Genomic DNA, 144,179 nt, shown 5'->3' with positions numbered 1-144,179 from the left:
TGGGCCCCACCCGCTGCAAATTGCAGTCCGCAGCCGCCCCAGAAAATGGCGCGTTCATAGAAGCGCCATCTTCTGGCGCTGTACCCAACTCATCCAGGGCCCTGGTGCGGTGGCTCACTGGGTAATAAAGGGGTTAAGGCCAGCTTGGCATTATCAGCTGGCCCTAAGCCCGAAATTCATGGGGTCACGCCAATATTAGACATGACCACCATGAATTTCTAGTAAAGTATTTAGAAAAACACAACACCCAGAATAAAGTCCTTTAATTGAAATAAACACACAATTCTTTATTGTTCTAAATTAAACCATACTTACCATCACGCCCATTCCAGCTGAAGCCAATGTCTTCTGCAATAAAAGTAAAATAATTAAGCAACCTCATCCTTACCTTTCCATGGTTCCCACGACAGCTTCAGCTCTGCTACATCGAGATGACAGGCTGGACCGCAGCAGAAAGCTGCCATCCAGCCTGTCATCCCGCGGACACTGAGAAGCGCAGGCATGCTTGCGCTCCTCAGTGTCTGGCTGTGACGGCATAAAGATGAGACGAGTTCATGTCCAATGAACTCGGCGCACCTCATGCACGTCACTGACAGCGTGGGAGAATTCTCACGCTGTAGCGCTGAGTGCAGGAGAATTTTCCCACGCTGTCAGTGACGTGCATGAGGTGAGCTCATGTCCAATGAACTCAGCTCACCTCATGCACGTCACTGACACTGACAAATTCTCCTGCACTCAGCGCTACAGCGTGAGAATTCTCCCACGCTGTCAGTGACGTGCATGAGGTGCGCCGAGTTCATTGGACATGAACTCGTCTCATCTTTATGCCGTCACAGCCAGACACTGAGGAGCGCAAGCATGCCTGCGCTTCTCAGTGTCTGCGGGATGACAGGCTGGATGGCAGCGTTCTGCTGCGGTCCAGCCTGTTATCTCGATGTAGCAGAGCTGAAGCTGTCGTGGGAACCATGGAAAGGTAAGGATGAGGTTGCTTTATTATTTTTCTTTTATTGCAGGAGATCGTTGGCTTCAGCTGGAATGGGCGTGATGGTAAGTATGGTTTAATTTAGAACAATAAAGGAATGTGTCTTTATTTCAATTAAAGGACTTTATTCTGGGTGTTTGTGTTTTCTTTTAACTTTGACTATGGGGTTAGTAATGGGGGTGTCTTATAGACACCTCTCCATTACTAACCTGGGCTTGATGTCAGCTGGCATTATAAGCTGACATCAACCCCAGCCCTATTACCCCACTGCCACCGCTACAGGGCAGTGGGAAGAGCGAGGCTAAGTGCCAGAATTGGCGCATTCTAAGGATGCGCCATTTCTGGGGCGGCTGACGGCTGGTGTTTCTAGCCTGGGAGGGGGCCAATATTCATGGAACCCTTCCTGGGCTATTAATATCAGCCCCCAGCTGTCTGCCTAGCCTTTGCTAGCTATTAAAATAGGGTGGACCCCACGTCATTTTTTTGGGGGGTCCCCCATTTTAATAGCTAGTAAAGGCTAGGTATTCCGCTGGGGGCTGATATTAGTAGCCTGGGAAGCTCCATGGGTATTACCCCCTTCCCAGGCTTCAAACATCTGCCCCAGCCGTCTGCTTAACCTCCGCTAGAGACTAAAATTACAGGGAACCCCACGCCAATTTTTTTTTAAATAAATCCTTTATTTTAACACTAAATGACAAGTACAGTAATCAACACTGTCACTGTACTTCATATATATGTGACTGACATGTTTCTATCTATCTAATCTATGTGTGATTCTCTATTCCTTCTATTCTAAATTGTCGGGTACCGATGCTGAATTGCCGGCCGGCTTTTTTAAAGAGACAGTGCATGAAAACACTATTATTTTTTTTAATAAATCCTTTACACTAAATGACAAGTACAGTAATCAACACTGTCACTGTACTTCATATATATGTGACTGACATGTTTCTATCTATCTAATCTATGTGTGAAGCTCTATTCTGTCTGTTATAAATTGTCAGGTACCGCTGCTGAATTGCCGGCCGGCTTTTTTAAAGAGACGGTGCATGAAAACACTATTATTTTTTTTGATAAATCCTTTACACTAAATGACAAGTACAGTAAGCAACACTGTCACTGTGCTTCTTATATGTGTGACTGACATGTTTCTATCTATCTAATCTATGTGTGAAGCTCTATTCTGTCTGTTATAAATTGTCGGGTACCGCTGCTGAATTGCCGGCTGGCTTTTTTAAAGAGACGGTGCATGAAAACACTATTATTTTTTTTGATAAATCCTTTACACTAAATGACAAGTACAGTAAGCAACACTGTCACTGTGCTTCTTATATGTGTGACTGATATGTTTCTATCTATCTAATCTATGTGTGAAGCTCTATTCTTTCGGTTCTAAATTGTCGGGTATCGGTGTATGCCGCTGATGAATTGCCGGCTTTTCATGTTTCACTGTTGGCACTGTTCCCATCGATTTGGGCAATCACTGTAATGCCACAACCACCATGGCTGTGGCATTACAGTGAGTGGCAGACAATCCCTGCATGATTGGTGCTCTAAATAGCGCCAGACATGCAGGACACGCTTTTGGTGCACGAACAGTTATCGAACATAACCTCGAACAGCCGAATTTTTTGCAAATCGTTCGGGTTCGTCGAACAACTCGAACACCGCCCAAAACAGCTCGAATTTGAGATTGGCGAACAGTTCTAGTCGAACAACGCTCATCTCTACTTATGAGTTACAGCACACCCTGTTGCCGCTTGGCGGAGGCAGTACTGCAGTGATTCCAGCTTGTAACTGATGTGGTGATATCTGAGAAGGAGGCTGAACATGAGGAGGAGGAGGAGGATGATGCGCAAGAGCTGTACACTGTGGGGGCAACTCTGACTGACATTGGGCCAGCAATCCTCAGTGTGGGGCGGATGTGTTCCGTCCCAAGGTCCGACTGGGTCCCAGTTTCCACTATGTTTACCCAGTGTGCCGTCAGGGAGATGTACCGTCCCAGGCCACAAGCACTTGTCCACGTGTCCGTTGTCAGGTGGACTCTCCCAGTAACTGCATTGTTGAGGGCACGACAGATGTTTTGGGACACGTGCTTGTGTAGTGCGGGGATGGCACACCGGGCAAAATAGTGTCGGCTGGGGACCGAGTACCGAGGGCCGGCCACCGCTATAAGGTTGCGGAAGGATTCCGTCTCCACCAGCCTAAAAGGCAGCATTTCCAACGGAAGCAGTCGTGAAATATGCGAATTTAGGACTGTGGCCTGTGGGGCGTTAGCTGCGAATTTCCGCTTTCGTTCAAAGGTCTGGGATATGGACAATTGAATGCTGCGGTGGGACGTGGACGTGGACGTTGATGCTGTTTCTTTAGAAACTGCCATAACAAGTGAAGACTGAGAGGAGGGGGCATCTTTGCATGCAGTATGGACAGGGGATTGCCTTGCACACACAACAGGGGGTTCTATTGCATGCACAACACCTGTAGAAGCAGTGGTGACACCTGCTGACACTGGTCTTGGAACCTGGGGTTCACCCCACAAAGTCGGGTGCTTTGCTGCCATGTGCCTGATCATGCTGGTGGTGGTCAGGCTGGTAGTTTTGTCACCCCTGCTGATTCTGGCATGGCAGGTGGTACAAATGGCCTCTTGGGGGTTATCAGCAGAGTCTTTAAAAAACTTCCAGACTCCGGAAGACCTACAGGTTGTACTTGCAACGTCCCTCGTGTTGGTGTTACGGGGAACTGTTGCCTGCCTTCTGTGTGCGGCCATCACACTGCTTCTTCCTGCCTGTTGGGGTACTCTGCCTCCCTCACCCTGTGTGCCACTGGCCTCGCTCTGCATGTCCTCCTGCCACGTTGGGTCAGTTACTAGATCATCCACCACCTCCTCCTCTTCCACTTGCACACCATGATCCTCCTCCTCACTTCCTGGCAATGGTGTCTCACCATTATCCCCCTCTTGTGACAAATTGCCAGCGTCGACTTCCTGTGGCTGTGGCAGTTCAAATATTTGGGCATCGCTACATGGGATCTCCTCTTCCACCACTTCAAGCGGAGCAGGCGAGGGGCACAAATCTGGAAATGGACCAGTGAACAGCTCTTCAGAGTGTCCAAGTGTGGGATCAGTTGCTGTCTGACGACACTCGGCATGGTGGGAGGAAGGAGCATCAGGGTGAGGAGGAGTATGCGGTGGAAACTCAAGGCTACTAAGATTTGACCGTGTGGAAGACAGACCGGAGGTGGTGGTGCCCAGATAACTGGAAGTATTATCTGCTATCCAATTAATAACCTGTTCACACTGATCAGTTCACAATACTGGTGTTGTTCTGTGCTTGCCTGGTAAATCGGTCAAGAAGTGGGAGTGAGAAGATGTGGCTGTTGGTTGTGGCACATTTTCACCTTGGCCACGGCCCCGTCCTCTGCACTCACAATCACCAGAACGTCCGGTTCCACGTCCCTTACCATGCGCCTTGCCCATTGTAAAGGAAATAAAATATCTTACACTCGCAATATCAATGGAAAAAGGGTAATAAAAAGTAGATTAGATCCGTGGAAGAGGAAAACCACAGTTCTATTTCTCTGGCCTACACCCGACTAATTTAAACAATCTAAACAATCAGGGAGAAACTATTACTGTTTTTCTTTATAAAAAAAAATACCAAAAGCTGAATAATACAGATTTTTTACCGTGGAATGGCAAAACCACAGTTATTGTTTACTGGGGTATAACAGACAATTTTAAATAGATGTATTTGCGGCTGAACAGTGAGAGCGACACACTCAAACTGTTTTTTTTAAGGCAAAAATGGCCCAAAGGTGGATAATACAGAGGATTGAACTGTGGAACTGCCAAACCACACTTCTATTTATCTGGCCTTCACCAGACTAATTTAAACAGATATATTTGTGTCTGAACAATCAGGAGCCACTATTACTGTTTTTCTTTACGGAAAAAATACCAAAAGCTGGATAATAGAGATTTTTTACTGTGGGAGGCAAAAACACAGTTATAATTTACTGGTGTATACCAGACTCTTTTAAACAGATATATTGGTGTCTGAACAATCAGGAGACACTATTACTGTTTTTCTTTACGGAAAAAATACCAAAAGCTGGATAATAGAGATTTTTTAATGTGGAACGGCAAAACCACAGTTATAATTTACTGGTGTATACCAGACTCTTTTAAACAGATATATTGGTGTCTGAACAATCAGGAGACAATATTACTGTTTTTCTTTATGGAAAAAATACTAAAAGCTGGATAATAGAGATTTTTTAATGTGGAACGGCAAAACTACAGTTTTAATTTACTAGTGTATACCATACTCTTTCAAACAGATATATTGGTGTCTGAACAATCAGGAGACACTATTACTGTTTTTCTTTACGGCAAAAAATGCCAAAAGCAGGATAATACAGAGATTTGACTGGTGGAACTGCAAAACCACACTTCTATATCTCTAGCCTGCACCAGACTATTTTCAACAGATATATTTGTGTCTGAACAATCAGGAGACACTATTACGGCTTTTCTGTACAGCACAAAATGGCAAAAGCAGCACAATACAGAGATTTGACCCGTGGAACTGCAAAACCACACTTCTATTTCTTGGGCCTACACCAGACTATTTTCAATACATATATTTGTGTTTGAACAATAAGGGAGACACTATTACTGATTTTCTTTATGGCAAAAAATGGTAAAAGCAGGATAATACTGAGATTTGACCCGTGGAACTGCAAAACCACACTTCTATTTCTCGGGCCTACACCAGACTATTTTCAACAGATATCTTGGTGTCTGAACAATCAGGAGACACTATTACTGTTTTTCTTTATGGAAAAAATATCAAAAGCTGGATAATAGAGAGTTTTACCGTGGGAAGGCAAAACCACAGTTATAATGTACTGGTGTATACCAGACTCTTTTAAACAGATATATTAGTGTCTGAACAATCAGCAGACACTATTACTGTTTTTCTTTACGGCAAAAAATACCAAAAGCAGGATAATACAGAGATTTGACTCGTGGAACTGCAAAACCACACTTCTATATCTCGGGCCTACACCAGACTATTTTCAACAGATATATTTGTGTCTGAACAATCAGGAGACACTATTATGGTTTTTCTTTACGGCAAAAAATGGCAAAAGCAGAACAATACAGAAATTTGAGCCGTGGAACTACAAAACCACACTTCTATTTCTTGGACCTACACCAGACTATTTTCAACAGATATATTTGTGTCTGAACAATCAGGGAGACACTATTACAGTTTTTTTTACGGCAAAAAATGACAAAAGCAGGATAATAGAGATTTTTTACAGTGGCATGGCAAAACCACAATTTTAATTTACTGGTGTATACCAGACTCTTTTAAACAGATATTTTGGTGTCTGAACAATCAGGAGACACTATTACTGTTTTTCTTTATGGAAAAAATATCAAAAGCTGGACAATAGAGAGTTTTACCGTGGGAAGGCAAAACCACAGTTATAATGTACTGGTGTATACCAGACTCTTTTAAACAGATATATTAGTGTCTGAACAATCAGCAGACACTATTACTGTTTTACTTTACGGCAAAAAATACCAAAAGCAGGATAATACAGAGATTTGACTCGTGGAACTGCAAAATCACACTTCTATATCTCGGGCCTACACCAGACTAATTTCAACAGATATATTTGTGTCTGAACAATCAGGAGACACTATTACTGTTTTCATTTACGGCAAAAAATGGCAAAAGCAGGACAATACAGAGATTTGACCCGTGGAACTGCAACTGCAAAACAACACTTCTATTTCTCTGGCCTACACCAGACTATTTTCAACAGATATATTTGTGTCTGAACAATCAGGGAGACACGATTACAGGTTTTTTTTACAGCAAAAAATGACAAAAGCAGGATAATAGAGATTTTTTACCGTGGAAGGCAGAACCACAGTTATAATGTACTGGTGTATACCAGACTCTTTTAAACAGATATATTGGTGTCTGAACAATCAGGAGACACTATTACTGTTTTTCTTTACGGCAAAAAATGCCAAAAGCAGGATAATACAGAGATTTGACCCGTGGAACTGCAAAACCACACTTCTATTTCTCGGGCCTACAACAGACTATGTTCAACAGATTTATTTCTGTCTGAACAATCAGGAGAAACTATTACTGTTTTTCTTTATGGCAAAAAATGGCAAAAGCAGGATAATACAGAGATTTGACCCGTGGTACTGCAGAACCACACTTTTATTTCATGGGCCTACACCAGACTATTTTCAACAGATATATTTGTGTCTGAACAATAAGGGAGACACTATTACAGTTTTTTTTTACGGCAAAAAATGACAAAAGCAGGATAATAGAGATTTTTTACTGTGGAACTGCAAAACCACAGTTCTATTTCTCGGGCCTACACCAGACTATTTTCGACAGATATATTGGTGTCTGAACAATCAGGAGACACTATTACTGTTTTTCTTTATGGAAAAAATATCAAAAGCTGGATAATAGAGAGTTTTACCGTGGGAAGGCAAAACAACAGTTATAATGTACTGGTGTATACCAGACTCTTTTAAACAGATATATTAGTGTCTGAACAATCAGCAGACACTATTACTGATTTTCTTTATGGCAAAAAATACCAAAAGCAGGATAATACAGAGATTTGACTCATGGAACTGCAAAACCACACTTCTATATCTCGGGCCTACAAAAGACTATTTTCAACAGATATATTTGTATCTGAACAATCAGGACACACTATTACTGTTTTTCTTTATGGCAAAAAATGGCAAAAGCAGGATAATACAGAGATTTGACCCGTGGTACTGCAGAACAACACTTCTATTTCTCGGGCATACAATAGGCAATTTTGAACAGATATATTTGTGTCTGAACAATCAGGGACACACTATTACAGTTTTATTTTTACGGCAAAAAATGACAAAAGCAGGATAATAGAGATTTTTTACAGTGGAATGGCAAAACCACAGTTAAAATTTACTGGTGTATACCAGACTCTTTTAAACAGATATATTGGTGTCTGAACAATCAGGAGACACTATTACTGTTTTTCTTTACGGAAAAAATACCTAAAGCTAGATAATAGAGATTTTTTACTGTGGATGGCAAAACCACATTTATAATTTACTGGTGTATACCAGACTCTTTTAAACAGATATATTGGTGTCTGAACAATCAGGTGACACTATTACTGTATTTCTTTATGTCAAAAAATGCCAAAAGCAGAATAATACAGAGATTTGACCCATGGAACTGCAAAACCACAGTTCTATTTCTCGGGCCTGCACCAGACTTTTTTCAACAGATATATTTGTGTCTGAACAATCAGGGAGACACTATTACTGATTTTCTTTAAGGCAAAAAATGGCAAAAGCAGGAAAATACTGAGATTTGACCCGTGGAACTGCAAAACCACACTTCTATTTCTCGGGCCTACACCAGATTATTTTAAAGAGATATATTGGTGTCTGAACAATCAGGAGACACCATTACTGTTTTTCTTTATGGAAAAAATATCAAAAGCTGGATAATAGAGAGTTTTACCGTGGGAAGGCAAAACCACAGTTATAATGTACTGTTGTATACCAGACTCTTTTAAACAGATATATTAGTGTCTGAACAATCAGTAGACACTATTACTGTTTTTCTTTACGGCAAAAAATACCAAAAGCAGGATAATACAGAGATTTGACTGGTGGAACTGCAAAACCACACTTCTATATCTCTGGCCTGCACCAGACTATTTTCAACAGATATCTTTGTGTCTGAACAATCAGGAGACACTATTACGACTTTTCTTTACAGCAAAAAATGGCAAAAGCAGCACAATAGAGAGATTTGACCCGTGGTACTGCAAAACCACACTTCTATTTCTTGGGCCTACACCAGACTATTTTCAATACATATATTTGTGTCTGAACAATAAGGGAGACACTATTACTGATTTTCTTTATGGCAAAAAATGGCAAAAGCAGGATAATACTGAGATTTGACCCGTGGAACTGCAAAACCACACTTCTATTTCTCGGGCCTACACCAGACTATTTTCAACAGATATCGTGGTGTCTGAACAATCAGGAGACACTATTACTGTTTTTCTTTATGGAAAAAATATCAAAAGCTGGATAATAGAGAGTTTTACCGTGGGAAGGCAAAACCACAGTTATAATGTACTGGTGTATACCAGACTCTTTTAAACAGATATATTAGTGTCTGAACAATCAGCAGACACTATTACTGTTTTTCTTTACGGCAAAAAATACCAAAAGCAGGATAATACAGAGATTTGACTCGTGGAACTGCAAAACCACACTTCTATATCTCGGGCCTACACCAGACTATTTTCAACAGATATATTTGTGTCTGAACAATCAGGAGACACTATTACTGTTTTTATTTATGGCAAAAAATGGCAAAAGCAGGATAATACTGAGATTTGACCCCTGGAACTGCAAAACCACACTTCTATTTCTCGGGCCTACACCAGACTATTTTCAAGAGATATATTGGTGTCTGAACAATCAGGAGACACTATTACTGTTTTTCTTCATGGAAAAAATATCAAAAGCAGGATAATAGAGATTTTTTACCGTGGAACGGCAAAACCACAGTTATAATTTACTGGTGTATACCAGACTCTTTTAAACAGATATATTGGTGTCTGAACAATCAGGAGACACTATTACTGTTATTCTTTACGGCAAAAATGCCAAAAGCAGGATAATACAGAGATTTGACCCGTGGAACTGCAAAACCACACTTCTATTTCTCGGGCCTACACCAGACTATTTTCAACAGATATATTTGTATATGAACAATCAGGAGACATTACTACTGTTTTTCTCTACAGGAAAATATGGCAAAATTAGGATAATACAGAGATTTTTTACTGTGGACAGCAAAAACCACAGTTATAATTTACTGGTGTATACCAGACCTTTTTAAATGTATATATTTGCGGCTGAACAGTGAGCGACACACTCACACTGTTTTTTAGGTACAAATGGCCCAAAAGTGGATAATACAGAGGTTTGAAACGTGGAATTGCAAAATCGCACTTCTGTTTCTCTGGCCTACACAAGACTCATTTAAACAGATATATTTGTGTCTGAACAATCAGGGAGAGACTATTACTGTTTTTCTTTACGGAAAAAATACCAAAAGCTGGATAATAGAGATTTTTTAAGGTGGGACAGCAAAACCACAGTTATAATTTACTGGTGTATACCAGACTCTTTTAAACAGATATATTGTATGAACAATCAGGAGACACTATTACTGTTTTTCTTTACTGCAAAAAATACCAAAAGCAGGATAATACAGAAATTTGACCAGTGGAACTGCAAAACCACAGTTCTATTTCTCGATCATACACCAGACTATTTCAACAGATATATTTGTGTCTCAACAATCAGGGACACACTATTACAGTTTTTTTTTACGGCAAAAAATGACAAAACCAGGATAATAGAGATTTTTTACAGTGGAACGGCAAAACCACAGCTATAAATTACTAGTGTATACCAGACTCTTTTAAACAGATATATTGGTGTCTGAACAATCAGGAGACACTATTACTGTTTTTCTTTACGGAAAAAATACCAAAAGCTGGATAATAGAGATTTTTTACTGTGGGATGGCAAAACCACAGTTATAATTTACTGGTGTATACCAGACTCTTTCAAGCAGATATATTGGTGTCTGAACAATGAGGAGACACTTTTACTGTTTTTCTTTACGGCTAAAAATGGCAAAAGCAAGATAATACAGAGATTTTTTACGGTGGAACAACAAAACCACAGTTATAATTTACTGGTGTACCAGACTTTTTTAAACATATACATTTGCCGCTGAACAGTGAGCAACACACTCAAACTGGGTTTTTTTAGGTACAAATGGCCCAAAAGTGGATAATACAGAGGTTTGAACCGTGGAACTGCAAAACCACACTTCTGTTTCTCTGACCTACACCAGACTATTTTAAACAGATATATTTGTGTCTGAACAATCAGGAGACACTATTCCAGTTCTTTTTTTACGGCAAAAAATGCCAAAAGCAGGATAATAGAGATTTTTTACCGTGGAACAGCACAACCACAGTTATAATTTACTGGTGTATACCAGACTTTTTTCAATATATATATTTGCGGCTGAACAGTGAGCGACACACTCAAACTGTTTTTTTTTTAGGTATAAATTGCCCAAAAGTGGATAATACAGAGGTTTGGCCCGTGGAACTGTAAAACCACACTTCTCTTTCTCTGTCCTACACAAGACTATTTTAAACAGATATATGTGTGTCTGAACAATCAGGAGACACTATTACTGCTTTTCTTTACGACAAAAAATGGCAAAAGCAGGATAACAGAGGTTTGAATAGTGGAACTGCAAAACCACACTTCTGTTTCTCTGGCCTACACCAGACTATTTTAAACAGAAATATTTGTGTCTGAACAATCAGGTAGACACTATTACTGTTTTTCTTTACGGAAAAAATACCAAAAGCTGGATAGTAAAGATTTTTTACCTTGGGATGGGAAAACCACAGTTATAAATTACTAGTGTATACCAGACTCTTTTAAACAGATATATTGGTGTCTGAACAATCAGGAGACACTATTACTGTTTTTCTTTACGCAAAAAATACCAAAAGCTGGATAATAGAGATTTTTTACTGTGGGATGGCAAAACCACAGTTATAATTTACTGGTGTATACCAGACTCTTTCAACCAGATATATTGGTGTCTGAACAATGAGGAGACACTTTTACTGTTTTTCTTTACGGCTAAAAATGGCAAAAGCAAGATAATACAGAGATTTTTTACGGTGGAACAACAAAACCACAGTTATAATTTATTGGTGTATACCAGACTTTTTTAAACATATATATTTGCGGCTGAACAGTGAGCAACACACTCAAACTGTTTTTTTTTTAGGTACAAATGGCCCAAAAGTGGATAATACAGAGATTTGAACCGTGGAACTGCAAAACCACACTTCTGTTTCTCTGGCCTACACCAGACTATTTTAAACAGATATATTTGTGTCTGAACAATCAGGAGGCACTATTACTGCTTTTCTTTATGACAAAAAATGGCAAAAGCAGGATAACAGAGGTTTGAACAGTGGAACTCCAAAACAACACTTCTCTTTCTCTGGCCTACACCAGACTATTTTAAACAGAAATATTTGTGTCTGAACAATCAGGGAGACACTATTACTGTTTTTCTTTACAGAAAAAATGCCAAAAGCTGGATAGTAAAGATTTTTTACCATGGGACGGCAAAACCACAGTTATAATTTACTGGTGTATATCAGATTCTTTTAAACAGATATATTGGTGTCTGAACAATCAGGAGACACTATTACTGTTTTTCTTTATGGCTACGAATGGCAAAAGCAGGATAATACAGAGATTTGACCCGTGGAACAGCAAAACCACAGTTCTATTTCTCGGGCCTACACCAGACTATTTTCAACAGATATATTTGTGTCTGAACAATCAGGAGACATTATTACTGTTTTTCTTTACGGAAAAATATGGCAAAAGCAGGATAATACTAAGATTTTTTACTGTGGAACTGCAAAACCACAGTTATAATTTACTGGTGTATAGCAGACTTTTTTTAAGATATATATTTGCGGCTGAACAGTGAGCGACACACTCAAACTGGGTTTTTTTTAGGTATAAATGGCCCAAAAGTGGATAATACAGAGGTTTGAACCATGGAACTGCAAAACCACACTTCTGTTTCTCTGGCCTACACCAGACTATTTTAAACAGATATATTTGTGTCTGAACAATCAGGAGACACTATTCCAGTTCTTTTTTTACGGCAAAAAATGCCAAAAGCAGGATAATAGAGATTTTTTACCGTGGAACAGCACAACCATAGTTATAATTTACTGGTGTATACCAGACTTTTTTCAATATATATATTTGCGGCTGAACAGTGAGCGACACACTCAAACTGTTTTTTTTTTAGGTATAAATTGCCCAAAAGTGGAAAATACAGAGGTTTGGCCCGTGGAACTGTAAAACCACACTTCTCTTTCTCTGTCCTACACAAGACTAATTTAAACAGATATATGTGTGTCTGAACAATCAGGAGACACTATTACTGCTTTTCTTTACGACAAAAAATGGCCAAGCAGGATAACAGAGGTTTGAATAGTGGAACTGCAAAACCACACTTCTGTTTCTCTGGCCTACACCAGACTATTTTAAACAGAAATATTTGTGTCTGAACAATCAGGGAGACACTATTACTGTTTTTCTTTACGGAAAAAATACCAAAAGCTGGATAGTAAAGATTTTTTACCTTGGGATGGCAAAACCACAGTTATAATTTACTGGTGTATATCAGACTATTTTAAACAGATATATTGGTGTCTGAACAATCAGGAGATACTATTACTTTTTTTCTTTACGGAAAAAATACCAAAAGCTGGATAGTAAAGATTTTTTACATTGGGATGGCAAAACCACAGTTATAATTTACTGGTGTATACCAGACTCTTTTAAACAGATATATTGGTGTCTGAACAATCAGGAGACACTATTACTGTTTTTCTTTATGGCTACAAATGGCAAAAGCAGGATAATACAGAGATTTTTTACCGTGGAAAAGCACAACCACAGTTATAATTTACTGGTGTATACCAGACTTTTTTCAATATATATATTTGCGGATGAACAGTGAGCGAGACACTCAAACTTTTTTTTTTTTAGGTATAAATGGCTCAAAAGTGGATAATACAGAGGTTTGAACCGTGGAACTGCAAAACCACACATCTCTTACTCTGTCCTACACAAGACTATTTTAAACAGATATATGTGTGTCTGAATAATCAGGAGACACTATTACTGTTTTTCTTTATGACAAAAAATGGCAAAAGCAGGATAAAAGAGGTTTGAACAGTGGAACTGCAAAACCCCACTTCTGTTTCTCTGGCCTACACCAGACTACTTTAAATAGAAATATTTGTGTCTGAACAATCAGGGAGACACTATTACTGTTTTTTGTATGGAAAAAATACCAAAAGCTGGATAGTAAAGATTTTTTACCGTGGATCTGCAAAACCACACTTCTCTTTCTCTATCCTACACAAGACTATTTTAAACAGATATATTTGTGTCTGAACAATCAGGAGACACTATTACTGTTTTTCTTTATGGCAAAATATGGCAAAAGCAGGATAAAACAGAGATTTGACCCGTGGAACTGCTAAACCACACTTCTATTTCTCTGGCCTACACCAGACTATTTTAAACAGATATATTTGTGTCTGAACAATCAGTGAGACACTACTACTGTTTTTCTTTACGGAAAAAATACCAAAAGCTGGATAGTAAAGATTTTTTACCGTGGGACGGCAAAACCACAGTTATAATTTACTGGTGTATATCAGACTCTTTTAAACAGATGTATTAGTGTCTGAACAATCAGGAGATACTATTAGTTTTTTTCCTTTACGGAAAAAATAACAAAAGCTGGATAATAGAGATTTTTTACCGTGGAACGGCAAAACCACAGTTATAATTTACTGGTGTATACCAGACTCTTTAAACAGATATATTGGTGTCTGAACAATCAGGAGACACTATTACAGTTTTTCTTTACGACAAAAAATGGCAAAAGCAGGATAACAGAGGTTTGAACAGTGGAACTGCAAAACCACACTTCTGTTTCTCTGGCCTACACCAGACTATTTTAAACAGAAATATTTGTGTCTGAACAATCAGGGAGACACTATTACTGTTTTTCTTTACGGAAAAAATACCAAAAGCTGGATAGTAAAGATTTTTTACCGTGGAACTGCAAAACCCCACTTCTCTTTCTCTGTCCTATACAAGACTATTTTAAACAGATATATTTGTGTCTGAACAATCAGGAGACACTATTACTGTTTTTATTTATGGCAAAAAATGGCAAAAGCAGGATAATACTGAGATTTGACCCCTGGAACTGCAAAACCACACTTCTATTTCTCGGGCCTACACCAGACTATTTTCAAGAGATATATTGGTGTCTGAACAATCAGGAGACACTATTACTGTTTTTCTTCATGGAAAAAATATCAAAAGCAGGATAATAGAGATTTTTTACCGTGGAACGGCAAAACCACAGTTATAATTTACTGGTGTATACCAGACTCTTTTAAACAGATATATTGGTGTCTGAACAATCAGGAGACACTATTACTGTTATTCTTTACGGCAAAAATGCCAAAAGCAGGATAATACAGAGATTTGACCCGTGGAACTGCAAAACCACACTTCTATTTCTCGGGCCTACACCAGACTATTTTCAACAGATATATTTGTATATGAACAATCAGGAGACATTACTACTGTTTTTCTCTACAGGAAAATATGGCAAAATTAGGATAATACAGAGATTTTTTACTGTGGACAGCAAAAACCACAGTTATAATTTACTGGTGTATACCAGACCTTTTTAAATGTATATATTTGCGGCTGAACAGTGAGCGACACACTCACACTGTTTTTTAGGTACAAATGGCCCAAAAGTGGATAATACAGAGGTTTGAAACGTGGAATTGCAAAATCGCACTTCTGTTTCTCTGGCCTACACAAGACTCATTTAAACAGATATATTTGTGTCTGAACAATCAGGGAGAGACTATTACTGTTTTTCTTTACGGAAAAAATACCAAAAGCTGGATAATAGAGATTTTTTAAGGTGGGACAGCAAAACCACAGTTATAATTTACTGGTGTATACCAGACTCTTTTAAACAGATATATTGTATGAACAATCAGGAGACACTATTACTGTTTTTCTTTACTGCAAAAAATACCAAAAGCAGGATAATACAGAAATTTGACCAGTGGAACTGCAAAACCACAGTTCTATTTCTCGATCATACACCAGACTATTTCAACAGATATATTTGTGTCTCAACAATCAGGGACACACTATTACAGTTTTTTTTTACGGCAAAAAATGACAAAACCAGGATAATAGAGATTTTTTACAGTGGAACGGCAAAACCACAGCTATAAATTACTAGTGTATACCAGACTCTTTTAAACAGATATATTGGTGTCTGAACAATCAGGAGACACTATTACTGTTTTTCTTTACGGAAAAAATACCAAAAGCTGGATAATAGAGATTTTTTACTGTGGGATGGCAAAACCACAGTTATAATTTACTGGTGTATACCAGACTCTTTCAAGCAGATATATTGGTGTCTGAACAATGAGGAGACACTTTTACTGTTTTTCTTTACGGCTAAAAATGGCAAAAGCAAGATAATACAGAGATTTTTTACGGTGGAATAACAAAACCACAGTTATAATTTACTGGTGTACCAGACTTTTTTAAACATATATATTTGCCGCTGAACAGTGAGCAACACACTCAAACTGGGTTTTTTTAGGTACAAATGGCCCAAAAGTGGATAATACAGAGGTTTGAACCGTGGAACTGCAAAACCACACTTCTGTTTCTCTGACCTACACCAGACTATTTTAAACAGATATATTTGTGTCTGAACAATCAGGAGACACTATTCCAGTTCTTTTTTTACGGCAAAAAATGCCAAAAGCAGGATAATAGAGATTTTTTACCGTGGAACAGCACAACCACAGTTATAATTTACTGGTGTATACCAGACTTTTTTCAATATATATATTTGCGGCTGAACAGTGAGCGACACACTCAAACTGTTTTTTTTTTAGGTATAAATTGCCCAAAAGTGGATAATACAGAGGTTTGGCCCGTGGAACTGTAAAACCACACTTCTCTTTCTCTGTCCTACACAAGACTATTTTAAACAGATATATGTGTGTCTGAACAATCAGGAGACACTACTACTGCTTTTCTTTACGACAAAAAATGGCAAAAGCAGGATAACAGAGGTTTGAATAGTGGAACTGCAAAACCACACTTCTGTTTCTCTGGCCTACACCAGACTATTTTAAACAGAAATATTTGTGTCTGAACAATCAGGTAGACACTATTACTGTTTTTCTTTACGGAAAAAATACCAAAAGCTGGATAGTAAAGATTTTTTACCTTGGGATGGGAAAACCACAGTTATAAATTACTAGTGTACACCAGACTCTTTTAAACAGATATATTGGTGTCTGAACAATCAGGAGACACTATTACTGTTTTTCTTTACGCAAAAAATACCAAAAGCTGGATAATAGAGATTTTTTACTGTGGGATGGCAAAACCACAGTTATAATTTACTGGTGTATACCAGACTCTTTCAACCAGATATATTGGTGTCTGAACAATGAGGAGACACTTTTACTGTTTTTCTTTACGGCTAAAAATGGCAAAAGCAAGATAATACAGAGATTTTTTACGGTGGAACAACAAAACCACAGTTATAATTTATTGGTGTATACCAGACTTTTTTAAACATATATATTTGCGGCTGAACAGTGAGCAACACACTCAAACTGTTTTTTTTTTAGGTACAAATGGCCCAAAAGTGGATAATACAGAGATTTGAACCGTGGAACTGCAAAACCACACTTCTGTTTCTCTGGCCTACACCAGACTATTTTAAACAGATATATTTGTGTCTGAACAATCAGGAGGCACTATTACTGCTTTTCTTTATGACAAAAAATGGCAAAAGCAGGATAACAGAGGTTTGAACAGTGGAACTCCAAAACAACACTTCTCTTTCTCTGGCCTACACCAGACTATTTTAAACAGAAATATTTGTGTCTGAACAATCAGGGAGACACTATTACTGTTTTTCTTTACAGAAAAAATGCCAAAAGCTGGATAGTAAAGATTTTTTACCATGGGACGGCAAAACCACAGTTATAATTTACTGGTGTATATCAGATTCTTTTAAACAGATATATTGGTGTCTGAACAATCAGGAGACACTATTACTGTTTTTCTTTATGGCTACGAATGGCAAAAGCAGGATAATACAGAGATTTGACCCGTGGAACAGCAAAACCACAGTTCTATTTCTCGGGCCTACACCAGACTATTTTCAACAGATATATTTGTGTCTGAACAATCAGGAGACATTATTACTGTTTTTCTTTACGGAAAAATATGGCAAAAGCAGGATAATACTAAGATTTTTTACTGTGGAACTGCAAAACCACAGTTATAATTTACTGGTGTATAGCAGACTTTTTTTAAGATATATATTTGCGGCTGAACAGTGAGCGACACACTCAAACTGGGTTTTTTTTAGGTATAAATGGCCCAAAAGTGGATAATACAGAGGTTTGAACCATGGAACTGCAAAACCACACTTCTGTTTCTCTGGCCTACACCAGACTATTTTAAACAGATATATTTGTGTCTGAACAATCAGGAGACACTATTCCAGTTCTTTTTTTACGGCAAAAAATGCCAAAAGCAGGATAATAGAGATTTTTTACCGTGGAACAGCACAACCATAGTTATAATTTACTGGTGTATACCAGACTTTTTTCAATATATATATTTGCGGCTGAACAGTGAGCGACACACTCAAACTGTTTTTTTTTTAGGTATAAATTGCCCAAAAGTGGAAAATACAGAGGTTTGGCCCGTGGAACTGTAAAACCACACTTCTCTTTCTCTGTCCTACACAAGACTAATTTAAACAGATATATGTGTGTCTGAACAATCAGGAGACACTATTACTGCTTTTCTTTACGACAAAAAATGGCCAAGCAGGATAACAGAGGTTTGAATAGTGGAACTGCAAAACCACACTTCTGTTTCTCTGGCCTACACCAGACTATTTTAAACAGAAATATTTGTGTCTGAACAATCAGGGAGACACTATTACTGTTTTTCTTTACGGAAAAAATACCAAAAGCTGGATAGTAAAGATTTTTTACCTTGGGATGGCAAAACCACAGTTATAATTTACTGGTGTATATCAGACTATTTTAAACAGATATATTGGTGTCTGAACAATCAGGAGATACTATTACTTTTTTTCTTTACGGAAAAAATACCAAAAGCTGGATAGTAAAGATTTTTTACATTGGGATGGCAAAACCACAGTTATAATTTACTGGTGTATACCAGACTCTTTTAAACAGATATATTGGTGTCTGAACAATCAGGAGACACTATTACTGTTTTTCTTTATGGCTACAAACGGCAAAAGCAGGATAATACAGAGATTTTTTACCGTGGAAAAGCACAACCACAGTTATAATTTACTGGTGTATACCAGACTTTTTTCAATATATATATTTGCGGATGAACAGTGAGCGAGACACTCAAACTTTTTTTTTTTAGGTATAAATGGCTCAAAAGTGGATAATACAGAGGTTTGAACCGTGGAACTGCAAAACCACACATCTCTTACTCTGTCCTACACAAGACTATTTTAAACAGATATATGTGTGTCTGAATAATCAGGAGACACTATTACTGTTTTTCTTTATGACAAAAAATGGCAAAAGCAGGATAAAAGAGGTTTGAACAGTGGAACTGCAAAACCCCACTTCTGTTTCTCTGGCCTACACCAGACTACTTTAAATAGAAATATTTGTGTCTGAACAATCAAGGAGACACTATTACTGTTTTTTGTATGGAAAAAATACCAAAAGCTGGATAGTAAAGATTTTTTACCGTGGATCTGCAAAACCACACTTCTCTTTCTCTATCCTACACAAGACTATTTTAAACAGATATATTTGTGTCTGAACAATCAGGAGACACTATTACTGTTTTTCTTTATGGCAAAATATGGCAAAAGCAGGATAAAACAGAGATTTGACCCGTGGAACTGCTAAACCACACTTCTATTTCTCTGGCCTACACCAGACTATTTTAAACAGATATATTTGTGTCTGAACAATCAGTGAGACACTACTACTGTTTTTCTTTACGGAAAAAATACCAAAAGCTGGATAGTAAAGATTTTTTACCGTGGGACGGCAAAACCACAGTTATAATTTACTGGTGTATATCAGACTCTTTTAAACAGATGTATTAGTGTCTGAACAATCAGGAGATACTATTAGTTTTTTTCCTTTACGGAAAAAATAACAAAAGCTGGATAATAGAGATTTTTTACCGTGGAACGGCAAAACCACAGTTATAATTTACTGGTGTATACCAGACTCTTTAAACAGATATATTGGTGTCTGAACAATCAGGAGACACTATTACAGTTTTTCTTTACGACAAAAAATGGCAAAAGCAGGATAACAGAGGTTTGAACAGTGGAACTGCAAAACCACACTTCTGTTTCTCTGGCCTACACCAGACTATTTTAAACAGAAATATTTGTGTCTGAACAATCAGGGAGACACTATTACTGTTTTTCTTTACGGAAAAAATACCAAAAGCTGGATAGTAAAGATTTTTTACCGTGGAACTGCAAAACCCCACTTCTCTTTCTCTGTCCTATACAAGACTATTTTAAACAGATATATTTGTGTCTGAACAATCAGGAGACACTATTACTGTTTTTATTTATGGCAAAAAATGGCAAAAGCAGGATAATACTGAGATTTGACCCCTGGAACTGCAAAACCACACTTCTATTTCTCGGGCCTACACCAGACTATTTTCAAGAGATATATTGGTGTCTGAACAATCAGGAGACACTATTACTGTTTTTCTTCATGGAAAAAATATCAAAAGCAGGATAATAGAGATTTTTTACCGTGGAACGGCAAAACCACAGTTATAATTTACTGGTGTATACCAGACTCTTTTAAACAGATATATTGGTGTCTGAACAATCAGGAGACACTATTACTGTTATTCTTTACGGCAAAAATGCCAAAAGCAGGATAATACAGAGATTTGACCCGTGGAACTGCAAAACCACACTTCTATTTCTCGGGCCTACACCAGACTATTTTCAACAGATATATTTGTATATGAACAATCAGGAGACATTACTACTGTTTTTCTCTACAGGAAAATATGGCAAAATTAGGATAATACAGAGATTTTTTACTGTGGACAGCAAAAACCACAGTTATAATTTACTGGTGTATACCAGACCTTTTTAAATGTATATATTTGCGGCTGAACAGTGAGCGACACACTCACACTGTTTTTTAGGTACAAATGGCCCAAAAGTGGATAATACAGAGGTTTGAAACGTGGAATTGCAAAATCGCACTTCTGTTTCTCTGGCCTACACAAGACTCATTTAAACAGATATATTTGTGTCTGAACAATCAGGGAGAGACTATTACTGTTTTTCTTTACGGAAAAAATACCAAAAGCTGGATAATAGAGATTTTTTAAGGTGGGACAGCAAAACCACAGTTATAATTTACTGGTGTATACCAGACTCTTTTAAACAGATATATTGTATGAACAATCAGGAGACACTATTACTGTTTTTCTTTACTGCAAAAAATACCAAAAGCAGGATAATACAGAAATTTGACCAGTGGAACTGCAAAACCACAGTTCTATTTCTCGATCATACACCAGACTATTTCAACAGATATATTTGTGTCTCAACAATCAGGGACACACTATTACAGTTTTTTTTTACGGCAAAAAATGACAAAACCAGGATAATAGAGATTTTTTACAGTGGAACGGCAAAACCACAGCTATAAATTACTAGTGTATACCAGACTCTTTTAAACAGATATATTGGTGTCTGAACAATCAGGAGACACTATTACTGTTTTTCTTTACGGAAAAAATACCAAAAGCTGGATAATAGAGATTTTTTACTGTGGGATGGCAAAACCACAGTTATAATTTACTGGTGTATACCAGACTCTTTCAAGCAGATATATTGGTGTCTGAACAATGAGGAGACACTTTTACTGTTTTTCTTTACGGCTAAAAATGGCAAAAGCAAGATAATACAGAGATTTTTTACGGTGGAATAACAAAACCACAGTTATAATTTACTGGTGTACCAGACTTTTTTAAACATATATATTTGCCGCTGAACAGTGAGCAACACACTCAAACTGGGTTTTTTTAGGTACAAATGGCCCAAAAGTGGATAATACAGAGGTTTGAACCGTGGAACTGCAAAACCACACTTCTGTTTCTCTGACCTACACCAGACTATTTTAAACAGATATATTTGTGTCTGAACAATCAGGAGACACTATTCCAGTTCTTTTTTTACGGCAAAAAATGCCAAAAGCAGGATAATAGAGATTTTTTACCGTGGAACAGCACAACCACAGTTATAATTTACTGGTGTATACCAGACTTTTTTCAATATATATATTTGCGGCTGAACAGTGAGCGACACACTCAAACTGTTTTTTTTTTAGGTATAAATTGCCCAAAAGTGGATAATACAGAGGTTTGGCCCGTGGAACTGTAAAACCACACTTCTCTTTCTCTGTCCTACACAAGACTATTTTAAACAGATATATGTGTGTCTGAACAATCAGGAGACACTACTACTGCTTTTCTTTACGACAAAAAATGGCAAAAGCAGGATAACAGAGGTTTGAATAGTGGAACTGCAAAACCACACTTCTGTTTCTCTGGCCTACACCAGACTATTTTAAACAGAAATATTTGTGTCTGAACAATCAGGTAGACACTATTACTGTTTTTCTTTACGGAAAAAATACCAAAAGCTGGATAGTAAAGATTTTTTACCTTGGGATGGGAAAACCACAGTTATAAATTACTAGTGTACACCAGACTCTTTTAAACAGATATATTGGTGTCTGAACAATCAGGAGACACTATTACTGTTTTTCTTTACGCAAAAAATACCAAAAGCTGGATAATAGAGATTTTTTACTGTGGGATGGCAAAACCACAGTTATAATTTACTGGTGTATACCAGACTCTTTCAACCAGATATATTGGTGTCTGAACAATGAGGAGACACTTTTACTGTTTTTCTTTACGGCTAAAAATGGCAAAAGCAAGATAATACAGAGATTTTTTACGGTGGAACAACAAAACCACAGTTATAATTTATTGGTGTATACCAGACTTTTTTAAACATATATATTTGCGGCTGAACAGTGAGCAACACACTCAAACTGTTTTTTTTTAGGTACAAATGGCCCAAAAGTGGATAATACAGAGATTTGAACCGTGGAACTGCAAAACCACACTTCTGTTTCTCTGGCCTACACCAGACTATTTTAAACAGATATATTTGTGTCTGAACAATCAGGAGGCACTATTACTGCTTTTCTTTATGACAAAAAATGGCAAAAGCAGGATAACAGAGGTTTGAACAGTGGAACTCCAAAACAACACTTCTCTTTCTCTGGCCTACACCAGACTATTTTAAACAGAAATATTTGTGTCTGAACAATCAGGGAGACACTATTACTGTTTTTCTTTTCAGAAAAAATGCCAAAAGCTGGATAGTAAAGATTTTTTACCATGGGACGGCAAAACCACAGTTATAATTTACTGGTGTATATCAGATTCTTTTAAACAGCTATATTGGTGTCTGAACAATCAGGAGACACTATTACTGTTTTTCTTTATGGCTACGAATGGCAAAAGCAGGATAATACAGAGATTTGACCCGTGGAACAGCAAAACCACAGTTCTATTTCTCGGGCCTACACCAGACTATTTTCAACAGATATATTTGTGTCTGAACAATCAGGAGACATTATTACTGTTTTTTTTTACGGAAAAATATGGCAAAAGCAGGATAATACTAAGATTTTTTACTGTGGAACTGCAAAACCACAGTTATAATTTACTGGTGTATACCAGACTTTTTTTAAGATATATATTTGCGGCTGAACAGTGAGCGACACACTCAAACTGGGTTTTTTTTAGGTATAAATGGCCCAAAAGTGGATAATACAGAGGTTTGAACCATGGAACTGCAAAACCACACTTCTGTTTCTCTGGCCTACACCAGACTATTTTAAACAGATATATTTGTGTCTGAACAATCAGGAGACACTATTCCAGTTCTTTTTTTACGGCAAAAAATGCCAAAAGCAGGATAATAGAGATTTTTTACCGTGGAACAGCACAACCATAGTTATAATTTACTGGTGTATACCAGACTTTTTTCAATATATATATTTGCGGCTGAACAGTGAGCGACACACTCAAACTGTTTTTTTTTTAGGTATAAATTGCCCAAAAGTGGAAAATACAGAGGTTTGGCCCGTGGAACTGTAAAACCACACTTCTCTTTCTCTGTCCTACACAAGACTAATTTAAACAGATATATGTGTGTCTGAACAATCAGGAGACACTATTACTGCTTTTCTTTACGACAAAAAATGGCCAAGCAGGATAACAGAGGTTTGAATAGTGGAACTGCAAAACCACACTTCTGTTTCTCTGGCCTACACCAGACTATTTTAAACAGAAATATTTGTGTTTGAACAATCAGGGAGACACTATTACTGTTTTTCTTTACGGAAAAAATACCAAAAGCTGGATAGTAAAGATTTTTTACCTTGGGATGGCAAAACCACAGTTATAATTTACTGGTGTATATCAGACTATTTTAAACAGATATATTGGTGTCTGAACAATCAGGAGACACTATTACTGTTTTTCTTTATGGCTACAAACGGCAAAAGCAGGATAATACAGAGATTTTTTACCGTGGAACAGCACAACCACAGTTATAATTTACTGGTGTATACCAGACTTTTTTCAATATATATATTTGCGGATGAACAGTGAGCGAGACACTCAAACTTTTTTTTTTTAGGTATAAATGGCTCAAAAGTGGATAATACAGAGGTTTGAACCGTGGAACTGCAAAACCACACATCTCTTACTCTGTCCTACACAAGACTATTTTAAACAGATATATGTGTGTCTGAATAATCAGGAGACACTATTACTGTTTTTCTTTATGACAAAAAATGGCAAAAGCAGGATAAAAGAGGTTTGAACAGTGGAACTGCAAAACCCCACTTCTGTTTCTCTGGCCTACACCAGACTACTTTAAATAGAAATATTTGTGTCTGAACAATCAGGGAGACACTATTACTGTTTTTTGTATGGAAAAAATACCAAAAGCTGGATAGTAAAGATTTTTTACCGTGGATCTGCAAAACCACACTTCTCTTTCTCTATCCTACACAAGACTATTTTAAACAGATATATTTGTGTCTGAACAATCAGGAGACACTATTACTGTTTTTCTTTATGGCAAAATATGGCAAAAGCAGGATAAAACAGAGATTTGACCCGTGGAACTGCTAAACCACACTTCTATTTCTCTGGCCTACACCAGACTATTTTAAACAGATATATTTGTGTCTGAACAATCAGTGAGACACTACTACTGTTTTTCTTTACGGAAAAAATACCAAAAGCTGGATAGTAAAGATTTTTTACCGTGGGACGGCAAAACCACAGTTATAATTTACTGGTGTATATCAGACTCTTTTAAACAGATGAATTAGTGTCTGAACAATCAGGAGATACTATTAGTTTTTTTCCTTTACGGAAAAAATAACAAAAGCTGGATAATAGAGATTTTTTACCGTGGAACGGCAAAACCACAGTTATAATTTACTGGTGTATACCAGACTCTTTAAACAGATATATTGGTGTCTGAACAATCAGGAGACACTATTACAGTTTTTCTTTACGACAAAAAATGGCAAAAGCAGGATAACAGAGGTTTGAACAGTGGAACTGCAAAACCACACTTCTGTTTCTCTGGCCTACACCAGACTATTTTAAACAGAAATATTTGTGTCTGAACAATCAGGGAGACACTATTACTGTTTTTCTTTACGGAAAAAATACCAAAAGCTGGATAGTAAAGATTTTTTACCGTGGAACTGCAAAACCCCACTTCTCTTTCTCTGTCCTATACAAGACTATTTTAAACAGATATATTTGTGTCTGAACAATCAGGAGACACTATTACTGTTTTTCTTTATGGCAAAATATGGCAAAAGCAGGATAATACAGAGATTTGACCCGTGGAACTGCTAAACCACACTTCTATTTCTCTGGCCTACACCAGACTATTTTAAACAGATATCTTTGTGTCTGAACAATCAGGAGACCCTATTACTGTTTTTCTTTACGGAAAAAATACCAAAAGCTGGATAATAAAGATTTTTTACCGTGGGACGGCAAAACCACAGTTATAATTTACTGGTGTATACCAGACTCTTTTAAACAGATATATTGGTGTCTGAACAAGCAGGAGACACTATTACTGTTTTTCTTTACGGCTAAAAATGGTAAAAGCAAGATAATACAGAGATTTTTTACGGTGGAACAACAAAACCACAGTTATAATTTACTGGTGTATACCAGACTTTTTTAAACATATATATTTGCGGCTGAACAGTGAGCAACACACTCAAACTGTTTTTTTTTAGGTACAAATGGCCCAAAAGTGGATAATTCAGAGGTTTGGCCCGTCGAACTGCAAAACCACACTTCTGTTTCTCTGGCCTACACCAGACTATTTTAAACAGATATATTTGTGTCTGAACAATCAGGAGGCACTATTACTGCTTTTCCTTATGACAAAAAATGGCAAAAGCAGGATAACAGAGGTTTGAACAGTGGAACTCCAAAACAACACTTCTCTTTCTCTGGCCTACACCAGACTATTTTAAACAGAAATATTTGTGTCTGAACAATCAGGGAGACACTATTACTGTTTTTCTTTACAGAAAAAATGCCAAAAGCTGGATAGTAAAGATTTTTTACCATGGGACGGCAAAACCACAGTTATAATTTACTGGTGTATATCAGATTCTTTTAAACAGATATATTGGTGTCTGAACAATCAGGAGACACTATTACTGTTTTTCTTTATGGCTACGAATGGCAAAAGCAGGATAATACAGAGATTTGACCCGTGGAACAGCAAAACCACAGTTCTATTTCTCGGGCCTACACCAGACTATTTTCAACAGATATATTTGTGTCTGAACAATCAGGAGACATTATTACTGTTTTTCTTTACGGAAAAAAATGGCAAAAGCAGGATAATACTAAGATTTTTTACTGTGGAACTGCAAAACCACAGTTATAATTTACTGGTGTATACCAGACTTTTTTTAAGATATATATTTGCGGCTGAACAGTAAGCGACACACTGAAACAGTTTTTTTTTTAGGTATAAATGGCCCAAAAGTGGATAATACAGTGGTTTGAACCATGGAACTGCAAAACCACACTTCTGTTTCTCTGGCCTACACCAGACTATTTTAAACAGATATATTTGTGTCTGAACAATCAGGAGACACTTTTCCAGTTCTTTTTTTACGGTAAAAAATGCCAAAAGCAGGATAATAGAGATTTTTTACCGTGGAACAGCACAACCATAGTTATAATTTACTGGTGTATACCAGACTTTTTTCAATATATATATTTGCGGCTGAACAGTGAGCGACACACTCAAACTGTTTTTTTTTTAGGTATAAATTGCCCAAAAGTGGATAATACAGAGGTTTGGCCCGTGGAACTGTAAAACCACACTTCTCTTTCTCTGTCCTACACAAGACTAATTTAAACAGATATATGTGTGTCTGAACAATCAGGAGACACTATTACTGCTTTTCTTTACGACAAAAAATGGCAAAAGCAGGATAACAGAGGTTTGAATAGTGGAACTGCAAAACCACACTTCTGTTTCTCTGGCCTACACCAGACTATTTTAAACAGAAATATTTGTGTCTGAACAATCAGGGAGACCCTATTACTGTTTTTCTTTACGGAAAAAATACCAAAAGCTGGATAATAAAGATTTTTTACCGTGGGACGGCAAAACCACAGTTAAAATTTACTGGTGTATACCAGAATCTTTTAAACAGATATATTGGTGTCAGAACAATCAGGAGACACTATTAATGTTTTTCTTTATGGAAAAAATACCAAAAGCTGGATAATAGAGATTTTTTACCATGAAACAGCAAAGCCATAGTTATAATTTACTGGTGTATACCAGACTCTTTTAAACAGATACAGTTATATGAAAAAGTTTGGGCACCCCTATTAATCTTAAGCTTAATGTTTTATAAAAATTGGTGTTTTTGCAACAGCTATTTCAGTTTGATATATGTAATAACTGTTGGGCACAGTAATGTTTCTGCCTTGAAATGAGGTTTATTGTACTAACAGAAAATGTGCAATCTGCATTCAAACAAAATTTGACAGGTGCATAAGTATGGGCACCTCACCAGAAAAGTGACATTAATATTTAGTAGATCCTCCTTTTGCAAAAATAACAGCCTCTAGTCGCTTCCTGTAGCTTTTAATGAGTTCCTAGATCCTGGATGAAGGTATGTTTGACCATTCCTCTTTACAAAACAATTCCAGTTCAGTTAAGTTTGATGGTCGCCGAGCATGGACAGCCCTCTTCAAATGATCCCACAGATGTTCAATGATATTCAGGTCTGGGGACTGGGATGGCCATTCCATAACATTGTAATCGCTCCTCTGCATGAATGCCTGAGTAGATTTGGAGCGGTGTTTTGGATCATTGTCTTGCTGAAAGATCCATCCCCTGCTTAACATCAACTTAATCACTGATTCTTGAACATTATTGTCAAGAATCTGCTGATACTGAGTGGAATCCATGCGCCCCTCAACTTTAACAAGATTCCCGGTGCCGGCATTGGCCACACAGCCCCAAAGCATGATGGAACCTCCACCAAATTTTACTGTGGGTAGCAAGTGTTTTTCTTGGAATGCTGTGTTTTTTTGCCGCCATGCATAACGCCTTTTTGTATGACCAAACAACTCAATCTTGGTTTCATCAGTCCACAGGACCTTCTTCCAAAAAGAAATTGGCTTCTCCAAATGTGCTTTTGCATACCTCAGCCGACTCTGTTTGTGGCGTGCTTGCAGAAACGGCTTCTTTCGCATCACTCTCCCATACAGCTTCTCCTTGTGCAAAGTGCGTTGTATAGTTGACCGATGCACAGTGACACCATCTGCAGCAAGTTGATGCTGCAGCTCTCTGGAGGTGGTCTGAGGATTGTCCTTGACTGATCTCACCATTCTACTTCTCTGCCTTTCTGATGTTTTTCTTGGCCTGCCACTTCTGGCCTTAGCAAGAACTGTCCCTGTGTTCTTCCATTTCCTTACTATGTTCCTCACAGTGGAAACTGACAGGTTAAATCTCTGAGACAGCTTTTTGTATCCTTCCCCTGAACAACTATGTTGAATAATCTTTGTTTTCAGATCATTTGACAGTTGTTTTGAGGAGCCCATGATGCCACTCTTCAGAGGAGATTCAAACAGGAGAACAACTTGCAAGTGGCCACTTTAAGTAGCTTTTCTCATGATTGCATACACCTGGCAATGAAGTTCAAAGCTCAATGAGGTTACAAAAACAAAAAGAGTGCTTTAGTAAGTCAGTAAAAAATAGGTAGGAGTATTTAAAACAAGAAAATGATAAGGGTGCCCATACTTATGCACCTGTCAAATTTTGTTTGAATGCAGATTGCACATTTTCTGTTAGTACAATAAACCTCATTTCAAGGCAGAAACATTACTGTGTGCAACAGTTATTACATATATCAAACTGAAATAGCTGTTGCAAAAACACCAAATTTTATAAAATACTAAGCTTAAGATTAATAGGGGTGCCCAAACTTTTTCATATAACTGTATATTGGTGTCTGAACAAGCAGGAGACACTATTACTGTTTTTCTTTACGGCTAAAAATGGCAAAAGCAGGATAATACAGAGATTTTTTACTCTGGAACAGCAAAACCACAGTTAAAATTTACTGGTGTATACAAGACTTTTTTAAATATATATATTTGCGACTGAACAGTGAGCGAGACACTCAAACTGCTTTTTTTAAGGTAAAAATGGCCCAAAATTGGATAATACAGAGGTTTGAACCGTGGAACTGCAAAACCACACTTCTGTTTCTCTGGCCTACACCAGACTATTTTAAACAGATATATTTGTGTCTGAACAATCAGGGAGACACTATTACAGTTTTTTTTACGGCAAAAAATGCCAAAAGCAGGATAATAGAGAATTTTTACAGTGGAACAGCACAACCACAGTTATAATTTACTGGTGTATAACAAACTTTTTTCAATATATATATTTGCGGCTGAACTGTGAGCGACACACTCAAACTGTTTTTTTTTTTAGGTACAAATAACCCAAAAGAGGATAATACAGAGGTTTGAACCGTGGAACTGCAAAACCACACTTCTGTTTCTCTGGCCTACACCAGACTATTTTAAACAGATATATTTGTGGCTGAACAATCAGGGAGACACTATTGCTGTTTTTCTTTAAGGAAAAAATACCAAAAGCTGGGTAATAGAGATTTTTAAACGTTGAATGGCAAAACCACAGTTATCATTTACTGTTGTATACCAGACTATTTTAAACAGATATATTTGTGTCTGAACAATCAGGAGACACTATTACTGTTTTTCTTTACGGCAAACAATGCCAAAAGCAGGATAATACAGAGATTTGACCCGTGGAACGGCAAAACCACAGTTCTATTTCTCGGGCCTACACCAGACTATTTTCAACAGATATATTTGTGTCTGAACAATCAGGAGACACTATTACTGTTTTTCTTTACGGCAAAAGATGGCAAAAGCAGGATAATAGTAAGATTTTTTACTGTGGAACAGCAAAACCACAGTTATAATTTCCTGGTGTATATCAGACTCTTTTAAACAGATATATTGGTGTCTGAACAATCAGGAGATACTATTACTTTTTGTCTTTATGGAAAAAATAACAAAAGCTGGATAATAGAGATCTTTTACCGTGGAACGGCAAAACCACAGTTATAATTTACTGGTGTATACCAGACTTTTTTAAATATATATATTTGCGGCTGAACAGTGAGGGACACACTCAAACTGGTTTTTTTTAGGTAGAAATGGCCCAAAAGTGGATAATACAGAGGTTTGGACCATGGAACTGTAAAACCACACTTCTGTATCTCTGGCCTACACCAGACTATTTTAAACAGATATATTTGTGTCTGAACAATCAGGAGACACTATTACTGTTTTTCTTTATGGCAAAATATGGCAAAAGCAGGATAATATAGAGATTTGACCCGTGGAACTGCGAAACCACACTTCTATTTCTCGGGCCTACATCAGACTATTTTAAACAGATATATTTGTGTCTGAACAATCAGGAGACACTATTACTGTTTTTCTTTACGGAAAAAATACCAAAAGCTGGATAATAAAGATTTTTTACCGTGGGACGGCAAAACCACAGTTATCATTTACTGGTGTATATCAGATTCTTTTAAACAGATATATTGGTGTCTGAACAATCAGGAGACACTATTACTGTTTTTCTTTACGGCTAAAAATGGCAAAAGCAGGATAATACAGAGATTTTTTACTCTGGAACAGCAAAGCCACCGTTAAAATTTACTAGTGTATACCAGACTTTTTTAAATATATATATTTGCGGCTGAACAGTGAGCAAGACACTCAAACTGCTTTTTTTTAAGGTAAAAATGGCCCAAAAGTGGATAACACAGAGGTTTGAACCGTAGAACTGCAAAACCACACTTCTATTTCTCTGGCCTACACCAGACTATTTTAAACAGATATATTTTTGTCTCAACAATCAGGGAGACACTATTACAGTTTTTTTTTACGGCAAAAAATGCCAAAAGCAGGATGATAGAGATTTTTTACCGTGGAACAGCACAACCACAGTAATAATTTACTGGTGTATAACAAACTTTTTTCAATATATATATTTGCGGCTTAACAGTGAGCGACACACTCAAACTGGTTTTTTTTTTAGGTACAAATAACCCAAAAGAGGATAATACAGAGGTTTGAACCGTGGAACTGTAAAACCACACTTCTATTTCTCGGGCCTACACCAGACTATTTTAAACAGATATATTGGTGTCTGAACAATCAGGAGAAACTATTACTGTTTTTCTTTACGGAAAAAATACCAAAAGCTGGATAATAAAGATTTTTTACCGTGGGACGGCAAAACCACAGTTATAATTTACTGGTGTATATCAGATTCTTTTAAACAGATATATTGGTGTCTGAACAATCAGGAGACACTATTACTGTTTTTCTTTACGGAAAAAATACCAAAAGCTGGATAATACAGAGATTTTTACGGTGGAACAGCAGAACCACAGTTATAATTTACTGGTGCATACCAGACTTTTTTAAACATATACAGTACAGACCAAAAGTTTGGACACAGCTTCTCATTTAAAGATTTTTCTGTATTTTCATGTCTATGAAAATTGTACATTCACACTGAAGGCATCAAAACTATGAATTAGCACATGTGGAATTATATACTTAACAAAAAATTGTGAAACAATTGAAAATATGTCTTATATTCTAGGTTCTTCAAAGTAGCCACCTTTTGCTTTGATGACTGCTTTGCACACTCTTGGCATTCTCTTGATGAGCTTCAAGAGGTAGTCACTGGAAATGGTCTTCCAACAATCTGGAAGGAGTTCCCAGAGATGCTTAGCACTTGTTGGCCCTTTTACCTTCATTCTGCGGTCCAGCTCACCCCAAACCATCTCGATTGGGTTCAGGTCTGGTGACTGTGGAGGCCAGGTCATGTGGCGTAGCACCCCATCACTCTCCTTCTTGGTCAAATAGCTCTTACACAGCTTGAAGGTGTGTTTGGGGTCATTGTCCTGATGAAAAATAAATGATGATCCAACTAAACGCAAACCGGATGGAATAGCATACCGCTGCAAGATGCTGTGGTAGCCATGCTGGTTCAGTATGACTTCAATTTTGAATAAATCCCCAACAGTGTCACCAGCAAAGCACCCCCACACCATCACACCATCACACCATCACACCTCCTCCTCCATGCTTTACGGTGGGAACCAGGCATGTAGAGTCCATCCGTTCACCTTTTCTGCATCGCACAAAGACACGGTGGTTGGAACCAAAGATCTCAAATTTGGACTCATCAGACCAAAGCACAGATTTCCACTGGTCTAATGTCCATTCCTTGTGTTCTTTAGCCCAAACAAATCTCTTCTGCTTGTTGAGTGTCCTTAGCAGTGGTTTCCTAGCAGCTATTTTACCATGAAGGCCTGCTGCACAAAGTCTCCTCTTAACAGTTGTTGTAGAGATGTGTCTGCTGCTAGAACTCTGTGTGGCATTGACCTGGTCTCTAATCTGAGCTGCTGTTAACCTGCCATTTCTGAGGCTGGTGACTCGGATAAACTTATACTCAGAAGCAGAGGTGACTCTTGGTCTTCCTTTCCTGGGGCGGTCGCCATGTGAGCCAGTTTCTTTGTAGCGCTTGATGGTTTTTGCAACTGCACTTGGGGACACTTTCAAAGTTTTCCCAATTTTTCGGACTGACTGACTTAATTTCTTAAAGTAATGATGGCCACTCGTTTTTCTTTACTTAGCTGCTTTTTTCTTGCCATAATACAAATTCTAACAGTCTATTCAGTAGGACTATCAGCTGTGTGTCCACCTGACGTCTACACAACACAACTGATGGTCCCAACCCCATTTATAAGGCAAGAAATCCCACTTATTAAACCTGACAGGGCACACCTGTGAAGTGAAGACCATTTCCGGTGACTAACTCTTGAAGCTCATCAAGAGAATGCCAAGAGTGTGCAAAGCAGTCATCAAAGCAAAAGGTGGCTACTTTGAAGAACCTAGAATATAAGACATATTTTCAATTGTTTCACACTTTTTTCTTAAGTATATAATTCCACATGTGTTAACTCATAGTTTTGATGCCTTCAGTGTGAATGTACAATTTTCATAGTCATGAAAATACAGAAAAATCTTTAAATGAGAAGGTGTGTCCAAACTTTTGTTCTGTACTGTATATTTGTGGCTGAACATTGAGCGACACACTCAAACTGTTTTTTTTTTAGGTACAAATGGCCCAAAAGTGGATAATACAGAGGTTTTAATTTTGGAACTGCAAAACCACACTTCTGTTTCTCTGGCCTACACCAGACTAATTTAAACAGATATATTTGTGTCTGAACAATCAGGGAGACACTATTACAGTTTTTTTTTACCCCAAAAAAATGCCAAAAGCAGGATGATAGAGATTTTTTACCGTGGAACAGCACAACCACAGTTATCATTTACTGGTGTATACCAGACTCTTTTAAACAGATATATTGGTGTCTGAACAATCAGGAGACTCTATTACTGATTTTCTTTACAGCAAAAAATGCCAAAAGCAGGATAATACAGAGATTTGACCCGTGGAACGGCAAAACCACAGTTCTACTTCTCGGGCCTACACCAGACTATTTTCAACACATATATTTGTGTCTGAAAAATCAGGAGACACTATTACTGTTTTTCTTTATGGCAAAATACAGCAAAAGCAGGATAATAGAGATTTTTTACTGTGGAATAGCAAAACCACAGTTATAATTTACTGGTGTATACCAAACTTTTTTTTAAAAAAAAAGGCTGCACAGTGAGCAACACACTCAAACTGATTTTTTTTAGGTTCAAATGGCCCAAAAGTGGATAATACAGAGGTTTGAACCGAAGAACTGCAAAACCACACTTCTCTTACTCTGTCCTACACAAGACTATTTAAAACAGATATATTTGTGTCTGAACAATTAGGGAGACACTATTACTGTTTTTTTTTACGGCAAAAAATGCCAAAAGCACAATCATAGAGATTTTTTAGCATGGAATAGCACAACCACAGTTATAAATTACTGGTGTATACCAGACTTTTTTCAATATATATATTTGCGGCTTAACAATGAGCGACATACTCAAACTGTTTTTTTTTAGGTACAAATGGCCCAAAAGTGGATAATACACAGGTTTGAACCGTGGAACTGCAAAATCACACTTCTATTTCTCGGGCCTACACCAGACTATTTTAAACAGATATATTTGTGTCTGAACAATCAGGGAGACACTATTACTGTTTTTCTTTAAGGAAAAAATACCAAAAGCTGAATAATAGAGATTTTTTAACGTGGAATGGCAAAACCACAGTTATAATTTACTTTTGTATATCAGACTCTTTTAAACAGATATATTGGTGTCTGAACAATGAGGAGATACTATTACTTTTTTTCTTTATGGAAAAAATACCAAAAGCTGGATAATAGAGATTTTTTAATGTGGAACGTGAAAACCACAGTTATAATTTACTGGTGTATACCAGACTCTTTTAAACAGATATATTGGTGTCTGAACAATCAGGAGACACTATTACTGTTTTTCTTTACGGCTACAAATGGCAAAAGCAGGATAATACAGAGATTTTTTTACCGTGGAACAGCACAACCAAAGTTATAATTTACTGGCATATACCAGACTTTTTTCAATATATATATTTGCGGCTGAACAGTGAGCGACACACTCAAACTGTTTTTTTTAGGTAAAAATGGCCCAAAAGTGGATAATATAGAGGTTTGAACCATGGACCTGCAAAACCACACTTTTGTTTCTCTGTCCTACACCAGACTATTTTAAACAGATATATTTGTGTCTGAACTGTCACAGACACACTTTTTTTTTTTTATTTTGAAGGAGGGGGACACTAAAAGGTTAATAAGACGGGTATTTGTACGGTGTGAAGGAGGGAAAAAAAAAAGAGGATTTAGATGAGAAAAAAAGGATTTTTCCTGGCCGCTAGGAACTGGAGCTGAGTCCAGAAATTTCAGCAACAGGAGCACACAGGACTGTAATGCAATGTTTTCTGCTTTAACCTTTGCATCTCCTATACAGCCTGCCTGCCTGCCTGCCTGACATTTGGGATGGATATTAGTCCTGAGAAGGACTGTTTGTTTGATTTGGCAGCCTTTACAGACCCTAAACTAACTATTTCGCAGTATAAATCTCTCCCTAGCTCAGCAGTGCTTTCCCTACACTGGCTAATCCAGAGCGACTGTGTCCAAGATGGCGGAGCCCGGTTTTAAATACTCGAGGTGACGCTGTGCAGCCAGCCAATCAATGTAATGCCCGCAACCAACATGGCTGCGGCATTACAGTGACTGGCTGGCAATCCCTGCATGATCATTGGCTCTGTAAAGGTGCCAAACATGCAGGGCGGAGACCCAAGCTCCCGCCCGAGTAACCTGGAAATGCTCGGTGCTCGCCGAACATCCCGAGGGGTGTGTTGCTCGGGCGAGTACCGAGCAGTGTCGAGCATATTCGCTCAACACTACTACTGTGACCTCCACGTCTCTTCCACGGGGCATTTATATTGTCTTTTTATTCCAGTGCGACCTCCACCACTCTTCCAAGGGGCAAGAAAACCGTCTTGTTAAGCTACTGTGACCTACACGTCTCTTCCACGCAGCATTGATACTGTCTTTTTATTCCACTGCGACCTCCTCCACTCTTGCAAGGGGCATTGATATTGTCTTTTTATTCCACTGGAACCTCCACCACTCTTCCAAGGGGCATTAAAACCATCTTGTTAAGCTACTGTGGACTCCACGTCTCTTCCACGGGGCATTGATATTGTCTTTTTATACCACTGTAACCTCCACCACTTTTCCAAGGGGCATTAAAACCATTTTGTTAAGCTACTGTGACCTCACTTCTCTTCTAAGGGGCATTAAAACCATCTTGTTAAGCGATTCTGAAATCCACAGCTCTTCCAGATTGCATTGAAACTGTCTTCTCAAGCTACTGTGACCTCCACGTCTCTTCCACGGGGCATTGATATTGTCCATTTTATCCACTGCAACTTCAACCACTCTTCCAAGGGGCAATAAAACCATCTTGTTAAGCTACTGTGACCTCCACATCTCTTCCACGGAGCATTGATATTGTATTTTAATTCCACTGCGACCTCCTCCACTCTTCCAGGGGGCATTGATATTGTCTTTTGATTCCACTGCGATCTCCACCACTCTTCCAAGGGGCATTAAAACCATCTTGTTAAACCACTTTGAACTACACAGCTCTTCCAAGGGGCATTAAAAGCGTCTTGTTAAGCTACTGTGACCTCCACGTCTCTTCCACGGGGCAGTGATATTGTCTTTTTATTCCACTGCAACCTCCATCACTCTTCCAAGGGGCATTAAAACTGTCTTGATAAGCTACTGTAACCTCCACGTCTCTTCCACGGGACATTGATATTGTCTTTTTATTCCATTGCGACCTTCACCACTTTTCCAAGGGACATTGATATTATCTTTTTATTCCACTGCGACCTCCACCACTCTTCCAAAGGGCACTGATATTGTCTTTTTATTCCACTGCAACCTCCACCATTCTTTCAAGGGGCACTAAAACCATATTATTAAGCTACTGTGACCTCGACGTCTCTTCCACAGGGCATTGATATTGTCTTTTTATTTCACTGTAACCACCACATCTCTTCCACTGGGCATTAAAACCGTCTTGTTAAGCTAATTTGACCTACACGTCTCTTCCAAGGGGCATTAAAACCATCTTGTTAAACCACTCTGAACTCCACAGCTCTCCCTCAGGGCAATAAAACCGTCTTGTTAAGCTACTGTGATCTCCACATCTTTTCCATGGGGCATTGATATTGTCTTTTTATTCTACTGTAACCTCCACCGCTCTTCCAAGGGGCATTAAAAGCCACTTGTTAAGCTACTTTGACCTCCATATCTCTTCCAAGGGGCATTAAAACCATCTTGTTAAAACACTCTGAACTCCACAGCTCTTCCAAGGGGCATTAAAACCGCCTTGTTAAGCTACTGTTATCTCCACGTCTCTTCCACGGGGTATTGATATTGTTTTTTATTCCACTGCAACCTCCACCACTCTTCCAAGGGGCATTGATATTGTCTTTTTTTTTCCACTGCGACCTCAACCACTCTTCCATGGGGCATTGATATTGTCTTTTTATTCCACTGCGACCTCCACCACTCTTCCAATGGGCATTAAAACAATCTTGTTTAGCTACTGTGACCTCCACGTCTCTTCCACAGGGCATTGATATTGTCTTTTTATTCCACTCAAACCTCCAACACTGTTCCAAGGTGCATTAAAACCATCTTCTTAAACAACTCTGAACTCCACTGCTCTTCCAAGGGCATTGAAACCGTCTTGTTAACCTATTGGGACCTCCTCGTCTTTTCTACTGGGCATTGATATTGTCTTATTATTCCACTGCGACCTCCACCACTATTCCAAGGGGCATTAAAGCCTTCTTGCTAAGCTACTGTGACCTCCATGTCTCTTCCAAGGGGCATTGATATTTTCTTTTTATTCCACTGCGACCTCCAACACTCTTACAAGGGGCATTAATATTGTCTTTTTATTCCACTGCGACCTCCACCACTCTTCCAAGGGGCATCAAAACCGTCTGGTTTAGCTACTGTGTCCTCCATGTCTCTTTCACGGGGCATTGATATTGTCTGTTTGTTCAACTGTAACCTACACCACTCTTCCAAGGGGCATTAAAACCATCTTGTAAAGCTACTGTGACCTCCTCGTCTCTTCCTAGAGGCATTAAAACTGTCTTGTTAAACCACTCTGAACTCCACAGCTCTTCAAAGGGGCATTAAATCCATCTTGTTAAGCTACTGTGACCTCCACGTCTCTTTCGCGGGGCATTGAAATTGTCTTTTTGTTTCACTGCAACCTCCACTATTCTTACAAGGGGCATTAAAACTGTCTTCTTAAGCTTCTGGGACCTGCACGTCTCTTCAGCGGGGCATTGATATTGTCTTTTTATTTCACTGCGACCTCCACCTCTCTTCCAAGGACATTGATATTGTCTATTTATTCCACTGCGGCCTCCACCACTCTTTCAAGGGGAATTAAAACCATCTTGTAAAGCTACAGTGACCTCCACGTCTCTTCCACGGAGCATTGATATTGTCTCTTTAATCCTCTGTAGACTCCACCACTATTCCAAGGGGCATTAAAACCATTTGGATAAGCTACAGTGACCTCCATGTTTCTTCTAAGGGGCATTAAAACCGTCTTGTTAAGCTACTGTACCTCCATGTCTCTTCCACGGGGCATTGATATAGTTTTTTTATTCCACTGCGACTTCCACCACTCTTCCAAGGGGCATTAAACCATATTGTTAAGTAACTGTGGCCTCCTCGTCTCTTCCACGGGGCATTGATATTGTTCTTTGATTCCACTTCGACCTCCACCACTCTTCCAAGGGGCAATAAAGCCGTCTTTTTAAGCTACTGTGACCTTCACGTCTCTTCCACGGGTCATTGATATTGTCCTGTTATTCCACGGGAAACTCCACCACTCTTTCAAAGGGCATTAAAACTGTCTTGTTAAGCTACTGTGAGCTCCACGTCTCTTCCAAGGGGCATTAAAACCATCCTGTTAAGCTACTGTGATCTCCAAGTCTCTTCCACGGGGCATTGATATTGTCTTTTTGTTCCACTGCGACCTGCACTACTCTTCCAAAGTGCAATAAAACGTCTTGTTAGGCTACTGTGACCTCCACGTCTCTTCGATGGGGAAATTGATATTGTATTTTTATTCCACTACGACCTCCACCACTCTACCACGGGGCATTAAAACAGTCTTGTTAAGCTACTGTGACCTCCACATCTCTTCAAGGGGCATTGTTATTGTCCTTTTATTCCACTGCGACCTCCACCACTATGCCAAGGGGCATATATATTGTTTTTTTATTCCACTGCGACCTCCACCACTCTTCCAAGTGGCAATAAGACCGTCTTGTTAAGCTACTGTGACCTCCACATCTCTTTCACGGGCCATTGATATTGTTTTTTTATTCCACTGCGACCTCCACCACTATTCCAAGGGGTATTAAAACCGTGTTGTTAAGCTACTGTGACCTCCAAGTCTCTTCCAGGGGCATTGTTATTGTATTTTTATTCCACTGCGACGTCCCCCACTATGCCAAGCGGCACAGATATTGTTTTTTGATTCCACTGCGACCTCCACCACTCTTCCAAGTGGCATTACGACCGTCTTGTTAAGCTGCTGTGACCTCCACATCTCTTTCACGGGCCATTGATATTGTTTTTTTATTCCACTGCGACCTCCACCACTAATCCAAGGGGCATAAAAACTGTCTTGTTAACCTACTGTGACCTCCACGTCTTATCCACAGGGCATTGATGTTGTCTTTTTATTGCACTGCGACTTCCACCACTCTTCCAAGGGGCATTGATATTGTAATTTTATTCCACTGCAACCTCCACCACTCTTCCAAGGGGCATTGATATTGTCTTTTTATTCCATTGCAAGCTGAACCACTCCTCCAAGGGGCACTAAAACCGTCTTGTTAAGCTACTGTGACCTCCACGTCACTTCCACGGGGCATTAATATTGTCTTTTTATTCCACTGTAACCTCCACCACTCTTCGAAGGAGCATTAAAACCGTCTTACTAAGCTACCATCACCTCCACGTCTCTTCTAAGGATCATTAAAACCATCTTGTTAAACCACTCTGAACTCCACAGCTCTTCCAATATGGCATTGATATTGTCTTTTTATTCCACAGCGACCTCCACCATTCTTCCAAGGGGCATTAAAACTATATTGTTAAGCTACTGTGACCTCCATGTCTCTTCCACGGGGCATTGATAGTCTTTTTATTCCACTGCGACCTCCACCACTCTTCCAAGGGGCATTAAAACTATATTGTTAAGCTACTGTGACCTCCACATCTATTCCACAGGTCATTGATATTGTCTTTTTATTCCTCTGTAACCTCCAACAGTCTTCCAAGTGGCATTAAAACCATATTGTTAAGCTACTGTGACCTCCACGTCTCTTCCAAGGGGCATTAAAACTGTCTTGTTAAGCTACTGTGACCTCCAATTGTCTTCCACGGGGCATTGATATGGTTCTTTTATTCCACTGCGACTTCCACCACTCTTCCAAGGGACATTAAACCGTTTTGTTAAGCTACTATGGCCTCCAGGTCTCTTCCACAGGGCATTGATATTGTCTTTTTATTCCACAGCGACCTTCACCTCTTTTCCAGGGGCAATAAAAACGTCTTGTTAAGCTAATGTGACCTCCAAGTGTCTTCCACAGGGCAATGATATTGTCTATTTATTCCACTGCGACCTTCACCACTCTTCCAAGGGGCATTGATATTGTCTTTTTATTCCACTGCGACCTCCAGCACTCTTCCAAATAGCAATAAAACCCTCTTGTTAAGCTACTGTAATTTCCATTTCTGTTCCACGGGGCATTGATATTGTCTTTTTATTCCACTGCAACCTCCATCACTCTTCCAAGGGGCATTAAAACTGTCTTGATAAGCTAATGTGACCTCCACGTCTCTTCCATGGGACATTGATATTGTCTTTTTATTCCACTGCGACCTCCACCACTTTTCCAAGGGACATTGATATTATCTTTTTATTCCACTGCGACCTCCACCACTCTTCCAAAGGGCACTGATATTGTCTTTTTATTCCACTGCAACCTCCACCATTCATTCAAGGGGCAGTAAAACCATATTATTAAGCTACTGTGACCTCGACGTCTCTTCCACAGGGCATTGATATTGTCTTTTTATTCCACTTTAACCACCACCTCTCTTCCACTGGGCATTAAAACAGTCTTGTTAAGCTAATGTGACCTACACGTCTCTTCCAAGGGGCATTAAAACCATCTTGTTAAACCACTCTGAACTCCACAGCTCTCCCATGGGGCAATAAAACCGTCTTGTTAAACTACTGTTACCTCCACGTCTCTACCACGGGGCATTGATATTGTCTTTTTTTTCCACTGCGACCTCCATCACTCTTACAAGGGCCATTAAAAACGTCTTGGTAAGCTACTGTGACCTCCAAATCTCTTCCACGGGGCATTGATATTGTCTTTTTATTCCACTGCGACCTCCACCACTCTTTCATGGGGCATTGATATTGTCTTTTTATTCCTCTGCGACCTCCACCACTCTTCCAAGGGGCATTAAAAATATGTTGTTAAGCTACTGTGATCTCCACATCTTTTCCATGGGGCATTGATATTGTCTTTTTATTCCACTGTAACCTCCACCACTCTTCCAAGGGGCATTAAAACCATCTTGTTAAGCTACTTTGACCTCCATGTCTCTTCCAAGGGTCATTAAAACCATCTTGTTAAAACACTCTGAACTCCACAGCTCTTACAAGGGGCAATAAAACCCTCTTGTTAAGCTACAGTGATCTCCACGTCTCTTCCACGGGGTATTGATATTGTTTTTTAACCCACTGCAACCTCCACCACTCTTCCAAGGGGCATTGATATTGTCTTTTTTTTTCCACTGCGACCTCAACCACTCTTCCATGGGGCATTGATATTGTCTTTTTATTCCACTGCGACCTCCACCACTGTTCCAAGGGGCATTAAAACCATTTTCTTAAACAACTCTAAACTCGACAGCTCTTCCAAGGGTATTGAAACCTTCTTGTTAACCTACCGGGACCTCCTAGTCTCTTCTACTGGGCATTGATATTGTCTTATTATTCCACTGCGACCTCCACCACTATTCCAAGGGGCATTAAAGCCTTCTTGCTAAGCTACTGTGACCTCCACGTCTCTTCCAAGCGGCATTGATATTTTCTTTTTATTCCACTGCGACCTCCACCACTCTTCCAAGGGGCATTGATATTGTCTTTTTATTCCACTGCGACCTCCACCACTCTTCCAAGGGGCATCAAAACAGTCTGGTTTAGCTCCTGTGTCCTCCATGTCTCTTTCACGGGGCATTGATATAGTCTGTTTATTCCACTGTAACATACACCTCTCTTCCAAGGGGCATTAAAACCATCTTGTTAAGTACTGTGTCCTCCACTTCTCTTCCAAGGGGCATTAAAACTGTCTTGTTAAACCACTCTGAATTCCACAGCTCTTCCAAGGGGCATTAAAACCATCTTGCAAAGCTACTGTGACCTCCACGTCTCTTCCTAGAGGCATGAAAACCGTCTTGTTAAACCACTCTGAACTCCACAGCTCTTCCAAGGGGCATTAAACCGTCTTGTTAAGCTACTGTGACCTCTAAGTCTTTAAAACGGGTCACTGATATTGTCTTTTTATTCCACTGCGACCTCCACCACTCTTCCAAGGGGCATTAAATCCATCTTGCTAAGCTACTGTGACCTCAATGTCTCTTTCGCGGGGCATTGGTATTATCTTTTTGTGTCACTGCAACCTCCACTACTCTTACAAGGGGCATTAAAACTGTCTTGTTAAGCTTCTGGGACCTGCACGTCTCTTCTTTGGGGCATTGATATTGTCTTTTTATTCCACTGCGACCTCCACCTCTCTTCCAAGGGCATTGATATTGTCTTTTTATTCCACTGCAACCTCCACCACTCTTTCAAGGGGCATTAAAACCGTTTGGATAAGCTACAGTGACCTCCATGTTTCTTCTAAGGGGCATTAAAACCGTCTTGTTAAGCTACTGTGACCTCCATGTCTCTTCTTCCACGGGGCATTGATATAGTTTTTTTTTTCCACTGTGACTTCCACCACTCTTCCAAGGGGCATTAAACCATCTTGTTAAGTTACTGTGGCCTCCTCGTCTCTTCCATGGGGCATTGATATTGTTCTTTTATTCCACTGCGACCTCCACCACTCTTCCACGGGGCAATAAAGCCGTCTTTTAAAGCCACCTTCACATTTCTTCCACGGGTTATTGATATTGTCCTGTTATTCCAAGGGAAACTCCACCCCTTTTCCAAAGGGCATTAAAACTGTCTTGTTAAGCTACTGTGACCTCCACGTCTCTTCCAAGGGTCATGAAAACCGTCTCGTTAAACCACTCTGAACTCCACAGCTTTTCTAAGGGGCATTTAAACCATCTTGTTAAGCTACTGTGATCTCCAAGTCTCTTCCACGGGGCATTAATATTGTCTTTTTATTCCACTGCGAGCTGCACTACTCTTCCAAAGTGCAATAAAACATCTTGTTAGGCTACTGTGACCTACACGTCTCTTCGACAGGGGAAATTTATATTGTCTTTTTATTCCACTACGACCTCCACCACTCTACCAAGGGGCATTAAAACCGTCTTGTTAAGCTACTGTGACCTCCACGTCTCTTCAAGGGGCATTGTTATTGTCCTTTTATTCCACTGCGAGCTCCACCACTATGCCAAGGGGCATATATATTGTTTTTTTATTCCACTGCGACCTCCACCACTCTTCCAAGTGTCATTAAGACCGTCTTGTTAAGCTACTGTGACCTCCACATCTCTTTCATGGGCCATTGATATTGTCTTTTTATTCCACTGCGACCTCCACCACTATTCCAAGGGGCATTAAAACCATCTTGTTAAGCTACTGTGACCTCCAAGTCTCTTCCAGGGGCATTGTTATTGTCTTTTTATTCCACTGCGACCTCCACCACTATGCCAAGGGGCAAAGATATTGTTTTTTGATTCCACTGCGACCTCCACCACTCTTCCAAGTGGCATTAAGACCGTCTTATTAAGCTACTGTGACCTCCACATCTCTTTCACGGGCCATTGATATTGTTTTTTTATTCCACTGCGACCTCCACCACTATTCCAAGGGGCATAAAAACTGTCTTGTTAAGCTACTCTGAACTCCACGTCTTATCCACAGGACATTGATATTGTCTTTTTATTGCACTGTGACCTACACCACTCTTCCAAGGGGCATTGATATTGTAATTTTATTCCACTGCGACCTCCACCACTCTTCCAAGGGGCATTGATATTGTCTTTTTATTCCACTGTGACCTGAACCACTCTTCCAAGGGGCACTAAAACCATCTTGTTAAGCTACTGTGATCTCCACGTCACTTCCACGGGGCATTAATATTGTCTTTTTATTCCACTCTAACCTCCACCACTCTTCGAAGGAGCATTAAAACCGTCTTATTAAGCTACCGTGACCTCCACATCTCTTCCAAGGGTCATTAAAACCATCTTGTTAAACCACTCTGAACTCCACAGCTCTTCCAATGGGCATTGATATTGTCTTTTTATTCCACTGCGACCTCCACCAGTCTTCCAAGTGGCATTAAAACCATATTGTTAAGCTACTGTGACCTCCACGTCACTTCCAAGGGGCATTAAAACTGTCTTGCTAAGCTACTGTGACCAATTGTCTTCCACGGCGCATTGATATGGCTTTTTTATTCCACTGTGACTTCCACCACTCTTCCAAGGGACATTAAACCATCTTGTTAAGCTACTGTGGCATCCAGGTCTCTTCCACAGGGCATTGATATTGTCTTTTTATTCCACAGCGACCTCCACCTCTCTTCCAGGGGCAATAAAAATGTCTTGTTAAGCTACTTTGACCTCCAAGTGTCTTCGAAGGGGCATTCATATTGTCGTTTTATTCCACTGCGACCTCCATCATTCTTCCAAGGCGCATTGATATAGTCTTTTTATTCCACTGTCATCTCCACCACTCTTCCAAGGGGCATTGATATTGTCTTTTTATTCCACTGCGACCTCCAGCACTCTTCCAAGGGGCATTAAAACCGTCTTGTTAAGATACTGTGATTTCCATTTCTGTTCCACGGAGCATTGATATTGTCTTTTTATTCCACAGCGACCTCCACCACACTTGCAAGGGACATTGACATTGTCTTTTTATTCCACTGCGACCTCCACCAATCTTCCAAGGGGCATTAAAACCATCTTCTTAAGCTACTGTGACCTCCACGTTTCTTCCTCGGGACATTGATATTGTCTTTTTATACCGCTGTAACCTCCAGCACTCTTCCAAGGGGCACTAAAACCGTCTTGTTAAGCTACTGTGACCTCCACGTCTCTTCAACGGGGCATTGATATTGTCTTTTTATTCCACTGTAACCTACACCACTCTTCCACGGGGCATTAAAACCGTCTTGTTAAGCTGCTGTGACCTCCACGTTTCTTCCAAGGAGCATTAAAGCCATCTTGTTAAAACACTCTGAACTCCACAGCTCTTCCAAGGGGCATTAAAGCCGTCTTTTTATGCTACTGTTACCTCCAAGTCTCTTTCACGGGGCATTGATATTGTCTTTTTATTCTACTGCGACCTCCACTACTCTTCCAAGGGCATTGATACTGTCTTTTTAATCCACTGTGACCTGCACCACTCTTCCAAGGGGCAGTAAACTGTCTAGTTGAGCTACTATGACCTCCACGTCTCTTCCAAGGGGCATTAAAACCGTCTTGTTAAACCACTCTGAACTCCACAGCTCTTCCAATAGGCATTAAAACCATCTTGTTAAGCTGCTGTTACCTCCAAGTCTCTTCCACGGAGCATTGATATTGTCTTTTTATTCTACTGCGACCTCCACCACTCTTCCAAGGGGCATTAAAAACGTCTTGTTAAGCTACTGTGACTTCCACATCTCTTCCACGGGGCATTGATATTGTCTTTTTATTCCACTGTGACCTCCACCACTCTTCTAAGGGGCATTATAACCATCTTGTCAAGCTACTGTGACCTTCACGTCTTTTCCAAGTGACAATTAAACCGTAATGTTAAACCACTGTGAACTGCAAAGCTCTTCCAAGGGGCATTAAAACCGTCTTGTTAAGCTACTTTGTCCTCTATATCTCATCGAAAGGACATTAAAACCGTCTTGTTAAACCACTCTGAACTCCACAGCTCTTCCAAGGGGCATTAAAACCGTCTTTTTAAGCTACTGTTACCTCCAAGTCTCTTTCACGGGGCATTGATATTGTCTTTTTATTCTACTGTGACCTCCACCACTCTTCCAAGGGCATTAATACTGTCTTTTTAATCCACTGTGACCTGCACCACTATTCCAAGGGGCAGTAAACTGTCTAGTTGAGCTACTATGACCTCCACGTCTCTTCCAAGGAGCATTAAAACCGTCTTGTTAAACCACTATGAACTCCAAAGTTCTTCCAAGGAGCATTAAAACTGTCTTGTAAAGCTACAGTGACCTCCACCTCTCTTCCAAGGGGCATTGATATTGTATTTTTATTCCACTGCAACCTCCACCACTCTTCCAAGGGCCATTAAAAACGTCTTGTTAAGCTGCAGTGAACTCCATGTCTCATCCAAGGGGAATTAAAACCGTCTTGTTAAACCACTCTGCACTCCACAGCTCTATCAAGGGGCATTAAAACAGTCTAGTTAAGCTACTGTGACCTCCACTTCTCTTTCAAGGGGCATTGATATTGTCTTTTTATTCCACTGCGACCTTCACCACTCTTCCAAAGGGCATTAAAACCGTCTTTTTAAGCTACTGTGAACTCCACGTCTCTTCCATGGGGCATTGATATTTTCTTCTTATTCCACTGTAACCTTCACCATTCTTCCAAGGGGCATTAAAAACGTCTTGTTAAGCTACTGTGACCTACACTTCTCTTCCAAGGGGCATTAAAACCATCTTGATAAACTACTCTGAACTCCATAGCTCTTCCAAGGGGCATTAAAACCATCTTGTTAAGCTACTGTGACCTCCACGTCTCTTCCACTGGTCATTGATATTGTCTTTTTATTCCACTGCGAACTCCTCTCTTCCAAGGGGCATTAAAACCGTCTTGTTAAGCTACTGTGACCTCCACGTATTTTCCATGGGGGATTGATAATGTTTTATTCCACTGCGACCTCCACCACTCTTCCAAGGGGCAATAAAACAAACTTGTTAAGCTACTGTGACCTCCACGTCTCTTCCACCTGCTATTGATATTGTCTGTTTTTTCCAAAGCGACCTCCACCACTCTCCCAAGGGTCACTAAAACCGTTTTGTTAAGCTACTGTGACCCCCACGTCTATTCCACCGGGCATTGAAATTGCCTTTTTATTCCACTGCGACCTCCACCAGTCTATCAAGGGGCATTGATATTGTCTTTTTATTCCACTGCGACCTCCACCACTCTTCGAAGGGGCATTAAAACCGTCTTGTTAAGCTACTGTAATCTCCAAGCCTCTTCCATGGGGCATTGATATTGTATTTTTATTCCACTGTAACCTCCACCAATCTTCCAAGGGGCATTAAAACCGTTTTTTTAAGCCACTGTGACCTTAACGCCTCTTCCAAGGGGCATTAATCCCGTCTTGTTAAACCACTCTGAACTCCACAGCTCTTCCAAGGGGCATTAAAACCGTCTTCTTAAGCAACTGTGACCTCCACGTCTATTCCACGGGGAATTGGTATCGTCTTTTTATTTCATTGTGATCTCCACCACTCTCCCAAGGGGCATTAAAACCGTCTAGTAAAGCTGCTGTGACCTCCACGTCTCTTCCACGGGGCATTGATATTGTCTTTTTATTCCACTGCGACCTCCACCACTCTTCCAAGGGACATTGATGTAGTCTATTTATTCCACTGCAACCTCCACCACTCTTCTAAGGGGCATGAAAACCGTCTTGTTAAGCAACTGCGACCTCCACCACTCTTCCAAGGGGCATTGATATTTTCTTTTTATTCCACTGTAACCTACACCACTCTTCTAAGGGGCATGAAAAGCGGCTTCATAAGCTACTGTGACCTCCACATCTCTTCCACGAGGCATTAAAACCATCTTGTTAAACCACTCTGAACTCCACAGCTCTTCCAAGGGGCATTAAAACTGTCTTGTTAACCTACTGTGACCTCCACCTCTCTTTCAAGGGGCATTAAAACCGTCTTGTTAAGCAACTGCGACCTCCACCACTCTACCACGGGGCATTGATATTGTTTTTTTATTCCACTGCGACCTCCAGCACTCTTCCAAGGGGCATTAAAACCATCATGTTAAGCTACTGTGACCTCCACGTATATTCCACGGAGCATTGATATTGTCTATTTTTTCCACTGCGACCTCCACCACTCTTCCAAGGGGCACTAAAACCGTCTTGTTAAGCTACTGTGATCCCCACGTCACTTCCACAGGGCATTGATATTGTCTTTTTATTCCACTGTAACCTCCACCACTCTTCCAAAGGGGATTAAAACTGTCTTTTTGAGCTACTGTGACCACCACATCTCTTCCACGGGACATTGATGTTGCCTTTTTATTCCACTGCGACCTCCACCAGTCTTCCAAGGGGCATTGATATTGTCTTTTTATTCCACTGCGACCTCCACCACTCTTCCAAGGGGCATTAAAACCGTCTTGTTTAGCTACTGTGACCTCCACGTCTCTTCCACGGGGCACTGATATTGTCTTTTTACTCCACTGTAATCTCCACCAATCTTCCAAGGGTCATTAAAGCCGTTTTGTTAAGCCAATGTGACCTTCACGCCTCTTCCAAGGGGCATTAATCCCGTCTTGTTAAACCACTCTGAACTCCTCAGCTTTTCCAAGGGGCATTAAAACCGTCTTGTGCAGCTACTATGACCTCCATTCCTTTTCCACGGGGCATTTTTATTGTCTTTTTATTCCACTGCGACCTCCACCAGTCTTCCAAGTGGCATTGATATTGTCTTTTTATTCCACTGCGACCTCCACCACTCTTCCAAGGGGCATTAAAACTGTCTTGTTAAGCTAATTTGACCTCCATGTCTCTTCCACGTGCATTTGAACCGTCTTGTTAAACCACTCTGTACTCCACAGCTCTTCCAAAGGGCATTAAAACAGTCTTGTTAAGCTACTGTGACCCCCACGTCTCTTCCAAGGGGCAATAAAACCGTTTTATTAAACCACTCTTCATTCCACAGCTCTTCCAAGGGGCATTAAAATTATCTTGTTAAGCTCCTGAAACCTCCACATCTCTTCCACGGGGCATTGATAATGTCTTATTATGCCACTGCGACCTCAATCACTCTTCCAAGGGGAAATAAGAGTCTTGTTAAGCTATTGTGACCACCACGTCTCTTCCACGGGTCATTGATATTGTCTTTTTATTCCACTGCAAACTCCACTATTCTTCCAAGGGGCATTGATATTGTCATTTTATTCCTCTGCGACCTCCACCACTTTTTCAAGGTTCATTAAAACTGTCTTGTTAAGCTACTGTGACCTCCACTTCTCATCCAGGGGGCATTAAGACCGTCTTGTTAAACCACTTTGCACTCCACACCTCTTCCAAGGGGCATTGAAGCAGTCTTGTTAAGCTACTGTGACCTTCACATATCATCCAAGGGCCATCAAAACAGACTTGTTAGACTACTCTGAACTTCACATCTCTTCCAAGGGGCATTAAATCCCTCTTGTTAAGCTTCTGTGAACTCCACGTTTCTTCCAAGGGGCATTAATATTGTCTTTTTATTGCACTGCGACCTCCACCACTCTTCCAAGGGGCATTAAAACCATCTTATTAAGCTACTGTGACCTCCACGTCTCTATCACGGGGCATTGATATTGTCTTTTTATTCCCTTGTAACCTCCACCACTCAACCAAGGGGCATTAAAACCGTCTTGTTAAGCTACTGTGACCTCGACGTCTCTCCCAAGGGGCATTGATAATGTCTTTTTATTCCACTGCGACCTCCACCACTCATCCATAGGGCATTAGAAGTGTCTTGTTAAGCTACTGTGACCTCCAGGTCTCTTCCACGGGGCATTGATATTGTCTTTTTTATATCACAGCAACCTCCACCACTCTTCCAAGGGTCATTAAAACCGTCTTGTAAAGCTACTGTGACCTTCACGTCTTCTCCCCGGGGCATTGATATTGTCTTTTTATTCCACTGCGTCCTCCACCACTCTTCCATGGGGCATTGATATTGTCTTTATATTCCACTGCGACCTCCACCACTCTTCCACGGGGCATTGGTATTGTCTTTTTATTCCACAGCTACCTCCAACACTCTTCCAAGGGGCATTAAAACCGACTTGTTAAGCTACTTTGACCTCCACGTATCTTCAACGGGGAAATTATATCATCTCTTTATTCCACTGCGACCTCCACCACTCTTCCAATGTTCATTGATATTGTCTTTTTATTCCACTCCGACCTTTACCACTCTTTCAATGGGCATTAAAACCGTCTTGTTAAGCTACTGTGACCTCCACTTCTCTCCCACGGGGCATTGATACGGTCCTTTTCTTCCACTGCAACCTTCATCACTCTTCCAAGGGGCATTAATATTGTCTTTTTATTCCACTGCGACCTCCACCACTCTTCCAAGGGGCACTAAAACCGTCTTGTTAAGCTACTGTGATCCCCACATCACTTGCAAAGGATATTGATATTGTCTTTTTATTCCACTGTAACCTCCACCACTCTTCCAAAGGGGATTAAAACTGTCTTGTAGAGCTACTGTGACCAACACGTCTCTTCCACGGGACATTGATGTAGCCTTTTTTTTCCACTGCGACCTCCACCAGTCTTCCAAGGGGCATTGATATTGTCTTTTTATTCCACTGCGACCTCCACCACTCTTCCAAGGGGCATTAAAACAGTCTTGTTTAGCTACTGTGACCTCCACGTCTCTTCCACGGGGCATTGATATTTTCTTTTTATTCCACTGTAACCTACACCACTCTTCTAAGGGGCATGAAAACCGGCTTCATAAGCTACTGTGACCTCCACATCTCTTCCACAAGGCATTAAAACCATCTTGTTAAACCACTCTGAACTCCACAGCTCTTCCAAGGGGCATTAAAACCGTCTTGTTAACCTACTGTGACCTCCACCTCTCTTTCAAGGGGCATTAAAACCGTCTTGTTAAGCAACTGCGACCTCCACCACTCTACCACGGGGCATTGATATTGTTTTTTTATTCCACTGCGACCTCCAGCACTCTTCCAAGGGGCATTAAAACCATCTTGTTAAGCTACTGTGACCTCCACGTATATTCCACGGAGCATTGATATTGTCTATTTTTTCCACTGCGACCTCCACCACTCTTCCAAGGGGCACTAAAACCATCTTGTTAAGCTACTGTGATCCCCACGTCACTTCCACAGGGCATTGATATTGTCTTTTTATTCCACTGTAACCTCCACCACTCTTCTAAAGGGGATTAAAACTGTCTTTTTGAGCTACTGTGACCACCACGTCTCTTCCACGGGACATTGATGTTGCCTTTTTATTCCACTGCGACCTCCACCAGTCTTCCAAGGGGCATTGATATTGTCTTTTTATTCCACTGCGACCTCCACCACTCTTCCAAGGGGCATTAAAACCGTCTTGTTTAGCTACTGTGACCTCCACGTCTCTTCCACGGGGCACTGATATTGTCTTTTTATTCCACTGTAACCTCCACCAATCTTCCAAGGGTCATTAAAGCCGTTTTGTTAAGCCAATGTGACCTTCACGCCTCTTCCAAGGGGCATTAATCCCGTCTTGTTAAACCACTCTGAACTCCACAGCTTTTCCAAGGGGCATTAAAACCGTCTTGTGCAGCTACTATGACCTCCATTCCTTTTCCACGGGGCATTTTTATTGTCTTTTTATTCCACTGCGACCTCCACCAGTCTTCCAAGTGGCATTGATATTGTCTTTTTATTCCACTGCGACCTCCACCACTCTTCCAAGGGGCATTAAAACTGTCTTGTTAATCTAATTTGACCTCCACGTCTTTTCCACGTGCATTTGAACCGTCTTGTTAAACCACTCTGTACTCCACAGCTCTTCCAAAGGGCATTAAAACAGTCTTGTTAAGCTACTGTGACCCATACGTCTCTTCCAAGGGGCAATAAAACCGTTTTATTAAACCACTCTTCATTCCACAGCTCTTCCAAGGGGCATTAAAACCATCTTGTTAAGCTACTGTGACCTCCACGTATATTCCACGGAGCATTGATATTGTCTATTTTTTCCACTGCGACCTCCACCACTCTTCCAAGGGGCACTAAAACCATCTTGTTAAGCTACTGTGATCCCCACGTCACTTCCACAGGGCATTGATATTGTCTTTTTATTCCACTGTAACCTCCACCACTCTTCTAAAGGGGATTAAAACTGTCTTTTTGAGCTACTGTGACCACCACGTCTCTTCCACGGGACATTGATGTTGCCTTTTTATTCCACTGCGACCTCCACCAGTCTTCCAAGGGGCATTGATATTGTCTTTTTATTCCACTGCGACCTCCACCACTCTTCCAAGGGGCATTAAAACCGTCTTGTTTAGCTACTGTGACCTCCACGTCTCTTCCACGGGGCACTGATATTGTCTTTTTATTCCACTGTAACCTCCACCAATCTTCCAAGGGTCATTAAAGCCGTTTTGTTAAGCCAATGTGACCTTCACGCTTCTTCCAAGGGGCATTAATCCCGTCTTGTTAAACCACTCTGAACTCCACAGCTTTTCCAAGGGGCATTAAAACCGTCTTGTGCAGCTACTATGACCTCCATTCCTTTTCCACGGGGCATTTTTATTGTCTTTTTATTCCACTGCGACCTCCACCAGTCTTCCAAGTGGCATTGATATTGTCTTTTTATTCCACTGCGACCTCCACCACTCTTCCAAGGGGCATTAAAACTGTCTTGTTAAGCTAATTTGACTTCCACGTCTCTTCCACGTGCATTTGAACCGTCTTGTTAAACCACTCTGTACTCCACAGCTCTTCCAAAGGGCATTAAAACAGTCTTGTTAAGCTACTGTGACCCCCACGTCTCTTCCAAGGGGCAATAAAACCGTTTTATTAAACCACTCTTCATTCCACAGCTCTTCCAAGGGGCATTAAAACCGTCTTGTTAAGCTCCTGAGACCTCCACATCTCTTCCACGGGGCATTGATAATGTCTTATTATGCCACTGCGACCTCAACCACTCTTACAAGGGGAAATAAGAGTCTTGTTAAGCTATTGTGACCACCACGTCTCTTCCACGGGTCATTGATATTGTCTTTTTATTCCACTGCGAACTTCACTATTCTTCCAAGGGGCATTGATATTGTCATTTTATTCCTCTGCGACCTCCACCACTCTTCCAAGGGGCATTAAAAACGTCTTGTTTAGCTAATGTGAATTCCAAGTCTCTACCACGGGGCATTGATATTGTCTTTTTATTCCACTGTAACCTCCACCACTTTTTCAAGGTTCATTAAAACTGTCTTGTTAAGCTACTGTGACCTCCACTTCTCATCCAGGGGGCATTAAGACCGTCTTGTTAAACCACTTTGCACTCCACACCTCTTCCAAGGGGCATTGAAGCAGTCTTGTTAAGCTACTGTGACCTTCACATATCATCCAAGGGCCATCAAAACAGACTTGTTAGACTACTCTGAACTCCACACCTCTTCCAAGGGGCATTAAATCCCTCTTGTTAAGCTTCTGTGAACTCCACGTTTCTTCCAAGGGGCATTAATATTGTCTTTTTATTGCACTGCGACCTCCACCACTCTTCCAAGGGGCATTAAAACCATCTTATTAAGCTACTGTGACCTCCACGTCTCTATCACGGGGCATTGATATTGTCTTTTTATTCCCTTGTAACCTCCACCACTCAACCAAGGGGCATTAAAACCATCTTGTTAAGCTACTGTGACCTCGACGTCTCTCCCAAGGGGCATTGATAATGTCTTTTTATTCCACTGCGACCTCCACCACTCATCCATGGGGCATTAGAAGTGTCTTGTTAAGCTACTGTGACCTCCACGTCTCTTCCACGGGGCATTGATATTGTCTTTTTTATATCACAGCAACCTCCACCACTCTTCCAAGGGTCATTAAAACCGTCTTGTAAAGCTACTGTGACCTTCACGTCTTCTCCCCGGGGCATTGATATTGTCTTTTTATTCCACTGCGTCCTCCACCACTCTTCCATGGGGCATTGATATTGTCTTTATATTCCACTGCGACCTCCACCACTCTTCCACGGGACATTGGTATTGTCTTTTTATTCCACAGCTACCTCCAACACTCTTCCAAGGGGCATTAAAACCGACTTGTTAAGCTACTTTGACCTCCACGTATCTTCAACGGGGAAATTATATCATCTCTTTATTCCACTGCGACCTCCACCACTCTTCCAATGTTCATTGATATTGTCTTTTTATTCCACTCCGACCTCCACCACTCTTTCAATGGGCATTAAAACAGTCTTGTTAAGCTACTGTGACCTCCACTTCTCTCCCACGGGGCATTGATACGGTCCTTTTCTTCCACTGCGACCTTCATCACTCTTCCAAGGGGCATTATTTTGTCTTTTTATTCCACTGCGACCTCCACCACTCTTCCAAGGGGCACTAAAACCGTCTTGTTAAGCTACTGTGATCCCCACATCACTTGCAAAGGGTATTGATATTGTCTTTTTATTCCACTGTAACCTCCACCACTCTTCCAAAGGGGGTTAAAACTGTCTTGTTGAGCTACTGTGACCAACACGTCTCTTCCACGGGACATTGATGTTGCCTTTTTTTTCCACTGCGACCTCCACCAGTCTTCCAAGGGGCATTGATATTGTCTTTTTATTCCACTGCGACCTCCACCACTCTTCCAAGGGGCATTAAAACCGTCTTGTTTAGCTACTGTGACCTCCACGTCTCTTCCATGGGGCACTGATATTGTCTTTTTATTCCACTGTAACCTCCACCAATCTTGTCTAATAATGTCTTATTATGCCACTGCGACCTCCACCACTCTTCCAAGGGGAAATAAAAGAGTCTTGTTAAGCTACTGTGACCACCACGTCTCTTCCACGGGTCATTGATATTGTCTTTTTATTCCACTACGAACTCCACTATTCTTCCAAGGGGCATTGATATTGTCTTTTTATTCCTCTGCGACCTCCACCACTCTTCCAAGGGGCATTAAAAACGTCTTGTTAAGCTACTGTGACCTCCACTTCTCATCCAGGGGGCATTAAAACCGTCTTGTTAAACCACTTTTCACTCCACACCTCTTCCAAGGGGCATTGAAGCAGTCTTGTTAAGCTACAGTGACCTTCACATCTCATTCAAGGGCCATCAAAACAGACTTGTTAGACTATTCTGAACTCCACACCTCTTCCAAGGGGCATTAAATCCCTCTTGTTAAGCTTCTGTGAACTCCATGTTTCTTCCAAGGGGCATTGATACTGTCCTTTTATTCCACTGCGACCTCTATCACTCTTCCAAGGAGCATTAATATTGTCTTTTTATTGCACTGCGACCTCCACCACTCAACCAAGGGGCATTAAAACCGTCTTGTTAAGCTACTGTGACCTCGACGTCTCTTCCAAGGGGCATTAAAATCATCTTATTAAACCACTCTGAACTCCATCACTCTTCCAAGGTTCATTAAAACCATTCTGTAAAGCTACTATGACCTCCATGTCTCTTCCAGGGGGCATTGATATTGTTTTTTTATTCCACTGCGACCTCCATCACTCTTCCAAGGGGCATTGATATTGTATTGTTATTGCACTGCGACCTCCACCACTTTTCCAAGGAGCATTAAAACCATCTTATTAAGCTACTGTTACCTCCAAGTCTCTTCCAAGGGACATTGATATTGTCTTTTTATTCCACTGCGACCTCCAACACTCTTCCAAGGGGCACTGATATTGCCTTTTTATTCCACTGCGTCCTCTACCACGCTTCCAAGAGGCATTAAAACCGGCTTGTTAACCTACTTTGACCTCCATGTCTCTTCCACTGTGCATTGATATTGTCTTTTTATTCCACTGTAACATCCACCACTCTTCCAAGGGGCATTAAATCCGTCTTGTTAAGCTACTGTGAACTCGTCTCTTCCAAGGGGCATTAAAACCATCTTGTTAAACCACTCTGAACTCCACAGCTCTTCCAAGGGGCATTAAAACCATCTTGTGCAGCTACTATGACCTCCACGCCTTTTCCACGGGGCATTTATATTGTCTTTTTATTCCACTGAGACCTCCACCACTCTTCCAAGGGGCATTGATATTGTCTTCTTATTCCACTGCGACGTCCACCACTCTTCCAAGGGGCAGTAAAACCGTCTTGTTGAGCTGCAGTGACAACCACGTCTCTACGATGGGGCATTGATATTGTCTTTTAATTCCACTGTGACATCCACCACTCTTCCAAGGGGAATTAAAACCATCTTGTTAAGCAGCTGTGACCTACAAGTTTCTTCCAAGAGGCAATGATATTTTCTTTTTATTCCACTGCGACCTCCAGCACTCTTCTAAGGGGCAATAAAACCGTCTTGTTAAGCTACGGTGACCTACACTTCTCTTCCAAGGCACATTAAAACCATCTTGATAATGCACTCTGAACTCCACAGATCTTCCAAGGGGCATTAAAACCATCAATTTAAGATACTGTGACCTCCACGTCTCTTCCACGGGGCATTGATATTGTCTTTTTATTCCACTGCGACCTCCAACCCTCTTCCATGGGGCATTAAAATCGTCTTTTTAAGATACTGTGACCTCCACGTCTCTTCCACGGGGCATTGATATTGTTTTTTTATTCCACTGCGACCTCCACCACTCTTCCAAGTCGCATTAAAACCATCTTGTTAAGCTACTGTCACCTACAAGTCTCTTCCAAGGGCATTAAAACCATCTTAATAAACCACTCTGAAATCCACAGCTCTTCCAAGGGGCATTAAAAGCATCTTGTTAATCTACTGTGACCTCCACTTCTCTCCCACAGGGCATTGATACTGTCCTTTTCTTCCACTGCGACCTTCATCACTCTTCCAAGGGGCATTAATATTGTCTTTTTATTCCACTGCGACCTCCACCATTCTTCCAAGGGGCATTAAAGCCATCTTCTTAAGCTACTGTGACCACCATGTCTCTTCCACGGGGCATTGATATTGTCTTTTTATTCCACTGTAACCTCCACCACTCTTCCAAGGGACATTAAAACCGTCTTGTAAGCTACTGTGACCTCGACGTCTCTTCAAAGGGGCATTGATATTGTATTTTTATTCCACATAACCTCCACCACTCATCCAAGGGGCATTAAAACCGTCTTGTTAAGCTACTGTGACCTCCACGTCTCTTCCAAGGTGCATAAATACCATCTTGTTAAACCACTCTGAACTCCACAGCTATTTCAAAGGGCATTAAAACCGTCTATTTAAACTACTGTGACCTCCACGTCTTTTCCATGGGGCATTGATACTGTCCTTTTATTCCACACCTACCTCCAACACTCTTCCAAGGGGCATTAAAACCGACTTGTTAAGCTATTGTGACCTCCACGTCTCTTCCACGGGGTATTGATATTGTCAGTTTATGCCACTGCGACCTCCACCACTCTTCCAAGGGGCATTAAAACCATCTTGTTAAGCTACTGTGACCTCCACGTCTCTTCAACGGGGAATTGATATCATCTTTTTATTCCACTGCGACCTCCACCGCTCTTCCAATGTTCATTGATATTGTCTTTTTATTCCACTCTGACCTCCACCACTCATCCAACGGGCATTAAAACCGTCTTGTTAAGCTACTGTGACCTCCACGTATCTTCCAACGGGCATTAAAACCGTCTTGCTAAGCTACTGTGATCTCCACGTCTCTCCCACGGGGCATTGATACTGTCCTTTTCTTCCACTGCGACCTTCATCACTCTTCCAAGGGGCACCAATATTGTCTTTTTATTCCACTGCGACCTCCACCACTCTTCCTAGGGGCATTAAAGCCATCTTGTTAAGCTACTGTGACGTCCATGTCTCTTCCACGGGGCATTGATATTGTCTTTTTATTCCACTGTAACCTCCACCACTCTTCCAAGGGACATTAAAACCGTCTTGTAAGCTACTGTGACCTCGACGTCTCTTCAAAGGGGCATTGATATTGTATTTTTATTCCACAAAACCTCCACCACTCATCCAAGGGGCATTAAAATCATCTTTTTAAGCTACTGTGACCTCCACGTCTCTTCCAAGGTGCATAAAAACCATCTTGTTAAACCACTCTGAACTCCACAGCTATTCCAATGGGCATTAAAACCGTCTATTTAAGTTACTGTGACCTCCACATCTCTTCCACGGGGCTTTGATAGTCTTTTTATTCCACAGCGACCTCCACCACCCTTCAAAGGGGCATCAAAACCATCTTGTTAAGCTGCTGTGACCTCCACATCTCTTCCACGGGGCTTTGATAGTCTTTTTATTCCACTGTAACCTCCACCACTCATCCAAGGGGCAATAAAACCGTCTTCTTCAGCTACTGTGAGCTCGACGTCTCTTCCAAGGGGCATAAAAACCGTCTTTTTAAACCACTCTGAACTCCACCACTCTTCCAAGGTGCATTAAAACCATCTTGTTTACCTACTATGACCTCCATATCTCTTCCACGGGGCATTAATATTGAGTTTTTATTCCACTGTATCCACCACCCCTCTTCCAAGGGGCATTGATATCATCTTTTTATTCCACTGCGACCTCCACCACTCTGCCTAGGGGCATTAAAACCATCTTGTTAAGCTACTATGACCTCCACGTCTCTTCCTCGGGACATTGATATTGTCTATTTATTCCACTGCGACCTCCACAACTCTTCCAAGCAGTGTTGATATTGTCTTTTTATTCCAATGCGACCTCCACCACTCTTCCAAGAGGCATTAAAACCATCTTGTTAAGCTACTGTGACCTCCACGTCTCTTCCAAGGGGCATTAAAACCATCTTGTTATACCAATAGGAACTCCACAGCTCTTCCAAGCCGCAATAAAACCAATTATTTAAGCTGCTGTGGCCTCCCCGTCTCTTCCACGGAGCTTCAATATTGTCTTTTTATTCCACAGCGACCACCACCGCTATTCCAAGGGGCATTAAAACCGTCTTGTTAAGCTACTGTGACCTCCACGAGTCTTCCACGGGGCATTGATATTGTCTTTTTATTGCACTGTAACCACCACCCCTCTTCCACGGGGCATTGATATTGTCTTTTTATTCCACTGCGACCTCCACCACTCATCCAAGGGGCATTAAAACCGTATTGTTAAGCTGCTGAGAACTCCACGTCTCTTCCAAGGGGCATTAAAACCATCTTGTTTAACCACTCTGAACTCCACAGCTATTCCAAGGGGCATTAAAACCGTCTATTTAAGCTACTGTGACCTCAACGTCTCTTCCTCGGGGCATTGATAATGTCTTTTTATTCCACAGCGACCTCCACCAATTTTCCAAGGGGCATTAAAACCATCTTGTTAAGCTACAGTGACCTCCACTTCTCTTCCACAGGGCATTGATACTGTCCGTATATTACACTGTGACCTCCACGTTTCATGCGCGGGACATTGATATTGTCTTTTTATTCCACTGCGACCTCCACCACTTTTCCAAGGGGCATTGATATTGTCTTTTTATTCCACTGCGACCTCCACCACTTTTCCAAGGGGCATTGATATTGTCTTTTTATTCCACTGAGACCTCCACCACTCTTCCAAAGGGCATTAAAACTGCCTTGTTAAACTACTGTGACCTCCACGTCTCTTCCAAGGGTCATTGATATTGTCTATTTATTCCACTGTAGCCTCCACCACTCTTTCAAGGGGTATTAAAACCTCCTTGTTAATCTACTGGGTCCTCGACGTCTCTTCCAAGGGGCATTGATATTGTCTTTTTATTCCACTATAATCTCCACCACTCATCCAAGGGGCATTAAAACCGTCTTGTTACGCTGCTGTGACCTCCATGTCTCTTCCAAGGGGCATTAAAACAATCTTGTTAAACCAATCTGAAATCCACAGCTATTCCAAGGGGCATTAAAACCGTCTATTTAAACTACTGTGACCTCCACGTCTCTTCCACGGGGCTTTGATTTTCTCTTTTTATTCCACTAAAACCTCCACTACTCATCCAAGGGGCATTAAAACCGTCTTGTTAAGCTACTGTTAACTCCATGTCTCTTCCACGGGGCATTAATACTGTCCTTTTATTCAACTGCAACCTCCATCACTCTTCCAAGGGGCATTAATATTGTCCTTTTATTCCACTGCGACCTCCACCACTCTTCCAATGGGAATTGATATTGTCTTTTTATTCCACTGTGACCTCCACCACTCTTCCAAAGGGCATTAAAACCGTCTTGGTAAGGTACAGTTGCGTCAACGTCTCTTCCATGGGGCATTGATAATGTCTTTATATTCACTGTAACCTCCACCACTCTTCCAAGGGGCATTAAAACCATCTTGTTAAGCTACTGTGACTTCCACGTCTCTTCCAAGAGGCATTAAAACCATCTTGTTAAGCCACTATGAAATCCACATCTCTTCCAAGGAACAATAAAACCATTTATTTAAGCTACTGTGACCTCCATGTCTCTTCCACGGGGTTTTGTTATTATCTTTTTATTCCACAGCGACCTCCACCACTCTTCCAAGGGTCATTAAAACCATCTTGTCAAGCTACTGTGACCTCCACGTCTCTTCCACGGGACATTGATATTGTATTTTTATTCCACTGCGACCTCCACCACTCATCCAAGGGGCATTAAAACTGTCTTGTTAAGCTACTGTGACCTCCATGTCTCTTCCACGGGGCATTGATATTGTCTTTTTATTACACTGTAACCTCCACCACTCTTCCAAGGGACATTAAAACCGTCTTATAAGCTACTTTGACCTCGATGTCTCTTCGTAGGGGCATTGATATTGTCTTTTTATTCCACTGTAACCTCCACCACTCATCCAAGGGGCATTAAAACCGTCTTATTAAGCTACTGTGACCTCCAATTCTCTTCCAAGGTGCATAAAAACCATCTTGTTAAACCTCTCTGAGCTCCACAGCTATTCAAAGGGGCATTCAAACCGTCTATTTAAGCTACTGTGACCTCCACGTCTTTCCCACGGTGCTTTGAAATTGTCTTTTTATTCCACAGCGACCTCCACCACTCTTCCAAGGGGCATTAAAACCATCTTGTTAAGCTACTGTGACCTCCACGTTTCTTCCACGGGGCTTTGATACTGCCCTTTTATTCAACTGCGACCTCTATCACTCTTCCAAGGGGCATTCATATTGTGTTTTTATTCCACTGCGACCTCCACCACTCTTCCAAGGGGCATTAAAACCATCTTGTTAAGCTACTGTGACCTGCACATCTCTTACATGGGACATTGATATTGTCTTTTTATTCCACTGCGACCTCCACCACTCTTACAAGGGGTCATTGATATTGCTTTTTATTCCACTGCGACCTCCAATACTCTTCCAAGGGGCATTGATATTGTTTTTTCATTCCACTGCGACCTCCACCACTCTGCCTAGGGGCATTAAAACCATCTTTTAAAGCTACTGTGACCTCCACGTCTCTTCCAAGGAGCATTGATATTGTCTTTATTCCATTGCGACCGCCATCACTCTTCCAAGGGGCATTAATATTGTCTTTTTATTCCACTGCGACCTCAACCACTCTTCCAAGGGGCATTAAAACCATCTTGTTAAGCTACTGTGACCTGCACATCTCTTACATGGGACATTGATATTGTCTTTTTATTCCATTGCGACCTCCACCCTCTTACAAGGGGCATTGATATGGTCCTTTTATTCCACTGCGACCTCCAACACTCATCCAATGGGCATTAAAACTGTCTTGTTCAGCTACTATGACCTCCACGTCTCTTCCACGGGGCATTGATATTGTCTTTTTATTCCATTGTAACCACCACCCCTCTTCCAAGGGGCATTGACATTGTCTTTTTATTCCACTGCGACATCCACCACTCATCCAAGGGGCATTAAAACTGTCTTGTTAAGCTACTATGACTTCCACTTCTCTTCCAAGGTGCATAAAAACCATCTTGTTAAACTACTCTGATCTCCACAGCTATTCCAAGGGGCATTAAAACATAGTTACATAGTTACATAGTTACATAGTTTATAAGGCCGAAAAAAGACAAGCGTCCATCCAGTTCAGCCTATTTCTTGTGCACTGCAGCTATTCCGCAGCGTTGATCCAGGGGAACGCAAAAAAAAACAAAACAAAACAAAAAAAAACATGCGGTATAGGCCAATTGACATCATTGAGGAAAAAATTCACTTCCCGACACCAATCTGGATTAATTAACTATCACTAAGCATAAGATGTAATTTTATTGTTCTCAAGAAAGGCGTCCAGGCCTCTCTTGAACTCATTAAGTGAGTTGGACATCACCACTTCCTCTCCCAGAGAGTTCCAGAGTCTCACGGCTCTGACCGTAAAGAATCCCCTTCTATGCTGGTGCAGGAACCTCCTTTCCTCCAGACGCATAGTGTGCCCCCTCGTCTTTGTCACCATCCTTGGTATAAACAGGTCATGGGAGAGATCTCTGTACTGCCCCCTGATGTATTTATACATGTTTATGAGGTCTCCCCTAAGCCTTCTCTTTTCCAACGTAAATAGGCCTAATTTTGACAACCTCTCTGGGTATTCTAGTCCCTCCATTCCCTTTATTACCTTAGTCGCCCTCCTTTGTACCCTCTCTAGCTCCAATATGTCTTTCCTGAGCCCCGGAGCCCAGAACTGTGCACAATATTCTAAGTGCGGCCTTACCAGCGCTTTATACAGAGGAAGAACAATGTTCTCATCATATGCCCCTATTCCTCTTCTGATGCATGCCATGACTCTATTTGCCTTCGCAGCTGCTGCCTGACACTGGGCACTCCAATTTAATTTGCTATTAACCAAGACGCCCAGGTCCTTCTCCATGTCAGATTTCCCCAACGGTTTCCCATTTAATATGTATGGGTGACTGCTGTTTTTCTTTCCCATGTGCATGACTTTACATTTATCGGCATTGAACCCCATTTGCCATTTTTTGGCCCAACTCCCCAATTTATCTAAATCCTCCTGTAGCTGTGCCCTATCCTCATCTGTGTTAACTACTTTACAAAGTTTAGTATCATCTGCAAATATTGCTATTTTACTATGCAACCCTTCCACTAGATCATTAATAAATATATTAAATAATATAGGGCCCAAGACAGACCCTTGAGGCACCCCGCTAGTAACCCTGACACACCCTGAGCTTACTCCATTGATAACCACCCTCTGCTTTCTATTACTCAGCCAGCTATTTACCCACTTACACACATTATCCCCCAGACCAAGCATTCTCATTTTATATACCAACCTTTTGTGTGGCACGGTATCAAACGCTTTGGAGAAGTCAAGGTATACAACATCCACTGACTCTCCCCGGTCCAGCTGTGAGCTCACCTCCTCGTAGAAGGCAATCAGGTTTGTTTGGCAGGAGCGATCTCTCATGAATCCATGTTGATATGGAGTTAGACAGTTATTATCATTAAGATATTCTACAATAGCATCTCTAAGAAATCCTTCAAACAATTTACCCACAACAGACGTTAAGCTGACTGGTCTATAGTTCCCAGGGTCACTTTTAGACCCCTTTTTGAATATTGGTACCACATTTGCTTGGCGCCAGTCTAGTGGGGCAGTCCCTGTCCATAAAGAGTGCTTGAATATAAGATACAGCGGTCTGTCTATCACATTACTTAATTCTTTTAGTACCCGGGGGTGTATGCCATCTGGGCCTGGTGACTTGTCTATTTTGATATTATTTAGGCGTTTCTGAACTTCCTCCTGGGTTAGGTGGGTGATATTTAGCGGAGGGTTTACTTTATTACTTTGCATTTCCTCCGATAAATTGTTTTCTTTTGTGAAAACAGTGGAGAAGAAGCTATTGAGTAGGTTTGCTTTACCCTCATCGCCCTCTATGATTTTACCCAGGTTATTTTTCAATGGGTCAACTCCATCAGTTTTAATCCTTTTACTGTTTATATAGTTAAAGAACAGTTTGGGATTCGTTTTACTTTCTTTGGCAATTAGTCTCTCTGTCTCCTCTTTTGCTATTCTTATTTGTTTCTTACAGATTTTGTTTTTTTCCCTATAAGTTATTAGCGCTTCCTCGCTGCCTTCTTGTTTAAGTTTACCGAAAGCCCTTTTTTTGTTTTTCATTGCCCTCTTGACTTCCTTATTTAGCCACATTGGCTTCCTCCTAAAAACCATCTATTTAAGCTACTGTGACCTCCACGTCTCTTACTCGGAGCTTTGATATTGTCTTTTTATTCCACAGTGACCTCCACCAATCATCCAAGGGGCATTAAACCGTCTTGTTAAGCTACTGTGGCCTCCACGTCTCTTCCTTTGGGCATTGATACTGTCCTTTTATTCCACAGCTACCTCCAACACTCTTCCAAGGGGCATTAAAACCGACTTGTTAAGCTACTGTGACCTCCACGTCTCTTCCACGGGGTATTGATATTGTCAGTTTATGCCACTGCGACCTCCACCTCTCTTCCAAGGGGCATTAAAACCATCTTGTTAAGCTACTGTTACCTATAAGTCTATTCAACGGGGAATTGATATCGTCTTTTTATTCCACTGCGACCTCCACCACTCTTCCAATGTTCATTGATATTGTCTTTTTATTCCACTCTGACCTCCACCACTCTTCCAACGGGCATTAAAACCGTCTTGTTAAGCTACTGTGACCTCCACGTATCTTCCAACGGGCATTAAAACCGTCTTGTTAAGCTACTGTGACCTCCACGTCTCTCCCACGAGGCATTGATACTGTCCTTTATTTCCACTACGACCTTCACCACTCTTACAAGGGGGATTAATATTGTCTTTTTATTCCACTGCAACCTCAACCACTTTTCCAAGGGGCATTAAAGCCATCTTGTTAAGCTACTGTGACCTCCATGTCTCTTCCACGGGGCATTGATATTGTCTTTTTATTCCACTGTAACCTCCACCACTCTTCCAAGGGACAGTAAAACCGTCTTGTAAGCTACTGTGACCTCGACGTCTCTTCAAAGGGGCATTGATATTGTATTTTTATTCCACATAACCTCCACCACTCATCCAAGGGACATTAAAACCATCTTGTTAAGCTACTGTGACCTCCACGTCTCTTCGAAGGTGCATAAAAACCATCTTGTTAAACCACTCTGAACTCCACAGCTATTCCAAAGGGCATTAAAACCATCTATTTAAGCTACTGTGACCTCAACGTCTCTTCCACGGGGCTTTGATAGTCTTTTTATTCCACAGTGACCTCCACCACTCTTCCAAGAGGCATTAAAACCATCTTGTTAAGCTGCTGTGACCTTCACGTCTCTTCCACGGGGCATTGATATCATCTTTTTATTCCACTGCGACCTCCACCACTCTTCCAAGGGGTCATTGATATTGTCTTTTTATTCCACTGTGAACTCCACCACTCTTCCAAGGGGCATTAATATTGTCTTTTTATTCCACTGCGACCTCCACCACTCTGCCTAGGGGCATTAAAACCATATTGTTAAGCTACTATGACCTCCACGTCTCTTCTTTGGGACATTGATATTGTCTTTTTATTCCACTGCGACCTCCACAACTCTTCCAAGCGGTGTTGATATTGTCTTTTTATTCCAATGCGACCTCCATCACTCTTCCAAGGGGCGTTAAAACCATCTTGTTAAGCTACTGTGACCTCCACGTCTCCTCCAAGGGACATTAAAACCATCTTGTTAGGCTGCTGTGACCTTCACGTCTCTTCCACGGGGCATTGATACTGTTCTATTATTCAACCAAGGGGCATTAATATTGTGTTTTTATTCCACTATGACCTCCACCACTCCTCCAAGTGGTATTAAAACCGTCTTATTAAGCTACTGTGACCTCCACGTCACTTCCACGGGACATTGATATTATCTTTTTATTCCACTGCGACCTCCAACACTCTTCCAAGGGACATTAAAACGGTCTTGTTAAGCTATTGTGACCTCCATATCTCTTCCACGGGGAATTGATATTGTCTTTTTATTCCACTGTAACCTCCACCACTCATCCAAGGGGCAATAAAACCGTCTTCTTCAGCTACTGTGAGCTCGACGTCTCTTCCAAGGGGCATAAAAACCGTCTTATTAAACCACTCTGAACTCCACCACTCTTCCAAGGTGCATTAAAACCATCTTGTTCACCTACTATGACCTCCATGTCTCTTCCACGGGGCATTGATATTGAGTTTTTATTAAACTGAATCCACCACCCCTCTTCCAAGGGGCATTGATATCATCTTTTTATTCCACTGCGACCTCCACCACTCTTCCAAGGGGTCATTGATATTGTCTTTTTATTAAACTGTGACCTCCACCACTCTTCCAAGGGGCAGTGACATTGTCTTTTTATTCCGCTGCGACCTCCACCACTCTGCCTAGGGGCATTAAAACCATCTTGTTAAGATACTATGACCTCCACATCTCTTCCTTGGGCCATTGATATTGTCTTTTTATTCCACTGCGACCTCCACAACTCTTCCAACCGGTGTTGATATTGTCTTTTTATTCCAATGCGACCTCCACCACTCTTCCAAGGGGCATTAAAATCATCTTGTTAAGCTACTGTGACCTCCATGTCTCTTCCAAGGGGCATTAAAACCATCTTGTTAAGCTGCTGTGACCTTCACGTCTCTTCCACGGGGCATTGATACTATCCTATTATTCAACTGCGATCTCTCTCACTCTTCCAAGGGGCATTAGTATTGTGTTTTTCTACCACTTTGAACTCCACCACTCTTCCAAGGTGCATTAAAACCATCTTGTTCACCTACTATGACCTCCATGTCTCTTCCACGGGGCATTGATTTTGAGTTTTTATTAAACTGTATCCACCACCCCTCTTCCAAGGGGCATTGATATCATCTTTTTATTCCACTGTGACCTCCACCACTCTTCCAAGGGGCATTGATATTGTCTTTTTATTCCACAGCGACCTCCACCGCTATTACAAGGGGCATTAAAACCATCTTGTTAAGCTACTGTGACCTCCACGAGTCTTCCACGGGGCATTGATATTGTCTTTTTATTGCACTGCGACCTCCACAACTCTTCCACGGGGCATTGATATTGTCTTTTTATTCCACTGCGACCTCCACCACTCATCCAAGGGGCATTAAAACAGTCTTGTTCGGCTGCTGAGAACTCCACGTCTCTTCCAAGGGGCATTAAAACCATCTTGTTAAACCACTCTGAACTCCACAGCTATTACAAGGGGCATTAAAACCGTCTATTTAATCTACTCTGACCTCAACGTCTCTTCCTCGGGGCATTGATTGTCTTTTTATTCCACTGTGACCTCCACCACTCTTCCAAGGGGCATTGATATTGTCGTTTTATTCCACTGAGACCTCCACCACTCTTCCAAGGGACATTAAAACTGCCTTGTTAAGCTACTGTGACCTCCACGTCTCTTCCAAGGGGCATTGATATTGTCTATTTATTCCACTGTAGCCTCCACCACTCTTCCAAGGGGCATTAAAACCTTCTAATTAATCTACTGGGACCTCGACGTCTCTTCCAAGGGGCATTGATATTGTATTTTTATTCCACTATAACCTCCACCACTCATCCAAGGGGCATTAAAACCGTCTTGTTATGCTGCTGTGACCTCCACCTCTCTTAAAAGGGGCATTAAAACAATCTTGTTAAACCACTCTGAAATCCACAGCTATTCCAAGGGGCTTTAAAACCGTCTATTTAAACTACTGTGACATCCACGTCTCTTCCACGGGGCATTGATATTGTCTTTTTATTCCACAGCGACCTCCACCACTCTTCCAAGGGGCATTAAAACCATCTTGTTAAGCTAATGTGACCTCCATGTCTCTTCCACGGGGCACTAATACTGTCCTTTTATTCAACTGCGACCTCCATCACTCTTCCAAGGGGCATTAATATTGTCCTTTTATTCCACTGCGACCTCCACCACTCTTCCAATGGGAATTGATATTGTCTTTTTATTTCACTGCGACCTGCACCACTCTTCCAAGGGGCATTAAAACCGTCTTGTTAAGCTACTGTGACCTACATGTCTCCTCCAAGGGGCATTAAAACCGTCTTATTAAAACACTCTGCACTCCACATCTCTTCCAAGGGAAATTTATATTGTCTTTTTATTCCACTGTGACCTCCACCACTCTTCCAAAGGGCATTAAAACCGTCTTGGTAAGCTACAGTTACGTCAACGTCTCTTCCACGGGGCATTGACATTGTCTTTTTATTCCACTGTAACCTCCACCACTCTTCCAAGGGGCATTAAAACCATCTTGTTAAGCTACTGTGACTTCCACGTCTCTTCCAAGAGGCATTAAAACCATCTTGTTAAAACACTATGAAATCCACATCTCTTCCAAGGAGCAATAAAACCATTTATTTAAGCTACTGTGACCTCCACGTCTCTTCCACGGGGTTTTGTTATTATCTTTTTATTCCACAGCGACCTCCACCACTCTTCCAAGGGTCATTAAAACCATCTTGTTAAGCTACTGTGACCTCCACGTCTCTTACACGGGACATTGATATTGTATTTTTATTCCACTGCTACCTCCACCACTCATCCAAGGGGAATTAAAACTGTTTTGTTAAGCTACTGTGACCTCCATGTCTCTTCCACGGGGCATTGATATTGTCTTTTTATACCACTGTAACCTCCACCACTCTTCCAAGGGACATTAAAACCGTCTTGTAAGCTACTTTTACCTCGATGTCTCTTCGTAGGGGCATTGATATTGTCTTTCTATTCCACTGTAACCTCCACCACTCATCCAAGGGGCATTAAAACCGTCTTGTTAAGCTACTGTAACCTCCAATTCTCTTCCAAGGTGCATAAAAACCATCTTGTTAAACCACTCTGAACTCCACAGCTATTCCAAGGGGCATTCAAATCGTCTATTTAAGCTACTGTGACCTCCACGTCTTTCCCACGGTGCTTTGATACTGCCCTTTTATTCAACTGCGACCTCTATCACTCTTCCAAGGCGCATTCATATTGTCTTTTTATTTCACTGCGACCTCCACCACTCTTCCAAGGGGCATTAAAACTGTCTTGTTCTGCTACTGTGACCTCGACGTCTCTTCCAAGCGGCATTAAAACCATCTTATTAAACCACTCTGAACTCCACCACTCTTCTAAGCGGCATTAAAACCATTTTGTTCAGCTACTATGACCTCCATGTCTCTTCCACGTGGCATTGATATTGAGTTTATATTTCACTGTAACCACCACCCCTCTTCCAAGGGACATTGATATCGTCTTTTTATTCCACTCCGACCTCCACCACTCTTCCAAGGGGTCTTTGATATTGCTTTTTATTCCACTTTGACCTCCAATACTCTTCCAAGGGGCATTGATATTGTCTTTTCATTCCACTGCGACCTCCACCACTCTGCCTAGGGGCAATAAAACCATCTTTTAAAGCTACTGTGACCTCCACGTCTTTTCCACGGGGCATTGATATTGTATTTTTATTCCACTGTAACGTCCACCACTCTTCCGAGTGGCATTAAAACCATCTTGTTAAGCTACTTTGAACTCTACGTCTCTTCCAAGGGGCATTGATATTGTCTTTTTATTCCACTGCGACCTCCGCCACTCTTACGAGGTGCATTCATATTGTCTTTTTATTACACTGCGACCTCCACCATTCTTCCAAGGTGCATTAAAAACGTCTTGTTAAGCTACTGTGACCTCCACGTCTCTTCCAAGGGGTATTGATATTCTCTTTATTCCATTGCGACCTCCATCACTCTTCCAAGGGGCATTAATATTGTCTTTTTATTCCACTGCGACCTCAACCACTCTTCCAAGGGGCATTAAAACCATCTTGTTAAGCTACTGTGACCTCCACATCTCTTACATGGGACATTGATATTGTCTTTTTATTCCACTGCGACCTCCACCAATCTTACAAGGGGCATTGATATGGTCTTTTTATTCCACTGCGTCCTCCACCACTCTTCCAAGGGGCATTAAAACCATCTTGTTAAGCTACTGTGACCTCCATGTTTCTTCCACAGTGCATTCATATTGTCTTTTTATTCCACTGTAAACTCCACCACTCATCCAAGGGGCATTAAAACCCTCTTGTTAAGCTACTGTGACCTCCACGTCTCTTCCAAGGGGCATTAAAACCATCTTGTTAAACCACTCTGAAATCCACAGCTATTCCAAGGGGCATTAAAACCGTCTTATTAAGCTACTGTGACCTCCACATCTCTTCCACGGGACATTGATATTGTATTTTTATTCCACTGCGACCTCCACCACTCTTCCAATGGGCATTGAAATTGTCTTTTTATTCCACTGCGATCTCCACCACTCTTCCAAGGGGCATTAAAACCATGTTGTTTAGTTACAGTGACCTCCACGTCTCTTCCAAGGTGCATTAAAACCACCTTGTTAAACCACTCTGAACTCCACCACTCTTCCAAGGGGCATCAAAACCGTCTTGTTCAGCTACTATGACCTCCCCGTCTCTTCCACGGGGCATTGATATTGTCTTTTTCTTCCACTGTTACCACCACCCCTCTTCCAAGGTGCATTGATATTGTCTTTTTATTAAACTGCGACATCCACCACTCATCCAAGGGGCATTAAAACTGTCTTGTTAAGCTACTGTGACCTCCACTTCTCTTCCAAGGTGCATAAAAACCATCTTGTTAAACTACTCTGAACTCAACAGCTATTCCAAGGTGCATTAAAACCATCTATTTAAGCTACTGTGACCTCCACGTCTCTTCCTCGGAGCTTTGATATTGTCTTTTTATTCCACAGTGACCTCCACCAATCATCCAAGGGGCATTAAACCGTCTTGTTAGGCTACTGTGACCTCCATGTCTCTTCCACGGGGCATTGATATTGTCTTTTTATTCCACTGTAACCACCACCCCTCTTCCAAGGGGCATTGATATTGTCTTTTTATTCCACTGCGACATCCACCACTCATCCAAGGGACATTAAAACCGTCTTGTTCAGCTACTATGACCTCCACGTATCTTCCACGGGGCATTGATATTGTCTTTTTATTCCACTGTAACCACCACCCCTCTTCCAAGGGGCATTGATATTGTCTTTTTATTCCACTGCGACATCCACCAGTCATCCAAGGGGCATTAAAACTGTCTTGTTAAGCTACTTTGACCTCCATGTCTCTTCCATGGGGCATTGATATTGTCTTTTTATTCCACTGTAACCTCCACCACTCTTCCAAGGGACATTAAAACCGTCTTGTAAGCTACTGTGACCTCGACGTCTCTTCGTAGGGGCATTGATATAGTCTTTTTATTCCACTGTAACCTCCAGCACTCATCCAAGGGGCATTAAAACTGTCTTGTTAAGCTACTGTGACCTCCAATTCTCTTCCAAGGTGCATAAAAACCATCTTGTTAAACCACTCTGAACTCCACAGCTATTCCAAGGGGCATTCAAACTGTATATTTAAGCTACTGTGACCTCCACGTCTTTTCCACGGTGCCTTGATATTGTCTTTTTATTCCACAGCGACCTCCACCACTCTTCCAAGGGGCATTAAAACCATCTTTTTAAGCTACTGTGACCTCAAAGTCTCTTCCATGGGGCTTTGATATTGTCTTTTTATTACACTGTAACCTCCACCACTCTTCTAAGGGGCATTAAAACTGTCTTGTTCTGCTACTGTGACCTCGACGTCTCTACCAAGCGGCTTTAAAACCGTCTTATTAAACCACTCTGTACTCCACCACTCTTCCAAGGGGCATTAAAACCATTTTGTTCAGCTACTATGACCTCCATGTCTCTTCCACGGGGCATTGATATTGAGTTTTTATTCCACTGTAACTACCACCCCTCTTCCACGGGGCTTTGATATTGTCTTTTTATTCCACTGCGATCTCCACCACTCTTCCAAGGGGTCATTGATATTGTCTTTTTATTCCACTGCAACATCCAACACTCTTCCAAGGGGCATTGATATTGTCTTTTTATTCCACTGCGACCTCCACCACTCTGCCTAGGGGCATTAAAACCATCTTTTAACCCCTTAAGCCCAGGAGCATTTTCCGTTTTTGCATTTTCGTTTTTGCTCCCCTTGTTCCCAGAGCAATAGCGTTTTTATTTTTTGGTCAATATGGCCATGTGAGGGCTTATTTTTTGCGAGACGAGTTGTACTTTTCAACGCCATTACTAGTTTTACCATATCCTGTACGGGAAAACGGTAAAAAAATTCCAAGTGCGGTAAAATTGCAAAAAAAGTGCAATACCACAGTTGTTTTTTTTTTTTTTTTTTTTTACCACGTTCACTGAATGCTAAAACTGACCTGCCCTTCTTATTCTACAGGTCATTACGAGTTCATAGACACCAAACATGCATAGGTTCTTTTATATTTAAGTGGTGAAAAAAAATTCCAAAATTTGGTAAAAAAATAAATAAAAAAATAACGCCATTTTCTAAGACCTGTAGCGTCTCCATTTTTCGTGATCTGGGGCTGGTTTATGGCTTATTTTTTGCGAACCGGGCTGTCGTTTTTATTGATAACATTTGGGGTAGATCCGATGTTTTGATCGCCCGTTATTGCATTTTATTTCAATTTTGCGGCGACCAAAAAAAGTAATTCTGGCGTTTAGAATTTTTTTCTCGTTACGCCGTTTACCGATCGGATTAATTTTTTTTTTATATTGATAGATCGGACGATTCTGAACGCGGCGATACCAAATATGTGTATGTGGGTTTTTTTTTTTTATTTTGAATGGGGCGAAAGGGGGGTGATTTAAACTTTTATATTTTTTTATTTTTTTTATATTTTTAAAAACTTTTTTTTTTTATTTTTTGCATGCTTCTATAGTCTCCATAGGAGACTAGAAGCAGCAACTATCCGATCGCCTCTGCTACATACAGAGGACGAGCAGATCCCCTGCATGCAGCAGAAATGGTCCTGTGTTATGAGCGCCGACCACTAGGTGGCGCTCATAGCGATAAGATCATGACAACCACAGGCGTCTGCTGCAGACCCTGGGTTGTCATGCACGCCCATCGGCGACCCGCGATCACGTGACGGGGTCGCCGGTGGGCGTGGCTTATGATGTGCCACCCGGAAGCGACCGTTAAATGCTTGACAGCAGAGATTGACAGCAGCATTTAACATGTTAACAGCCACGGGTGGATCGCGATTCCACCCGCGGCTGTTGCGGGCACATGTAAGAATCAGCTGACATGTGCTCCGTTCAGTGAGGGCTCAGCGCAGCAGCCCTCACTGAACGGGCAGTACGCAAATATGCTTACTAATACGTCCTCGGTAGTTAAGGGGTTAAAGCTAGTGTGACCTCCACGTCTTTTCCACGGGGCATTGATATTGTCTTTTTATTCCACTGTAACCTCCACCACTCTTCCGAGGGGCATTAAAAACGTCTTGTAAGCTACTATGAACTCTACTACTCTTCAAGGGGCATTGATATTGTCTTTTTATTCCACTGCGACCTTCACCACTCTTCCGAGGTGCATTCATATTGTCTTTTTATTCCACTGCGACCTCCACCACTCTTCCAAGGGGCATTAGAACCATCTTGTTAAGCTACTGTGACCTACACGTCTCTTCCACGGGGCATTGATATTGTCTTTATTCCACTGCGACCTCCACCACATTTCCAAGGGGCATTTAAACCGTCTTGATAAGCTACTGTGACCTCCATGTCTCTTCCTGAGGGCATTGATATTGTCTTTTTATTTCCCTGTAACCTCCACCACTCTTCCAAGAGACATAAAAACCGTCTTGTTCAGCTACTGTGACCTCCACCACTCTACCAAGGGGCATTAAAACCGTCTTGTTAAGCTACTATGAACTCCACGTCTCTTCCACGAGGCATTGATATTGTCTTTTTATTCCACTGTAACCTCCACCACTCTTCCAATGGGCATTAAAACCATCTTGTTAAGCTAATGTGACCTACACGTATCTTCCAAGGGGCATTAAAACCATCTCAATAAACCTCTCTGAACTCAACGTCTCTTCCAAGGAGCATTAAAAGCGTCTTGTTAAGCTACTTTGACCTCCACGTTTCTTCCACGGGGCATTGATATTGTCTTTTTATACCACACCAACCTCCACCACTCTTCCAAGGGGCAATAAAACCATCTTGTTAAGCTACTGTGAGCACGACGTCTCTTCGAAGGGGCATTGGTATTGTCTTTTTATTCCACTGCGACCTCTACCACGTTTCCAAGGTACATTAATACTGTCTTGGTAAGCTGCTTTGACCTCCACGTCTCTTCCTCGGTCATTGATATTGTCATTTTATACCACAGCAACCACCAGCACTCTTACAAGGAGCAATAAAACCATCTTGCTAAGCTACTGTGACATCCACGTCTCTTCCCCGGGGCATTGATATTGTCTTTTTATTCCACTGCGACCACCACTACTCTTCCAAGGGACATTAAAATCGTCTTTTTAAGCTACTGTGACCTCTACGTCTCTTCCAAGTAGCAATGATACTGTCCTTTTATTCCAATGCGACCTCCATCACTCTTCCAAGGGGCATTAATATTGTCTTTTTATTCCACTGCGACTTACACCACTCATCCAAGGGGGATTAAAACAGTCTTGATAAGCTACTGTGACCTCCACGTCTCTTCCAAGTGGCATTGATATTGTCTTTTTATTCCACTGCCACCTCCACCACTCTTCCAAGGGGCATTAACAGCTTCTTGTTAAGCTACTGTGACCTACATGTCTCTTCCAAGGGGCAATAAAACCATCTTGATAAACCACTCTGAACTCCACAGCTCTACCAAGGGGCATTAAAGCCATCTTGTTAAGCTACTGTGACTTCCACGTCTCTTCCACGGGCCATTGATATTGTCTTTTTATTCCACTGCGACCTCCACCACTCTTCCATTGGCCATTGATATTGTCTTTTTATTCCACTGCCACCTCCACCACTCTTCCAAGGGGCATTAAAACTGTCCTTTAAAGCTACTGTGACCTCCACGTCTCTTCCAAGGGACATTGATATTGTCTTTTTATTCCATTACGACCTCCACCACTCATCCAATGGGCATTAAGAAAGTTTTGTTAAGCTACTGTGACCTACACGTGTCTTCCAAGGGGAATTAAAGCCATCTTGTTAAACCACTCTGAACTCCACAGCTATTCCAAGGGGCATTAAAACCGTCTATTTAAGCTACTATGACCTCCACGTCTCTTCCACGGGGCATTAATATTGTCTTTTTATTCTACTGCGACCTCCATCACTCTTCCAAGGGGCATTAAAACCATCTTGTTAAGCTACTGTGACCTCCATGTCTCTTCCTTGGGACATTGATATTGTCTTTTTATTCCAGCGTAACCTCCACCACTTTTCCAAGGGGCATTAAAACCGTCTTGTTAAGCTACTGTGACCTCCACGTCTCTTCCAAGGGGCATTAAAACCATCTTGATAAACCACTCTGAACTCCACAGCTCTTCCAAGGGGCATTAAAACCATCTTGTTAAGCTCCTGGGACCTCCACGTCTCTTCCACGGGGCATTGATATTGTCTTTTTATTCCACTGCGACCTCCACAACTCTTCCAATGGGCATTGATATTGTCTTTTTATTCCACTGCGACCTCCACCACTCTTGCAAGGGACATTAAAACCGTCTTTTTAAGCTACTGTGACCTCCACGTCTCTTCCAAGGGGCATTAATATTGTCTTTTTATTCCACTGCGATGTCCACCACTCACTCAAGGGGCATTAAAACAGTCTTGCTAAGCTACTGTGAACTCCACATATCTTCCAAGGGGCATTAAAACAATCTTGTTAAACCACTCTGAACTCCACAGCTATTCCAAGGGGCATTAAAAACATCGATTTAAGCTACTGTGTCCTCCACGTCTCTTCCACGGGGCTTTTAAACCATCTTGTTAAGCTACTGTGACCTCCACGTCTCTTCCAAGGGGCATTTATATTGTCTTTTTATTCCACTGCGACCTCCACCACTGATCCAATGGGAATTAAAACCATCTTGTTAAGCTACTGTGACCTCCACGTCTCTTCCACGGAGCATTGATATTGTCTTTTTATTCCACGGTAACCTCCACCCCTCTTCCAAGGTGCATTGATATTGTCTTTTTATTCCACTGTGACCTCCACCACTCTTCCAAGGGGTCATTGATATTGTCTTTTTATTCAACTGCGACCTCCACCACTCTTCCAAGGGGTCATTGATATTGTATTTTTATTTCTCTGTGACCTCCACCACTCTGCCTAGGGGCATTAAAACCGTCTTGTTAAGCTACTGTGACCGCCACGTCTCTTCCACCGGGCATTGATATTTTCTCTTTATTCCACTGTAACCCCCACCACTCTTCCAAAGGGTATTAAAACCGTCTTTTGTTAAGCTACTGTGACCTCCATGTCTCTTGCAAGGGGCATTAAAACCGTCTTATTAAACCACACTGAACTTCACCACTCTTCCATGGGTCATTAAAACTATCTTCTTCAGCTACTATGACCTCCACGTCTCTACCACGGGGCATTGATATTGTCTTTTTATTCCACCTTTACCTGCACCCCTCTTCCAAGGGGCACTGATATTGTCTTTTTATACTACTGTAACCTCCACCACTCTTCCAAGGGGTCAATGATATTGTCTTTTTATTCAACTGTGACCTCCACCATTCTTCCAAGGGGCATTGATATTGTATTTTTATTCCACTGCGACCTCCACCACTCTGCCTAGGGGCATTAAAACCATCTTGTTAAGCTACTGTGACCTCCACGTCTCTTCCATAGGGCATTGATATTGTCTTTTTATTCCACTATAACCCCCACAACTCTTCCAAGGGGAATTAAAACCGTCTTTTGTTAAGCTACTGTGACCTCCCCGTCTCTTCCATGGGGCATTAAAACCGTCTTATTGAACCACACTGAACTCCACCACTCTTCAAAGGGGTATTAAAACCATATTGTTAAGCTACTGTGACCTCAACGTCTCATCCACGGGTCATTGATATTGTCTTTTTATTCCATTGCGATCTCCACCACTCTTCCAAGGGGCCATAAAACCATCTTCTTAAGCTACTGTGACCTCGACGTCTATTCCCCGTGGCATTGATATTGTCTTTTTATTCCACTGCCACCTCCACCACTCTTCCAAGGGGCATTAAGAGCTTCTTCTTAAGCTACTGTGACCTACATGTCTCTTTCAAGGGGCAATAAAACCATCTTGATAAACCACTCTGAACTCCACAGCCCTACCAAGGGGCATTAAAGCCATCTTGTTAAGCTACTGTGACTTCCACGTCTCTTCCACGGGCCATTGATATTGTCTTTTTATTCCACTGCGACCTCCACCACTCTTCCATTGGCCATTGATATTGTCTTTTTATTCCACTGCCACCTCCACTACTCTTCCAAGGGGCATTAAAACTGTCTTTTAAAGCTACTGTGACCTCCACGTCTCTTCCAAGGGGCATTGATATTGTCTTTTTATTCCATTACGACCTCCACCACTCATCCAATGGGCATTAAGAAAGTTTTGTTAAGCTACTGTGACCTACACGTGTCTTCCAAGGGGAATTAAAGCCATCTTGTTAAACCACTCTGAACTCCATAGCTATTCCAAGGGGCATTAAAACCGTCTATTTAAGCTACTGTGACCTCCACGTCTCTTCCATGGGGCATTAATATTGTCTTTTTATTCTACTGCGACCTCCATCACTCTTCCAAGGGGCATTAAAACCATCTTGTTAAGCTACTGTGACCTCCATGTCTCTTCCTTGGGGCATTGATATTGTCTTTTTATTCCACCGTAACCTCCACCACTTTTCCAAGGGGCATTAAAACCGTCTTGTTAAGCTACTGTGACCTCCACGTCTCTTCCAAGGGGCATTAAAACCATCTTGATAAACCACTCTGAACTCCACAGCTCTTCCAAGGGGCATTAAAACCATCTTGTTGAGCTCCTGGTACCTCCACGTCTCTTCCACGGGGCATTGATATTATCTTTTTATTCCACTGCGACCTCCACAACTCTTCCATGGGCATTGATATTGTCTTTTTATTCCACTGCGACCTCCACCACTCTTGAGAGGGACATTAAAACCGTCTTTTTAAGCTACTGTGACCTCCACGTCTCTTCCAAGGGGCATTAATATTGTCTTTTTATTCCACTGCGATGTCCACCACTCACGCAAGGGGCATTAAAACCGTCTTGTTAAGCTACTGTGAACTCCACGTATCTTCCAAGGGGCATTAAAACAATCTTGTTAAACCACTCTGAACTCCACAGCTATTCCAAGGGGCATTAAAACCATCGATTTAAGCTACTGTGTCCTCCACGTCTCTTCCACGGGGCTTTTATATTGTCTTTTATTTCCACAGCGACCTCCACCACTCTTCCAATGGGCATTAAAAACATCTTGTTAAGCTACTGTGACGTCCACGTCTCTTCCAAGGGGCATTGATATTGTCTTTTTATTCCACTGTAACCTTCACAACTCTTCCAAGGGGCATTAAAACCATCGTGATAAACCACTCTGAAATCCACCACTCTTCCAAGGGGCATTAAAACCATCTTGTTCAGCTACTGTGACCTCCACGTCTCTTCCCCGTGGCATTGATACTGTCTCTTTATTCCACTGTGACCTCCACCACTCTTCCAAGGGGCATTGATATTATCTTTTTATTCCACTGCGACCTCCAACACTCTTCCAAGGGGCATTAAGACCGTCTTTTTAAGATACTGTGAATTCCACGTCTATTCCATGGGGCATTGATATTGCCTTTTTATTCCACTGTAACCTTCACAACTATTCCAAGGGGCATTAAAACCATCGTGATAAACCACTCTGAACTCCACAGCTCTTCCAAGAAGCATTAAAACCATCTTGTTAAGCTACTGTGACCTCCACGTCTCTTCCACGGGGCATTGATATTGTCTTTTTATTCCACTGCGACCTCCACCACTCTTCCAATGGACATTGATATTGTATTTTTATTCCTCTGTGACCTCCACCACTCTGCCTAGGGGCATTAAAACCGTCTTGTTAAGATACTGTGACCTCCACGTCTCTTCCACGGGGCATTGATATTGTCTTTTTATTCCACTGTAACCCCCACCACTCTTCCAAGGGGAATTAAAATCGTATTTTTTTAAGCTACTGTGACCTCCACGTCTCTTGCAAGGGGCATTAAAACCGTCTTATTAAACCACACTGAACTTCACGACTCTTCCATGGGTCATTAAAACCATCTTGTTCAGCTACTATGACCTCCACCTCTCTACCACGGGGCTTTGATATTGTCTTTTTATTCCACCTTTACCTCCACCCCTCTTCCAAGGGGCACTGATATTGTCATTTTATACTACTGCGACCTCCACCACTCTTCCAAGGGGTCACTGATATTGTCTTTTTATTCAGTTGCAACCTCCACAATTCTTTCAAGGGGCATTGATATTGTATTTTTATTCCACTGCGACCTCCACCACTCTCCCTAGGGGCATTAAAACCGTCTTGTTAAGCTACTGTGACCTCCACGTCTGTTCCATAGGGCATTGATATTGTCTTTTTATTCCACTGTAACCCCCACCACTCTTCCAAGGGGCATTAAAACCATCTTGTTAAACCACTCTGATATCCACAGCTCTACCAAGGGGCATTAAAGCCATCTTGTTAAGCTACTGTGACTACCACGTCTCTGCCACGGGGCATTGATATTGTCTTTTTATTCCACTGCGACCTCCACCACTCTTCCATTGGCCATTGATATTGTCTTTTTATTCCACTGCCACCTCCACCACTCTTCCAAGGGGCATTAAAACTGTCTTTTAAAGCTACTGTGACCTCTACGTCTCTTCCAAGGGGCATTGATATTGTCTTTTATTCCATTACGACCTCCACCACTCATCCAATGGGCATTAAGAAAGTTTTGTTAAGCTACTGTGACCTACACGTGTCTTCCAAGGGGAATTAAAGCCATCTTGTTAAAAAACTCTGAACTCCACAACTATTCCAAGGGGCATTAAAACCGTCTATTTAAGCTACTGTGACCCCCACGTCTCTTCCACGGGGCACTAATATTGTCTTTTTATTCTACCTCGACCTCCACCACTCTTCCAAGGGGCATTAAAACCGTCTTGTTAATCTACTGTGACCTCCATGTCTCTTCCTTGGGGCATTGATATTGTCTTTTTATTCCACCGTAACCTCCAGCACTTTTCCAAGGGGCATTAAATCTGTCTTGTTAAGCTACTGTGACCTCCACGTCTCTTCCAAGGGGCATTAAAACCATCTTGATAAACCACTCTGAACTCCACAGCTCTTCCAAGGGGCATTAAAACCATCTTGTTAAGCTCCTGGGACCTCCACATCTCTTCCACGGGGCATTGATATTGTCTTTTTATTCCACTGCGACCTCCACAACTCTTCCAATGGGCATTGATATTGTCTTTTTATTCCACTGCGACCTCCACCACTCTTGCAAGGGACATTAAAACCATCATTTTAAGCTACTGTGACCTCCACGTCTATTCCAAGGGGCATTAATATTGTCTTTTTATTCCACTGCGATGTCCACCACTCATTCAAGGGGCATTAAAACCGTCTTGTTAAGCTACTGTGAACTCCACGTATCTTCCAAGGGACATTAAAACAATCTTGTTAAACCACTCTGAACTCCACAGCTATTCCAAGGGGCATTAAAACCATTGATTTAAGCTACTGTGTCCTCCACGTCTCTTCCACGGGGCTTTTATATTGTCTATTATTTCCACAGCGACCTTCACCACTCTTCCAATGGGCATTAAAAACATCTTGTTAAGCTACTGTGACGTCCACGTCTCTTCCAAGGGGCATTGATATTGTCTTTTTATACCACAGCGACCTCTACCACTCTTCCTACGGGCATTAAAACATCTTGTTAAGCTAATGTGACGTCCACGTCTCTTCCACGAGGCATTGCTATTGTCTTTTTATTCCACTGCGACCTCCACCAATCTTCCAATGGGTATTGATATTGTCTTTTTATTCCTTTGTGACCTCCATCACTCTTCCAAGTGGCATTTAAACCATCTTGTTAAGCTACTGTGACCTCCACGTCTCTTCCACGGGGCATTGATATTGTATTCTTACTCCACTGTCACCTCCACCACTCTTCCAAGAGACATTAAAACGGTCTTGTTAAGCTACTGTGACCTCTTCCACGGGGAATTGATATTGTCTTTTTATACCACAGCGACCTACACCTCTCTTCCAAGGGGCATAAAACCATCTTATTAAGCTACTGTGACCTCCAAGTTTCTTCCCCGTGGCATTGATATTGTCTTTTTATTCCACTGTGACCTCCACCACTCTTCCAAGGGGCATTGATATTGTCTTTTTATTCCACTGCGACCTCTACCACTCTTCCAAGGGGTATTAAGAACGTCTTGTTAAGCTACTGTGACCTCCACGTCTCTTTCTCGGGGCATTGATATTGTCTTTTTATTCCACTGTAACCTTCACCACTCTACCAAGGGGCATTAAAACCATCGTGATAAACCACTCTGAACTCCACAGCTCTTCCAAGAAGCATTAAAACCATCTTGTTAAGCTTCTATGACCTCCACGTCTCTTCCACGGGGCATTGATATTGTCTTTTTATTCCACTGCGACCTCCACCACTCTTCCAATGGACATTGATATTGTCTTATTATTCCTCTGCGACCTCCACCACTGTTCCAATGGCATTAAAACTGTGTTTTAAAGCTACTCTGACCTCCACGTCTTTTCCACGGGGCATTTATATTGTCTTTTTATTCCACTGCGACCTCCACCATTCATCCAAGGGGAATTAAAACCGTCTTGTTAAGCTACTGTGACCTCCACGTCTCTTCCACGGGGCACTGATATTGTCTTTTTATTCCACGGTAACCTCCACCCCTCTTCCAAGGTGCATTGATATTGTCTTTTTATACTACTGCGACCTCCACCACTCTTCCAAGGGGTCACTGATATTGTCTTTTTATTCAACTGCGACCTCCACCATTCTTCCAAGGGGCATTGATATTGGATTTTTATTCCACTGCGACCTCCACCACTCTGCCTAGGGGCATTAAAACCGTCTTGTTAAGCTACTGTGACCTCCACGTCTCTTCCATAGGGCATTGATTTTGTCTTTATATTCCACTGTAACCCCCACCACTCTTCCAATTGGTATCAAAACCGTCTTTTGTTAAGCTACTGTGACCTTCCCGTCTCTTCCTAGGGGCATTAAAACCGTCTTATTGAACCACACTGAACTCCACCATTCTTCCATGGGGCATTAAAACCATCTTGTTCAGCTACTATGACCTCGACGTCTCTTCCACGGGGCATTGATATTGTCTTTTTATTCCACTTTAACCTTCACCCCTCTTCCAAGGGGCATTGATATTGTCTTTTTATACCACTGCGACCTCCACCACTCTTCCAAGGGGTCACTGATATTGCCTATTTGTTCAACTGCGACCTCCTCCACTCTTCCAAGGTGCATTGATAATGTATTTTTATTCCACTGCGACCTCCACCACTCTGCCTAGGGGCATTAAAACAGTCTTGTTAAGCTAAAGTGACCTCCACTTCTCTTCCACGGGGCATTGATATTGTCTTTTTATTCCACTGTAATCTCCACCAATCTTCCAAGAGGCATTAAAACCGTCTTTTGCTAAGCTACTGTGACCTGCCTGACTCTTCCAAGGGGCATTAAAACCGTTTATCTAAGCTACTATGACCTCCACGTCTCTTTAACAGGGCATTGATATTGTCTTTTTATTCCACTGCGACCTCCAGCACTTTTCCAATGGGCATTGATATTGTCTTTTTGTTCCACTGCGACTTCAACCACTCTTCCAAGGGGCATTAAAACTGTCTTTTTAAGCTACTCTGACCTCCACGTCTCTTCCACAGAGTATTAAATCCATCTTGTTAAACCACTCTGAACTTCACAGCTCTTTCAAGGGGCATTAATAAGGTCTATTTAAGCTACTGTGACCTCCACGTCTCTTCCACGGGGCTTTGATATTGTCTTTCTATTCCACAGCGAGCTCCACCACTCTTCCAAGGGGCATTAAAACCGTCTTGTTAACCTACTGTGACCTACACGTCTCTTCCAATGGGCATTAGAACCATCTTGTCAAAGCACTCTGAACTCCACAGCTCTTCCAAGGAGCATTAAAACCACCTTGTTAAGCTACTGTGACCTCCACGTCTCTTCCACGGGGCATTGATATTGTCTTTTTATACCACAGCGACCTCCACCACTCTTCCAAGGGGCAATAAAACCATCTTATTAAGCTACTGTGACCTCCACGTGTCTTCCCCGTGGCATTGATATTGTCTTTTTATTCCACTGCGACCTCCACCACTCTTCCAAGGGGCATTGATATTGTCTTTTTATTCCACTGCAACCTCCACCACTCTTCCAAGGGGCATTAAAACCGTTTTTTAAATCTAATTTGAACTCCACGTTTTTTCCACGGGGCATTGATATTGTCTTTTTATTCCACTGTAACCTCCACTACTCTTCCAAGGGGCATTAAAACTGCCTTGTTAAGCTACTGTGACCTACACGTCTCTTCCAAGGTGCATTAAAACCATCTTGATAAACCACTCTGAACTCCAAAGCTCTTCCAAGGGGCATTAAAACCATCTTTTTAAGCTACTTTGACCTCCACGTCTCTTCCAAGTGGCATTGATATTGTCTTTTTATTCCAATGCGACTTCCACCACTCTTCCAAGGGGCAATAAAACCATCTTATTAAGCTACTGTGACCTCCACATCTCTTCCACAGGGCATTGGTATTGTTTTTTTATTCCACTGCGACCTCCACTACTCTTCCAAGGGGCATTAATATTGTCTTTTTATTCTACTGTGACCTCCACCACTCTTCCAAGGGGCATTAAAACCAACTTGTTAAGCTACTGTGATCTCCACGTCTCTTCCATGGGGCATTGATATTGTTTTTTTATTCTACTGTAACCTCCACCGCTCCTCCAATACGCATTAAAACCGTCTTGCTAAGCTACTCTGACCTACACGTCTCTTCTAAGGGGCATTAAAACCATCTTGATAAACCCCTTAGAACTTCACAGTTCTTCCAAGTGTCATTAAAACCGTCTTGTTAAGCTACAGTGACCTCCACGTCTCTTCCACAGGGCATTGGTATTGTTTTTTTATTCCACTGCGACCTCCACTACTCTTCCAAGGGGCATTAAAACCGTTTTTTTAATCTAATTTGAACTCCACGTTTTTTCCACGGGGCATTGATATTGTCTTTTTATTCCACTGTAACCTCCACCACTCTTCCAAGGGGCATTAAAACTGCCTTGTTAAGCTACTGTGACCTACACGTCTCTTCCAAGGTGCATTAAAACCATCTTGATAAACCACTCTGAACTCCAAAGCTCTTCCAAGGGGCATTAAAACCATCTTTTTAAGCTACTTTGACCTCCACGTCTCTTCCAAGTGGCATTGATATTGTCTTTTTATTCCAATGCGACTTCCACCACTCTTCCAAGGGGCAATAAAACCATCTTATTAAGCTACTGTGACCTCCACATCTCTTCCACAGGGCATTGGTATTGTTTTTTTATTCCACTGCGATCTCCACTACTCTTCCAAGAGGCATTAATATTGTCTTTTTATTCTACTGTGACCTCCACCACTCTTCCAAGGGGCATTAAAACCAACTTGTTAAGCTACTGTGATCTCCACGTCTCTTCCATGGGGCATCGATATTGTTTTTTTATTCTACTGTAACCTCCACCACTCTTCCAAGGGGCATTAAAACCGTCTTTTTAAGCTACTGTATACTCCACGTCTCTTCCACGGGGCATTGATATTGTCTTTTTATTCCACTGTAACCTCCACCACTCTTCCAAGGGGCATTAAAACTATTTTGCTAAGCTACAGTGACTTCCACGTCTCTTCCACAGGGCAATAAATCCATCTTGTTAAACCACTCTGACCTCCACAGCTATTCCAAGGGGCATTAAAACCGTCTATTTAAGCTACTATGACCTCCACGTCTCTTCCACGGGGAATTGATATTGTCTTTTTATTCCACTGCGACCTCCACCACTCATCCAAGGGGCATTAAAACCGTGTTATTAAGCTACTGTGACCTCCACGTCTCTTCCACGGGACATTGATATTGTCTTTTTATTCCACTGCGACCTCCACCACTCTTCCAAGGGGCATTGATATCGTCTTTTTATTCCACTGCGACCTCAACAACTCTTCCAAGGGGCATTAATACCATCTTGTTAAGCTGCTGTGACCTCCATGTCTCTTCCACGGGGCATTGATATTGTCTTTTTATTCCACTGTAACCTCCACCACTCTTCCAAGTGGCATTAAAACCATCTTTTGTTGAGCTACTGGGACCTTGACGTCTCTTCCAAGGGGCATTAAAACCATCTTATTAAGCCACTCTGAAATCCACCACTCTTCCAAGGGGCATTAAAACCATCTTGTTCAGCTACTGTGACCTCCATGTCTCTTCCACGTGGCAGTGATATTGTCTTTTCATTTCACTGTAACCTCCACCACTCTTCCAAGGGACATTAAAACCGTCTTGTCAAGCTACTCTGACCCCCACTTCTCTTCCAAGGGTCATTAAAACCATCTTGATAACCACTCTGAACTCTACAGCTCTTTCAAGGGGCATTAAAACCGTATATTTAAGCTACTGTGACCTCCTTGTCTCTCTCACAGGGCTTTGATATTGTTTTTTTTTCCACAGCGGCCTCCACCACTCTTCCAACGTGCTTTAAAACCATCTTGTTAAGCTACTGTGACCTGCACCTCTCTTCCAAGGGGCATTGATATTGTCTTTTTATTCCAATGCGATCTCCACCACTCTTCCAATGGGCATTAAAACCATGTTGTTAGGCTACTGTGTTCTCCAAGTCTCTTCCACGGGGCATTGATATCGTCTTTTTAATTTCACTGTAACCTCTATCACTCTTCCAAGGGGCATTAAAATTGTCTTGTTAAGCTACTGTGTTCTCCACGCCTCTTCCACGGGGCATTGATATAGTCTTTTTATTCCACTGCGACATGCACCACTCTTCCAAGGGGAATTGATATTGTCTTTTTATTCCACTGTAACCTCCACCACTCTTTCAAATAGCATTAAAACCGTCTTGTTAAGCTACTGTGTTCTCCAAGTCTCTTCCACAGGACATTGATATCGTGTTTTTATTCCACTGTGACATCCAGCACTCTTCCAAGGGGCATGAAAACCTTCTTGTTAAGCTACTGTGACCTCCACCTCTCTTCCACGGGGAATTGAAATTGTCTTTTTATTCCACTGTAACCTCCCCCACTCTTTCAAGGGACATTAAAACCATCTTGTTAAGCTACTGTGACCTCCACGTCTCTTCCAAGGGGCATTAAAACCATCTTGTTAGAACACTCTGAACTCCATGTCTCTTCCAAGGGGCATTAAAACCGTCTTGTTAAACCACTCTGAACTCAACGTCTCTTCCAAGGGGCATTAAAATCGACTTGTTAAACCACACTTAACTCCACGTCTCTTCTAAACGGCACTAAAACCGTCTTTTTAGGTTACTGTGACCTCCAAGTCTCTTCCAAGGGGCATTAAAACCTTCTTGTTAAACCACTCTGAACTCAACGTCTCTTCCAAGGGGCATTAAAATCGACTTGTTAAACCACACTTAACTCCACGTCTCTTCTAAACGGCACTAAAACCGTCTTTTTAGGCTACTGTGACCTCCAAGTCTCTTCCAAGGGGCATTAAAACCGTCTTGTTGAACCACTCTGAACTCCATGTCTCTTCCAATGCGCATTAAAACAGTCTTGTTAAGCTACTATGTCCTCCACGTTTCTTCCAAGGGGAATTAAAAGCGTCTTGCTAAACCACTTTGAACTCCACGTCTCTTCCAAGGGGCATTGATATTTTCTCCTTATTCTACTGTGACCTCCACGTCTCTTCCAAGGGGCATTAAAACCGTCTTGTTAAACCACTCTGAACTCCATGTCTCTTCAAAGTGGCATTAAAATTGTCTTGTTAAGCTACTATGACCTCCACGTCTCTTCCAAGGGGCATTAAAACCATCTTGTTAAACCATTCTGAACTCCACGTCTCTTACAAGGGGCATTAAAACCGTCTTGTTAAACCACTCTGAACACCAAGTCTCTTCCAAGAGGCATTAAAACCATCTTGTTAAGCTACTGTGACCTCCACGTCTCTTCCAAGGGGCATTAAAAACGTCTTGTTAAACCACTCTGAACTCCACGTCTCTTCCAAGGGGCATTAAAACCGTCTTGTTAAGCTACTGTGACCTCCACGTCTCTTCCAAGTGGCATTAAAAACGTCTTGTTAAACCACTCTGAACTCCACGTCTCTTCCAAGGGGCATTAAAACCGTCTTGTTAAGCTACTGAGACCTCCACGTCTCTTCCATGGGGCATTAAAAACGTCTTGTTAAACCACTCTGGACTCCACGTCTCTTTCAAAGTGCATTAAAATTGTCTTTTTAAGCTACAGTGACCTCCATGTCTCTTCCAAGGGGCTTTAAAACCGTCTTGTTAAGCTACTATGACCTCCACGTCTCTTCCAAGGGCCATTAAAACCGTTTTGCTAAACCACTCTGAACTCAACCTCTCTTCCAAGGGGCATTGATATTGTATCTTTATTCCACTGTAACCTTCACCACTCTTCCAAGGGGCATTGATATTGTCTCTTTATTCCACTGTGACCTCCACGTCTCTTCCAAGGGCCGTTAAAACCATCTTGTTAAACCACTCTGAACTCCACGTCTCTTCCAAGTGGCATTAAAACCGTCTTTTTAAGCTACTGTGACCTCCACGTCTCTTCCAAGGGGCTTTAAAACTGTCTTGTTAAACCAATCTGGACTCCACGTTTCTCACAAGGGGTAATAAAACCGTCTTGTTAAACCACTTTGAACCCCAAGTCTCTTCCAAGAGGCATTAAAACCGTCTTGTTAAGCTACTGTGACCTCCACGTCTCTTCCAAGGGGCATTAAAACCGTCTTATTAAACTACTCTGAACTCCACCACTCTTCCAAGGGGCATTAAAACCGTCTTGTTCAGCTACTATGACCTCCCCGTCTCTTTCACTGGGCATTGATATTGTCTTTTTATTTCACTGCGACCTCCACCACTCTACCAAGGGGCATTGATATTGTCTTTTTATTCCACTTCGACCTCCACCACTCATCCAAGGGGCATTAAAACCGTCTTGTTAAAAAACTCTGAGCTCCACAGCTCTTCCAAGGGGCATTGATATTGTCTTTTTGTTCCACTGCGACTTCCACCACTCTTCCAAGGGGCATTAAAACTGTCTTGTCTAGCTATTCTGACCTCCACGTCTCTTCCACAGGGTCTTAAAACCATCTTGTTAGACCACTCTGAACTCCATGTCTCTTCCAAGGGGCATTAAAACCGTCTTGCTAAGCTACTGTGACCTCCACGTCTCTTCCAAGGGGCATTAAAACCTTCTTGTTAAACCACTCTGAACTCAACGTCTCTTCCAAGGGGCATTAAAATCGACTTGTTAAACCACTCTTAACTCCACGTCCCTTCTAAACGGCACTAAAACCGTCTTTTTAGGCTACTGTGACCTCCACGTCTCTTCCAAGGGGCATTAAAACCGTCTTGTTAAGCTATTGTGACCTCCACGTATTTTCCAAGGGGCATTAAAACTGTCTTGTTGAACCACTCTGAACTCCACGTCTCTTCCAAGGGGCATTAAAACCATCTTGTTAAGCTACTATGTCCTCCACGTCTCTTCCAAGGGGCATTAAAACCGTCTTGCTAAACCACTCTGAACTCCACGTCTCTTCCAAGGGGCATTGATATTGTATCTTTATTCCACTGTAACCTCCACCACTCTTCCAAGGGGCATTGATATTGTCTCTTTATTCTACTGTGACCTCCACGTCTTTTCCAAGGGGCATTAAAACCGTCTTGTTAAACCACTCTGAACTCCAATTCTCTTCCAAGAGGCATTAAAACCATCTTGTTAAGCTACTGTGACCTCCACGCCTCTTACAAGGGACATTAAAAACGTTTTGTTAAACCACTCTGAACTCCACGTCTCTTCCAAGGGGCATTAAAACCGTCTTGTTAAGCTACTGTGACCTCCACATCTCTTCCAAGGGGCATTAAAAACGTCTTGTTAAACCACTCTGAACTCCACGTCTCTTCCAAGGGGCATTAAAACCGTCTTGTTAAGCTACTGTGACCTCCACGTCTCCTCCAAGGGGCATTAAAAACGTCTTGTTAAACCACTCTGAACTCCACGTCTCTTTCAAAGCGCATTAAAATCATCTTTTTAAGCTACAGTGACCTCCATGTCTCTTCCAAGGGGCTTTAAAACCGTCTTGTTAAGCTACTATGACCTCCACGTCTCTTCCAAGGGGCACTAAAACCGTGTTGCTAAACCACTCTGAACTCAACCTCTCTTCCAAGGGGCATTGATATTGTATCTTTATTCCACTGTAACCTCCACCACTCTTCCAAGGGGCATTGATATTGTCTCTTTACTCCACTGTGACCTCCACGTCTCTTCTAAGGGGCATTAAAACCGTCTTGTTAAACCACTCTGAAATCCACGTCTCTTCCAAGGGCCGTTAAAATCATCTTGTTAAACCACTCTGAACTCCACGTCTCTTCCAAGGGGCATTAAACTTGTCTTGTTAAACCAATCTGGACTCCATGTTTCTTACAAGGAGTAATAAAACCGTCTTGTTAAACCACTCTGAACTCCAAGTCTCTTCCAAGAGGCATCAAAACTGTCTTGTTAAGCTACTGTGACCTCCACGTCTCTTCCAAGGGTCATTAAAAACGTCTTTTTAAACCACTCTGAACTCCACGTCTCTTCCAAGGGGCATTAAAACCATCTTGTTAAGCTACTGTGACCTCCACGTCTCTTCCAAGGGGCATTAAAAACGTCTTGTTAAACCACTCTGAACTCCACGTCTCTTCCAAAGTGCATTAAAATCGTCTTGTTAAGCTACAGTGACCTCCATGTCTCTTCCAAGGGGCATTGATATTGTCTTTTTATTCCACTGCGACCTCCACCACACTTTTAGTCAGCTTTTGCTTTTCAATGCATAAGTGAACACTAAGGGAGACCCACTCCCCAATAATGGGTAGAAGGTTTTTAGTATGCTGTAATCCACGTCTGTTTCAAGGGGCATTGCAGTTCCTCATAATTTTTGGAAAGCTTTCCATTCACTGCTTAGGCCAACAGTGTACAGTAGACCCAGTTGCTATAAATGGAAAAAAAGGTTTAGTTAAGGCCCTCTGACCTCCATGTCACTTCTAAGGGGCATTGGAGTGCCTCAAAATTTTTGGTAGGCATTGCACTCACTGTATGCCCTATAACTGTGTAGCCAAACCTCTCCTTTTGGTACAGAAACATATCCTACAAGACATGTGTGGTTGACTGACCTGACATTGGTGTGAATGGTTCCTGTTCCTCCTGCTCTTTCTCCTTTGCCACCACCTCATCCATCATTCATCACATCAAGCTTTTTTTAAACGGGAGTCATAGAACAGGGATAGTAGCAGGAAAACATCCAGCAATCCTCGTAGGAGGTAGGATATGCGCCAAAACGCTGACCACCTCAGGCCTAGCTGCTACTACATACATGCGCTTGCATTCCAAGGAACAGAAAACTAAGGAGATGGATGGCCTCATGATCATGAATAATTTACTCGTTGTGTAGGAGGCCGACCACTGCTGCTGTCTACCTTCGGAACTTTGTCAGTCAACATAACTGACCAATAGAGTCATGCAGAAATTTAGTAGGAGGGACCCAAACGTGACGCTGTTCAACGTCAACTAGTAAGTATATCAAATAGAAAAAAGACGTAAACTGAATATTATCCAAAAAATACAAAGAATTCTTTATTAGTAATATTTAAAATCAGACAAAAACACAATGTTTAAAAAAAGGCAGTAAGTATTAATAATTAACCAAAAAAAAAAAAGAAAAGAGCACCATAATAGATACCCACATGAGCATGAATTACAGTAGTACAGGTCAAACAATGAAAAATAGAAAAAATCTTTATAAAACTTGTTCAAGTAAAGTCACTAAGCAAATCATCAATCTAGATCATATGAGGATCTGTACCTCACCTCACCTCACCTCATATGATCTAGATTGATGATTTGCTTAGTGCGCATGTGGGAGACCTCGTTTCTGAAACTCTATGACGTGTACCATTGCTATCACTGTTCCAAAAAGCCCATTTTTGATGTCTTTCAAATGGCTGCTGAGTTTCAGTGAAAATACGCGTGCGACTTTCAGTGAAAATACAGCAGATAGTCCTACTGAAAGACTGTTAGAATTTGTATTATGGCAAGAAAAAAGCAGCTAAGTAAAGAAAAATGAGTGGCCATCATTACTTTAAGAAATGAAGGTCAGTCTGTCCGCAAAATTGGGCAAACTTTGAAAGTGCAGTTGCAAAAACCATCAAGCGCTACAAAGAAACTGGCTCACATGAGGACCTCCCCAGGAAAGGAAGACCAAGAGTCACCTCTGCTTTTGAGGATAAGTTTATCCGAGTCACCAGCCTCAGAAATCACAGGTTAACAGCAGCTCAGATTAGAGACCAGGTCAATGCCACACAGAGTTCTAGCAGCAGACACATCTCTTCAACAACTGTGAAGAGGAGACTTTGTGCAGCAGGCCTTCATGGTAAAATAGCTGCTAGGAAACCACTGCTAAGGACAGGCAACAAGCAGAAGAGACTTGTTTGGGCTAAAGAACACAAGGAATGGACATCAGAACAGTGGAAATCTGTGCTTTGGTCTGATGAGTCCAAATTGAGATTTTTGGTTCCAACCACCGTGTCTTTGTGAGACGCAGAAAAGGTGAACGGATGGACTCTCAATGCCGGGTTCCCACCGTGAAGCATGGAGAAGGAAGTGTGATGGTGTGGGGGTGCTTTACTGGTGACACTGTTGGGGATTTATTCAAAATTGAAGGCATACTGAACCAGCATGGCTACCACAGCATCTTGCAGCGGCATGCTATTCCATCTGGTTTGCGTTTAGTTGGACCATCATTTATTTTTCAACAGGACAATGACACCAAACATACCCCCAGGCTGTGTAAGGGCTATTTGACAAGAAGGAGAGTGATGGGGTGAAACGCCAGATGACCTGGCCTCCACAGTCACCAGACCTGAACCCAATTGAGATGGTTTGGGGTGAGCTGGACTGAGTGAAGGTAAAAGGGCCAAAAAGTGCTAAGCATCTCTGGGAACTCCTTCAAGATTGTTGGAAGACCATTTCCGATGACTACCTCTTGAAGCTCATCAAGAGAATGCCAAGAGTGTGCAAAGCAGTCATCAAAGCAAAAGGTGGCTATTTTGAAGAACCTAGAATATAAGACATATTTTCAGTTGTTTCACACTTTTTTGTTAAGTATATAATTCCACATGTGTTAATTCATAGTTTTGATGCCTTCAGTGTGAATGTACAATTTTCATAGTCATGAAAATACAGAAAAATCTTTAAATGAGAAGGTGTGTCCAAACTTTTGGTCTGTACTGTATATATTCTGTTTTGTATATTATAGTGACTGTCGGGGGCGCTCTTTTACACCTCTCCCCGTGGAGCTCCGCACACTCTTCACTATGTCGGGGCTGTGGACAAATGGGAAAAGTCACATTCTGGCAAAACTGAATAATCAGTGCTGAGTGTAATTTTTTATATTGCAAAAAGTGACAATGCAAGTTTTATTAATCTGGAAAAAAAAGAATTTTGCCCAAACACAAAGTATAAGAGTGTAAAAATAGAAAAAATATATAACAGTGCATAAAAAAATCCTGTTTGACCTGTGATGTTTGCTCCATTAAAAACATGAGCAATTCCATAAAAAAGCATTAAAACTACAATAAAAAGCCAGAAGAGGCATCTAGATTGCAGAGTGTATGAGAAGCTCCTGGAATCAACTACGATCTAGTGGTGTCAGTGCTGAACTGTCTACATTGGAGTTGTTCTCTTGAGGCCCTCACTCCAGCAACTCCGATCTAGTCACCTCAACACTGAAGCATCTAGAGTGGAACTGTTAAAACGGTTAACACAAAAGATAAACTCCAATCTAGACACCTCAGCACTGAAAGCACTAGATCGAAGAGGAGAATGTGAGAACCTCAAAAGATAAACTCCGATCTAGACGCCTCAGCACTGAAAGCACTAGATCGAAGAGGAGCATGTGAGAACCTCAAAAGATCAACTCCGATCTAGAAAGTTCAGCAGTGAGGCGTCTAGAATGGAGTGGCTAAAGTGAGGACCACAAAAAATCAACTGCGATCTAGACGCAACCGTGTAATGAGACAAGGATCTGACAATTGGCCACTTCCTGTTTCATAAGTTGCAATGGAATCTGAGCAAAAGGACCTGCATGACTCACTTCTGGTCATGTGATCAGGTCACATGATCGCAAACACGGAAGTAACAAGCACAAATGTGTATGTCGCCACCCGGTGTCATGTTATTGGATCTGCAATAACCCAGATCCAAATAGAAAAGAAAAAAATAGGTAAAGGCAGTTAAAATGAATGGGGAATATATATATAATAGAATCACAGGTGTTCATAAAGCGTAGACCTCTGGCTACCAATGGTATTAGTAAGAAAAATATAGTAATACATGTTTAAGGGATAAACTAGACCAAGGGGAAAAAAATATAAGGAAAAATAATTTAGGGAAATATACTGATCACTACCCAATGTAGTATTAGATTGAAATAAAAGAAAAGAAAGGAAGAGAAGAAAATAGAGAGGAGTAGGTGATATCTAGCATTAATCAACAGACAACATCATCACCCACAGGAGTGAATAAAGTTCTATGAGAAGAAATGTGATTTCATGCAGTTCCAGAGAAAGGAATCAAGTAGTACGTGTCTGAAACAGAAAAACAATAATTAATACATTTACAGAAAGCTAGATAACTCATACTCTCTATTTAAATCCCGAGGTTACAACGTATCCAACGTATGGATCTAAAAAGCTTCACGACGTTTTAATGCCTGAATCCTATTATCCCCACATATTAATGGTGGTACATGTTCCAGAACCTGAAAATTGACTTGTTCTACGGAGTGCTTCTTTAAATTAAAATGGTAAGATAAGGGGAGATAAGTCTTCCCACATCTTATACTCGACTTGTTTTGAGATATGCGGTCTCGTATAGGTTAGGTTGTCTCACCAACATATATGAGACCATCAAGGACATTTGATCGCATACACTACAAAAGAAGAATCACAAGTAAAAAAACCTTGAATTCTAATCCCGGTATGGGGGTGGAAAAAAGTATCACCCCGCTGTATATTGCTACATTGCGGGCAGCGTAGGCATGGGTATGTACCTTTTTTCTGAGTTCATAGAAAGGTTTGTATTGGCGTCTTTCTCAAGGAATGCCAATACAAACAAGTTGAAAGAGTACTTGTTTAAAATTTGCTCGAATCTTTTACAAAAATTGTCATTATCTTTAAACATTGTTGGTTGAAAGTTTACCCTCAAGCCATGTGGTATTCTTTGTGCCAAATCACTGGGAATTCAGACATTGGAAATAATTTCAGCTACTTCATTTGTAGTATAAGAAAAGGTTTCACTAGACATACAGTTAGGTCCATATATATTTGGACAGAGACAACATTTTTCTAATTTTGGTTCTAGACATTACCACAATGAATTTTAAACAAAACAATTCAGATGCAGTTGAAGTTCAGACTTTCAGCTTTCATTTGAAGGGTATCTGTGTCACCCTGACCTGGATGCCACAAGTGTAATTAAAGCTGTGTCTGAGAGCAAGGGGGAGGTTCTCTAGTCAGGGGAACATTAGCATGCAATGCCTCCTGTCTCAGGCCAGTAGGGGGAGCTGGCTGCCCCTATAAAAGCTGGTACTGAGGGCAGGGTTAGAGAGAACTGGATTGCCTGTCTCAGCACTGAGACGTGTCCCAGAGTGGAGCAGGGACAGAAAGTTGATTGCACCTAAGAGGAAGTGTGGCAGTAGGAGAGCCACAAGTCAGAGACAAGAGGCGAAGAGAGCCTGTCTTGGCAGAGAAAAGACTTAACTTTACCAGACTTTGGTGTCTGAGGCTGGAAGGATTCCACATCCCCCAGCAGAGAACCAGTCCGCAAGGGACTGTACATTCCTTGGCCTAAGAAGCCTGGAGGCCCTGCCACAACCGAAGGGACCAGTAAAGCCGTACAAGGCTGGGAGCAGAAAGGAACCCACGTCGCAGGCCATACAGGCGAGAATACACGGAGAGCTCGGAAACGTGGGCTGTTATCCTATCAGGAGGAGATAGCCAGAAGGAGCGCAGAAAGCACGGTAGGCCTACACCCTCACCCTGACCAGGGCCAATTTCCCCGTTGCTCTCAGACATCCAGGTCCCCTCCTAGCCGGGACTGTTTGTGGGTCAATTTACCTGTTTTAGTAAAGACCCTGGACTGCAACCTGTTGTCTGTGTGCTCCTTGCTCCTCCAGCACTACCAGCACTGGGACTCTCAATACCATCACTCCCACCATCCACTATACTGCCCTGGGGCCGCACTCTTCCCGTGGGGAGTCACACTACCCTAGCTGCACACCTCATCAGCCCCAGCGGTCTGCATGCAGCGGCGGTTCCTAATAACCGCAATCCACGGGTGGCGTAGTCGGACATAAACATCAGTACATAACGGACTACCACTGGCCTGACCACCCTGAGCCACGGAACCGGGTTGCCACTACTACTCCCACCGTTTCCCTATTGCCCGGATCCGAGTGCCCCACGGCCCAGGGGGCGAGTCAGCTTTGGCGTAGTCGGCAGGATTTCGTGCCCGCAACCACCAGGTACTGCGTGCCTGAAAAAGACTTTTGTAACTTACCTGTGGAGTCGTTTCCCGCCATCCGGAGCTGATTCCCGCCATTAGACGCCATCTTGGACCGTTTCCCGCCGTCCGGAGTCGTTTCCCGCCATCCGGAGCCGATTCCCGCCATCAGACGCCATCTTGGACCGTTTCCCACCGTCTTCGGCCGTCTTCCCGCCATCCGCGGCTGCTTCCCGCCATCGGACGCCATCTTCAGGACGCCGCGCGGGAAGAAGAGGGGCGTGGACGTCAAAACCGCGCGAGATCCGAAGCTCCGCCCCACGCACCGACGCTGCGCAAGGTCCTGGAAGGGAGAGAGAGCGACGCTGACGTCATCAGGACGCGACGCCAGGTCCTCGTCCATAGCAGCAGCAGCGGAGCCGCGGCCTACAGAAGAGGATCGTCGGAAGGTAGGCCACGCTTAACTAGGGGGGAGGAAGATGTCGGACACAGAGGCGCCCACTACCACCAACGCAGCTGCAGCAGCGGTGATGCCCTTTGCCCTGCCCTACATCCCTGGAGCGGCCTGGCTGCCCAAATACTCAGGGGAGCCCCATGCCCTAACTGACTTCAAGGAAAGGCTATACAGTTTGTTCCAGGTTTACCCCCTGACAGAGGAGCAGAAGGTCAGCATATTAACAGGGCAGTTAACTGGCGCAGCCCAAAGGGAGGTAAAATCATGGCCCACTGAGGAGAAAAGGACTGTGAAGGGTATTCTGGCCCGGCTGCGGGGTACCTTTGATACACGTACCTCCGCTGAGATTAAAATGAGGTTCTATGGATGTAAGCAGCGGGCACAGGACAGCATCAGAGACTATGCCCTAAATCTGCAGGAAGCCTTGAGGGCTATTCAACAAACTGACCCTGGCAGTGTGCAGGAAACCGATAAGCTGCTAACAGAACAATTCATAGAAGGTCTGCTGTCTAGCGCCCACAGGGCCCAACTGCGCCTCATGTTCTTTCAGAACCCCGACCTGACCTTTGCCCAATTTAAGGACAGGGCCATAAGGGTGCTCCGTGAATCTGCAACCAGTGGCGCTATAAAACCCCCGGCGCCCTGCTATCACCTACCACCAGGAGGCGGCGCCCTCCTCTATGGACTCCGTGGAGGCTGATGCACAGGCCCTGAACCAAGCCCCGTCGAAAGGCCTGCACCACCAAGTCCAGGAGCTGACCAGGAGCGTCGCGGCGTTGACCAGGACCGTCCAGGCGTTGCAAGTGGACCCGTCAAGACCCATCGAGCTGGCTTCAAGTCCGGAGGATGTCCCGTGGTGTCGACAGAGGAGGATCCCGTCGTTCCGAGGGAGGCCCACAGACCGCTACGCAGAGGATGGACAGCCCATTTGCCGTCGATGCAACCAGACCGGACACATTTCCAGGTACTGTAATTTAAACGGGTCCTACCTGGGGCAGAGGGCCGACCCCCAGGCATAAGATCACCAGGCCCTTATAATTGGCGTGATAAGTACATTGGGGGGCGCCCGGTTTTACCCGTGGTGCTGGACGGTATCCCCATGAGCGCCTTGCTGGATACTGGGTCGCAAGTAACCACAATCCCTTATGTACTTTTTAAGCAGTATTGGACTGATGCTGATATCACACGGTATCCAGACAGTAACTTGAGCATCATCGCCAGTAATGGCTTACCCGTGCCGCAGATGGGGTTCAAGGAGATGACCATTAAAATTGGTAAAGTTGAACTGCCGGCACAGGGAGTGATTATTGTGGACATTGACCGTCATGAAAGTCACCCTAAAATAACTGTGGGTACTAACATAATTGAAAATTGTCTTTCAGAGGTAATTGTAATTCAACAACAGGTGGCGGTGAATGCTAGTTCCAGCCAACAGAGGGTCCTCAACAAGGAGATAAAAGCCCTGATGAGACGGCAGCAGGTAGAACTGTCTGGTGGTGAGATCGGTAGCGTAAGACTCAGTGATCCATTCCCCATTTCCATGCCTCCCAAAAGTGAAATGATGATCTGGTGTCGGACTGCAATCGGGTTGAGAGGTAGAGACTACCAAGCCATGGTAGAACCCGTGTACTCAGACAGCAGGCCCACCATTTTGACAGCCCGGGGGGTGGTTGATGTCCGTCATGGGAGGGTGCCCGTCCGCATCCTCAACATTGGGGAGAGGGAAGTACACTTACCCAGGTACGCTACACTCGCCAAACTGTTTGTTGTCGAACACCAAGCTATCAGGGCCGTGGAACCCTTGCCTCCATCTCCTCAGGCGGAGGGTAATGGCTCCCAGAAACAAAAAGAGGACTGGTGCCAGAAACTCCACGTGGGTGCTGACTCCACTCCCCTGCACCAAAAACAAGGAGTCTACCGGGTGGTACAGGAGTACGAGAGAGTCTTTAGTAAGCACCCGCTAGACTTCGGCAGAGTAAAAGGGATAGAACACCACATCCCCACAGGGAGCCACCCACCAATAAAAGAGAGGCACAGACCTGTACCCCCTGCACATTATCAGAACGCCAAGGGTATGCTGCGGGAAATGAAAGAAGCTGGGGTCATTAGAGATAGCTGTAGCCCCTGGGCAGCCCCCTTGGTTCTGGTGAAAAAGAAAGACGGCACCATGAGAATGTGCGTGGACTATAGACAAATCAACCGTATCACCCACAAAGACGCATATCCGCTGCCTAGAATAGAAGAGTCTTTAGCCGCACTAAAATCTGCTAACTTCTTTTCTACTTTGGACCTTACTAGCGGGTACTGGCAGGTTCCTGTGGCAGAGGCTGACAAGGAGAAGACCGCCTTCACCACCCCGATGGGACTGAGCGAATTCAACTGTATGCCTTTCGGGCTCTGCAACGCACCAGGGACCTTCCAGCGGCTGATGGAATGCTGTCTAGGGCACCGAAACTTCGAGACGGTCCTCCTTTACCTGGACGACGTGATCGTCTATTCGAAGACCTACGAGGACCATCTCAAGCACCTGGCCGAGGTGTTCGAAGCCCTGGCAGGCTATGGCCTGAAGGTGAAACCATCGAAGTGTCACCTGCTGAAACCAAAAGTCCAGTACCTAGGGCACGTGGTAAGTGCGGAAGGAGTAGCCCCCGACCCTGACAAGGTCACGGCAATCAAGAGCTGGCCAAGCCCCTCGAACATCAAAGAGGTGAGACAGTTTCTCGGGTTGGTAGGCTACTACCGAAGGTTCATCCCCGGGTTCACTAAGATGGCAGCTCCTATGCAGGACCTCCTGATCGGACAGTCCAAGTCCAGGAGTCAAAAGCCACCCTTCAAGTGGGATAAACCGGAAGAGGAGTCCTTCCGCCAGCTAAATATGGCCCTCACGGGGGATGAGATCCTGGCCTACCCTGATTACGGCCAGCCTTTCATTCTCCACACAGATGCCAGTAATGTGGGACTGGGAGCCGTACTGTCCCAAAACTAACAGGGCACAGAACGGGTGATCGCATACGCCAGCCGGAAGCTGAGGCCCACCGAGAGGAACCCGGAGAATTACAGCTCCTTCAAGCTAGAATTCTTGGCGGTGGTGTGGGCCGTGACGGAACGCTTCAAGCATTACCTGGCCTCCGCGAAGTTCACCGTGTACACGGACAACAACCCGTTGACACACCTGGACAATGCAAGACTGGGTGCCCTGGAACAGCGGTGGATGGCCCGTCTCTCCAACTATGACTTCTTGATCAAGTACCGGGCAGGCAAAACCAACGCCAACGCGGACGCCCTATCAAGAATGCCTCACTTACCTGAAGGTGACGAAGACCCAGAAGAGCTGGAGGAGGTAGAACTCCCCGCGTTTCACCGGTATGGAGCCTCTCAACACTCTCACCGCGTGAAGGAGGAGGATCTAACAACTGTGATGATGAATCCCCTACCTCACCACAGCTGGGCCGAGACCCAAGATAGTGACCCTGCAGTCCGCCTGGTGAAAGATCTGCTGACCCGGGAAGACGCCCGCCTAGATCCAGATGCCCCAGAGGAAGCCAAGCAGCTATGAAAGGAGAAGAGCAAGCTGTTCCTCTACGAAGGCAAGTTGTGCAGAAGGATTGTCAACCACCGGACGCACGAGCTGACCTGGCAAGTCCTGGTCCCAAGGCGGGATGCAGCTATGGTCCTGGGGGCTTACCATGACAGAGCGGGACACTTCGGTTGGAAGAAACTGGAGTTCCTACTAAGAGGAAGGTTCTTTTGGGTCGGCATGAGAGGAGCAGTAGAAAAGTGGTGCAGAGACTGTGTCCCTTGTCACCTGAGGAGGAAGGACCGCACCAGCCAGAAGACATCCTTGAGGCCCATCGTCACCACGCAGCCTCTTGAGCTGGTAGCTCTGGACCACGTCAAGTTGGCTCCAAGCCGGTCCGGATACATCTACGCACTGACAATCGTGGACCACTATTCCCGTTTTCTAGTGGTGGTCCCGGTAAAGGACTTGACAGCCCAAACAGCGACCAGAGCCTTCCAGCAGTACTTCTGCCGTCCACACGGGTATCCGGAACAGGTCCTGACAGACCAGGGTCCAGCGTTCGAGGCTGAAATCTTCCAGGAGTTCTGCAACCTCTATGGCTGTAAGAAAATTCGTACAACGCCTTACCACCCACAAACCAACGGGATGTGTGAGAAGATGAACAATATAGTCATTGATCTCCTGAAGACGTTGCCCCTGGAGGAACGCAGCCAGTGGCCAGAAAAACTGCCGGACCTGATAGACCTATACAACAATATCCCGGTGAATGCTACAAACTGCACCCCGGCTTATCTGATGCGAGCTAGACCAGGTAAGCTGCCTGTAGACCTGGAGATGGGAGTCCTAATACCTGAGGACACCTCCCCGGATGCAGACTGGGATACGGAAAGGCAACTGCAGTACAAGAAGGTACAGGAGAGTGTGGAGAAGAGCCTGGCCCAGGTGAGAGAGAGGCAAGAAAAACTCTTCAACCAACACTCCCCTGCTGGTCCCCTAGACCCTGGTGAGCAAGTCCTAAAGCGGAAGAGAAGGCTACATAAGTTGGACGACCAGTGGGAAAGGGAACCCTACACCGTACTGCAGTCTGACCACGACAACCCAAAGGTGTGCGTAATCACCAAGGACGGAGGAGAAACCACTAGTGTCGTCTCCAGAGACGACCTCAAAAGGTGCCCCGAGCAACTCCGTAGTGCAGAAGAAGATCAGAGTGACCTTGAACCCGCAGAGGACAAGGAAGAAATGATCAGCACCGTTCTCGGAGAGATCCCTCAGTCCTGGACTCGCATAAATGATGCTATAGTGGTACCCGTCCTGCATTTCCTGCAACCGGCCCAGCAACAACCAACACCAGAGCCGGAAGGTGAAGAGGAGCAAGCGGTTCCAGAGGCAGAAGAGCCTGTTCCAGCAGCCCAGGAGAGTCAACCCTCTGCTGACAGTGAGCCTGCCATACCTGCGGTAAGCCAAAGGACCCGCAGACAGCTGCCTGCCCTACCTGTACACCCAGCTGGTAGCTGTACCCCTAACGCTATTGAGGAGAGCCAAGTTGGTCCACCACCAGACAGTGGGCTACGTAGGTCAACCAGGAGCACAGAGGGGCAGATACCCGCTCGCTGGAGAATATAGAGTGTGCTAAATTGTAAATAATCCTGTTGCCAAATGTTGAAATGTTTGCCAAGTTACCTGCATGTTTATTAATAGTGTGTTTCAGTTTCTTGCAGCTACCGTAAGGACTCACAGGTTATGGACTTTTTATAACCGGGACCTTGTATGGACTGCATTCTGAGCCTAACCCAGGAATGAACTAAGACTGTGAAGGACTTGGGGTAGGACAGACCCCCACCTGGTTAAGGCTCCCGTTGTTTTGGTGATATGGACACCTGGTCACAGACCACACTGTGACCTTAAGAACTCAATTTGTGCGTCGTCTGTCTATTAATGTTTTATTGTTATGTATATTATCTTTGTTTACTGCTTAGTCCCGGAGTACTAAATTTCACTAGGGGGGAATGTGTCACCCTGACCTGGATGCCACAAGTGTAATTAAAGCTGTGTCTGAGAGCAAGGGGGAGGTTCTCTAGTCAGGGGAACATTAGCATGCAATGCCTCCTGTCTCAGGCCAGTAGGGGGAGCTGGCTGCCCCTATAAAAGCTGGTACTGAGGGCAGGGTTAGAGAGAACTGGATTGCCTGTCTCAGCACTGAGACGTGTCCCAGAGTGGAGCAGGGACAGAAAGTTGATTGCACCTAAGAGGAAGTGTGGCAGTAGGAGAGCCACAAGTCAGAGACATGAGGCGAAGAGAGCCTGTCTTGGCAGAGAAAAGACTTAACTTTACCAGACTTTGGTGTCTGAGGCTGGAAGGATTCCACATCCCCCAGCAGAGAACCAGTCCGTAAGGGACTGTACATTCCTTGGCCTAAGAAGCCTGAAGGCCCTGCCACAACCGAAGGGACCAGTAAAGCCATACAAGGCTGGGAGCAGAAAGGAACCCACGTCGCAGGCCATACAGGCGAGAATACACGGAGAGCTCGGAAACGTGGGCTGTTATCCTATCAGGAGGAGATAGCCAGAAGGAGCGCAGAAAGCACGGTAGACCTACACCCTCACCCTGACCAGGGCCAATTTCCCCGTTGCTCTCAGACATCCAGGTCCCCTCCTAGCCGGGACTGTTTGTGGGTCAATTTACCTGTTTTAGTAAAGACCCTGGACTGCAACCTGTTGTCTGTGTGCTCCTTGCTCCTCCAGCACTACCAGCACTGGGACTCTCACTACCATCACTCCCACCATCCACTATACTGCCCTGGGGCCGCACTCTTCCAGTCACACTACCCTAGCTGCACACCTCATCAGCCCCAGCGGTCTGCATGCAGCGGCGGTTCCTAATAACCGCAATCCACGGGTGGCGTAGTCGGACATAAACATCAGTACATAACGGACTACCACTGGCCTGACCATCCTGAGCCACGGAACCGGGTTGCCACTACTACTCCCACCGTTTCCCTATTGCCCGGATCCGAGTGCCCCACGGCCCAGGGGGCGAGTCATATCCACATTAAAATTGGATGAAGGGTTTAGGAGATGCTCGGCGCTCGGTGAGTACTTCCTGGATGCTCGGGCGGGAGCTCAAGTTCCCGCATCCGCATGTTTGGCGCTGTTTAGACAGCAAATAAACATGCGGGGATTGCCTGCCAGTCACTGAAATGCCGCGGCCATGTTGGTTGTGGCGTAACAGTGATTGGCTGGCCGCATAGCGTCATCTGGTCTATAAAAGACTCGATGACCTATGCTCATAACAGTCTACAGTTCAGACAGGCAGAGCTGCAGCTGAGTGAGGGAGAGAATTGGTGGTTTATTTAGTGAGGTATTCCACAACAATAAACATCTAAACTAACAGTCCTCCTAAGGACTAACCCATATGCATATCAATCCTGGTGATAGCAGGAGTTAGGCAGGCATAGTTTGTGGAGAGTGTATAGAACAGAATAGGGTGCATTGCACATTCTGTCTGCTGCTGTTACTGATATCCATAGCCCTATATATCAGGGCTAATATTCTTTTTGGTCTTAATCCTGATTATTTGCTTGAAAAGCAATATAATACATAATTGTTACAGCTCCATTTGCTTGTTAGCAGCATACAGCCAGGTTTGTTTGATTTTAATAGCATTGCTGTATTGTAGAAGCAGAGAAACTTGTCCGTCATCTCAAGTAATCTGATATTACTGTGGTAATAATCCATTTTTGGGAACGTGACAAATATTATACTCCATTGAAAGTCTGCCAGTTGTGTGTTGTTCAAACCTATTCACACTTGGTCCCTTACCAACATAATACTACTAGGTCACTGCCTAAAACCGTGGTCATCAGACGTGATCCGATATTATAGTAATAATGCTGTCATTTTTGGGAGCGTGCCTAATATTACACTCCTTTTAAAGTCTGCCAGTTGTGTGTGGATCAAACCTATTTACACTTGGTCGCTGACCAATACAATACTATTAAGCCAGTGCCCAAAACCGTGGTCATCAGACGTGATCCGATATTATTGTAATAATGCTGACATTTTTGGGAGCGTGCCAAATATTACACTCCATTTAAAGTCTGCCAGTTGTGTAATGTTCAAACCTATTCACACTTGGTCACTGATCAATACAATACTATTAAGCCAGTGCCTAAAACCATGGTCATCAGACGTGATCCGATATTATTGTAATAATGCTGACATTTTTGGGAGCGTTCCAAATATTATACTCCATTTAAAGTCTGCAAGTTGTCTTTTGTTCAAACCTATTCACACTTGGTCGCTGAGCAATACCATACTATAAGGCCGCTGCCTAAAACCGTGGTAACCAAACATGATCCGATATTAGAGCAGTTATAATGCTGACATTTTTGGGACTGTGACAAACATTATACTCCATTTAAAATGGGCAAAGCGCATAGCAAAGGACTGGGAAGTGGACGTGATGGTGATGGTGCACGCAGAGGCTGAAGCCGTGGGCAAGCTGAAATTGTGCCTGCTGAGGGAGCACAATAAGCACCCACATCATGTCACTCTACCTTCCTGTCCATTTTTGTAAGTGGCCGTAGAACACCACTATTGAAGCCAGAGCAGAGTGAAAAGTTGTTGGTTGGATAGCAGATAATGCTTCCAGTAAGTTTGCCACCAAAACTACCTTGTCTTCCACATGGTTTAGTCTCTGTAGCCTTAAGTCTGAACCACATATTCCTCACCCTGATCATTAATCCCACCATGCCGAGTGCCTGGAGACAACTGATCCCACACTTGGACACGCCAAAGAGCTGTTCACTTTTCCATTTATAGATTCGGGCCTCTTGCCCGGTCCGCTTCAAGCTGGGCAAGAGGAGATCACATGTAGCGATGCCCAAGTATTTGAGCAGCCATGGTCACACGAAGACAATGGTGGGAAAGTGCAATTACTGTGGCAAGAGGTGGGTGATGATGATGAGACACAACTGCCAGCAAGTCAGGAGGAGGCTTAGGGTGTGTATGTGGATGACGAGGTGGTGGACGATGAAGTCACTGAGCCAACCTGGCAAGCAAGGAGGGCAGCACAGAGGAGGAGGGAGGTGTAGCACCACAACAGGCAAGAATAAGCAGTGGGGTGGTCACAGACACAAGGCGGGCAGTTGTTCCCCAGAACATCAATATGAGGGAAGTTGCCAGTCCAACTGTTAAGTCTTCCAAAGACTGTCAAGTTAACCACAAAAAGGCCATTTGCAACATGTGCCATGCCAGAATCAGCAGGGGCAGCAAAACTACCAGCCTGACCACAACCAGCATGCTCAGGCACATGACAGCAAAGCACCTGTCACGGGTGTGTCGCCACGAAGATCGTCACGAGTACACAGCCTGACTTCTCGCAGCTGACTTGTTGGTGCTTTGTGTTTTTCGGCAGTGAGGGAGTTAATTCTCTCTCTCTCTGTGCTAGATGAGGTCCAGCCTCGCCCAGCTGCAATCAATATTTCTGTAGTGAGACTCCTTCAAATGCCTGCTGGTCTGTTTGGGAAGTGTCGGTGAAAGCATTTCATTCAGACTTACAGAGCGGATCGTGGTGTTTGGAGTTTCTGAGATAAGTGTATTTGGAAGTGTTTTTTCCCTTTCCTCGCTTTATCATTTATCTCCTTTCCCGTTGGTGTTCCCTCTGTTGTAGTTGTGTAGTTGTTGTATGCAAGGTGGTTTTGGTTTTTCCCTTGTACTGTCTCGTTCGTCTAAGTACTGTGTGTGGGCATATTATTTCTTGTTCCCTTTTGTTGTGATCGGGGTCCTTCTCAGGACTAGATTACTTAGGTGCAGGGATCCTCAGGAGGTAGGGGTTACGCTGGCGGCCTGGACATCTGTACCTTTAACAGTACCTCCAGGTTGAGGGATTAGTCAGGGCCCCAGCTTAGGGTCAGCTTAGGCCCCCTACCTCCAGTATACTGAGACAGCGTGACATTTTCACCGACCCACTTAGCTTTTTTCCAGCTACCATGGATCCAGTAGCCGGTCTAGCTCGGCAGTTGCAGAGTTTGTCCATGGAGCTGGCGGACGTTAGGTCCAAGGTTTTGCATCCTCAGGAGCAAGCCGGACCAGAACCTAAAGTAGCTCTCCCTGACATGTTCACTGGGGGGCGGGACAAGTTTTTTGTTTTCCGGGAGGCATGCAAATTGTACTTTCGGCTGCGGCCTCGGTCATCGGGGAGTGAAGAACAAAGGGTGGGAATTGTCATCTCGCTCCTACAAGGGGACCCACAATCTTGGGCGTTCTCTCTTCCCCCGGGCTCCCCGGCTCTCCAGTCAGTGGATAGGTTTTTCGCTGCTCTGGGACTCGTATATGATGACCCAGATCGGATCTCCCTTGCTGAGTCTAAGTTACGTAGGATCCAGCAGGGAGATCGTCCGGCGGAGGAATTCTGTTCGGAGTTCCGTAGGTGGGCCACGGACACCCAGTGGAATGACCCGGCTCTTAGGAGCCAGTTTTGTCATGGTTTATCCGACAAATTACAGGATGTGTTGGCACAGTATGACTCTCCCGCGTCACTGGAAGCCGCTATGGCCCTTGCTATTCGCGTTGACAGACGGCTTCAGGAGAGGTGCGGGATAACTCTACCCCCTGTGATGACTCCACCTCCTACAAGGTCCCCTCATATGGTGGTTCCCCTGGTCAGTCCAGAGGAGCCTATGCAATTAGGAGGGACATCATTTCGGGGGAGGGGACCGGTGGTGCGCCATAAGACAGGAAGGTGTTTCTTCTGCGGGAGAAAGGGACATTTTATTGGGGGGTGTCCATCCCGTTCCTTGCAGAGTGAAGAGTCGTCGGAAAACTGTTGATCCCAGGTTGTGTGGTGGACGGCAATCTGGGAGTAGGTATTTCGTCCCTAGGTTTGTCTCAGTTTCTCGTACCGGCGGAGGTGGTGGTGGGTACGAGAACTGAGAGGATATCTGTTCTTCTGGATAGTGGGGCCGGGGCTAATCTGGTTGATGCTCGGTTTGCCCGGGTTCAAGGTATGCGATTGAGTGAGTTGGCTAAACCCATCCCCATATTCTCGATCGATGCCAGGCCTCTCGGTCAGGGAAGTTTTTTGCAAGCTGTGCATGACGTAAAACTTCAAGTGGGGGCAATACATAAAGAACTGTTGTCTTGCTACGTGTTGGAGGGTCTTCCCACTCCTATAGTGTTGGGCCTTCCTTGGTTAGCTAAGCATAACCCGGTTATTAATTGGCAAACCAGAGAGATAAGCCAATGGAGTAAATTCTGTAATAAAAACTGCATGAACACGGTCATCGGTGCGGTTTCTCCTTGGGTCTTACCTCCATTTCTGGCGGACTTTGAGGATGTATTCTCGGAGAAAGGGTGTCAGGAACTACCTCCTCATCGCGAGTATGACTGTTCTGTAAAACTGCTCCCTGAGGCCAAGTTACCTAAAGCTAGGTTGTATAACCTTTCTGGTCCTGAGAGGCAGGCCATGAAGGATTATATTTCAGAAAGTCTGGCTAAGGGGCATATTAGACCTTCATCTTCACCGGTGGCTGCGGGGTTCTTCTTTGTTAAGAAGAAAGATGGAGGCCTACGCCCTTGCCTGGATTTCCGTGAACTTAATCGGATTACGGTCCGAGATCCGTATCCGCTCCCACTTATTCCCGATCTCTTTAATCAGATCGTGGGCGCCAAATGGTTCTCTAAGTTGGATCTCAGGGGGGCGTACAATCTGATTAGGATGAAGGAGGGGGATGAGTGGAAGACGGCGTTTAACACTCCGGAGGGGCATTATGAGAACCTTGTCATGCCATTCGGTCTGACTAATGCCCCGGCGGTGTTTCAACACTTTGTTAATGACATTTTTCGCCGCCTGGTGGGACAGTTTGTTGTCATATATCTGGATGATATCTTAATTTACTCGCCGGATCTGGTGTCTCATCAGGAGCACGTTAGGCAGGTGTTACAGATCTTGCGGGATAATAAACTGTATGCCAAGTGGGAAAAGTGTGTGTTCGCCGTACAGGAACTCCAGTTTTTAGGCTTCCTGGTTTCAGCGTCCGGTTTTCGTATGGACCCTGGGAAAGTGCGGGCAGTTCTTGAGTGGGATCGGCCAGAGAATCTTAAGGCACTACAACGTTTCCTGGGGTTTGCTAATTATTACCGGAAGTTCATTCGTAATTTCTCGTCCATGGTTAAGCCTCTCACTGACATGACTAAAAAGGGGACGGATTTTTCTAGGTGGTCTGACAAGGCTTGTCAAGCATTCTCCTCCTTGAAAAAATGTTTTGCCTCGGCACCCATACTCATTCAACCTGATGCGTCACAGCCATTCATTGTAGAGGTAGACGCTTCCGAGGTAGGGGTGGGAGCAGTATTGTCACAGGGTTCGTCCCCTGGTAAGTGGCATCCGTGCGCCTTTTTCTCTAAAAAATTGTCGTCCGCTGAGAGGAATTACGATGTCGGCAATAGGGAACTCTTGGCCATTAAATTAGCTTTTGAGGAGTGGCGCCATTTTTTGGAGGGGGCAGTTCATTCGGTCACCGTCATCACCGATCACAAGAACCTGCTATATCTGGAGTCCGCGAAACGTCTGAATCCCAGACAAGCTAGGTGGTCATTGTTTTTTACCAGGTTTAATTTTGTCGTTACATATCGTCCTGGGTCAAAAAATGTAAAGGCGGATGCCTTATCTCGTAGTTTCCCTGGGGCCGGGAATACGGACGACCCGATTCCTATCCTTCAGGAGGGGGTGGTGGTTTCGGCAGTATGCTCTGAGCTGGAGGAGGAGGTATTGGAGGCTCAGGGGGACGCCCCTGCTGGACCTCCGGGGAGACTGTTTGTTCCAGATCAGTTGCGACAAAAGGTTATCGAGGCACACCATAACTCAGTTTTTGCAGGACACCCGGGGAGTAAAGCAACTGTGGATCTCCTCTCGCGTCGGTTTTGGTGGCCTAACTTACATAAGGAGGTGGTAACTTTTGTCGCGTCCTGTGGGGTTTGTGCGCGCTCTAAGACCTCACATACCCGTCCGTCTGGGGCCCTCTTACCTTTGAAGATCCCGGAGCGTCCTTGGACTCATCTGTCTATGGACTTTATTACGGACCTCCCTCCGTCTTCGGGTAAAACGGTCATACTCGTTGTAGTGGACAGGTTCAGCAAGATGGCACATTTTATCGCTCTTCCGGCTCTCCCTAATGCTAAAACTCTTGCGCAGGTGTTCATTGGGGAGATTGTGAGGCTTCACGGGGTACCCTCCGAGGTGGTGTCTGATCGGGGGTCTCAGTTTGTGTCCAAGTTCTGGAAGGCGTTTTGTGCACGGCGGGGGATGCATTTGTCATTCTCATCGGCTTTTCATCCTCAGACCAATGGTCAGACGGAACGTATGAACCAGAGCTTGGAGACATATCTCCGGTGTTTTGTGTCAGAGAACCAGGAGGACTGGGCTTCTTTCTTACCTCTGGCAGAGTTTGCTCTTAATAATAGGCGGAGCGAGTCCACTGGTAAGTCCCCGTTTTTTGGGGCATATGGTTTTTACCCCCAGTTTTGTACTTTCAGTAGGGGGGGCTCTTCGGGGGTTCCTGAGGAGGAACGATTTTCCTCATCACTCGCTTCAGTATGGAGAGGGGTGCTGAAGAATCTGAATACTATGGGAAACCGATACAAACGTATGGCTGATAGGAGGAGAGTGTCTGGTCCGGACCTAAGTGTGAACGATCGGGTATGGTTGTCTACCAGGAATATTAAACTTAAGGTTCCCTCCTGGAAACTGGGTCCCAGGTTCATCGGGCCGTACAGAATCAGTTCTATTATTAATCCGGTGGCATTCCGTCTTGACCTCCCCCCTACGTTTAAAATTCACAACGTGTTTCACAGATCATTGCTTAAGAGGTATGTGGCGCCGGTGGTACCGTCACCTTTACCTCCCCCTCCAGTGGTGGTCAATGGTAACTTGGAGTTCCAGGTATCGAGGGTCATCGATTCACGCTTTAATCGCCGGTCCCTTCAGTACCTGGTTCATTGGAAGGGGTATGGTCCTGAGGAGAGGATGTGGGTTCCTGCGTCGGATATTAACGCAGACCGATTAGTTCGGGCCTTCCACACGACTCACCCGGATAAACCTGGCCCTGAGGGTCCGGAGGCCCCTCGTAGAAGGGGGGGTACTGTTACGGGTGTGTCGCCACGAAGATCGTCACGAGTACACAGCCTGACTTCTCGCAGCTGACTTGTTGGTGCTTTGTGTTTTTTCGGCAGTGAGGGAGTTAATTCTCTCTCTCTCTGTGCTAGATGAGGTCCAGCCTCGCCCAGCTGCAATCAATATTTCTGTAGTGAGACTCCTTCAAATGCCTGCTGGTCTGTTTGGGAAGTGTCGGTGAAAGCATTTCATTCAGAATTACAGAGCAGATCGTGGTGTTTGGAGTTTCTGAGATAAGTGTATTTGGAAGTGTTTTTTCCCTTTCCTCGCTTTATCATTTATCTCCTTTCCCGTTGGTGTTCCCTCTGTTGTAGTTGTGTAGTTGTTGTATGCAAGGTGGTTTTGGTTTTTCCCTTGTACTGTCTCGTTCGTCTAAGTACTGTGTGTGGGCATATTATTTCTTGTTCCCTTTTGTTGTGATCGGGGTCCTTCTCAGGACTAGATTACTTAGGTGCAGGGATCCTCAGGAGGTAGGGGTTACGCTGGCGGCCTGGACCTCTGTACCTTTAACAGTACCTCCAGGTTGAGGGATTAGTCAGGGCCCCAGCTTAGGGTCAGCTTAGGCCTCCTACCTCCAGTATACTGAGACAGCGTGACAGCACCTGTCTAGTTGGGCCGAATGCCAGGGTCCAGAAACAGTGTCTAAGGGAGACACCACTGCCAGTTCTGCTGTTGAGCATGCACGCCAATCCCCTGTCCATGGTGCAGGCGAAGATGCCTCCTGCCATGCACCTGTCATTGCACATTTATAACCACCATCATCAGCAACCAAGTCCACAATCTTGTCCCAGGGCAGCGCCTCTAAAAATTTTCCCCACGGGCATCATAAACACCCTTAAAAAATTATGTGGCTGTTGCATCTCGGTCACCATAGTGATATGGTGGTGGAGGATGAGGAGAAGGACAAGAAGGACAACATAAAATAGGTATACGCTTCAGGATTTTGTCTGTCTTGGTGTGAAGAGGTTAATGGGAATAGACCCCCACAAAACCCCCACTGGATTTGACTTCATGTTCCGCTGCTATCATCCAGTGGTGTTGAGAAGTTTGGCCCAATCCAGCCTGTGAGGCAGTGACCGGGATCGTATACGAGGGACATTATATATCCCCCAGAATGTGTACAGAGACCTATTAAGTCCATTGGAGTGCATTGCAGTTGTAGCACCCCGAGGGTTCGGTTGCTACAGAGGTATTGCATCTCACCCAGATGTGCGATATCTCACTTCCAGGTAAGGATGGAGTGTGGCTCAGGACCCTAACACCCACATGCACTACACCACATTTCCGGGGGACAGCTCGACGGTGCTCCCATTAGTTATGCAGGCACGAGTGAGCATGTCCCTGGCTGGAGTGGGGGGAGGGAACACCTAGAGAAGGGAACCCGGTAGTGTGTGCGTGGGGGAAGTAGATCCTGGGTGCACTCTGTACAGGAGTATAAGAGGGGGGCACCATTTTGGAAAAGGAGTGAGTTCAGAGAGGAGAAGCCAGAGAGCAGAGCTGCTTTATGGGCTCTGCTCCACAGGCAAGGAGAAGCCAGGGAGCAGAGCTGCTTTATGGGCTCTGCTCCACAGGCAGGCCCTGTCAGGAGGAGAAGCCAGGGAGCAGAGCTGCTTTATGGGCTCTGCTCCACAGGCAGGCCCTGTCAGGAGGCCTGAGCCTGGAGGAGGGAAGAAGGAGGAAGAGGAGCAGACTGGGCTCCAAGAAGGACAGAGGGGACCCCAGGGGTGTGGACTGGCTGGTAGCCACCACACGCCCGCCGCTACCCGAGTAGGGGGGTCAGGTCAAGAAGAAGGGAACCGGATCCCAAATTAGTGGAGGAGAGAAACTACCCTCAACTAAGAACCGGAGGCTGCGACATTACATGTGGAGCAGCCCCTCACCAAACCCGCTAGAAAGGCACCACATAGGACCTGGGAAACGCAGGCCAACGTTTGCCCACCAAGAAGGTCCGAGGCAGCTGGACATAAGCGTGGTCACTAGTGGGGTTGAAGACCAGAAACAGGAGACATAAAGGGGGTCTTGCAAAGCACTCCAGAAAGACCTGGGGGTTAATCGAGCCCCTCACCTGGTGAGCACAGCGCGACACAGGCGGCCACCTCTGCAGCGGTGGCCTGGAGCAGTAACCGAGTAACCGTGAGTAAAGACCCTGAACTGCACCATCAAGACTCCGAGTTATCTTTGTTGCGCTCATGTACCACCATCACCCCCATCATCCGCACAAGCTGCCCTGAGGCCATACCTCTCCCGTTGGGGGTTATACCACCATTGCTGCACACATACCACCGGCCTCAGCGGACTGTTCTGCAGCGGCGGCTTCAAAGCCGCACTCAACGGGTGGCGTAGTCGACATTCATCCAACATCTACTGCTAGTACTCTGCCACTTAGTCTGACTCCCTGGGCACGGACCGGGTCACCGCCACGAGACTACAACCCTCAACAGATCCGGCTCCGGGTAAGCTCCCGCGTGCGCAACGCAGTGCGACACAGGCCCAGGGGCGCGTCAACTTTTGGCGTAGTCGGCAGGATAACGTGCCCGCAATCACCGGGTACTGCGTGCCTGAAGAAAACTTCACATTTACTTCAAAAAGAAGTCTCCCGCCGATTCCAGAGGGTCCCCGCCATCGGACGCCATCACGGATCGTTTCCCGCCGGTTGCCCGCCATCTGCAGCTTTTTCCCGCCATCCACGGAGTTTCCCGCCGCTGGGAGACGATTCCCGCCATTTCAAAAGATTTCCCGCCCTGGCAGAGCGGACGCCATTATGGGCGTGCCAGAGGGTGGCAAGAGGCCACCTCCCATCGTGGGCCAGGTCCAAGAATGGCGCCAAAAGCGGAAACCGCCCCCACTAACAGAGACTGTGATGATAGAAGTGTCCATCAGCGTGAGGGAACTGCCCCTGGAACTGACAATCACCAAGTTGCCCCGGGACCATCCCCAAAGGGGGCGGATACAGAACAAAAGAGCGAAGATGGGTGCCGCCTGGAGGAGTCTGGAGAGAGCGCACCCGGAGATGAGGAGTCTGGAGAGGAGTCCGGAGAAGTCGCACCCGGAGATGGAGGGAGAGTCAGGCAGCACCGACCCTGTGGTCAGGAGCCTGCTGCAAGCGACAACCCCACTAGGCATGGTGGAGATCCTGGCACAGCTCCCCCGAGACCGGGAGTGTGCACAGACCGCGCTGGAGGGCCTCGCACGGAGGATGGCCCAGGTGCAGCGAGAAACGCTGACGGAATGGAGCAGGAAGATGGCCCAGCAGGCTGGAACCTGCCAGCGGAGCACACCACCCGCAACGAGGAGCACGCCTGCCCCTGAAGAGGATGCAGAAGGGACGGAGGCAAGTAAAGGGGACGTCACTACCCCAAGCCCAGCCACCGTAAGCCTATCCCCGCTCCCCGTCGCAGAGCCCGAAATCCCACCGCTCGTGCCCGTTGCCGCACCGCTACTGCTCCAGACTAGGCCTCAAGCAGAAGCCGCGACCACGCCCCCTGGGACGTCACGCGCCTCAACCCTGAGCGCGGCCAAGCAGGAGACGCCACCAGCCTGGTCGCAAGGCCGAGTGCCCCCGGGCGCCGCAGTGCCAACAGCGCCCTCTACTTCCACTGAGCCATCGGCCTGGTCGCTGGGCCAAGTAACCCCGGGCGCCGCCGTCCTAACGGTGCCCTTTACCTTTAGGATGCCCCAAGCCTGGTCGCAAGGCCTGGTCAACCCGGGCGCCGCTACCACCACCGCGCCCTCAACATCTAGAGTGCCGCACCTGGGTGAAGACTTGTTTGCTCAGCACACTTGCCCGGATGGGCAGCCCTTTATATGGCCACCGGAGTACTACCAACTACAACTCCAAAAGGAAAGGCCCCTGTGCGAGCCCCTGATTCCGGCTCCGAAGCCCGTCAAGAGGACCCCGCTCTCGTTGGAGGAGGCACAGTTTGAGTGGGATCCCACTGAAGGAGACCTCATGGGGTTCACCCAAGAAACTCGGGCGGCCGCAGCTGAGCGTGCGGAGTGCTGCCGCCAGCAGTTGGAGGTCTTTGAGCAAGAGCGGAGAGAGAGGCGGGTCCGTGAGCAGCGGCTGCAAATACAAAGTGCAGAACAGAAGAGTCGGACCCGGAGGAACCCCCGTGCAGCTCATGGTCCCCGTGCCACCGGGACTGTGATTAAATTCCAACTGCAGCACGGTTGGGGTTTCATCAGGGATCACCGCACCCCCGGCGACGTCTTCGTGACCAGGAGAGATGTCGAGTCCCACCTACCGGAGGGACACAGAGGACGTGACCTATACGTAGGGGATGAGGTCACATTCACCCGGCACAAATGTGCCAAAGGACCCTATGCCCTTCATGTACACCGTTTGACGGAGGAAGAGCTGAAGTGTCAGGAGGAGCAAGAGGACCCGGACGGGTCTGAAGCTTACCCGCGAGAAGGAGCAGGAGGACGCCGTTACTAGAGTACGGTAAAGAGAACTGTAAAATAGTTACCCGTCAGGGTACAGAGAACTGTTAATAGTTAAAATATGTTCCCGTTGGGACAAGTGTGAACTGAAACCCGTGTGTCCCTATTCCCACTGACCGAGGACTGAGAGCGGTCATCCTTTCCTAATACCTGGCCGAGGACTGAGAGCGGCCATACCTCCCCTTGTATATAGTTGCGCTTTCTAAGGCGCCCCCTATTGGTTTTATAAGGAACTGTGTTTTTTTCAGAAGAGACTGTTGCACTTTACCCGGTCACAAGTTGCACCGTGGCCGGAGGCACAAGAATGTTGATAATGAACAGTTTATAATGAAAAAGTTTTTATGCTGCTGATAATATATATATAATGTTTTCTATGTTTATGATGTTATGAAAAAAAATTGTATGTTTTTGTATGTTTTTGCTCTTTTACAGCCCGAGGACGTGCTGTGATTTACCAGGGGGGAATGTAGCACCCTGAGGATTCGGCTGCTACAGGGGTATTACACCTCAAGCCAGAGGTGTGGTATTCCACTCCCGGGTAAGGATGGAGTGTGGAACTGAGCTAGTAGGCTGCATGCACTACATACATCCCATTTCCGGGGGACAGACCGACGGTACTCCCACCAGTATATGTGCAGGTACGACAGCGTCTGTCCCTGGCTGGAGTGGGAGGGGGGTGGAACATCCCAGTAGTGTAGGGGCAGATAGGGGGAGTAGTCTGGGTAAGGCTAGGAGCTCATTGGGTGCTGGTCACCTGAGCTCACACATAGAGGGAGTATATAAGGTGGGCACCATCTTAGGACAAGGAGTGAGTTCAGAGAGGAGAAGCCAGGGAGCAGAGCTGCTTTATGGGCTCTGCTCCACAGGCAGGCCCTGTCAGGAGGAGAAGCCAGGGAGCAGAGCTGCTTTATGGGCTCTGCTCCACAGGCAGGCCCTGTCAGGAGGCCTGAGCCTGGAGGAGGGAAGAAGGAGGAAGAGGAGCAGACTGGGCTCCAAGAAGGACAGAGGGGACCCCAGGGGTGTGGACTGGCTGGTAGCCACCACACGCCCGCCGCTACCCGAGTAGGGGGGTCAGGTCAAGAAGAAGGGAACCGGATCCCAAATTAGTGGAGGAGAGAAACTACCCTCAACTAAGAACCGGAGGCTGCGACATTACATGTGGAGCAGCCCCTCACCAAACCCGCTAGAAAGGCACCACATAGGACCTGGGAAACGCAGGCCAACGTTTGCCCACCAAGAAGGTCCGAGGCAGCTGGACATAAGCGTGGTCACTAGTGGGGTTGAAGAACAGAGACAGGAGACATAAAGGGGGTCCTGCAAAGCACTCCAGAAAGACCTGGGGGTTAACCGAGCCCCTCACCTGGTGAGTAACCGAGTAACCGTGAGTAAAGACCCTGAACTGCACCATCAAGACTCCGAGTTATCTTTGTTGCGCTCATGTACCACCATCACCCCCATCATCCGCACAAGCTGCCCTGAGGCCATACCTCTCCCATTGGGGGTTATACCACCATTGCTGCACACATACCACTGGCCTCAGCGGACTGTTCTGCAGCGGCGGCTTCAAAGCCGCACTCAACGGGTCGCGTAGTCGACATTCATCCAACATCTACTGCTAGTACTCTGCCACTTAGTCTGACTCCCTGGGCACGGACCGGGTCACCGCCACGAGACTACAACCCTCAACAGATCCGGTTCCGGGTAAGCTCCCGCGTGCGCAACGCAGCGCGACACAGGCCCAGGGGCGCGTCACAGTCACAAACTCACCTGCGGCTGCAATGCAGGAATGAAGGTGAGCATTGATCTGGTCAGGCTATCTGGCTAAGGCAGATTAAGTAAAACCTGGCAGGGCCTTCATTTCTTGGGGGAGGCTACAGGAAGGCAGTGGGACGGCCTCCTCCCTCCAACCGGGGTTTTCCAGTAGCTCTTGCCACAGGTCCTTTAAAAACCCTGCACTAAGGATTAGTGTTGTTCTGTATTGGAACCTGCTAGGAGCTTAGCAGGAAAGCTCAGCAGGATTGAGTGTGGCTGAACCCACGCCTGGGAAGGCTCTGCACATGTCAGGCTCTGAGCGGCCCGGCATGGCCGTTGCCCACGGCAACCGTTGTTTAAGGAATCGTGTTAACCCGGCTGCAAACCGGAGGACTTTTCTGTTTCCCCGTGAGTTGCTGAATAAAGCTTGCTTGGATTTGCTTGGGTCACCGTCTCAGTTACATAACGGTGTGAACACTGCCGCCTTACAGCTTGGTGGAGAATGCGGGCATAGTGACTGAGGCATACCCCACCGGCAGCTGCATGACCACAATCCGGCCGGCCATCTTTCCGCCCCACCCCGTTGACAAAATGGAGCAGCTGGTACTTACCCAGCAGCAGCAGCTGCAGTGTCAGTGGCAACAGCAGGAGCAGCACCAGAATCTCCAACAGCAACAGCAGGAGCGGGAACAGCAGCATAAGCAGCAGCAGCTACTGTACCAGCAGCAGCAAAAAACAAATGAACTGTTGCTGCAACAGATTGCTGCCCTGCGGGAGACGCCAACAGCACCAGCCTCAGAACGTAGTGAGGCCCGGGACAAGGTTCGCTCAGCGAAGATGGGACCGGAGGACGATGTGGAAGCCTTCCTGACCAGCCAGTCAGTGGGCAGAAGTGGTGGCTCCGTTTCTGGTCGGCGATTCCCAAAAGGCCTACTTCGACCTCAGTCGGGAGGACGCCCAGGACTAACAGAGGCTCAAAGGTGAGATCCTTGTCCGACTGGGGGTCAATATATATGTGAGGGCTCAGCGTGTATTTACATGGGCCTATGTGGAGACCCGACCCGCCCGTTCTCAGGCTTATGACCTACTGCAGCTGGTAGAGGTGGCTCCAGCCTGAGACTTTGTCTCCAGCCCAGATGGTGGAGAGGGTGGTGGTTGACCAGCTGCTGAGGACTCTGCCAGCCGCTATCCAACGTTGAGTGGGGCAAGGGGACCCCGGCACACTCGACCAAGTGGTCAGCCTGATCGAGCGCTACTCGGCCACTCAGGACTTTATCTGGGACTCTGCCCCCTCACGGCTGTCACGCCGATCCCTGTCAACCCAGGAACCGGGAAAGGGGTCGCGTCCCTCTGCTGAGGACAGTCAGCACCGTACCCGTGCTGAAGGGGTATCCCGGAATGAGAGTGGTAGGAGACCGGTTCCCTCCCAAACAGTCATAAGACCTAACAGTACCTCCACCATTAGGTGCTGGCGGTGTCAGGGGCCGGGACATGTGATTGCTAACTGTCCCCTGACTACGGAACCCATGGACTGCGGGTTTATCCGCCAGGTCTCAATGTACGCCCAGACTGTCTGCACTGCGAGTGCCGACCCCCCGGACAGTGAACCCCAACTGTGCCAGGTACTGGTTAATGGGTACCACACGGAGGCCCTCTTAGATTCGGGAAGCCTAGTGACTTTGGTACATGGGTCGCTGGTGGCAGGAGACAACCCCAGTGGATGGACAGTCGGGGTTGTGTGTATCCATGGGGACCTCTGAGAGTACCCAACCGTGGAGGTAGTTTTGTCCACGCCTTGTGGAGACATAAAACATGTGGTGGGGGTGGTAAAAACTCTTCCCTATGGGACTGTGTTGAGAAGAGACTTGACCCTGTTCTGGACTCTATGGAAAAACAAAATCCACTCTCCCCCGGTAAAATGTGTTACAGGCGCTGTACCCGATGAACCCGAGTCACGGGTACCTGCCGTAGGGGTGTCCAACCTAGGGACAGAGTGTGACCCCGATAGGTTTCCCCTAGAGGTGCTGGCAGGAGAGGTCGAGGAGACCCCATCGATCCTGGAGCTGGAAGTGTCCCGGGGCACGTTTGGGACAGCTCAGCTACAGGATCCTACTCTGACTCGGAGCTGTGGGAAAGGGTGTTAAAGGTAAATGGCGTAGCTCAACAGCCCGGTGCAGATACTGTATTTCCACGCATGGTAGTCAACGGTGAGTTGCTCTATAGGGTAGACAAAATCAGGGACGAGGTCGTGGAACAGTTAGTGGTACCTCAGTCGTACCGTTCTGGAGTTGGCACACACACACCTTCTGGGTAGACACTTAGGGGTTAAAAAGACGCAAGAGCGTATCTTGCAGCGGTTCTTTTGGCCGAGGATTTACGCGGCGGTCCAAAAGTACTGCGAATCCTGCCCCGAATGTCAGTTGACCACACCCACCGCAAGTTTCCGTAGCCCATTGGTACCTCAGCCAGTAATAGAGGTACCTTTTGAACGAATTGCAATGGACTTGGTAGGGCCCATTGTAAAATCCGCTCGTGGCCACCAACATATACTGGTGGTCGTCGACTATGCCACCCAGTACCCGGAGGCTATACCGCTACACCGCTACGCCACACTTCGACAAATCTGATTGCACGGGAGCTGTTTGCCATGTTCTGTTGCCTTGGACTACCTAAGGAGATACTGACGGATCAGGGGACCCCTTTTATGTCCAAAGTGACAAGGGAACTGTGCAAACTGCTAAACATTAAACAATTGCGCACCTCGGTGTACCATCCTCAAACCGACGGGCTAGTAGAACGGTTCAATAAAACCCTCAAGTCCATGTTAAAAAAGGTGGTTTCTAAGGACGGAAGGGATTGGGACATGTTGCTACCCTATTTGATGTTCGCCGTCCGTGAGGTACCCCAGACTTCCACAGGGTTCTCTCCCTTTGAGTTATTGTACGGCAGACACCCTAGGGGTCTGTTGGACATAGCCAAAGAGATGTGGGAACAAGAGCCGACTCCACATAGGAGTATAATTGAACATGTGGCTAGTATGCAGGACCGGATCGCGGCGGTCATGCCCATCATGAAAGAACATCTGTTAGATGCCCAGGCAGCCCAGAGACACACATATAATAAAAGAGCCAGAGTCAGGTCTTTTAATAAGGGCGATCGGGTGTTAGTACTGGTACCCATAGCTGAGAGTAAGCTCATGGACAAGAGGCAAGGGCCATATGAGGTTTGAGAAAAGGTGGGGGAGGTAAATTACCGGGTGTATAAACCCGGAAGGAGGAAACCTGAGCAGCTTTATCATGTAATCCTGCTAAAACCTTGGAAAGATCGAGAGTGTTTAGTTACAGACGTCACTCTAGGCATATCGCCAGAGAGTTCTCTACCTTCAGCCAGGGATGCGTCCGGGGGAGAGGTGAGGATAAGTGATGCTCTCACTAAACAGCAGCGACGGGAGGCTCGCTCACTGGTGCAGCAGAATACCGATATGTTCTCAGAGCTACCGGGTAGGACTACAGTTCTCCAACATGACATTGTCACCGAACCTGGGGTAAAGGTGCGAATGAGACCGTACCGGGTACCCGAAGCCCGGAGGCAATCCATCAAGGCTGAGGTAAAACAAATGCTCCAGTTAGGCGTCATCGAGGAATCACTGAGTGAGTGGGCTAGCCCCAACGTACTGATTTCGAAACCAGACGGATCGTTACGCTTCTGTAACAATTTCCGAAAACTAAATGAAGTGTTGAAGTTTGACCTTTATCCAATGCCCAGGGTGGATGAGCGGATTGAGAGACTGGGGCAGGCCCAGTACTTTACCACGCTCGATCTCACCAAGGGTTACTGGCAGGTGCCTCTCACGAAATCGGCGAAGGATTTGAACGCCTTCATAACTACGGAGGGTCTATATCACTATGTGGTTTTACCTTTTGGGCTACATGGGGCCCCGGCTACATTCCAGTGGTTGATGGACATAGTGCTCAAGTCTCATCAGGTGTACGCGTCCGCGTATCTAGATGATATTATCATCTTTAGCACCGACTGGCATACGCATCTATCCCAGGCACAAGCAGTGCTGGATTCTCTCAGAGCCGCTCGATTAACGTCAACCCCAAAAAAATGTGTGATAGGGCTAGAGAAAGCCCGATATTTGGGGTATGTGATTGGCCGAGGAATTATCAAGTCCCAAATCAATAAAGTTGAGGCCATAAAAAATTGTCCTAAACCGTCAAGTACAAAGCAGGTGAGGGCGCTCCTTGGCATTCTTGGGTATTACCGCCGGTTTATACCTAATTTTGCTGGGAGAATGGTGGCCCTGACCGATCTCTTGAAAGGAAAAAAATCAAGTAATGGTTCGGTGGAACCCTCAGGCAGAAAAAGCCTTTCAGTAAATGAAGTTGGCCCTGTGTGGACAGCCGGTCCTCATCAGCCCCAACTTCAAGGAAACCTTCATTGTACAGACAGATGCCTCGGAGGTAGGCCTAGGGGCGGTATTGTCACAAAAAGTGAATGGTGAAGAGCACCCGGTCACCTACTTGAGTAGAAAACTTGTCCCGGCAGAGAAAAACTATAGCGTGGTAAAGAAAAAGTGTTTGGCTATTAAGAGGGCCTTGGAATCGCTACGTTATTATTTACTCAGGCGTCAGTTCCACTTGGTGACGGACCACTCACCCTTGGTATGGATGAAAAATGCCAAGGAGAGGAATGCGCGAGTCACCGGCTGGTTCGTGTCACTGCAAAATTTCAGGTTCTCTGTAGAACATCGCCCTGGAAAGTCGCAGGCAAACGCGGATGCCCTGTCCCGGGCACTCTGTATGATGTCAAATGTTCAACCCCACAAGTTTGAACAGAGGGGGGGGATATGTGAGGCAGTGACCGGGATCGTATACGAGGGACGTTATATATCCCCCAGAATGTGTACAGAGACCTATTAAATCCATTGGAGTGCATTGCAGTCACAAACTCACCTGCGGCTGTCATCTGGGAAGGCTCTGCACCTGTCAGGCTCTGAGTGGCCTGGCGTGGCCGTTGCCCACGGCAACCGTTGTTTAAGGACTCGTGTTAACTCGGCTGCAAACCGGAGGACTTTTCTGTTTACCCGTGAGTTGCTGAATAAAGCTGTTTGTGCTGGACTTGCTTGGGTCACTGCCTCAGTTACTGCATGGTGTGAACACCGCCGCCTTACAAGCCCTTGTTCATTTTTATAAGATGCGCCTATCAGTTATAATGCCCCCGGCAGCACTAAAAACACGCTCTGACAAAACACTAGCTGCAGGGCTGGGCCTCTAACTCCAAGGCATAGAGTGCCACGTGTCCAGCTCGGATACCCTATAGTTATAAGGCACAGAGGAATCACGGAGGACGTTGGTACGGTCATCAAGGTACTCTTTCAGCATCTTCCAAAACCTTTCCATCCTTGTCAGAGTACCCCGCGCATCAGGGCCTGGGCACTGGGAGGGGCTGAGAAAGCTGTCCCAGACCTTTGACAGTGTTCCCCTGCCTCTGCTTCATCGTATTTGTGTCTCCCTCTCCTGTACTCCTTGGTTGTCCAACAAACTGTGACATCTGCCACCAGCGTTTTGAGATGGGAATTTTAAGAATTCTTCAACAAGAGCCTTCTGGTACTGCAACATTTTATTAGATCTCTCCGACACGGGAAGAAGAGATAAAAAGTTCTTCTTGTAGCATGGGTCTAGAAGTGTGACCAACCAGTAACTAGTGTTGACCAAAATGCATACAATGCGAGGGTCACGGGAAAGACAACGGAACATAAAGTCAGCCATGTGTGCCAGATTGCCAACAGCCAAGACTTCCCTGTCCTGACCAAGAGGGCGACTGTCCATGCTCTCCTCCTCATCCTTTTCCTGGTCCTCCTCCTCCCTCTCCTCAGGCAATTCACGCTGAACAGACGGTATGACTGTTGTGTGGATAGTACCGTCTGTAGTGCAGGAAAACAGCTCCTGTTCCTCCTCCTCATTATCACCCAATTCGCGTTGAGATGAGGCTGGGTTGTGTGGCATCACCCTGTATAGTTCCTTGCTCTATCTCATCGTGCTTTGCCTTTAATGCCTCCTCTTTAATTGTGAGCAGCGAGCGTTTCAGTAGGCAGAGAAGATGGATGGTGACGCTAATTATCGCATCATCACCGCACACCATCTTGGTGGAGTCCTCAAAGTTTTGTAGTGCAGCACAGATGTCAGACATCCATGCCCACTCATCAGCTCTTATGTGCGGAGGCTGACCTGAATACCGACGGGCGTGTTGAAGCTGGTACTCAACAACTGCCCTCTGCTGCTCACTAGTCCTTACCAACATCTGAAACGTTGAGTTCCATCGCGTGGTGACATTGCACACCAGTGGATGAGCTGGAAGGTGCTGAAGCACGGCAAGGTTAAGAGAAGCTGTAGGTGACTTTCTGAAATGTGCACACACGCGGCATACTGTCACAAACTGCTCAGTCAGATCCAGGTAGGTTTTGAGAAACAGCTGAACCACTAAGTTGAGCAGATGGGTCAGGCAAGGTACCTGTGCAAGGTTGCCAAGCCTCAGAGCTGCCATCAGTTTCCGGCCATTGTCACACACGACAATGCCTGGCTGTGGGTTCAGCGGTGACAGCCACAGATGTGTCTGCTCTGTTACAGCTATCTATAACTGTGCAGCGTTGTGCAGTTTGTTACCTAAGCACATTAGCTTCTGCACAGCCTGTTTCCGCTTGGCTGAGGCAGTGCTGCAGTGCTTCCAGCTTCTGACTGATGTGGTCATTTTGTAGATGGAGGCTGAAGAGGAGGAGGAGGTGCAGGAGCTATAGAATATGGAGGCAACTCGGATTGACCCAGGGCCCGCAATCCTTGGCATCGGGAGGACTTGTTCCGTCCCAGGGTCCGACTGTGTCTCAGCTTCCACAATATAAACCCAGTGTGCCATCAGTGAGATGTACCGTCCCTGGGACTTTTCCACATGTCCGTGGTTAGGTGAACTTTCCCAGTAACTGCGTTGGTGAGGGTATGGCTAATGCTCTTTGACACGTGCGTGTGTAAGGTGGGGACGGCATACCAGGAGAAATAGTGGTGGCTGGGAACCGAGTACCAAGGGACGGCTGCCACCATGAGGTTGCAGAAAGATTCCATCTCCATGAGCCTAAAAGGCAACATTTCAAGTGCAAGCATTTGAGAAATGTGGCAGTTTATTTGCACTTGCGTTCAAATGACTGGGGTAGGGACAATTGAATGCTGCGCTGGAACAAGGACGTGGACGCTGATGGAGGTGGTTGCAAGTGTGCAATGACATGTCACGCATGTCACCTTGTCAGGTTGGGTTAGTGACTTCATCTTCCACCACGTCGTCTTGCACGAATGCACCCTGGGCCTCCTCTTGGCTTGCTGGCAATTGTGTCTCATCATCATCACCCACCTCTTGTGACAGTAACTGCACTTTCCCATCGTCGCCTATGTGTGACTGTGGCTACTATATGCAATCTCATCTTTCATGGCTTGAAGAGGGCCAGGTGAGAGGCCCTAATCTGTAAATGGAAAAGTGAACAGCACTTCAGACTGCCCAAGTTTGGAATCACTTGTCACTGGGCACTCGGCATGGTGGGAGGAACGAGGATCAGGGTGAGAAATATGTGGTCCAGACTCACGACTACTGAGACTGGACTGTGTGGAAGACAGGGTGGTGGTGGTGGCAAAGAAACTGGAAGCATTATCTGCTATTCAACCAGCAACCTTTTCACACTGCTCTGGCTTCAATAGTGGTGTCCGCGGCCTCCTACAAAGTGGGACAGGAAGATAGAGCGACATGATGTGGGTGCTTGTTGTGCTCCCTCAGCAGGCACAATTTCAGCTTGCCCAAGGCCTCGGCCTTTGCGTGCACCATCACCATCACGTCCACTTTCCAGGCCCTTGCCACACGCCTTGCCCATTTTAAATGGAGTATAATATTTGGCATGCTCCCAAAAATGTCAGGATTATTACCGCAGTAATATCGGATTACGTCTGATTACCACGGTTTTAGGTAGTGGCCTTATTGGCATGGTATTGGTCAGCAACCAAGTGTGAATAGGTTTGAACAACACACAGCAGGCAGACTTTAAATGGAGTATAATACTTGTCACATTTACCAAAAAAGTCAGGATTATTACTGCATTATTATCGGATCACCTGAGATGATGGACAAGTTTCTCTGCTTCCACAATACAGCAATGCTACTAATATCAAACAAATCTGGCTGAATGCTGCTAACAAGCAAATGGAACAGTAAAAATGGTGCATTATATTTCTTTTCAAGCAAATAATTATGATTAAGAGCAAAAAGAATGTTAGCCCTGATATCTAGAGCTATGGATATCAGTAATAGCAGCAGACAGAACGTGCAATGGACCATATTCTATTCTATACGCTGTCCACAAACTATGCCTGCCTTACTCCTGCTATGACCAGGATTGATATGCATCTGGATTAGTTATTAGAAGGTCTGTCAGTTTAGATACATATTTCTGTGGAATACTTCACTAAATAAACCACCAATTCTCTCCATCACTCAGCTGCAGCTCTCCCTACTCTGCCTGTCTAAATGGTACACTGTGACGAGCATAGGGTCAGAGGTTCTTATATAGACCTGATGATGCTATCACTGTCATGCCACAACCAACATGGCTGCTGCATTTCAGTGACTGGCAGGCAATCCCCATATGTTTACTTGCTGTTTAAATAGTGTCAAACATCCAGGGCGGGGACTCGAGCTCCCGCCCGAGCATCCAGAAAGTACTCGCCAAGCATTTCAAACAGTGAGATGTCCAGGCGAGTACCGAGCAGTTGTGAGCACGCTCACTCATCACTACTGTAGATGCATCCGCAGTTGGTCCTTCAGGGTTCTGGACTGATTAGCACTAGACCTCTTTAAAAGGTGCTGGCTGACTGCTTACAGAGGCTCTTATTGAAGCTTGATCCATTCCCGGCCGACAACGTAGAGGTTTTTGGCTTTCAGTGGGTGACTGGGACTGCCGTTGTGGAATCCACCTATCTCCTGTGTGGATTGCTGTGGCAAAAAATAAATGCACCTGAAAGATAAGCAAAGCCTGTTTCTTTTGACTTTGGACAAGTTAATAACATTCACAATGAGGCTGAAGAAATCAGAAATCAGTGCATAAAGATTCTACATTAAGTATTTTTATACAGGTTTTTGGATTCCTCAAAACAGACAGAAAGTTCACTAGCTCATCCCTATGAGCACATGAAAGCTCAGCTTCCCTCCAAACTGTTAGAAGAGTTACATGGACTGAATTTGTATATAGCAGGCCTCAGTGATCTCCCAAACCATATTCTTGAAGCTTTTTCCACTCAACAACATGACAAGGTCCTGTCAGCTTCTTGGCATCTGCTCCACCGGCACCTGGATACACATTGGTCTACTTTAGAAATTCTGCGGTTTTTGGGAGAAAAGTTGAAAGATCAAATTGTTTATGCCCATCAATATATTATTATTATTATTTATTATTATAGTGCCATTTATTCCATGGCGCTTTACATGTGATAGGGATATACATAGCAAAAACATTTACATAATCTTAACAAAACGAGTCAGCGACTGGTACAGGAGGAGCGAGGACCCTGCCCGCGAGGGCTAACATTCTACAAGGGATGGGTGAGGATACAGTAGGTGGGGGTAGAGGAGGCCATGCAGTAATGTGGTGGAGTGGTGGTTACTGCAGGTTGTAGGCTTGTCGGAAGAGGTAGGTCTTCAGGTTTCTTTTGAAGGCTTCCATGGTAGGCGAGAGTCTGATGTGTTGGGGTAGAGAGTTCCAGAGTAGGGGGGATGCACGGGAGAAATCTTGTATACGATTGTGGGAAGAGGAGTTAAGAGGGGAGTAGAGAAGGAGATCTTGTGAGGATCGGAGGTTGCGTGCAGGTAAGTACCAGGAGACTAGGTCACAGATGTATGGAGGAGACAGGTTGTGGATGGCTTTGTATGCCATGGTTAGGGTTTTGAAGTAGGATTCTCTGGGCAATGGAGAGCCAGTGAAGGGATTGACAGAGGGGGGAGGTCGGGGAATAGCGGGGGGACAGGTGGATTAGTCGAGCGGCAGAGTTTAGGATAGATTGGAGGGGCGCAAGAGTGTTGGAAGGGAGGCCACAGAGCAGGAGGTTGCAGTAGTCAAGGCGGGAGATGATGAGGGCATGCACTAGTGTTTTTTGCAGAGTCTTTGCTGAGGAATGCACGGATCCGGGAAATATTTTTGAGTTGGAGTTGGCAGGAAGTGGAAAGGGCTTGGATATGTGGTTTGAACGAGAGATCAGAGTCCAGGGTTACCCCAAGGCAGCGAGCTTGTGGGACTGGGGACAGTGAACAGCCATTGATGTTGATGGATAGGTCAGATGGGGGATATGAATGAGAGGGTGGAAAGATGATGCACTCTGTTTTATCCATGTTGAGTTTTAGAAATCTGGCAGAGAAGAAGGATGAGATGGCGAACAGACATTGTTGGATTTTGGTTAGTAGGGAGGAGATATCGGGTCCAGAGAGGTAGATCTGTGTGTTATCAGCATAGAGGTGATACTGAAAGCCGTGAAAGTGTTAAATAGCTGTTTAGAGTTGTGAGTAGTGTTGAGCCACCCCCGTAGTATTCGGGTTCGGTTCGGTTCGTCGAACACCGGGATGTTCGAGGAACTGTTCGTCGAACACCTTAGAACACCGTCGAACACCATTAAAACCAATGGCAGGCAAACAAAAACACATAGAAACACATATAAAACACCTTCAAAGGTGTCCAAAAGCTGACAAACTGCTCAGAAGACGCTCTCTTTAAAAAAGCCGGCCGGCAATTCAGCAGCGGCATACACCGGTACCCGACAATTTAGACAAGAAGGAATAGAGCATCACACATAGATTAGATAGATAGAAACATGTCAGTCACATATATAAGAAGTACAGTGTCAGTGTTGGTTACTGTACTTGTCATTTAGTGTAAAGGATTTATTAAAAAAAATATTAGTGTTTTCGTGCACCGTCTCTTTAAAAAAGCCGGCCGGCAATTCAGCAGCGGTACCCGTCAATTTAGAACAGAAAGAATAGAGCTTCACACATAGATTAGATAGATATAAACATGTCAATCACATATATAATAAGTACAGTGACAGTGTTGGTTACTGTACTTGTCATTTAGTGTTAAAATAAAGGATTTATTAAAAAAAAAATTGGCGTGGGGTTCCCCATAATTTTAGTCTCTAGCGGAGGTTAAGCAGACGGCTGGGGCAGATGTTTGAAGCCTGGGAAGGGGGTAATACCCACGGAGCTTCCCAGGCTACTAATTTCAGCCCCCAGCTGAATACCTAGCCTTTCCTAGCTATTAAAATGGGGGACCCCCCCCAAAAAAATGACGTGGGGTCCCCCCTATTTTAATAGCTAGTAAAGGCTAGGCAGACAGCTGGGGGCTGATATTAATAGCCCAGGAAGGGTGCCATGAATATTGGCCCCCTCCCAGGCTAGAAACACCAGCCGTCAGCCATCCCAGAAATGGCGCATCCATAGGATGCGCCAATTCTGGCACTTAGCCTCACTCTTCCCACTGCCCTGTAGCGGTGGCAGTGGGGTAATAGGGCTGGGGTTGATGTCAGCTTATAATGCCAGCTGACATCAAGCCCAGGTTAGTAATGGAGAGGCGTCTATAAGACACCCCCATTACTAACCCCATAGTCAAAGTTAAAAAAAACACAAACACCCAGAATAAAGTCCTTTAATTGAAATAAACACACAATTCTTTATTGTTCTAAATTAAACCATACTTACCATCACGCCCATTCCAGCTGAAGCCAACGATCTCCTGCAATAAAAGTAAAATAATAAAGCAACATCATCCTTACCTTTCCATGGTTCCCACGACAGCTCCAGCTCTGCTACATCGAGATGACAGGCTGGACCGCAGCAGAAAGCTGCCATCCAGCCTGTCATCCCGCAGACACTGAGAAGCGCAGGCATGCTTGCGCTCCTCAGTGTCTGGCTGTGACGGCATCCAGATGAGCCGACAATGAACTCAGCTCACCTCATGTACGTCACTGACAGCGTGGGAAAATTCTCCTGCAGTCAGCGCTTCAGCGTGAGAATTTTCCCACGCTGTCAGTGACGTGCATGAGGTGAGCTCATATCCAATGAACTCAGCTCACCTCATGTACGTCACTGACAGCGTGGGAGAATTCTCACGCTGAAGCGCTGAGTGCAGGAGAATTTTCCCACGCTGTCAGTGACGTGCATGAGGTGAGCCGAGTTCATTGGACATGAACTCGTCTCATCTGGATGCCGTCACAGCGAGACGCTGAGGAGTGCAAGTATGCCTGCGCTTCTCAGTGTCTGGGGGATGACAGGCTGGATGGCAGCGTTCTGCTGCGGTCCAGCCTGTCATCTCGATGTAGCAGAGCTGAAGCTGTCCTGGGAACCATGGAAAGGTAAGGATGATGTTGCTTTATTATTTTACTTTTATTGCAGGAGATCGTTGGCTTCAGATGGAATGGGCGTGATGGTAAGTATGGTTTCATTTAGAACAATAAAGAATTGTGTGTTTATTTCAATTAAAGGACTTTATTCTGGGTGTTGTGTTTTTTTTTAATACTTTACTAGAAATTCATGGTGGTCATGTCTAATATTGGCGTGACCCCATGAATTTCGGGCTTAGGGCCAGCTGATAATACCAAGCTGGCCCTAACCCCTTTATTACCCAGTGAGCCACCGCACCAGGGCCCTGGATGAGTTGGGTACATCGCCAGAAGATGGCGCTTCTATGAATGCGCCATTTTCCGGGGTGGCTGCGGACTGCAATTTGCAGTGGGTGGGGCCCAGAAAGCTTGGGCCTCCCAGTGCTGCGGATTCCAGCCCCCAGCTGCCTAGTTGTACCTGGCTGGACACAAAAATAGGGCGAAGCCCCACGTATTTTTTTTTTTATTATTTCATGAAATTCATGAAATAATTAAGAAAAAAAGGGCTTCCCTATATTGTTGTGTCCGGCCAGGTACAAATAGGCAGCTGGTGGTTTGGGGCAGCCCGTTCCTGCCTGCTGTACCTGACTGGACACAAATATAGTGCGAAGCCCCACGTCAATTTTTTTAAATTATTTCAGGAAATTCATGAAATAATTTAAAAAAAATTGACGTGGGGCTTCGCACTATATTTGTGTCCAGCCAGGTACAGCAGGCAGGAACGGGCAGCCCCCAACCACCAGCTGCCTATTTGTACATGGCCGGACACAACAATATAGAGAAGCCCTTTTTTTTTAAATTATCTACTATATAATTGTCTTATCCCGTCTGTCTGTCTGTCTGTCTGTTTGTCCAGGAAATCCCACGTCGCTCATTGGTCCGGCAGCGGCCAATCAGCGCCGCGGAATTTCTGAAAAAAGATGGCGGCCGTTAGCGGCTCATCTGCGGGAAGGAGCTCAGCAGCAATGCAGCCAGGAGATGAGCGGCGCGAGACGCTCATCTCCCGGCTGGTAACAGCAGAAGGACCCCGACCGCCGGACCCATCTGCGGGACGGAGATGCAGCCGGGAGATGAGCGGCGCGAGGCGCTCATCTCCCGGCCGGTAGCAGCGGAAGGACCGCCGGCGTCGCTGACCTCCATGCAGAAGGGAGGACCGGGGAGCGGCGCTGCGGGTCGAGATACTTCTGCTGCGAGCGCCCGCTCATGTCTCGGGTTCTCGCAGCGGAAGTAGCCGCACAGGCAGCGCCGCTCCCCGGTCCTCACCAAGACGATTCGATGATTTTTCGCGGTCTTCGGACCCGACCAATCACTGATCTTACCGCAAAAGTTAAACACCGCTGTGCTGATTGGTCGCGTACGCTGCCCGCGACCAATCACCGATTTGGTCGCCACATTTAAATATCGGCCGCGACCAATCAGCACAGCGGTGTTTAAATGTGGAGCCAAGATCGGTGATTGGTCGCGGCCGATATTTAAATTTGGCGCACAAATCGGTGATTGGTCGCGGGCAGCGTCCGCGACCAATCAGCACAGTAGTGTTTAACTTTGGCTGCAAGATCAGTGATTGGTCGCGGGTCAAGACCGCGACCAATCACCGATTTGTGCGGCACATTTAAATAGCGGCTGCGACCAATTGGATGTCAGCGCCGCTCCCCTGTCCTCCCTTCACACCCTAGCCGCATGGATGTCAGCGGCGCTGCCTGTGCGGATACTTCCACTGCGAGAACCAGGGACATGAGCGGGGGCTCACAGCAGAAGTATCCCGACCCGCAGCGCTGCTCCCCGGTCCTCCCTTCACACCCTAGCTGCTGATGTCCCCACAGTATCCGCATGGTGTTACAAAGGTCCAGACATTTGTGTTAAAAATCGCTGATTGGTCGCTGGCGCTGCCCGCGACCAATCACCGATTTGGGCGCCAAATTTAAATATCGGCCGCGACCAATCACCCATCTTGGCTCCACATTTAAACACCGCTGTACTGATTTTTTCGCGGACGCTATTTAAATGTGGCGCAAAAATCGGTGATTGGTCGCGCCCAGCGTCGGCAACCAATCAGCACAGCGGTGTTTAAATGTGGAGCCAAGATCGGTGATTGGTCGCGGCCGATATTTAAATTTGGCGCCCAAATCGGTGATTGGTCGCGGACAGCGCCAGCGACCAATCAGCGATTTTTAACAGAAATGTCCGGATCTTTATAACATCATGCGGATACTGTGGGGACATCAACGGCTAGGGTGTCAAGGGAGGACCGGGGAACGGCGCTGCGGGTCGGGATACTTCTGCTGCGAGCAGTCGCTCATCTCCCGGCTTCTCGCAGCGGAAGTATCCGCACAGGCAGCGGCGCTCCCCGGTCCTCACCAATACGATTCGCTGATTGGTCGCGCTCTCTGCACGCGACCAATCAGTGATCTTGGCGCTAAAGTTAAACACCGCTCTGCTGATTGGTCGCGGACTCCAGCCACGACCAATCAGCGAGATTGGCACCAAATTTAAACCCCGCTCTGCTAATTGGTCGCGGATGCCAGCCGCGACTAATCAGCATTATTGGCGCCAAATTTAAACACCGCTCTGCTGATTGATCGCGGTCGCTGGCCCGAGATCAATCAGCAATATTGCCGCAAAATTTAAACACCGCTCTGCTGATTAGTCGCGATCGCCGTCCGCGACCAATCAGCAGTATTGGCGCCAAATTTAAACCCTGCTCGGCTGACTGGACGCGGTTGCAGGCCACGACCAATCAGCAGTATTGGCGTCAAATTTAAACCCGGCTCTGCTGATTGGTCGCGGCCGCCGGCCAGACACGTCACTGACAGCGTGGGAAAATTCTCCTGCACTCAGCGCTTCAGCATGAGAATTCTCCCACGCTGTCAGTGACGTGCATGAGGTGAGCCGAGTTCATTGGACATGAACTCGTCTCATTTTTATGCCGTCACAGCGAGACACTGAGGAGCGCAAGCATGCCTGCGCTTCTCAGTGTGTGCGGCATGGCAAGCTAAATGGCAGTGTTCTGCTGCGGTCCAGCCCGTCATCTCGATGTAGCAGAGCTGAAGCTGTCGTGGGAACCATGGAAAGGTAAGGATGATGTTGCTTTATTATTTTACTTTTATTGCAGGAGATCGTTGGCTTCAGCTGGAATGGGCGTGATGGTAAGTATGGTTTAATTTAGAACAATAAAGTATTGTGTCTTTATTTCAATTAAAGGACTTTATTCTGGGTGTTTGTGTTTTCTTTTAACTTTGACTATGGGGTTAGTAATGGGGGTGTCTTGTAGACGCCTCTCCATTACTAACCTGGGCTTGATGTCAGCTGGCATTATAAGCTGACATCAACCCCAGCCCTATTACCCCACTGCCACCGCTACAGGGCAGTGGGAAGAGCGAGGCTAAGTGCCAGAATTGGCGCATCCTATGGATGCGCCATTTCTGGGACGGCTGATGGCCGATGTTTCTAGCCTGGGAGGGGGCCAATATTCATGGCACCCTTCCTGGGCTATTAAGCTGTCTGCCTAGCCTTTGCTAGCTATTAAAATAGGGGGAACCCCACGTCATTTTTTTGGGGGGGTCCCCCATTTTAATAGCTAGTAAAGGCTAGGTATTCAGCTGGGGGCTGATATTAGTAGCCTGGGAAGCTCCGTGGGTATTACCCCCTTCCCAGGCTTCAAACATCTGCCCCAGCCATCTGCTTAACATCCGCTAGAGCCTAAAATTATGGGGAACCAAACGCCAATTTTTTTTTAAATAAATCCTTTATTTTAACACTACATGACAGGTACAGTAATCAACACTGTCACTGTACTTCATATATATGTGACTGACATGTTTCTATCTATCTAATCTATGTGTGATTCTCTATTCCTTCTATTCTAAATTGTCGGGTACTGCTGCTGAATTGCCGGCCGGCTTATTTAAAGAGATGGTGCATGAAAACACTATTATTTTTTTTAATAAATCCTTTACACTAAATGACAAGTACAGTAAGCAACACTGTCACTGTACTTCATATACTGTATATGTGACTGACATGTTTCTATCTATCTAATCTATTTGTGATTCTCTATTCCTTCTATTCTAAATTGTCAGGTATCGCTGCTGAAATGCCGGCCGGCTTTTTTAAAGAGACGGTGCATGAAAACACTATTATTTTTTTTAATAAATCCTTTACACTAAATGACAAGTACAGTAAGCAACACTGTCACTGTACTTCATATATATGTGACTGACATGTTTCTATCTATCTAATCTATGTGTGATTCTCTATTCTTTCTGTTCTAAATTGTCGGGTACCGGTGTATGCCGCTGCTGAATTGCCGGCTTTTCATGTTTCACTGTGGGCACTGTTCCCATCGATTTGGGCAATCACTGTAATGCCACAACAACCATGGCTGTGGCATTACAGTGAGTGGCAGACAATCCCTGCATGATTGGTGCTCAAAAATAGCGCCAGACATGCAGGACACGCTTTTGGTGCACGAACAGTTATCGAACATAACCTCGAACAGCCGAATTTTTTGCAAATCGTTCGAGCTCGTCCAATACCGCCCAAAACAGCTCAAATTTGAGATTGGCGAACAGTTCTAGTCGAACACCGCTCATCTCTAGTTGTGAGATAGGGAGGATATGAGAGATGAGAAGTAGGATTGTTTCGCTGTAGTGAGTGCGGACTTGAAAATAGTGAGGGATTGTTTGAATGCGATGAAGTGCTCGATGGAGTGAGACCTTTTCCATCTCTGCTCCGCAACCCTGGAGGCCCGTCGCAGTTCTTTAGTAAGTTTGGTGTGCCAGGGTTGCCTGTTGATTGTGCGAGATTTGGTATGTGTGAGAGGGGCGATCAAGTCGAGAGCTGCAGCTATTGTGGTGTTATGTAGTGTTATATGAAGCTGCAGCAACATCTGCATTGTGTAAGGAATTTATGTCTGCAAGAGGGAGGAGGGATTCAGAGAGTGAGTGTAGGTCAAGGTGTTTGAGATTTCTGCGAGCGTGTGTAAGTTTGTGGAGTGGGGATTGTGCACCTGGACAGGAGAGGGTAGAGAATGTGAGGAGGTTATGGTCAGAGAGAGGGAGGGGTGAGTTAGAGAGGTTAGATAGGGAAAAGAGGCGGGTGAAGATGAGGTCCAGTGTGTGGCCATCTTTATGAGTAGCTGCCGAAGACCATTGAGCAAGGCCGAAGGAGGAAGTGAGGAATAGGAGCTTAGAGACAGATGAGTGGGAAGTGTCAATGGGGATGTTGAAGTCACCCATTATGATAGTGGGGATGTCAGTGGAAAGGAAGTGAAGCAGCCAGGTGGTGAAGTGGTCTAAGAAAGTGGTGGCTAGCCCTGGGGGTCGGTAAATGACGGCCAGTTAGAGGTCAGAGGGGGAATAGATGCGCACACAGTGCACCTCAAAAGAGGGGAGTATAACAGAGGGTGGCAGTGATATTTGGGTGAAAACGCAGGTATCTGACAGGAGAAAACCTACGCCTCCGCCATGTTTGCCATTGGGGCGGGGGGTGTGGGTGTGTTAGAGGGGGTGAGCCAGGTTTCGGTGATGGCGAGGAACGAAAGTTTGTTAGTAATGAAAAGGTCGTGGATGTAGGAAAGTTTGTTGCAGACGGAGCGAGCGTTCCATAGAGCTCCTGTTAGAGCAACTAAGGAAGTGGGGATTAGTTGGATGGGTATGAGGTTAGAAGGGTTGCGACAGTTTGTGGAAGGTCGTGGATAGGAGGTAGAAGTAACTGTGGGGATATGGCGAGGAGGACCAGGATTTGGAGAGATATCTCCAGCAGTGAGGAGGAGCAGAGAAGGTGTTAGCAGGTGGGAGCAAGAGAGAGCATGAGGTGGCTGTCTGTGTTTGGAGATCCAGGATTGAATTTTGAGGAATAATTCGGAGGAGGAGGTGAGATGAATGGGGAGGATGGAGGGAGAGATGAAGAGTTTCTTACTAGGTGTAGGGATTTGAGGGGTTACTAGAAAGTGGAGGACTATAGAGGAAAAAGTGAGAGCTAACAGAAACATAGTTAAAAGAGAGTAAGTGGTCAAAGTGTTGGTTACCTGACTCCTGCCCTGACTAACTGCCTCTGAAATAACTGCCACTTATCTCCGAAGCCACTTTGCACAAGAAGACGGTGCACAACCCAGCACGTGTGCACCCCTTAAAGATCTTCTAAATATAGAGGGCACACTAAACCATCAAGTGAGGGGCATTGTGGGAGCTGCTTGTGGCTAAATTAGCAGCTGGTCATCTCACCAGGAGATGGCTGGGTGATCAAACACAGAGCTAGGACTCTGTAGGCTCTGCAGTTTGGCACCTCTAAACATCAGATAAAATCTACAGTGGGGATAGGACAGACATATGTGAGTATTGAGTGGAATGGGACAGATAAAGTAGAAATATCAAGCAGAGAATTCTACCAGTGAGTTGAATCAGGAGAGCAGAGCATTAGATGGCGGCATATACAGCAGGCAGAGGAATTGTGCAGGAGAAGAGCATGTACCTGTGTGAAAAGAGAAGAAGACGGGTGTTAGTCCATGGCCTCTGAAATAACTGCCACTTATCTCCGAAGCCACTTTGCACAAGAAGACGCGTGCACAACCCAATATATCAATCTGATTCGAGAAAACGTAATAAACGTGAGCTTATTAGAGGAGTAAATATTCAAAGGGTTCGTCTCTCTGAAGCATGGAGTAGTCACATGTACAGTTTCTGTCAGTGGCGTACCGCCAATGGCGGCAGACTACGCCACTGCTATGGGGCGCGTGGCTGGAGGGGGCCCGTGAGGGCCCCAAGCAGCGTGGGAGCGAGGAGGATAGGTAAGTAGGAGGTTGCAGCGGCAGAGGAGCGGGTTGCGGCAGTGGAGGAGCAGAGCACACACAGTAGCCGCTGCTGCAGCTACCACGTGTGCCCGCTGCTAAAGGTACATGAATATTCCCTCTTCTCCACTCCCATGGGCGTGGAGAAGATGGAATATTCATTCTCTTTAGTAGCGGGCACGGAGGAGCGCTGAGCCCCGGCTCCTGCTGTCAGTGCCTGCCCGCCGCTAAAGAGAAAGCATATTCAAGCTTCTCCACGCCCATAGTCTCGGCGTGGAGAGGAGTGAATGTGCCAGCAGCAGCAGCAGCTCACCTCAGCTTCTGAGAGCGCGTGCAGCTCAGATGCCGACATGAGCTGCTGGAGCAGAGGTGAGGAAGGAAGGTGAGTATAAGTGTTTATTGTTTTATGTGTGCAGTGATTGAGGGGTTGAGGAGGCCACACATACCAGGATACATGGATTGAGGAGGCCACACATACCAGGATTTGGGGATTGAGGAGGCCACACATACCAGGATTTGGGGATTGAGGAGGCCACACATACCAGGATTTGGGGATTGAGGAGGCCACACATACCAGGATTTGGGGATTGAGGAGGCCACACATACCAGGATTTGGGGATTGAGGAGGCCACACGTACCAGGATTTGGGGATTGAGGAGGCCACACGTACCAGGATTTGGAGATTGAGGAGGCCACATTTACCAGGATTGGGGGATTGAGGAGGCGACACATACCAGGGATTGTGGGATTGAGGGGGCCACACATACCAGGGATTGTGGGATTGAGGGGGCCACACATACCAGGGATTGTGGGATTGAGGGGGTCACACATACCAGGGATTGTGGGATTGAGGGGGTCACACATACCAGGGATTGTGGGATTGAGGGGGCCACACATACCAGGGATTGGGGGATTGTGGAGGCTACACATACCAGGGATTGTGGGGGCCACACATACCAGGGATTGTGGGATTGAGGGGGCCACACATACGAGGATGGGGAAATGTACCAGTAGCTGCTGCATTTCTCACTCTTCAGTCTTGCACGCAAGCAGAGGGAAGGAGACCGGGGGCCGTCGGAAGGTGAATATATCTTATTTTTTATTTTATTCTTGTTTTTACAGCTTTTTAATGGTACCTGGGTGTGGAGGAGAGTCTCCTCTCCTCCACACCCGGGTACCATCCGCACATTAGAATGCGCCAATAACGCAAGTACAAATGCAGTCTTGCGGTATTGGCGCGTTCTAATGCAAGTCAATGGCGGCAAAAACGCCGCGTTTCCGAAAAATTAATGGACATGCTGCGGATTTTTGAGCGCAGCATAAACGCTGCAGAAAAATCCGCAGCATGGGTACAGCACATGCGGATTATCATTGGGAACATTGCTGCCCTTCTACCATGCGTTTTTAATGTGTTTCCGCAGCGTTTCCGCAGCTGCAAAAACGCTGCGGAAACGCATTAAAAACGCATTGTGTGCACACAGCCTAAAGGCTGGAAAGTTATGAGAGCTGCTCTTCTGTGACATAGACAAATATTTATTTTTTGTAGGGGGGGGGGCCCAATTAGAGCTTCTGCTATGGGGCCCCATGACTTCTATGTACGCCCCTGCTTTCCGTGTATAAAGGAGACGTGGACTTTATTTATTCTACTTTTTGATCATAGAAGCAAAGGATATTATTCAGAGTTTCTGCACATTAATGAGTACGATATTGCAGCATTACCAATGGAACTCTGTCAATCAAGAAAAGGGACTGACTTTAATTTTTAAATGGTAGGGTGTAATGATCTAAGAAGACATAATTAGCCAAGCCAAGGGTGCACATAAGAGCCCTCATTTGCATCTAAAACATGAAATAATAAATTATAACCTGGGCTATGTCTCCAATAGAAATGTGTAAGCAAATTAATTGGCATTTTGGGAGTGAACCACTCCGTTTAAATGTCCTTTGTACACATGTACTGCTGAGAAGAGTGCTTTTCTTTGTGCACAGGATGATCATGTTAATATTCGTTCTGTGCACATGAAAGCAAAATGACATCCTGTCTAAACAGGTTATTATGGGACTGCCGATTGGCTTCATATAGCAGATCAGCGATCATTTAAAGGCTGAAACTGACCAATGTAAATGCACATTAGATATAAGTACCTGACTCCATGATGATTTTTCCAGAAATAGTACCATTAAAAATGACATTGTCATTATAATGCCACCTGAATACTACCCCTGCTACCCCATTTTCCATACAGAACTCCCTCATGCTATCCCAGTCTCCATACCGAGGCCCCATGCTACCCCATTTTCCATACCGAGCCCCCTCATGCAACTCTATACTCCTTACCGAGCCCCCTCATGCTACCCCATTCTTCATGCCAAGCCTCCCCATGCTACCACATTCTCCATGACAAACCCCACTATGATATACCTTCTCCATATCAAGCTTTCTCATCTCATACTACCTCTTCTCCATACCAAGCCCCCATGCTACCCTATTCTCCTTACCAAGCCCCTCATGCTACATTATTCTCCACATTGAGGCCCCCACACTACCCCATTCTTCATGCTGAGCCTGCCCATGCTATCCCATTTTCTTTTATGAGCCTCCCATGTTACCCCTTCTCCATACTGAGCCCCCTCATGCTACCCCTTCTCCATAGCGAACACCCTCATGCTACCCTTTCTCTATTATCGAGCCCTCCTCCCTATTCTCATACTAAGCCCCTCACCCCATTCTCCATACTAAGGACCATCACATTCACCATACCAAGGCCCCCACCCCATTCTCCATACCAAGGCACCCCCGAGTATATTTGTCTCTATGAGTCATTACCTGCTGCAAGATTTGGCTTTTCCTTCTTCATGGTGCTCTGCAATGACATCAGTAGGGTGATGAGTTGACCTCATCGCGCTGCAGTGACATCAGCAGCATGAGTACATCTCTGTACATTGGATCAGGGAGCTGATTGGAGCTCAACTAACCCAGTGTCACGCAAGGTGTGGGAAAGACTTAGTGCAAAACAGAGGGAAGAGGGAAAGGGAGCCAAGACACTAGGGAAAGGGGGGAGTGGAGACCTCCTAGTCTGGTCTAGTGTCACCCAGCCTCAACTATCGACCCTGTATTGGCTCTTAACCAATTGCCGCACGCGTTCCTCGCCCTGTCTTTCCCTGGCGTTAGACTCAGGCTAGGGAAGGGAGGAGATGAGCACTAGCCGATCTCCACTGAACTCAAAAGACTAAAAGGAGGGACAAACAGGGCAAATTGCTTAGCTTTTAGATGACTCCAAACAAATATGCACATGTCCTCAAACACCAGAGAAGAGGAAGTACTGCTGTTGCTGAAGTCTTCACTAGGAGTAATGAATATCGCCGGCAACTCCCTCTGAAACACAGAAGGTATTTATACACCCAGGCCAGGTAGCCGCTGGGTCCTAGAGAAAACCTCAAGAAAATGTGTATAATGCCAAATGTGGAGATCTCCTGCGAACAACTGTAGGGCGACTGTCTGTCACCTCTGACACACCCGTGACAGTACCCCTTCCTCTACGAGTGGCCTCCGGACACTCAGGACCGGGTTTCTCAGGATAAGAGGTGTGGAATGATCGAACCAACCTGGGAGCGTTCACCTCTGACGCTGAAACCCACATACTCTCCTCTGGACCATAGCCTTTCCAGTGCACCAAGTATTGTAGAGAACGACGTTGGAGACAAGAATGTACAATCCTTGAAATTTGAAACTCCAGATTGTTGGTATATGCAACAGTTGTGGACTTCTTTGTTTGTGTGAAGGAGGACTTTATGCTGATCTGACAGTAGATGGCGATGTTGTGTAAAGTTTCCTTGTTTACTGTATTGTAAAAAGAAAAAAAATCTCTCTTGTATTTTCTGTTTTGTTCTTACTTCCTGGTGCAGTACTGTGTGACTGTGCGTTTTTTCCTTTACCTCATGTTCTGAGAAGTAATACCTTGTTATCCCAAGTACTCTGCTCTGTGAAGTTTCTACTGCAACTGTGGGTATCCAGAAGCTGTGCAACACAGATTACCATCAACTATTACTGGGGGCGGTGGTAGAGGTGAGGGCTCAAGAGGTTCCATATACTTTTTGAGTAAGGGCCTGTAGAACACATTGTGGACCTTAAGGGCCTGAGGAACTTCAAGACAAAACGCTGCTGGGTTAATGATGGCGGTTTATTTTATAGGGACCAATAAACCTAAGTCCCAGTTTCCAAGAAGGAACTTTCAATCTTATATTCCTGGTAGACAACCACGCAAGGTTATTTACATTCAGGTCCAGACCTGGCAAGCATTTTCTGTTAGCCATACGTTTATACCTGTCTCCCATGATCTTTAAATTACTCAGAACACCCTGCCATACCGAGGAAAGCGACAAAGCATACCATTCCACCTCAGGAACTCCTGAAGCTCCTCCCCCACTAAAGGTACCAAACTGTGGGTGATAAACGTATGCACCGAAGAACGGTGACCTGCCAGCGGATTCTTGACGATGATTATTAATGGCAAATTCTGCCAGCGGTAAGTAAGATGCCCAATCCTCCTGATTTTCGGAGATGAAACACCTGAAGTAGGTCTCCAAATTCTGATTGACACGCTCGCTCTGACCATTCGACTGAGGGTGAAAGGCAGAAGAAAAGGACAGCTGCACCCCCAGTCGAGAACAGAATGCCTTTCAGAACTTGGAAACAAACTGGGTCCCCCAATCTGACACCACATCGGAGGGAACCCCGTGAAGCTTCACAATCTCATTTATGAACATCTGTCTTGGCATTTGGAAGTGCAGGCAATGTGACAAAGGGAACCATTTTACTGAACCTATCTATTACCTCCAAAACCACCGTTTTGACTGCAGAAACTGGTAGGTCAGTAATAAAATCCATGGACAAGTGTGTCCATGACCTACTAGGGATAGGTAGCGGAAGAAGAGTACCAGATGGACGGGTATGCGAAACCTTAGAACGCGCGGAAATACTACAAGCAGCTACGTGTTCAATCACATCCTGATGTAACCCCGGCCACCAATAACGATGAGAGAGGAGGTCCGCGGTTGCCTTACCACCTGGATGCCCAGAAAGCACAGAGTTATAATGCTCTTTAATTACTTTGTGGTGCAGATTTAATGGTACAAATAACCTTCCTGAAGCGCAGGAGGCAAGAGTGTCCCCCTGAGCCTCCAACACCTCACCCTCCAGTTCAGAATACAGTGCCAAAATGACTACCCCTTTCTCTAATGTTGGGACAGGGTTCTCATGTTCACCACCACCAGGAAAGCTCCGGGACAAAGCATCACTCTTGACATTTTTGACCCGTGGATGAAAAGTGACATCAAAATTGAACCTAATTAAAAAACAGGGACCATCTGACTTGCCTAGGTTTGAGATGTTTAGCTGACTGGAGATATGACAGGGTCTTATGGTCAGTAATAACAGTAACAGGATGGACAGCCCCTTCCAACCAATGTCGCCATTCTTCGAACGCCAATTTGATCGCCAAAAGTTCCCTATTACCCACGTCATAATTTCTCTAAGCCGAAGACAATTTTTTTAGAAAAGAAGGCACATGGACGCCATTTACCAGGGGACGGACCCTGAGACAACACAGCCCCAATCCCGAAATCCGACGCACCAACATCCACATAAAGGGTTGGGAAACATCGGGTTGACTGAGTATAGGTACAGTTCTTTAAAGAAGAAAAAACCTGGACTGAGGCATCCGACCATTTGGAAAAATCAAACTCCTTCTTAGTCATGTCAGTAAGGGGTTTCACAATTACAGAGTAATTTTGGATGAATTTCCAGTAAAAATTAGTAAAGCCCTCAGGTTCTCGGGACGTTCCCAATCAAGGACTGCACGGATCTTCTCCGGATCCATCTGAAAACCTGAAGACGACAACAAGTACCCCAAAAACTGCACCACCTGAACAGCAAAAACACATTTTTCCAGTTTGGCATAAAGTTTGTTGTCCCTTAATATCTGAAGAACCTGCTTAACATGCCCCCGATGAGTTTCAAAATCTGGTGAGTAAACCAAAATATCGTCCAGATAGACCACCACAAACCGCCCCACCAAACAATTAAAAATATCATTTATGAAATGCTGGAATACCGCAGGTGCATTAGTCAAACCAAAAGACATAACCAAACTCCATTCGTCCCCTTCTCTGACTCTAACCAGATTGTAGGCTCCCCTTAGATCCAACTTGGAGAATACCTAAGCTCCCACAACCTGGCTGAACAAATCAGGAATCAGAGGATTCCTGTCCCTTCTTCAGACTCTCCACAATGAAATCCTTCATGACTTATCTCTCAGGGCCAGAAAGATTATACAGTCTGGATTTCGGTAGTTTAGCACCGGGGGTCAGGTAATAGGACAGTTTTAAACACGATGAGGAGGAAAATCCTGACTCCCCCTCTCAGAAAAAACATCCTCAAAACCAGACAGAAAAGCAGGTAATATTTCTGTAGAGACAGTAGCAAGGGAAATATCTAAACAATTTGCATGGCAGTAATCTCCCTATTCAATAATTTCCCCGCTTGCCAGTCCATCAATGGCTTATGTTTAACAAGCCACGGAATACCCAAAACAATCGGTGTAGGAAGATTGTCCAGGACATAGCAAGGAATAATTTCACGATGAACTGACCCCACCCTCAGTTTTACATTATGTACAATCTGAGTAAATGCTTTCTGTGCAAGTGGCGCTGAGTCGATGGCAAAAATGGAAATAGGTTTATCTAAAGTACAGCAAGCAAGACCATGAGTCTTCACAAACTCAGCATCAAGCATGCTGACTCCGGCTCCGCTGTCAACAAACACAGAAATTTTTGTCGGTTTAGCACCACCTCTGCTGTCAGGACAAAGCGGGAACTGCAGTTTGGCCTCAAATGCACCACTTGTTTATCTAACTCCAGACTACCAAGAGTTAATCGAGTCTCCTTTTGTTTAGGAATTGAAGGACAGGTCCCATCAAAATGGCCTTTTTTCCCACAACAAAAACATACACCTTTTATCTTGCGAATCTCCAGGGAGATGTATAATGCAGAGACACCCCCTAACTGCATGGGTTCCTACACCTCCCCCAGTACTGGTTCACCCCAGACTGCTCCCCCCGACAGAGGTACACAACCCCGACAAGAAGGCCACGGAGAAGGTGGTCTCACCTGTCTATCCTGAAGTCGTCTATCAAGATGTATGGCCAACGACATGGCAGCCTCCAAGGACTGAGGGGTTTCATATAATGCCAAGGCATCTTTCAACCTTTCAGTAAGCCCCTCACAAAATTGACTTCTAAGGGCTGAGTCATTCCATTTGGAATCCGTTGCCCATCTATGGAATTCCGAACTGTACGTTTCTACTGACCGATTCCCCTGCAGAAGGCTATATAGCCTAAACTCAGCCAAGGAGACTCGGTAAGGGTCATCATAGATGAGGGCCAAGACCGAGTCCTGCGGTAAAGAAAACCCCCACGTCTGAGGATCTCTCTAAAGTACAGCGATCACAATTCAAACCTGTTGCTCCTCATTTCCGGAGAAGTAAGGATGAAGTTTGAAATACAGTTTGCATGCCTCCTTGAATACAAACAAATTGTCCCTACCTCCTGAAAACCTGTCTAGGAGGGAAACTTTGGGTTTAGGCTGGACAGGCCTACCTGCAGAGACCCCCACATTGGCGACCTGTAACCGCTGATGCTGCTGCTGTACCTCACCGCGGACATCATTCACCTCCAGCGACAGCATGTGCAGCCGCTCTGCGAGCTCTGCAACTGAACCCATACCAAGGGAGAAAGAGAAAAAAAAAGGTCCATGCCCAAAAACACACAGAGAAAAAAAAAAACAAAGTGTCAGTTTTCTACTTTTTTTTTCTCCTTTCAAAATGTGCTCGGCCGGTGATAATGTCACGCAAGGTGTGGGAAAGACTTAGTGCAACACAGAGGGAAGAGGGAAAGGGAGCCCAGACACTAGGGAAAGGGGGGAGTGGAGACCTCCTAGTTTGGTCTAGTGTCACCCTGCCTCAAATATCGACCCTATATTGGCTCTTAACCAATAGTGTTCCTGGCCCTGTTTTTCCCTGGCGTTAAAAACAAAGAGCCCAGCCAGAACAGTAAACAGATTTTTTTAAAAATTCCAAAATCAAATTAGAAAACAGGAAAAGGCAGTGGTAGTTACCAGCCATGATGTCAAGGAAAATGCAGAACAGGACGCAGCAGGCCCCCTTTTGTTAGAAGGAGGTAACACAGGTGCAGAATGCTAATGAACAATCACTCTCATCCTCTCATCCTGATTGCCTAGCACTAAAACTGCACACAGATGAAACTTGGAATAGGGTGCAGGTCACATACATGTGGCATCGTGCCTAGCCAGCATCCTATTAGACGCCCCTACTATTCGATTAGGTTGGATGCCCGGCACCCTATCCGTGTATCACAGAGGTGCCAGCCCCTAATTCACAAGGTCACCATTAATGGGCCTGGCTGTGT

The sequence above is a fragment of the Phyllobates terribilis genome, unplaced genomic scaffold, assembly GCF_046119375.1.
Source record: "Phyllobates terribilis strain yellow unplaced genomic scaffold, ASM4611937v1 Scaffold_526__1_contigs__length_1210158, whole genome shotgun sequence".
In the NCBI taxonomy this organism is placed as follows: Eukaryota; Metazoa; Chordata; class Amphibia; order Anura; family Dendrobatidae; genus Phyllobates; species Phyllobates terribilis.
The sequence above is the reverse complement of the archived record's forward strand: the minus strand, read 5'-3'. Positions refer to the sequence as shown.